The 130,264-nt window shown below is 37.4% G+C and overlaps 3 protein-coding genes across 7 annotated transcripts; 1 reads left to right on the top strand and 2 right to left on the bottom strand.

Annotated features, from left to right (window-relative positions):
• Nucleotides 1-8,991: 8,991 nt before the first annotated feature.
• Nucleotides 8,992-89,962, bottom strand: gdpd2 (glycerophosphodiester phosphodiesterase domain containing 2). Of its 3 annotated transcripts, none has more exons than XM_061900287.1 (16): nucleotides 86,802-89,962; nucleotides 36,671-36,784; nucleotides 31,674-31,777; nucleotides 31,488-31,581; nucleotides 29,098-29,157; nucleotides 27,404-27,502; nucleotides 27,237-27,330; nucleotides 26,159-26,304; nucleotides 23,834-23,916; nucleotides 19,136-19,295; nucleotides 18,870-19,067; nucleotides 18,654-18,802; nucleotides 14,062-14,209; nucleotides 13,914-13,996; nucleotides 13,815-13,840; nucleotides 8,992-10,927 (listed from the first exon to the last, which is right to left on the bottom strand). In XM_061900287.1, the coding sequence occupies exons 1-16, from the start codon at nucleotides 86,877-86,879 to the stop codon at nucleotides 10,857-10,859; spliced, it is 1,707 nt and encodes a 568-aa protein (XP_061756271.1). In that variant the 5' UTR covers nucleotides 86,880-89,962; the 3' UTR covers nucleotides 8,992-10,856. The 3 variants fall into 3 exon arrangements, with proteins under 3 accessions (XP_061756271.1, XP_061756272.1, XP_061756273.1); XM_061900288.1 differs by lacking the exon at nucleotides 86,802-89,962 and adding an exon at nucleotides 49,514-49,612; XM_061900289.1 differs by lacking the exon at nucleotides 86,802-89,962 and adding an exon at nucleotides 36,876-36,926.
• pdzd11 (PDZ domain containing 11) lies at nucleotides 36,531-85,184 on the top strand. Of its 3 annotated transcripts, none has more exons than XM_061900294.1 (6): nucleotides 36,531-36,838; nucleotides 72,985-73,082; nucleotides 78,559-78,699; nucleotides 78,766-78,864; nucleotides 82,313-82,373; nucleotides 84,667-85,184. In XM_061900294.1, the coding sequence occupies exons 2-6, from the start codon at nucleotides 72,990-72,992 to the stop codon at nucleotides 84,699-84,701; spliced, it is 429 nt and encodes a 142-aa protein (XP_061756278.1). In that variant the 5' UTR covers nucleotides 36,531-36,838; nucleotides 72,985-72,989; the 3' UTR covers nucleotides 84,702-85,184. The 3 variants fall into 3 exon arrangements, with proteins under 3 accessions (XP_061756278.1, XP_061756276.1, XP_061756277.1); XM_061900292.1 differs by lacking the exon at nucleotides 36,531-36,838 and adding an exon at nucleotides 66,109-66,207; XM_061900293.1 differs by lacking the exon at nucleotides 36,531-36,838 and adding an exon at nucleotides 66,175-66,311.
• A 103-nt stretch (nucleotides 89,963-90,065) lies between the features above and the next one.
• Nucleotides 90,066-111,389, bottom strand: stard14 (START domain containing 14). The gene is made up of 6 exons (XM_061900291.1): nucleotides 111,050-111,389; nucleotides 101,923-102,070; nucleotides 101,727-101,830; nucleotides 101,541-101,658; nucleotides 101,426-101,478; nucleotides 90,066-90,768 (listed from the first exon to the last, which is right to left on the bottom strand). The coding sequence occupies exons 1-6, from the start codon at nucleotides 111,218-111,220 to the stop codon at nucleotides 90,580-90,582; spliced, it is 783 nt and encodes a 260-aa protein (XP_061756275.1). The 5' UTR covers nucleotides 111,221-111,389; the 3' UTR covers nucleotides 90,066-90,579.
• Between the last annotated feature and the right edge of the window lie 18,875 nt (nucleotides 111,390-130,264).

Raw genomic sequence — 130,264 nt, forward strand, 5'->3', positions numbered from 1 at the left:
TATCCATATCTTTTCTCATGAAGAGAAATTACCTCCTCTCTTGACTTCTTTGACCACTCCCTGGACTTCACCATGTTGCAAATACACCATTGACCATCTACAACAGGGGTGTCAAACTCAAATACAGAGTGGGCCGAAATTTTAAACTGAACAAAACCGCGGGCCAAGGTTGAACGAATTAACCTTTCGGGCTGCTAGACTTTTGACAAGAACAAGAAAGTTTGATCACATTACGCCTGTACTGGCTCACCTGCACTGGCTTCTTGTGCACTTAAGATGTGACTTTAAGGTTTTACTACTTACGTATAAAATACTACACGGTCTAGCTCCAGCCTATCTTGCCGATTGTATTGTACCATATGTCCCGGCAAGAAATCTGCGTTCAAAAGACTCCGGCTTATTAGTGATTCCTAGAGCCCAAAAAAAGTCTGCGGGCTACAGAGCGTTTTCCGTTCGGGCTCCAGTACTCTGGAATGCCCTCCCGGTAACAGTTCGAGATGCTACCTCAGTAGAAGCATTTAAGTCTCACCTTAAAACTCATCTGTATACTCTAGCCTTTAAATAGACCTCCTTTTTAGACCAGTTGATCTGCCGCTTCTTTTCTTTCTCCTATGTCCCCCCCTCCCTTGTGGAGGGGGTCCGGTCCGATGACCATGGATGAAGTACTGGCTGTCCAGAGTCGAGACCCAGGATGGACCGCTCGTCGGGATCCAGGATGGACCGCTCGCCTGTATCGGTTGGGGACATCTCTACGCTGCTGATCCGCCTCCGCTTGAGATGGTCTCTTGTGGACGGGACTCTCGCTGCTGTCTTGGATCCGCTTGAACTGAACTCTCGCGGCTGTGTTGGAGCCACTATGGATTGAACTTTCACAGTATCATGTTAGACCCGCTCGACATCCATTGCTTTCGGTCCCCTAGAGGGGGGGGGGGTTTCCCACATCTGAGGTTCTCTCCAAGGTTTCTCATAGTCAGCATTGTCACTGGCGTCCCACTGGATGTGAATTCTCCCTGCCCACTGGGTGTGAGTTTTCCTTGCCCTTTTGTGGGTTCTTCCGAGGATGTTGTAGTCGTAATGATTTGTGCAGTCCTTTGAGACATTTGTGATTTGGGGCTATATAAATAAACATTGATTGATTGAACCTTTTAATAGGGACCCAAACAAGTTTTGCATTGAATATTGAACAAGCAAGGCTTATATAACTTTATAGTGACATGCAAAATCCAGTTTCAAATAATAATAATAATAATTAAAAAAATATCAAAGGTATATCAAATAAAATTTAAATAAAAATTGAATGACTCTTTTCTATTTGCAGCCTTCTGAGGTAAATATCAAAATAAACTTTTTCCACAGGCTAATAATATATTTGAAAATAAAATAACAATAATGAATGAATCAAACATTCAAGCCTTGAAGTAGCAAGAGAAAGTGCATGCATAAATTGTTAATTATTTCTCAGTTTGCGTCACTGATTTGCTTTACCACTGAATATGGAACAAGCAATAATTATATAACGTAATAGTGCAAAATCAACTTTCAAAAAAACAAACGAAAAACCATCAATGGTAAAATTAATAAAATTTAAATAAATCATTTAATGCCTCTTTTCTATTTGTAGCCTTCTGAGGTAACTATCAACATTACATTTTTCCCCAGGCTAATAAATCTTAAAATAAAATAATGAGATGGGTGGGGTTTGGGGCGGGGGGCGGGGTTAGGTGGTAGCGGGGGGTGCATATTGTAGTGTCCCGGAAGAATTAGTGCTGCAAGGGGTTGTGGGTATTTATTCTGTTGTCTCTATGTTGTGTTACGGTGTGGATGTTCTCCCGAAATGTGTTTTTCATTCTTGTTTGGTGTGGGTTCACAGTGCGACGCATATTTGTAACAGTATTAAAGTTGTTTATACGGCCACCCTCAGTCTGACCTCTATGGCTGTTGAGCAAGTATGCTGGCATTCACTTAAGTGTGTGTATAAGTCACATATATTATGTGACTTGGCCGGCACACAGTTTGTATGGAAGAAAAGCGGACTTGACAACATATTGTAGACAAAGCTAAAGGCAGTGCCTTACAGGCACGCCCCCAATATTGTTGTCCGGATGGAAATCTGTAGAAATTCGGGAGAATGGTTGGAAAATCGGGAGAGTTGGCAAGTATGAGTATTAGCAGCGAAAGCAGTGTGTATAGTACCGGCGGGCCAGCTCTATTGTTAATTTAATATTGCCTCAAGGGCCAAATGAAATTGCACGGCGGGCCAGAGTTTGACACCCATGATCTACAAGAAGCTGAGCGTCACAGTCTTTTTCAATTAGTTTAATTGTTGCTCTTTGTGGTTCTAATCACATCGACAGGTGTTTTCAACACCTGATTGAAAAGACCTTATTCAAATTCTGTTCTTAAGAGTTATGATCTTCAAGGGGTTGAATAATTTTGTCAATGATATATTAAGAGAAATGACACTGTTTCGTATGTTACAAAATATAATGTTGTAATTCAAGTTGCATTTGTGTATTTAATGCATTTTATTTGATATGACTATAAACAAAATACGGAATAAATTTCATACTTGCTAAAACACCAAAATTGTGTGTAATTTTGATCACAACTGTAAGTGAACATTTTCCAAACGCATTTTGTATCAAACGAGTGCAACAATATTAATCAAATGTCCAATTAAAACTCGTTTAATTAAATCCGGTTGTGCCTGTGAGCGCCATCGGCAGATTCCACACTTCGAATACCTGACGTCGTCTCACCGAGCACACCTGAACGCACCATGAACTTGAACGCACCATTCCTCTCGAACACGTTTAGAGTTTTAAGGCGGACAAAAAAAAACGAAAACTTGTTGACGGTAGATTGAGATAAAGTTCACGGCCACTCACCGTATTTATGCACCATGCTGTCTCCAACTTCATGGAAAGTCACGAAAGGGGGTGAATTCAGCCGCCGCGGAGGGGTGGGGGGGAAAAAACAAAAAAAAAGAAAAGTCAGTAACGGTCGCTACTAGCTAACCACAGCGCAGAGCCGTTGTCATGGAAACGTGGCTTACTAGTCCCCAGTCTGACTCCCGCCGAGGTCGAAGTGACGCATTAGTTGAACTTTCTGCAGAAGTTTGGGAAAAGGGGCGGCCAGGCGGCCTCAGAGTTGCCGTGCCGTGTTCCTCCTCCTCCGCCTCCTCCTCCTCCTCATGCCGCGCCTCAGCGGGGAGAAGTCTCCTCTCTCCGCACCTTCGGGCTGCTGCCGCCGCCTCAAGCCCGCCGCCGTCCTCCGGTGCCCACACCGACTCAGTGTGTCGTTGGCGGCCCGGGAAGATGCTCTCTTTTCACGGCATGCTGCTCCGACACACTGACGCTGGGGTTTTTGGTTTTTTTTTTTTGGTCCAATGTTAGCCTTTTTTTTTTTCCTCTACCGCAATCCTGCTCAATGCTGTCATTTGCGAAAGGATTGCCTTTGGTGCCCTCTAGCGGTGGGATGCCTAACATTGCATATCAACCTATACTGTATGGCAGATATATATATATTCGATAACATTATTTTGAAGGCCACATTTGCATAAAGCCAATTACTTTCTTCACTAACATATATATATATATATATATATATATATATATATATATATATATATATATATATATATATATATATATATATAAATATAATTTATTTTTCTGTGTATATATATGTATACATATATACATGTATGTATACTGTATATGTATGTATATATATATATATATATATATATATATATATATGTATATATATATGTATGTATACATATATGTATATTTATATGTATAGAATTATATATATTCCCACTTATTTATACATATACTGTATACATATGTAAATATGTACATAACTACATACATATGTATGTACATATTTATGTATATATATGCACATGCATATATATATGTATATTTATATGTACACATGTATATATATGTATATTTATATGTACACATGTATATATACATATGTACATATATATGTATATATGTATATTTATATGTACACATATATATATACATATGTACATATATGTGTGTATATATTTGTACAGTATATACGGTATGTATACATATATATGTATGTCTACATACGTATATATACATATATATATGTATATAGATAGATATATGTATATAGATATATACATATATCTATATACATGCATATATACAGTATATATATATATATATGTATATATATATCATATAATCTATAATGTCATTTGCTTCCTGCATATATATGTATACATATATGTATGTATATATATATATATACATATATATACATACATATATATATATATATATATATGTATATATACATATATATACACATATATATATACACATACATACATATATATATATATATATATATATATATATATATATATATATATATATATATATATATATATATATATATATATATATATATATACATATATATATATATATATATATATATACACATATATATATATATATATATATATACACATATATATATATATATACACATATATATATATACACATATATATATATATATAAATATATATATATATATATATACAAACACACAAATTTCCGTTACACATGATTTTCAGTTGGTAGAGCGGCTGAGCCAGCAACTTGAGGGTTCCAGGCTCGATCCCCGCTCCTGCCATACTCCTCCCTGCCGGTGTGTCCTTGGGCAAGACACTTGACCCACCGGCTCCCAGTGCCACCCACGCTGGTTTAAACCTTCAAAATGTACATCCTGGCTTCCACTACGTAAAGCACTTTAGGTGTCTAGAGAAAAGCACTATATAGATATAATTCGCTTCACTTCCAAAGAAAGAAAAATCATACAATTTTACGTCTATTTCTTTCACCTTATTTCTACACTGGAATTTATACAACAACACACCAAAGCCCAAAATAAAATGTATTTCTTTATTCGCTCAAATCTCTCAAAGAAGTTCAGACCGAAACAAAAATATCAAACTAGTTTTTTTCTATTTTATTCGAACCTTTTGAAGGCCTTTTGATGAAATTATGTCTCAGTTGTGAATTAGTAAACATTTGCATAACATAAGTTATTGAACTCATTCAAACCTGTGCCAATATCTCATCAATAAACATGACTTGTTTGATCAAATTATTATTGTTTTTTTAAATCACATTGCTCACATTTTGGAATATGGATGAATTATGGTTAATCACAGGTGATTACTCTCTTGCATATTTTAAATTAGCTTAAAAAAAGACCCCAATATTTGTACATCAATGCAATTTTATCAGCAGAAGGTCAAGCAGTAACGTTTTGAAACATTTTACTTGAAGAAATGTCATTTATTTGCACAAACTTAACAGTTGGAACTAAAGTTCTTTCAGTTTTGGCTAGACATTATCTAAGGGGGTACAAGATTATTGCAATAATTGTTTGTGATTAATTGCTTGAGTTAACTCCTTCATTTTGACAGCCATATATTTTTGTTAAGGACTGGAAAAATTAGAGCAAATAAAAAGGTCAAAATAATAAAATTGATGATAGTTAAAATTTAATACAGGGTTAAACAATTCAATGATAAATATTAACATAAACGTAACTGCAGTGGTGTCTCAACTCGTTTTTTGCAGATAATTACTAAAAACATACGGTGTATTAGTGTTAAAATAAAAATGACAATACTGTATTTTAATAGCTTGCAATAGTTTTTCAATTATTATTTTTTGGGAATATTAAAAAAAAATTAATAAAAAAAAAATTAAAAAAATTAAACAGTCCCAACAAAATAACACACAATAATAGAATTATAATACAAAACAAACAAACAGCTGGTTTATCAAATATAATTTTTTTGAAAATATTTTTTTAATATTTTTTTTTTATTAATCAGTCACAACAAAATAATACACAATAATAGAATAATAACACAATGCCAACAAACAAAAAAAAAATGTTTAAATAATTTTGGGGGAATATGATTTTTACTTCTTTTTTTTAATTATTCAGTACCAACAAAATAATACACAATAATAGAATAATAATACAATACAAACAAACACATAGTTTTTCAAAAATAATTTTTGGGGAATATTGTTTTCAGTTATTTGAATTAATCAGTCCCAACAAAATAATACACAATAATATAATAATAATAATACAAAACAAACAAACAAATTGTTTTTCAAATATAATTTTTAGGGAATGTTTATTTAAAATATTGTTTTAATTAATCAGTCCCAACAAAATAATACACAATAATATAATAATGCAATGCAATACAAACAAATCGTTTTTCAAATATAATTTTGGGGGAATACTTAAAATAAATATTTTGATTCATCAGTTCCAAGAAAATAACACACAATAATAGAATTATAATACAATACAAACAAACAAATAGATTTTCAAGTATATAATTGTTGGGAATATTTTTTTTAAATATTTTTTTAATCATTCAGTCCCAAAAAAATAATACACAATAATAGAATAAAACTTCAATACAAACAAACAAATAGTTTTTCAAATATACATTTTTGGGAATATTTTTTAAGATTATATTAATTAATCAGTCGCGACAAAATAATACACAATAATGGAATTATAATACAAAACAAACAAACACATTATTTTTCAAATATAATTTTTGGGGAATGATTATTTAAAATATGTTTTTAAATAATCAGTCCCAACAAAATAATACACAATAATAGAATAATAATGCAATAATAGAATAATAATGCAATACAAACACAAACAAACAGTTTTTGAAATATAATTTTTGTGGAATATTTTTCTAAATAATTTTAATTAATCAGTCCCAACAAAATAATACACAATAATATAATAATAATACAATACAAACAAACACATAGTTTTTCAAATATAATTTTTTGGGGAATATTTTTTAAAGTTATTTTATTAATCAGTCCCAACAAAATAACACACAATAATAGAATGATAATACAATACAAACCAACAAAAGGTTTTTCAAATATATTTTTTGGGGAATATTTTTTTCAAATATCTTTTTTAATTAATCAGCTGCAACAAAATAATACACAATAATAGAATAATAATACAATACAAACAAACAAATAGTTTTTCAAATATAATTTTTGGGGGGATATTTTTAAAAAAAATTATTTTAATTAATCAGTCGCAACAAAATAATACACAATAATATAATAATAATACAATACAAATAAACAAAACGTTTTTCAAATATAATTTTGGGGGAATATTTTTTTCAAATATTTTTTTTAATTAATCAGTCGCAACAAAATAATACACAATAATAGAATAATAATACAATACAAAGAAACACACAGTTTTTCAATAATAATTTTTGGGGAATGTTTATTTAAAATGTTTTTTTAATTAATCAGTCCCAACAAAATAATACACAATAATAGAATAACAATGCAATACAAACCCAGCACAGCAACATCCAGAATAGCAATCAACAGAGCAATTGAATATTCTTGAAAAAAAAATAAAAATAATAACTATGTTATTGAAAAAATACCTAATTTTTTCAAAGTTGTATTAATTTTTTGGGCAGTGAATTAAAAATAATAAATATATTAAATTGATGTTTAAATATATAGGTTTATGTATTAGTGACTAGTATTCATTTATTTTGTAATTTACACAGGAATAAATAATAAATACAGAACATCACATATGAGAGTTTATTTAATCTCGACCCTTTTTTACGTTTAACGCATTTTTTCACTTTCTTCGCTCATTCAGACAACTGAATAAATACATCAAATAATATCAATAAAGTTGACACGGTTGACAATTTGCTGAATATATGATACAAACCCCAAAGCCAGTGAAGTTGTCATCTTGTGTAAATGGTAAATAAAAAGAGAATACAATGATTTGCAAATCCTTTTCAACTTATATTCAATTGAATAGACTGCAAAGACAAGATATTTCATGTTCACACTGAGAAACTTCTTTTGTTTTGCAAATAATCATTAACGTATAATTTAATGGCAGCAACACGTTGCAAAAAAGTTGTCACATGGGCATTTTTACCACTGTGTTACAATGGCCTTTCCTTTTAACAACACTCAGTAAAGGTTTGGGAACTGAGGAGACACATTTTTGAAGTGGAATTCTTTCCCATTCTTGCTTGATGTACAGCTTAAGTTGTTTAACAGTGTAGGGTCTCTGTTGTAGTATTTTAGGCTTCACACATTTTCAATTGGAGACAGGTCTGGACTACAGGCAGGCCAGTATAGTACCCGCACTCTTTTACTATAAAAAGCCACGCTGTTTTAACACAAGGGTTGGCATTGTCTTGCTGAAATAAGCAGGGGCGTGCATGAAAAAGAGGGCGCTTAGATGGCAGCATATGTTGTTCCAAAACCTGTATGGACCTTTCAGCGTTAATGGTGCCTTCACAGATGTGTAAGTCACCCATGCCTTGGGCACCAATACACCCCCATACCATCACACATGCTGGCTTTTGAACAGTCCAGATGGTTCTTTACCTCTTTGGTTGTCCACAGTTTCCAAAAACAATTTGAAATGTGGACTCGCTAGACCACACAACACCTTTCCACTTTGCATCAGTCCATCTTAGATGAGCTCGGCCGGCGTTTCTGGGTGTTGTTGATAAATGACTTGCATAGTAGAGTTTTTAACTTGCACTTACAGATGAAACGACAAACTGTACGTTAAGTATCTTGTCTTCGCAGTCTATTCAATTAAATATACGTTGAAAAGGATTTGCAAATCCTTCTATTTTCTTTTTATTTACCATTTACACAACGTGACAACTTCACTGGTTTTGGGTTTTGAAGATTATGCCGCATTTATCAGGATTCTTCTTCCTTGTACATTATTTGTAATGGGCTTGGAGCCTTCAAATGTATTCTTAGACTTTAAAAAAAAGAAAAGCCGTGGGCCACAATTGGTACTTTTATTCGTAGTGGAAAAACTAAAAAGTAAAGAAAATAAGCAGACATTTGACTCATTTTTAATCACAATGCTTTCTTCCACTATTTGAATGCACGTGTTATTAATATGTAACAGTGTTTTCTTGGCAATTACCCTGGCATCTAATTGCACTTTAAAAACGGGCTTTTGGCATTTGGCTTTTCCCAGCATGCATTGTTGGTCAGGTGATGTTGCAATCAGGATTTTGGAATAAAGTTTGATTGCACTGATTCACATTTCCATAAAAAAAACAAAAAACATCTAAATGATTAAATGGCTGACATTACACAAGAAAAGAGTCAAAAAACTTTTGCCTTTCAGTTGGGTTACACAACTTAAAGTATTTTTCGGACTTAAAATCCTTTCATCTTCTCAAAACTCGACAATACGCCTTATAAGCCGGTGTGCCTAACGTACGACATCATTCTGGTTGTGCTTACCGACCTCGAAGCTGTTTTATTTGGTACATAATGTAATGATAAGTGTGACCAGTAGATGGCAGTCACACACACGAGATGCACTATATTGCCAAAAGTATTTGGCCACCCATCCAAATGATCAGAATGAGGTGTGCTAATGGTGTATCAAATCAAGCACTTAGGCATGGAGACTTAGGATTCGAGGCAGGTTATTCCAGAGCGACACAGAGTCCGGTGTGGATTAACTTGACTGGCCTGCACAAAGTCCTGACCTGAACCCGATAGAACACCTTTGGGGATGATTTAGATCGCGGATTGAGAGCCAAACCTTCTCCACCAACATCACTGTGTGACCTCACCAATGTGCTTTTACAAGAATGCTGGAAAATTCCTATAAAACGCACTCCGCAACCTTGTGGACAGCCTTCCCAGAAGAGCTGTAGTAGCCGCAAAAGGTGGACCCACATCATTTTGAACAATATGGATTAGGAATGGGATGGCACTTCAAATTCATATGTGAGTCAAGGCAGGTGGCCAAATACTTTTGGCAATATACATGTAGACTGCAATATGATGGCAGTAAAAAACACCAAAACTTTTAAATGTTCCATTGAGAATGAAGAACATTGCACACGGCGCTCAAAAATCTGTCAAAATGTTTTAGTAGTTTTAGTACGACTTTACTTGATGGATTTTACGGCTCATTACGACTACTATTTCACGTTGGTATAGTACCGAATATCATTTATTAGTATGGCGGTACTACACTAGTACCGGTATACCGTACAAGTCTACAATATTGCCTTCCTTCATACTTCCTTTAAACGACCTGTTTGTGCCGTCACCCGTTGAGGAAAGTTGCACATACCATCCGATTGTGCCTTACGCTCCTCCGCCATTGTAGTCAAAACGCGGGCAGACTGGCTCGTACATGCACATTTATCGCATAGTTCTAACTTATATCTGTCAGTAGACTCGCTTTGGAAGCGCTTAAAAACAACCTGGACGGGTGAGAAGACGCTGTCGAAGCTGAGCCAGGTAGATAAAACCGACCGCAAAGCGGCGCATAGTAAAAGAGACGGTCAGAAAGCAGCTTGCAAAACATCATCTATGCAACATTTTGAGCAAAGAACCACAAAAGAGTATTTTACTTTTAGAAAAAAATCATAATAATATGACTCCTTTAATGCGCCTTATAATCCAGTGCGCCTTTTTGTATAAAAATAGACCGGAATAGACCCCATGGTCCGAAAAATACGGTAATTCCAGTAATTGTTAACTCTGTATAAAACACAGTGAAAGGATGTACAAAACTTTCATCTCTGCCTCATAAACATTGTGATAGTGCGTGATATACTGCTGCGGTGTAACAAACTACACGTGATATGCTGCTGCGGTGTAACAAACTACACGTGATATGCTGCTGCGGTGTAACAAACTACAGGTGATATGCTGCTGCGGTGTGACAAACTACACGGCCGCTAAGAAGGGAGAAAGTTCTCTCTGGTTCCAGGACAGTTTTGTCCTTTCTTTCTTTGACACTGAAAAATTCAAAAGACAATATCAATACAAAAACCATGATAATAATAATAATATTTGGAGACCTAAAAAGTTTGCATATCATGTGCTTCCAAGTTGTTACACATATATTTTGATTTTAGTATTTGATATGTTATATTTTATAATATTACATGACATTACATTGTATTATATTAATATAATATTATAGTATATAACATGAATATAATGCTATATTATATAATATTAATGTGATATTATAGTATATTATATGAAATGAATATAATATATTATATAATATGAATGTAATATTATGTTTTTAATATAATATAATGTACTATACAATATGAATATAATGTGGTATTCAATATTAATGTATATATTATTTAATATTAATATAGTATATAATATGAATATAATATCATCCATCCATCCCTTTTCTACCGCTTGTCCCTTTCATATCATCTAATATCAATATAGCAAAATATGATATAATATTGATTTGTTATTTAAAATTAATGTATATAGTATTTAATATTAATATAATACATTATATAATATGAATATAATATCATCCATCCATCCATTTTCTACCGCTTGCCCCTTTCATATCATCTAATATCAATATAGCAATATATTATGTAACATTGATTTTGTATTTAATATTAATGTATATATTATTTAATATCAATATAGTATATTATATGATATGAATATAATATCATCCATCCATCCATTTCCTACTGCTTGTCCCTTTCATATCATCTAATATCAATATAGTAAAATATTATATAATATTAATGTATTATTTAATAATAATGTATATATTATTTAATATTAATATATTATATAATATCAATATAATATCATCCATCCATCCATTTCCTACCGCTTGTCCCTTTCATATCATCTCATATCAATATAGCCAAATATTATATAATATTGATTTGTTATTTAATATTAATGTTTATATTATTTAATATTAATATAATATATTATATAATATGAATAAAATATCATCCATCCATCCATTTTCTACTGCTTGTCCCTTTCATATCATCTAATATCAATATAGTAAAATATTATATAATATTAATTTATTATTTAAAAATAATGTATATATTATTTAATATTAATATAATATATTATATAATATGAAGATAATATCATCCATCCATCCATTTTCTACCGCTTGTCCCTTTCATATAATCTAATATCAATATAGTAAAATATTATATATTTAATAATAATGTATGTATTATTTAATATTAATATAATATATTATATAACATGAATATAATATCATCCATCCATCCATTTCCTACTGCTTGTCCCTTTCATATCATCTAATATCAATATAGTAAAATATTATATAATATTAATTTATTATTTAATAATAATGTATATATTATTTAATATTAATATATTATATAATATGAATATAATATCATCCATCCATCCATTTCCTACCGCTTGGCCCTTTCATATCATCTAATATCAATAAAGCCAAATATTATATAATATTGATTTGTTATTTAATATTAATGTATATATTATTTAATATTAATATAATATAATATAAATGATAAATGGGTTGTACTTGTATAGCGCATTTCTACCTTCAAAGTACTCTAAGCGCTTTGACGCTACTTCCACATTTACCCATTCACACACACATTCACACACTGATGGAGGGAGCTGCCATGCAAGTAGCTAATCAGCACCCATGAGGAGCAAGGGTGAAGTGTCTTGCTCAGGACACACGGACGTGACGAGGTTGGTACTAAGTGGGGATTGAACCAGGGACGCCCGGGTTGCGCACGGCCACTCTTCCACTGCGCCACACCATCCCCATATGAATATGAATATAATATCATCCATCCATCCATTTTCTACTGCTTGTCCCTTTCATATCATCTAATATCAATATAGTAAAATATTATATAATATTAATTTATTATTTAAAAATAATGTATATATTATTTAATATTAATATAATATATTATATAATATGAAGATAATATCATCCATCCATCCATTTCCTACCGCTTGTCCCTTTCATATCATCTAATATCAATATAGTAAAATATTATATATTTAATAATAATGTATGTATTATTTAATATTAATATAATATATTATATAACATGAATATAATATCATCCATCCGTCCATTTTCTACCGCTTGTCCTTTTCATATCATCTAATATCAATATAGTAAAATATTATACAATATTGATATAATATAATGTTATATAATCCATCCATCCATTTTCTACCGCTTGTCCCGTTGGGGGTCACGGGGGGTGCTGGAGCTGCTTCTATTAATATAATATTATATTAATATGACATAATATTATATTATTATTATTGTACATCATATTGTATAATATTAGAAAAATAATTGAATAATACATTGTATTGCATTAATAAAACATTATATTGTATAACGGGGTGGCGCAGTGGGAAAGTGGCCGTGCGCAACCCGAGGGTCCCTGGTTCAAATCCCACCTAGAACCAACCTCGTCACGTCCGTTGTGTCCTGAGCAAGACACTTCACCCTTGCTCCTGATGGGTGCTGGTTAACGCCTTGCATGGCAGCTCCCTCCATCAGTGTGTGAATGTGTGTGTGAATGGGTAAATGTGGAAGTAGTGTCAAAGCGCTTTGAGTACCTTGAAGGTAGAAAAGCGCTATACAAGTACAACCCATTTATCATTTATTTATATAATATCATATTTTATTGTATAATATATTAATATAACATTAATATAATATTATATTCATATAAAATTGTGTAATATTTTATTGTATTGTACATTATATTATGTTATATTATATAGTATGGTGTTATATTGTATTGTATTATGGAGGAAATGCAAATATAATAGCAATAAAACAGCACACTATACCGTTTCCGTGGCAGCAGCAAGGTTTCCTGTGAGATTGACAGAATCAGTCCCAAACAAGTTTCTGTGTCCACGTCTTCCACATTCCAAACACCGTCTTACCGCTTGAGGAAGTAGATGACCAGCATCATCACCACAGATAGGAGGTCCACTGACATCCACATGGCGGTGTACGTCCCAGGAGGCTGAAACGCACACGGGTGAGGACGGGAAGAGGCCGACTCGGCGCCGTGGTCACTCAGCCACTCACCAAGACCCAGTCGGGACCCTCCATGTCCCCCAGCAGGTGGCAGGTGTTGGTGGTCACGGAGCTTGCCCCGGCACACCACAGGAGGGAGAAGAGCCAGGAGTGGTTGACCACCCACAGGTTCAGTGAGATGTTCTGTTGGCGGAGATCCCTGTCAGAGGACAACAACACCTCAGTCTGCAGACTGCAGTCTCAATAACCACTGAGGAACTGCAAACAGTGATAGGATTTCTCCTGTTGTCATGCTTCATTGCAGGTTTATGAGCTGGAGTATGTTTACAGAATAAAAGCATGTTTTATTATAAGTTCATGAGCGGGAGTATGTTTACAGAATAAAAACATGTTTTATTATAAGTTCATGAGCGGGAGTATGTTTACAGAATAAAAACATGTTTTATTGTAAGTTCATGAGCGGGAGTATGTTTACAGAATAAAAGCATGTTTGATTGTAAGTTCATGAGATTGAATATGTTTACAAAATAAAAGCATGTTTTATTGTAAGTTGATGAGTGGGAGTATGTTTACAGCATAAAAGCATGTTTGATTTTAAGTTCATGAGATAGAATATGTTTACAAAATAAAAGCATGTTTTATTGTAAGTTTATGAACTGGAGTTTGTTTAAAAAATAAAAGCATGTTTAATTGTAAGTTAATGAGCTGGAGTACGTTTACAAAATAAAAGCATGTTTTATTGTAAGTTAATGAGCTGGAGTACATTCAGAAAATAAAAGCATGTTTTATTGTAAGTTTATGAACTGGAGTATGTTTACAAAATAAAAAAATGTTTTATTGTAAGTTCATGAGCTAGAATATGTTTAAAAAATAAAAGCATGTTTTATTGTAAGTTAATGAACTGGAGTATGTTCAAAAAATAAAAGCATGTTTATTTGTAAGTTAATGAGCTGGAGTACGTTTAGAAAATAAAAGTATGTTGTATTGTAAGTTCATGAGCTGGAGTATGTTTAGAAAATAAAAGCATGTTTTATTGTAGGTTCATGAGCTAGAATGTGTTTATAAAATAAAAAACATGTTTCATTGTAAGTTTATGAGCGGGAGTATGTTTACAAAATAAAAGCATGTTTTATTGTAAGTTTATGAACTGGAGTTTGTTTAAAATATAAAAGCATGTTTAATTGTAAGTTAATGAGCTGGAGTACATTTCGAAGATAAAAGCATGTTTGATTGTAAGTTCATGAGATAGAATATATTTACAAAATAAAAACATGTTTTATTTTAAGTTCAAGAGCTAGAATATGTTTACAAAATAAAAGCATGTTTTATTGTAAGTTTATGAACTGGAGTATGTTTACAACATAAAAGCATGTTTTATTGTAAGTTTATGAGCTGGAATGCATTTAGAAAATAAAAGCATGTTTTATTGTAAGTTTATGAGCTGGAGTATGTTTACAAAATAAAAGCATGTTTGATTGTAAGTTTATGAACTGGAGTATGTTTACAAAATAAAAGTATGTTTTATTGTATGTTTATGAGCTAGAGTATGTTTACAAAATAAAAGCATGTTTTATTGTGAGTTCATGAGCTGGACTATGTTTACAAACTAAAAGCGCGTTTTATTGTAAGTTTATGAACAGGACTATGTTTGTAAAATAAAAGGATGTTTTATTGTAAGTTAATGAGCTGGAGTATGTTTAGAAAATAAAAGCATGTTTTATTGTAAGTTTATGAGCTGGAGTATGTTTACAAAATAAAAGCATGTTTTATTGTAAGCTCATGAGCTGGAGTATTTTTACAAACTAAAAGCGCGTTTTATTGTAAGTTTATGAACAGGACTATGTTTGTAAAATAAAAGGATGTTTTATTGTAAGTTAATGAGCTGGAGTATGTTTAGAAAATAAAAGCATGTTTTAATGTAAGTTTATGAGCTGGAGTATGTTTACAAAATAAAAGCATGTTTTATTGTGAGTTAAGGAGCTGGAGTATGTTTACAAAATAAAAGCATTTTTTCTTGTAAGCTAATGAGCTGGAGTATGTTTAAAAATAAAAGCATGTTTTATTGTAAGTTTATGAACAGGAGTATGTTTACAAAATAAAAGCATGTTTTATTGTGAGTTAATGTTATGTTTACAAGATAAAAATATGTTTTATTGTAAGTTAATGAGCTCAAGTATGTTTACAAAATAAAAATATCTTTTATTGTAAGTTAATGAGCTGGGGTAAGTTTAGAAAATAAAAGCATGATTAATTGTAAGTTTATGAGCTGGAGTATGTTTACAAAATAAAAGCATGTTTGATTGTAAGTTTATGAACTGGAGTATGTTTACAAAATAAAAGCATGTTTTATTGTGAGTTCATGAGCTGGACTATGTTTACAAACTAAAAGCGTGTTTTATTGTAAGTTTATGAACAGGACTATGTTTGTAAAATAAAAGGATGTTTTATTGTAAGTTAATGAGCTGGAGTATGTTTAGAAAATAAAAACATGTTTTATTGTAAGTTTATGAGCTGGAGTATGTTTACAAAATAAAAGCATGTTTTATTGTAAGCTCATGAGCTGGAGTATTTTTACAAACTAAAAGCGCGTTTTATTGTAAGTTTATGAACAGGACTATGTTTGTAAAATAAAAGGATGTTTTATTGTAAGTTAATGAGCTGGAGTATGTTTAGAAAATAAAAGCATGTTTTAATGTAAGTTTATGAGCTGGAGTATGTTTACAAAATAAAAGCATGTTTTATTGTGAGTTAAGGAGCTGGAGTATGTTTACAAAATAAAAGCATTTTTTCTTGTAAGCTAATGAGCTGGAGTATGTTTAGAAATAAAAGCATGTTTTATTGTAAGTTTATGAACTGGAGTATGTTTACAAAATAAAAGCATGTTTATTGTGAGTTAATGTTATATTTACAAAATAAAAATATCCATCCATCCATCCATCATCTTCCGCTTATCCGAGGTCGGGTTGCGGGGGCAGCAGCCTAAGCAGGGAAGCCCAGACTTCCCTATCTCCAGCCACTTCGTCTACCTCTTCCCGGGGGATCCCGAGGCGTTCCCAGGCCAGCCGGGAGACATAGTCTTTCCAACGTGTCCTGGGTCTTCCCCGTGGCCTCCTACCAGCTGGACGTGCCCTAAACACATCCCTAGGGAGGCGTTCGGGTGGCATCCTGACCAGATGCCCGAACCACCTCATCTGGCTCTTCTCGATGTGGAGGAGCAGCGGCTTTACGTTGAGCTCCTCCCGGATGGCAGAGCTTCTCACCCTATCTCTAAGGGAGAGCCCCGCCACCCGGCGGAGGAAACTCATTTCGGCCGCTTGTACCCGTGATCTTATCCTTTCGGTCATGACCCAAAGCTCATGACCATAGGTGAGGATGGGAACGTAGATCGACCGGTAAATTGAGAGCTTTGCCTTCCGGCTCAGCTCCTTCTTCACCACAACGGATCGATACAAGTAAGTCGGACACGTTTCCAGTGAAGGTTGGACTCCGCCAAGGCTGTCCTTTGTCACCGATTCTGTTCATAACTTTTATGGACAGAATTTCTAGGCGCAGTCAAGGCGTTGAGGGGTTCCGGTTGGGTGGCCACGGGATTAGGTCTCTGCTTTTTGCAGATGATGTAGTCCTGATGGCTTCATCTGGCCGGGATCTTCAGCTCTCACTGGATCGGTTCGCAGCCGAGTGTGAAGCGACCGGAATGAGAATCAGCACCTCCAAGTCCGAGTCCATGGTTCTCGCCCGGAAAAGGGTGGAGTGCCATCTCCGGGTTGGGGAGGAGACCCTGCCCCAAGTGGAGGAGTTCAAGTACCTAGGAGTCTTGTTCACGAGTGGGGGAAGAGTGGATCGTGAGATCGACAGGCGGATCGGTGCGGCGTCTTCAGTAATGCGGACGTTGTATCGATCCGTTGTGGAGAAAATAAAAATATGTTTTATTAAATAATGAGCTCAAGTATGTCTACAAAATAAAAATATGTTTTATTGTAAGCTAATGAGCAGGGGTAAGTTTAGAAAATAAAAGCATGATTAATTGTAAGTTTATGAGCTGGAGTATGTTTACAAAATAAAAGCATGTTTTATTGTAAATTTATGAGCTGGAGTATGTTTACAAAATAAAAGCATGTTTCATTGTAAGTTCATGAGCTGGACTATGTTTACAAAATAAAAGCATGTTTATTGTAAGTTTATGAACTGGAGTATGTTTACAAAATAAAAGTATGTTTTATTGTACGTTTATGAACTTGAGTTTGTTTACAAAATAAAAGCGCATTTTATTGTAAGTTCATGAGCTAGAGTACGCTTACAAAATAAAAGCATGTTTTAATTGTAAGTTTGTGAACTGGAGTACGTTTACAAAATAAAAGCATGTTTTTTTGCAAGTTAATGAGCTGGACTATATTTACAACTATATATAAAGTATTATTTTAGTTTATTTTGTCAGAAAAACTAACGTCAAAACGACAGCAGTTGCATGCACTCGGGCAGAGCCGCACACATCCTTGGTAGCAAACATGGCGGCGGTCGTCTAGTCGGCCGTACCCTCTTTACACGCCACTCTCCTCCGCACGCCTCGCTGTTGCCCCTTGAGAGCGGCGGCAGTACTGCACCAATGAACAGTTCTCTCAGAATAGTTTTAAGGTGGACCTTACCCAATCTCTGACATGCTCAGCTTGCCGTAGTGCAGATTGAGGTGGTTTCCCCCGTCGTTGCGCATGTGTTCTTCATCGTCGTAGACCTGGGTGAACCCTGGAGCCCTCGACCTGGCGTCCAGTCTCCCATCGGAAGGAAGCCAGAGGACCTGATGTCCACAGGAAGGTTTTAATATCATACTAAGACATATTGACGGTGAGACATGAGCTCCATACCAGGCTCGGGTCCACCTTGGAGTTCAGGATGGTCTGGACTACATCGGAAACCTGGGCAGAACCGTACAGGTCGAATAAAACAGAGACGTTGTGATGCTCAGCAAGGTGAAGGAGCTGCACTAAAGACGGTATTGTTTGGTTTCTGGCTTCTTCCCTGTCCTCTGCAGACAACTGGGACAGTGAGAAGAAAGGATCCGTCTGGGAAAGGAGCGTTTGATTTAGCAAGACCGCAAACGGGCATGAAGAACCGCGTGAGCGTTCCTCACCTGCAGGAACCATTCCCCTGCATTCAGGCTCTGTAACTGCTCCCAGGTCAGCTGATTGCTATACTCGATGTGTTGGCCCGGAAACTTCTCTTCCACGTCGGTGGTCCGCCTCAAAAAGCCCGGGCCTTTGTCGTGCATCAAGAAAGGAACTCCGTCCTTGCTGGTTGACAAACGCAAAGTAATCACTTTTTGGAGATAACGGCCTCACTCATATTTTTATGCAAGGTCGGCAATTTTACCAGATGTGGACAGGATAATGAAAAATTTAAATATGCCACACATAGTTTCTATTTTATTATATTGATACTTTGTTTCTTGAAGGAGACATGTTTTATCTGACAGGAAGGATATGGTCAATAAGCACCAACAATCTAAGCTGTATTCTTTTTTTTCATAATGTAAATAAAACCTTCCAAGTAGTTTTTTGCTTGATAACAAAGTATTTCATTCGATTTAAAATAAATGAATGCAATTAATATTTTTCATATTTCATATATAAATATACATACATACATCCATATGCAACATATTCATACATAAATATATATATACACACACATATATATATATATATATATATATATATATACATATATACATACATTTATGTAACATGTATGTATATATATATACATACCTATGTGTATATATGTATGTATGACTATATATACGTATACATACACACATACATATATATGTATATATATATATATATGTATATATATATGTATGCACAAACACACATACACACACACACACACACACACACACACACACACACACACACACACATATATATATATATATATATATATATATATATATACATACGTACACACATGCATACATTTATATATATATATACATATATGTTTGTATATATATATGTATGTATATATATATATATATACATACATACACATACTGTATATATATACATGCATTTATATATGAATATACACATATATATATGTATATATACATACATAAATATATATATCCAGAGGTGGGTAGAGTAGCCAGAAATTGTACTCAAGTAAGAGTACTGTTACTTTAAAGATTTATTACTCAAGTAAAAGTAAGGAGTAGTCACCCAAATATTTACTTGAGTAAAAGTAAAAAGTATGTTGTGAAAAAACTACTCAAGTACTGAGTAACTGATGAGTAACCTGATTACGGCAACAAATAATGCACACAAACATAAAAATAGCAATGAGCAAATTCAGAGCCAGGAATATCTCTTAAGCGACTAAAACAATAATATATATTAACGGCGTGGCGCAGTGGGAGAGTGGCCGTGCGCAACCCGAGGGTCCCTGGTTCAAATTCCACCTAGTACCAACTTGGTCACGTCCGTTGTGTCCTGAGCAAGACACTTCACACTTGCTCCTGACGGGTGCTGGTTGGCGCCTTGCATGGCAGCTCCCTCCGTCAGTGTGTGAATGTGTGTGTGAATGGGTAAATGTGGAAGTAGTGTCAAAGCGCTTTGAGTACCTTGAAGGTAGAAAAGCGCTATACAAGTACAACCCATTTATCATTTATTTATTTAAATAATAGTACATTAAAATAAAAAAATGGCACATTGAGCCACAATAACTTAACAGCACCATAGCCTCAGTAGGCATTCATTGATTTGATTGATAGATTGATTGATTAAAACTTGTATTAGTAGATTGCACAGTACAGTACATATTCCCTACAATTGACCACTAAATGGGAACACCCCAATAAGTTTTTCAACGTTTATCAATTACTTAGTAAATGACCAAGTCGAGGTGATCTACCTCATATATACATATAAATACACACACATATCATTTGTACACACACATATCATATATGTGTGTGTGTATATATATATATATATATATATATATATATATATATATATACATACATTTACATATACAGTATATAATTTATATTTATTTATTTTGCCGTTTTTGTTTACATGTTGAAGGTGTTTTAATGAATATACATGCATGTTTAACATATAGATTCCTATCTTTCATGAAGACAAGAATATAAGTTGGTGTATTACCTGATTTTGATGACTTGCATTGATTGGAATCAGACGTCCACGTTTTCAAATGGAGGAGAAAAAAAGTTCCTCTTTTCTGTCTAATACCACATGAAAGTCGTTGGTTTTTGAACTCTTATCTGTCCAGCTTCCATGTTTGTTTTTATACACTTTACAAGAAATACATTGGCGGCAAACGGCGTAGCTTGCGAGCTTGTTTGCGCTGGCTTTCGGAGACTCTTATTTTGTTAGCGCAGGCGCGATGGAGCGGCACTTTTATTGTGAAGACAGGAACTGTGCGATCAGTCTTTAGGCTTTTGACGGGAAGTACGGTTGAAATAAAAAGTGTCTTTTTTCCTTTACACTTTTGATTGATTGATTGAAACTTTTATTAGTAGATTGCACAGTACAGTACATATTCCGTACAATTGACCACTAAATGGTAACACCCCATCACGTTTTTAATCTTGTTTAAGTCGGGTCATATGACCGCCTGGCTCTGTTTGATTGCTCCAACGTCACCAGTGACTGCATGTGATTGGTGAAACGCAGGCATGCGTAGATTCTACTTTGAAGCTCTGTCATTAACCAAAACAAACATTAATAGATCGATTAAAAAATGTAGCGAGTAGCGAGCTGAATGTAGATAAATGGAACGATGTAAAAGTAGCGTTTCTTCTCCATAAATATACTCAAGTAAAAGTAAAAGTATGTTGCATAAAAACTACAATTTATCTCAAAAGTTACTCAAGTAAATGTAACGGAGTAAATGTAGCGCGTTACTACCCACCTCTGTATATATATATATATATATATATATATATACACACATACATATATACATATATAATATATACATATATATGTATATACATACATACATACATACATACATACATACATACATATATATATATGTATATATATATATATGTATATATATATATATATATATATATATATATATATATATATATATATATATATATATATATATATATATATATATATATATATATATATATATATATATATATATATATATATATATATATATATATATATATATATATATATATATAAACCCCGTTTCCATATGAGTTGGGAAATTGTGTTAGATATAAATAGAAATGGAATACAATGATTTGCAAATCCTTTTCAACTGATATTCAATTGAATGCACTACAAAGACAACATATTTGATGTTCAAACTGATAAAAAAAAATTTTTTTTGCAAATAATAATTAACTTTGAATTTAATTTCATGGCTGCAACACAAGCCAAAGTAGATGGGAAAGGGCATGTTCACAACTGTGTTACATCACCTTTTCTTTTAACAACACTCAAACGTTTGGGAACTGAGGACACTAATTGTTGAAGCTTTGAAAGTGGAATTCTTTCCCATTCTTGTTTTATGTAGAGCTTCAGTCGTTCAACAGCCCGGGGTCTCCGCTGTCGTATTTCACGCTTCATAATGCGCCACACATTTTCCATGGGAGACAGGTCTGGACTTCAGGCGGGCCAGGAAAGTACCCGCACTCTTTTTTTACGAAGCCACGCTGTTGTAACACGTGCTGAATGTGGCTTGGCATTGTCTTGCTGAAATAAGCAGGGACATCCATGAAAAAGACGTTGCTTAGATGGCAGCATAAGTTGTTCCAAAACCTGTATGTACCTTTCAGCATTAATGGTGCCTTCACAGATGTGTAAGTTACCCATGCCTTGAGCACTAATGCACCCCCATACCATCACACATGCTGGCTTTTCAACTTTGCGTTGATAACAGTCTGGATGGTTCGCTTCCCCTTTGGTCCGGATGACACGATGTCGAATATTTCCAAAAACAATTTGAAATGTGGACTCGTCAGACCACAGAACACTTTTCCACTTTGTATCAGTCCATCATAGATGATCTCGGGCCCAGAGAAGCCGGCGGCGTTTCTGGATGTTGTTGATAAATGGCTTTCGCTTTGCATTGTAGAGCTTTAACTTGCACTTACAGATGTAGCGACCAACTGTATTTAGTGACAGTGGTTTTCTCAAGTGTTCCTGAGCCCATGTGGTGATATCCTTTAGAGATTGATGTTGTTTTTTGATACAGTGCCATTTGAGGGATCGAAGGTCATTGTCATTCAATGTTGGTTTCCGGCCATGCCGCTTGCGTGGAGTGATTTTTCCTGATTCTCTGAACCTTTTGATGATATTATGGACCGTAGATGTTGAAATCCCAAATTTTTTGGCAATTGTACTTTGAGAAAAGTTGTTCTTAAACTGTTTGACTATTTGCTCACGCAGTTGTGGACAAAGGGGTGTACCTCGCCCCATCCTTTCTTGTGAAAGACCGAGCATTTTTTGGGAAGCTGTTTTTATACCCAATCAGGGCACCCACCTGTTCCCAATTAGCCTGCACACCTGTGGGATGTTCCAAATAAGTGTTTGATGAGCATTCCTTAACTTTATCAGTATTTACTTCCAACTTTCCCAACTACTTTGTCACGTGTTGCTGGCATCAAATTCTAAAGTTAATGGTTATTTGCAAAAAAATAATACACATATATAAACATATTACATATGTATATATATGTATATATGAATATAAAATTTCCTTTGAGTTGCTATTTCATATAAAAAAAGATGTATTTTAATTTGGATGGAGACGTGTGATGCTGCGAGTGTACCTCATCTGCACGTCTGTCTCGAAGGCGGTCACGCCGCATTGGATGCTCCTCTGGAAGGCCATGATGGTGTTCTCAGGGGCCAACTGAAGGCGGTGAGGACAGAAGGTGAGACACAATCATCAAACTTCATCCCAAAAGCTTTGTTTGAGGTTTATTTGTGTCTTTATTACGAAAGCTTCTTTTTTTTTTTTACATTAAATTTATGTAATTGAATTTTTTGCATTTGAATTTTTTAAACTAAATATTTTTACATCATATCATGCGGACATTGGATTGAAAAACTGTTTTTTTAAACTGAAATGTTACATACTTTATTTTTGAACACTGATTTTTTTGTACTTTGAAATTTATATACTGAATTTTTATACACTGATTTTTTTACACATTTTTTTGCGTATAATTTTTTCTACACTGATTTTTTCCATCCATCCATCCATGCATTTTCTACTGTTTGTCCCTTTTGGGGTTTTTGATACTGAATTTTTATACACTGAAAATTGTTTAAACTTTTTTTTTTACACTGAACTTTCATACACTGATTTTTTTATATTATATTTTCACCCTGATTTTTTTACACTAAATTTTTTCCCTACCGAATTTTTATGCACTGATTTTTTTTTACATAAAAAAAATTAACCGCTGATTTTTTTGCACCAAATTTTGAATACACTGAATTTTGTACACTGCAATTTTTATCCAGTTAATTTTTTCAACTAAATTTTTTTACACAGATTTTTTCTACTTTGAATTTTATACACTAAATTTTTATACGCTGATTTTCTACACTGCACTTTTCAACACTGAATTTTTCATTGATTGAATTTTTTATACACTAATTTTTTACACTGATTTTTTTTACATTGATTTTCTATACACAATTTTTTACACTTTTTTGTACACGGATTTTTATACACTGAAAATTGTTTACCCTTTTTTTTTTTTTACACTGCATTTTTACACACTGAATTTTTCATGGACTGAATTTTTCATACACTGATTTTTATACACAATTTTTTTACAAATTTTTTTTCACTGATTTTTATACACTGAAAATGATTTACATTTTTTTTACACTAAACTTTTATACACTGATTTTTTATATTATATTTTTACACTGATTTTTAGATTACATTTTTTCCTCACTGAATTTCTATGCACTGATTTTTTTTCAATAAAATTATTATACGCTGATTTTTTTACACTGAATTTTGTATGCACTGAATTTTGTACACTGCAATTTTTGTACACCGATTTTTTTTTGGACAGATTTTTTATACACAACATTTTTTCAACTGAATTTTTTACACAAATTTTTTTCTACTTTGATTTTTATACACTGATTTTTCACACTGAATTTTTACATGCTGATTTTCTACACAGCATTTTAATAGACTGAATTTTTTATACACTGAGTTTTTTACATAGATTATTTTTACACAGTTTTTTACACATTTTTTTATACTGATTTTTCAATACTAAATTTTTATCCACTGAAAATTGTTTACACTTATTTTTTTTACACCAAACTTTCATACACTGATTTTTTACATGATGTTTTTACGCTGACTTTTACACACTAAATTTTTTCCCCTCTGAATTTTTATGCACTGATTTTTTTTACATAAAATTTTTATACGCTGATTTCTTTACACTGAATTTTTTGTACACACAATTTTGTACACTGCAATTTTTGTACACTGTATTTTTTTAGACAGAAGTTTTTTATACACTGAATTTTTGTACTTTGATTTTTATACACTGATTTTTCACACTGAATTTTTATACGCTGATTTTTTACACTGCATTTTTATACGCTGATTTTTTTATGGACTGAATTGTTTTACACTGATTTTTTTACACTGGATATTTATACACAATTTTTTGCACTCAATTTTTTTGACACAGGATTTTTTGATCGTGAATTTTTATACGCTGAAAATTTTTCACACAGAATTTTTTTCCCCACTCAATTTTATGCACTGATTTTTTTACAATCCATTTTTATTCCCTGATTTTTTTTACACTGAATTTTTTGACAATTTTTTTACACCGATTTTTTACTCCAAATTTTTATACACTTAAATTTTTTCCCACAGAACTTTTATACACTGATTTTTTATACATAATTTTTATGCACTGAATTTTTTATACACCAAATTTTTTCACACTGATTTTTCATTAAATTTTTATACACATTTTTTTAAATAGAGTTTTACACAATGATTTATTTTTATTTTTTTACCTGTAATCATCACCATAAGACCATACTTTATCATACTTTTGGTTATCACCAAAAGGGTCACGTTTCCGCAGCACAATGCTCACCATGGGTGCACCTCTGTGACCTATCAGCTTGGGTTTTGGGGGCAAGTGGGCGTAGTCTATGAGACAAGGTGAGTGGACCAGCAAAGGACACAGGAGGATGGGCACCGACACTGCAGCGAAGGCTGCTGCCATCAGGAACTGAGAGTCTGGTAGAGGGGAAACTAGAATTACCTCTGTTTGCCTTTCCAAATGAATGAGAAAGAAATCAAAAACAAGAAAATCTCTCTTTATATAGTTAGTTTTAAAAAAATTGCACCATGACTAGGGAAGGTTGTTTGGATTCTGTCATATAAGTCAATGCTGTGCTACTGCGTGTTTTAGGGGCATTGATCCTACTTACTCACATTGTCCACTCGGTAACAGAACATCTTTACCATTCAGAGACCGCCTGGCATGAAAGATTGATTTGAAAGCCCTCTGCGGTGGGATGTTTATGAAACTCATGACGTCTCACAGGCCAAATCGTAGACGCTGGTAGAATGCACTTGCAGGCCCGCGGGCTGTAGTTTTGACACCACTGGCTCAGCGTAACATTTTTTTCCTCTCCACAGGCTTTTTACTTGTATGTGTATACCAGATGCAGTTCATATAATACCTTACGTGCAGTGGTCTCTCTAGATTCTCTGAACCTTTTGAGGATATTACGGACCGTAGATGGTTAAATTCCTTGCAGTAGCTGGTTGAGAAATGCTGTTCTTAAACTGTTGCACAATTCGCTCAGGCATTTGTTGACAAAGTGGTGACCCTCGCCATGTCCTTGTTTGTGAATGACTGAGCATTTCACGGAAGCTGCTTTCGTACCCAATCATGGCACCCACCTGTTCCCAATTAGCCCGTTCACCTGTGATATGTTCCAAATAAGCGTTTGATGAGCATTCCTCAACTTTCTCAGTCTTTTTTGCCACGGGTGCCTGCTTTTTTTAAACATGTTGCAGGCATCAAATCCGACATGAGCTAATATTTGCAAAATATTACAAAGTTTCTCAGTCAGAACGTTAAATATCTTGTCCAAGATGTTGATGTTTTGTTCAGATTCATGATTCATTGATGAATTAATGGCATGAGTTAGATAACGTACATTTAGCTTTGGCCATGTGGAATCTCTGGAAGACGAACGGACTCAGCAGAAGCAAACCTCCGACAGCACCAAACTGCAAAAAAGGAGCGGTCGCCTGCCAAAGGAGACCTCAAGGCATGTTAAACACACATCCACCGTGTCAGATCTGCACGTAATTCCTCAGCTACCTGCAGCGAGAGAAGAACGGTCGACCATTCTTGTTTCCACTGAAGACTTATCCCGACGATTCCCAAGGAGATGAAGAGCAAACTCAAGAAAAGGAGAATCTAGATACAAAGCAATTGGTACACGTTAGAAAAATACAATATCATTCTACAAACCCCAAAAGCAGTGAAGTTGTCACGTTGTGTAAATGGTAAATAAAAACAGAATACAATGATTTGCAAATCCTTTCCAACTTATATTCAATTGAATAGACTGCACAGACAATATATTTAATGTTCACACTGGAAAACTTTATTTTTTTTGCAAATATCAGCTCATGGAATTTGATGCCTGCAACATGTTTCAAAAAAGCTGGCACCAGTGGCAAAAAAGACTGAGAAAGTTGAGGAATGCTCATCAAACACTTATTTGGAACATCCCACAGGTGAACAGGCTTATTGGGAACAGGTGGGTGTCATGATTGGGTATAAAAGCAGCTTCCATGAATTGCTCAGTCATTCACAAACAAGGACGGGGCGAGGGTCACCGCTTTGTCAATAAAGCAAATTGTTTAAGAACAACATTTCTCAACCAGCTTTTGCAAGGAATTTAGAGATTTCACCATACACAGTCCGTAATATCATCAAAAGGTTCAGAGAATCTGGAGAAATCACTGCACGAAAGCGATGATATTACGGACCTTGGACACCTCAAGCGGTACTGCATCAAAAAGCGCCATCAGTGTGTAAAGGATATCACCACATGGGCTCAGGAACACTTCAGATAACCATTGTCAGTAACTACTGTTCATCTCTACATCTGTAAGTGCAAGTTAAAACTCTACTCTGGAAATCCCCATTTATCAACAACACCCGGAAACGCCACCGGGTTCGCTGGACCCTAACTCATCTAAGATGGACTGATTCCAAGTGGAAAAGTGTTCTATTGTCTGACGAGTCCAAATTTGAAATTGTTTTTGGAAATTGTGGACATTGTGTCCTCCGGAACAAAGAGGAAAAGAACCATCCGGATTGTTCTAGGCGCAAAGTGTAAAAGCCAGCATCTGTGATGGTATGGGGGTGTATTAGGGCTCAAGGCATGGGTAACTTACACATCTGTGAAGGCACCATTAATGCTTAAAGGTACATACAGGTTTTGGAGCGACATATGTTGCCATCCAAGCAACGTTATCATGGACGCCCCTGCTTATTTCAGCAAGACAATGCCAAGCCACGTGTTACAACAGCGTGGCTTCATAGTAAAAGAGTGTGGGTACTAGACTGGCCTGTAGTCCAGACCTGTCTCCCATTAAATATACGACAACAGAGACCCCGGACTGCTGAACAACTTAAGCTGTACATCAAGCAAGAATGGGAAAGAATTACACTTCAAAAATGTGTCTCCTCAGTTCCTAAATGTTTACTGAGTGTTGTTAAAAGGAAAGGCCATGTAACACAGTGGTAAAAATGCTCCTTTGACAACTTTTTTGCAATGTGTTGCTGTAATTAAATTCAAAGTTAATAATTATTTGCAACAAAAAAAATGAAGTTTCTCAGTGTGAACATTAAGTATCTTGTCTTTGCAGTCTATTCAATTGAATATAAGTTGAAAAGGATTTGCAAATCATTGTATTCTCTTTTTATTTACCATTTACACAACGTGACAACTTCTCTGCTTTTGGGTTTTGTAATATGGGGGTGAAAAAAGGTCAAGTTACCTTGTGAAGCCAATGTAAGTCGAGTGGTTCTTTCAGGGCAACTTGGAACAGGGCAAAAAACTATGAATGAAATCATAGAATTGGATTAAAAAGATACATAAGAGGCTCAAAATGCAAATTTAAAAACTCGCGGAAATTGCTGTAAAATTATTTTCTGGGGTTAAAATGTTGCCGAAGTATTTGGTCTATTTTAAGAACTTCCATTTCATTTTGAAAAATTTTAAAAACCAGATAATCAAATGATTTCATCAACAAGTCTATGGGTCTCCAAGATACTGAACAAAACGGTCGATGTCTGGTATGGAGTACCACAGGGATCAACGCTAGGGCTACTTCCATTCACCATTTGCCTTATTTCTTCTTACTAGAGTTGTCACGATACCAATATTTTGGTACCGGTACCTGTACCAAAATGTGTTTCCATACTTTGATACTTTTCTTAACAAAGGGGACCACAAAAAATTGCATTATTTGCTTTGTTTTAACAAAGGATATATCCAATCCAATCCAATCCACTTTATTTATATAAGCACATTTAAACAGCAAGAACGTTTCCAAAGTGCTGCACAGCCATGTTAAAAACAATATTAAAAACAATATTATGCTCCACCAATGACTGAATAAAAACAAAAAAATAAATATAAAACCAATATAAAAACAATATAAAAATAAATATGATTAAAAACAATTTTAAAGGGTTAAAGCAATTAAAACGGAAAAATAGAAATCAAAAAGTATAAAAAAACACAGAAGACAACAGAGGAAAGAGGACCACAAAACTCACGTAGTGTTAAAAGTCAAATAATAAAAGTGGGTCTCAAGACGAGACTTAAAACACTCCACTATATATGTAAGGTATATTTCTTATTGCAATTTAGTCCTTAAAAAATAGTGAACCTACTAGACAACTTGTCTTTTAGTAGCAAGTAAACAAACAAAGACTCCTAATTAGTCAACTAACGTATGCAGCAACAGGCTCGACTACTGCAACACACTTCTTGTCGGGATCCCCATCAAGAACATCCAGAAGCTGCAATACTTACAGAATAATGCTGCTAGAATCCTGAAGAGAGTGCGGAAATACGACCATATTACACCAATTCTCAAATCCCTTCACTGGCTTCCTGTTGCACTCAGGATTGAATACAAAGTATCTCTACTAATCCACCAGTGCTTCCAAGGAAATGCCACCATCTACCTCAAATCCTCTACACGACACCTCCGCTCCAAACAGGCTAACCTCCTCCAACCTCCAAGGACAAAGCTATGAACTATGGGGGACAGGGCTTCCTGCTCCGCCGCTACCAGTCTGTGGAACGCTCGCCCTGACCACCTGAGGGCACCACAGACTGTGGAAGCTTTTAAAAAAGGCTTAAAAACCCTTCTTTAAAAAAAAAACAAAAAAACCTTTTTATAGATATATGCAAACTAGTTCTAGCTATTAGGCTGTTCTGGTTTTTATTATATTTTTTATTGTTATTATTATTTTTATTTATTTATTTATTTTTTTTAAATACACTGTAGCACTTCGAGGTTGTTTGCTCAATGTAAAGTGCTTTTCACAAATAACATCTGTAATAACAATAATAATAATTATTATTATTAATATATTGTGTCATTTATCATTCTATTATTGTGTCAACATTTTGAGGGACAAAATGTAAAAAAAATATTATTAATCTACTTGTTTATTTACTGTTAATATCTGCTTCCTTTCTGTTTTAACATGTTCTATCTACACTTCTGTTAAAATGTAATAATTACTTATTCTTCTCTTCTTTGATACTTTACATTAGTTTTGGATGACACCACACATTTAGGAATCGATCTGATACCAAGTAGTTACAGGATCATACATTGGTCATATTCAACGTCCTCATGTGTCCAGGAAAATATCTACTGACTTCATAAACGTAACATAAATTTAAAAAAAAAATTTGTGACGATAAAAAATATGGATGTAGTCATAGTAGTATCGACTAGATACACTATTGTAATTGGTATCATTACAGTGGATGTCAGGTGTAGATCCAGCCATAGCGTTTGTTTACATTGTGAGGCCGGTGAGATATTGTATCATCCTACGGTGTGTAGTGAAGCATGTTTAGCTATTTCTCATCCTCCAGTGATAAAGGTACTTGTAAGAAACTCTCTTTATTTGTCGCCATGGAGGCGAAGTTTAGTGATTTGGAAGTAACTAAAACACTACAGACTGCGTATGGATGGTACTTTTCAAACAAAGTATAGTACCGTTTTTGATTCATTAGTACTGCGATACTATACTAGTACCGGTATACCGTACTACTCTACTTTATACCCTCCTTCTCTATGCCTGTTTTATAGTTGCTTCCATTTTCCAACGAACACATTTTCCAGCGCCGTGTCCTCACCAGCAGCAGCACACAGTAACTGGTCAAGACGGCGGACGTGATGGTCAGCACCATGAACCAGTTGACCCACCACTTCAGATGCATGAAGGCCTTCCTGCTCATAGAACAACAAAAAACAATAGCGGCGGTGGAGGGGGGGGGGGGGAGGATTGGTTTAGCGGCTTTTGTGCGAGTGTTTTTGTTTACCAGTTGACATCCTCCTGGTCGTTGTGTGCCACCAGACAAATGTACACCCAGAAGACGGTCAGGAGGGTGATGAAGGTGAGCACAGAGAACCAACAGCAAGCACACTAGTATGGGGGAAGAAGACAAAGTCATTTGATTGACAGCTTGTATTCTTTACTGATATATATATATATATATATATATATATATATATATATATATATATATATATATATATATATATATATATATATATATATGTATATATGTATATATATATATGCTGTACACATACATATACTGTATATGTATGTATAAAGTCTATACATATATAAGTACATATTATTATAATACGGATGAGGTGGTTCAGGCATCTGGTCAGGATGCCACCCGAACGCCTCCATTGGGAGGTGTTTAGGGCACGTCGGTAGGAGGCCACGGGAAAGGCCCAGGACACGTCGGGAAGACTATGTCCCCCGGCTGGCCTGGGAACGCCTCGGGATCCCCCAGGAAGAGGCTGGGGAGATCGAGGGACATCTATGCTTCCCTGCTTAGGCTGCTGCCCCCGCAACCCAACCATTGATATATACTCAATAATTATTATAATTGGTAATCAAAATGGGTGTGTGCTTGTGCTAAAAAGTTTTTATTGTCAATCAGAAATATCAAGCCGCTAAAAACTGCACTGTCAATAAACTCAATATTCTGCCCTCACTACTCGTTTCCAGCGTGTGCAGCCAGACAGATAGTTAACAAAATAAAGAAACATAAGTTTTCGTTCATTAATGTTCCTTCTTTCAAATCATTTCTTTACACCTCTTCCTGTATTGAGGTTTGTCAGACTGAAAATATAAACATTACACAAGTATAACGTCCATTGTGTTTATCACATAACTCATGTCACTTGTATATTTTACATAAATAAAACATAAGGTTTGGTGTTGATACATTCCACATGTAGACATTAAACATGTAGAAAATAAAACATTCACAGCAAAATTGCATGAATGTGACTCAAAGTAATTACACCCAAGGTGTAACTTTGTCGCCCTCAACTGGTCAAGTTTAACACTATATGCGTTTAACCGGTTTTGATCTCCGTAGAAAACGGCCAAAAACAACACGACCAGGAATACAAAAAGACGTCAAAAAGTCAGCAATTTCAACCTTGTTGTCTAATCGCTGTTAAAAGTCACATTTCCGCCATTTATTTACATTTTTTTCCCGGGTCGACAGTGCCATCTTCTTCTACTCCCCCATGCTGTTGCTTCATTGTGACATATATGACTTGCTGTTGCCTCCTGCAGGGTGGTGGGAGTACTGCATGCATGAGTAACGCGAGTTTGAATGATTTCATCAGGCCTTTTTTGATTGATTGATTGATTGAAATTTTTATTAGTAGATTGCACAGTACAGTTGATATTCCGTACAATTGACCACTAAATGCCAACACCGGAATAACTTTTTCAACTTCAGGGTCCACGTTAATCAATTCATAGAGTTGTTCGGCGGTCCAAATAAAAAATTCGGAAAAGGCCTTCTATAAGATATTGCTTCACCATCTGTACACTGACTACTTTAAGTTATATACAGGTTGACATTGTAGCGTTGCCCCTTGCGAATATAGTCGGTTGGTGAACAGGACTCACTTTTGGGAGATGCTGGTAGGGTTGTACGGTATACTAGTATAGTATCGTAGTACTGATGAATCAAAGACAGTACTATACTCTGTTTGAAAAGTACCGTTTTCCAATTTATTTATTTATTTTTAAAGTTAAAGTAGCAATGATTGTGACACACACACACCAGGTGTGGCGAAATTATTCTCTGCATTTGACCCATTCCCTTGATCACCCCCGGGGAGGTGAGGGGAGCAGTGAGCAGCAGCAGTGCCGCGCCCGGGGATCATTTTTTGGTGATTTAACCCCCAATTCCAACCCTTAATGCTGAGTGGCAAGCAGGGAGGTAATGGGTCACATTTTTATAGTCTTTGGTGTGACTCGGCTGGGGTTTGACCTCACAACCTACTGGTCTCAGGGCGGACACTCTAACCACTAGCCCACTGAGTAGGTGCATGACAGGTTCACGAGCAGAGGAGCATGTTCGGCAGTGTAAGCACACTGAGTACATACAAGCAGACACAGTGTGTAAACAAAAAAAGGGAAAATGGACGCATTTTGGTGCAAAAACTGACAACAAAAGTGAAGTTATAACACTGTGATTTAACACATGGATAGCTAGTTACTATCCGGCCACAGTCGGCAGAGATTTAGCTATTTCTAAATCACTAATCCTGGCGTCCATGGCGACAAAGTGAGTTTTTTACATGTATCATTATCACTGGAGGACGAGGAAAAGCTAAACATGCTTCACCACCCACCGTAGGAGGATACAATAGCTCACCGACGTCACAATGTAAACAAACGCCATGAGTGGATCTATACCTGACATCCACTGTGATGATACCAAGTACATCTAGTTGATTTTACTATGATTATATCAATATTTTTTAGCGTCACAAATCTTTTTTACTTGTTTTGTGTATAAACTCGGTAAAAAACGTCTCTGGACACATGAGGACTTTGAATACGACCAATGTATGATCCTGATACCATGGACTGGACTCCCACTATCATGTTTGATCCACTATGGACTGGACTATGACTATTATGCTAGATCCACTATGGACTGGACTCTCACACTGTTATGTTAGATCCACTATGGACTGGACTCCTATTGTTGTTTCATGTACCCTAAGATTTTTTGTCAAAATAAAGCCAATCATGCCATTTTTTTTTTTTTTTTGGTCCCTTTAATTAGAAAAGTATCGAAATACATTTTGGTACCGGAAGCAAAATATTGGTATGGGGACAACCCTGATCCATTATTATTTGTCATTCTTAGTGTACGTCTGCAATGTGGTGGCGACTTGTCCAGGGCGTACCCCGCCTTCCGCCCGAATACAGCTGACATGGGCTCCAGCGCCCCCCGCGGCCCTGAATGGGACAAGTTGTAGAAAATGGATGGATGGATGTCTTTATAGTGTTATTGTTGATTATTATATATATTGTAATATATATACATATAATAGCACCCCCATGGGTCTGTGCCGTCACAACTCCCTCCGACCATAACAGTATCGAATCGATACCTACATTTGTGATATCATCCAAAACTAATGTAAAGTATCAAAGAAGAGAAGAGAAGTGATTATTACATTTTAGCAGAAGTGTAGATAGAACACGTTAAAAGAGAAAATAAGCAGATATTAACAGTAAATGAATAAGTGGATTAATAATCAATCTTTACAGTTTGTACTTTATAATGTAGATGAAATAATAGGTGTATAAATAACAAAATATGTTACTGCATATGTCAGCAGACTAATTAGGAGTCTTTGTTTGTTTACTTACTACTTAAAGACAAGTTGTCTAGTATGTTCACTATTTTATTTAAGGACCAAATTACAATAATAAACATATGTTTCATGTACCCTAAGATTTTCTGTTAAAAGAAAGACAATGATGAATTTTTTTTTTGCGGTCCCTTTTATTTAGAAAAGTATCAAAATACATTTTGGTACCGGTAGCAAAATATTGGTATGGGGACAACCCTGATCCATTATTATTCGTCATTCTTAGTGTACGTCTGCAATGAGATGGCGACTTGTCCAGGGTGTACCCTGCCTTCCGCCCGAATGCAGCTGAGATAGGCTCCAGCGCCCCCGTGTCCCCAAAAGAGACAAGTGGTATAAAATGGATGGATGGATGGCTTTATAGTATTATTGTTGATTATTATATATATTGTGACGATTGCAAGGCATCGTGATGTGGGTTTGTTCTTTCAGGGTGCAGTTGGGCTCGGACACAGCGTGAAGGTAAAAAATACTGATTTAATTAAAATAAAAACAGACTATGAACAGAAAAACTTGCGCCAGGCACAAAAGGCAAAACAAAACTCCTAGCATGGGAGCTAGAGGAGCAAAGGCTTAGCGCAAAAGCTAGCAAGTACTAATCAGGAATCGGAGTCGTCACTGTCGTGAAACACAATTTAGGAAGCAAGGAGGAGTGAACAAAGAAGGCAGGCTTAAATCAAGGCAGTAATTAACAAAAGCAGGTGTGCGTCTGGAAACCGCGGCAGGTGAAAATAATACGCTACTATGGTGACAGAACAAACAAGGAAGTGCAACCAGGAACTAAGGCAAACATTAGCAGAACATAATAAAAAAAAGACTCAAAACCCGAACATGATATGATCCGGGCAGCGGATAATAACATATATTGTATTATATATAATGTAATATATATAATAGCCCCCCCTATGGGTCTGTGCCGTCACAACAAGTATCAAACAAGAGAAGAATAGGGGATTATTACATTTTAACAGAAGTGTAGATAGAACACGTTGAAAGAGAAAATAAGCAGACATTAACAGTAAATGAACAAGTGGATTAATAATAATTTTTTACAGTTTGTCCTTAATAATGTAGACAAAATATTAGGTGTATAAATGACAAAATATGTTACTGTATATGTCAGCAGACTAATTAGGAGTCTTTGTTTGTTTATTTACTACTAAAAGACAAGTTGTCTAGTACGTTCACTATTTTATTTAAGGACTAAATTACAATAATAAACATATTTTTCATGTACCCTAAGATTTTCTGTTTAAATAAACACAATAATGACATTTTTTTTTTCAAATACTTTTTTGGTATGTGGATAATCCAAATGCAAGAAGTCAATATTTTTTTGCAAAATGTCATCAAAAAAAAATGGCTCATACTGTATTAAACCCAGCATGCCGCTACAAGTTTCCAACTTCTTGCATTGACACGTTTACTAAATGTTAGTGGCAACACTCGGCAGGAAATTACCAAAAATGCCAAGAGGTTTTTCCTCAGAAGCACTGTCATTGAATAGTGTTGGAATGTTAATCTGCGATCAAAAGGGATTTGCTGCAGGGGAAGCAGACATTTTCACTACAACTATACTTCAACGATAAAGAGAAAACTTTACTTTACTGTTGCCGCCTTTCCTCGTTTTCTTCCATCGGCAGCTGTAGGCTCCTCTGCAACACGCAGTGAGCCCCGACATCTCCTCGTCTTCCCCAGGGGAGCCCAGGATCGCAGCCTCAGTATGGGGAGGGAAGAGAGCAGACGGTGAGAGTTTGTGGGAGGAATGAAGGTAAGTCTTGCTGAATAGGACCCGGAGCCCGACTCACAATGGGAAGTCCATGGGCGCTGGGCAGTGATGTCACGGCAGCACAAAGACACTGAGCACAGCAGGGGGTCAAGGGGGGGGGTGTCTGGCCAATGATATTTGATGGGGGGGGGGGGGGGGGGGAGGGGGGGAGGGGGTGATAATGTGGGGTCGGTTGGGTGTGTGCTATTTCTGCTCGACTCTGACAATAAACAACATTCTTGTTCACGTCCATTGTGGGACAAGATGAAAGTGTGTTTACCTTCCTAGCTTCAGTTGCTAACTCATGATTGTACCTGTGGATATGGATTTGAATATTGTTGGGTGGGAAAGACCCAAAATGTATCAAACTGCAGTTCATGGGACATAAATACAATTAATATGAGTTTTTGATCAAAGACTCAGGTTGGTCTGATCTAGACTTAGACTTAGATTGGTCAGATCTAGTCTTAGAGTTAGGTTGGTCACATCTATTCTTTTACACAGGTTGGTCGGATCTACTCTTAAAATTAGGCTGGTCAGATGTAGTCTTAGACTTAGGTTGGTCAGATGTAGTCTTAGACTTAGGTTGGTCAGATCTAGTCTTAGACTTTATTTGGTCAGATCTAGTCTTAGACTTAGGTTGTTCAGATGTACTTTCAAACTGGTTGGCAAGATCTAGTCTTAGACTTAGATAGGTAACATCTAGTCTTAGACGGGTCACATCTAATCTTACACCTAGATGGGTCAGATGTAATCTTAGATTTAGGTTTGTCAGATATAGTCTTAGATTTAGGTTTGTCAGATCTAGTCTTAAGACTTACGTTGGTCGGATCTAGTCTTACACTTAGGTTGGTCAGATGTAGTCTTAGACTTACGTTGGTCAGATCTAGTCTTAAATTAGGTTGGTCGGATTTAGTCTTACACCTAGATTGGTCAGATCTAGTCTTAGACTTAGGGTGGTCAGATCTAGTCTTTGATATTTGATGTGGGGGGAGGGGGGGTGACAATGTGGGGTCGGCTGAGTGTGTGCTGTTTCTGTTGGACTCTGACAATGAACAACATTCTTGTTCACGTCCATTGTGGGACAAGATGAAAGTGTGTTTACCTTCCTAGCTTCAGTTGCTAACTCATGATTGTACCTGCAAATGTGGATTTAAATATTGTTGGGTGGGAAAGACCCAAAATGTACCCAAGTGCAGTTCATGGGACATAAATACATTTAATATTAGTTTTTGCTCAAAGACTTAGGTTGGTCTGATCTATTCTTTTACTCACGTTGGTCGGATCCAGTCTTAGAGTTAGGTTGGTCACATCTATTATTTTACTCAGGTTGGTCGGATCTAGGCTTAAAATTAGGCTGGTCAGATGTAGTCTTAGACTTAGGTTGGTCAAATCTAGTCCTAGACTTTATTTGGTCAGATCTAGTCTTAGACTTCGATTGGTCAGATGTAGTCTTAGACTGATTGGCAAGGTCTAGTCTTAGACTTAGATGGGTCACATCTAGTCTTTGACTTAGATGGGTCAGATGTAGTCTTAGATTTAGGTTTGTCAGATCTAGTCTTAGAGTTAGGTTGGTCACATCTATTCTTTTACTCAGGTTGGTCGGATGTAGTCTTAAAATTAGGCTGGTCAGATGTAGACTTAGACTTAGGTTGGTCAGATGTAGTCTTAGACTTAGGTTGGTCAGATCTAGTCTTAAGACTTTATTTGGTCAGATCTGGTCTTAGACTTAGATTGGTCAGATGTAGTCTTAGACTGATTGGCAAGGTCTAGTCTTAGACTTAGATGGGTCACATCTAGTCTTTGACTTAGATGGGTCGGATGTAGTCATAGATTTAGGTTTGTCAGATCTACTCTTAGACTTACATTGGTCAGATCTAGTCTTAAGAGTTAGGTTGGTCACATCTATTCTTTTACACAGGTTGGTCAGATGTACTCTTAAAATTAGGCTGGTCAGATGTAGTCTTAGACTTGGGTTGGTCAGATGTAGTCTTAACTTTATTTGGTCAGATCTAGTCTTAGACTTAGATGGGTCACATCTAGTCTTAGACGGGTCACATCTAATCTTAGACCTAGATGGGTCAGATGTAGTCTTAGATTTAGGTTTGTCAGATCTAGTCTTAGATTTAGGTTTGTCAGATCTTGTCTTAGAATTAGATTGGTCAGATGCAGTCTTAGATTTCGGTTGGTCAGATCTAGTTTTGGACTTACGTTGCTCAGATCTAGTCTTGGACTTACGTTGCTCAGATCTAGTCTTGGACTTAGGTTGGTCAAACCTAGTCTTAAGATTGGTCAGATGTTGTCTTAGACTTAGATTGGTCACATTTACTCTTATACTCGGGTTGGTCAGGTCTAGTTTTAGACTTATGTTGGTCAGATGTAGTCTTAGACTTAGGTTGGTCACATTTATTCTTATACTCAGGTTGGTCAGATTTAGTTTTAGACTTATGTTGGTCAGATTGAGTCCTTGATTTAGGTTGGTCACATATTGTCTTAGACTTAGATTGGTCACATCGAGTCTTACACTTTGGTTGGTCACAGCTAGTCTTAGACTTAGATTGGTCAGATGTAGTCTTAGACTTGGGTTTGTCAGATCTAGTCTTAGTCTTATATTGTTCAGATCTAGTCTTAGACTCACGTTGGTTAGATCTAGTCTTACACTTACGTTGGTCAGATCTAGTCTTAAATTAGGTTGGTCGGATCTAGTCTTACACCTAGATTGGTCAGATCTAGTCTTAGACTTAGGGTGGTCAGATCTAGTCTTCGATATTTGATGGGGGGGTGACAATGTGGGGTCGGCTGGGTGTGTGCTGTTTCTGTTCGACTCTGACAATAAACAACATTCTTGTTCACGACCATTGTGGGACAAGATGAAGTGAAGTGAAGTGAAGTGAATTATATTTATATAGCGCTTTTTCTCCAGTGACTCAAAGCGCTTTACATAGTGAAACCCAATATCTAAGTTACATTCAAACCAATGTGGGTGGCACTGGGAGCAGGTGGGTAAAGTGTCTTGCCCAAGGACACAACGGCAATGACTAGGATGGCGGAAGCGGGAATCGAACCTGCAACCCTCAAGATGCTGGCACGGCCGCTCTACCAACCGAGCTATGCCGCTATGAAAGTGTGTTTACCTTTCTAGCTTCAGTTGCTAACTCATGATTGTACCTGTGGATGTGGATTTGAATATTGTTGGGTAGGAAAGACCCAAAATGTATCCAAGTGCAATTCATGGGACATAATTACAATTAATATGACTTTTTGCTCACAGACTTAGGTTGGTCTGATCTATTCTTTTACTCACGTTGGTCGGATCCAGTCTTAGAGTTCGGTTGGTCACATCTATTCTTTTATTCAGATTGGTCAGATCTAGTCTTGGACCTAGGTTGGTCAGATTTAGTCTTAGACTTTAATTGGTCAGATCTAGTGTTAGACTTAGATTGGTCAGATGTAGTCTTGGAGTGATTGTCAAAATCTAGTCTTAGACTTAGATGGGTCACATCTAGTCTTGGATTTAGATGGGTCGGATGTAGTCTTAGATTTAGGTTTGTCAGATCTAGTCTCAGACTTTATTTGGTCAGATCTAGTCTTAGACTTTATTTGGTCAGATCTAGTCTGAGACTTAGATTGCCTAGATCTAGTCTTAGAATTAGGTTGGTCACATCTATTCTTTTACTCAGGTTGGTCGGATCTAGTCTTAAAATTAGGCTGGTCAGATGTAGTCTTAGACTTAGGTTGGTCAGATCTAGTCTTAGACTTTATTTGGTCAGATCTAGTCTTAGACTTTATTTGGTCAGATCTAGTCTGAGACTTAGATTGGTCAGATGTAGTCGTAGACTGATTGGCAAGGTCTAGTCTTAAACGTAGATGGGTCACATCTAGTCTTTGACTTAGATGGGTCAAATGTAGTCTTAGATTTAGGTTTGTCAGATCTAGTCTTAGACTTAGATTGCCTAGATCTAGTCTTAGAGTTAGGTTGGTCACATTTATTATTTTACTCAGGTTGGTCGGATCTAGTCTTAAAATTAGGCTGGTCAGATGTAGTCTTAGACTTAGGTTGGTCAGATCTAGTCTTAGACTTTATTTGGTCAGATCTAGTCCGAGACTTAGATTGGTCAGATGTAGTCGTAGACTGATTGGCAAGGTCTAGTCTTAGACGTAGATGGGTCACATCTAGTCTTTGACTTAGATGGGTCAGATGTAGTCTTAGATGTAGGTTTGTCAGATCTAGTCTTAGACTTAGATTGCCTAGATCTAGTCTTAGAATTAGGTTGGTCACATCTATTCTTTTACTCAGGTTGGTCGGATCTAGTCTTAAAATTAGGCTGTTCAGATGTAGTCTTAGACTTAGGTTGGTCAGATGTAGTCTTAGACTTACGTTGGTCAGATCTAGTCTTAGACTTTATTTGGTCAGATCTAGTCTTAGACTTCGATTGGTCAGATGTAGTCTTAGACTGATTGGCAAGGTCTAGTCTTGGACTTAGATGGGTCACATCTAGTCTTTGACTTTGATGGGTCAGACGTAGTCTTAGATTTTGGTTTGTCAGATCTAGTCTTAGACTTACGTTGTTCGATCTAGTCTTCGACTTTTACTTTTATTTTTTATTTTTATTTGATTGCGTTTTGGTCCGGGACCCTTTGGGACTGTTTGACAAGGGGTGCCATTTTCGTGACCTCTGCGGTGCTTTTTTGTGGACTTCTGGATCTGCCTCCCGGGAGCCTTTTGGGCATGGAGACCAGCTGCTGGGTCTCTGCCAGTTTGGAGAGACTGGAGGAGATGCGTATGCAGAGACAGGGCTGCAGAGCTGGCACTGAGCGCCGGCACGGACAAACTTCACAGTGTCTTGGCTGAATGAGCAGGTATCGGACACCTCAGTCTTCTTGGACGTATCCTCGCTCATTCATGTGGACTGGACACTGGCCAAGAGTTGGTTGGCGATCAAGAGTGGAGTCTGCTCTCTTGGTTGCTTTGTTGGGTCTGCTCCCGTCTCTGGCCATGCTCTCTCCCCCACAGCAGACGACGGCGTGGAACACCGCAGAGGCCACCACGGTGTATATTTTTATATTACTTTTTATTCATAGCTGTATGTAGACGTGGCTGGTTGTATCTGCTGCTTTAATGTCGTTAATGTCCTATGTGTTCTTTAATGTTTGATGTTTCCCTCTTACACACATGTAAGAGGCATGTGTACTATGTGTACTATGGCTATGAGTTGTTTTTTTTCCCTTGGCCTCAGTCTGGACCCCCTCTCCAGGGGCCCAGGCTTAGACTGCTTTTTTAAATTTCATTTTATTTTAATCTTTTATTTTTTTCTCCCATTCCCCCAAATCGTTTACCTGTATCTCACCTTTTTTGTAAGGGGCGCCGGAAGTTGGCAGACACGTCAGCGATACTGTTCTGTCTCCCTGTAACGTTTGTCTGATCTTGAATGGGATTGTGCTGAAAATTTTAATTTCCCCTCGGGGATTAATAAAGTATGTCTGATTCTGATTCTGACTTAGGTTGGTCAGATCTAGTTTTAAGATTGGTCAGATGTTGTCTTAGACTTAGATTGGTCACATCTATTCTTATACTCAGGTTGGTCGGATCTAGTTTTAGACTTATGTTGGTTAGATGTAGTCTTAAACTTAGGTTGGTCACATTTAGTCTTTGACTTAGGTTGGTCACATCTAGTCTTAGACTTAGATTGGTCACAGCTAGTCCTAAACTTAGATTGGTCAGATCTAGTCTTACACTCAGATTGTTTTGATCTAGTTTTAGACTTAGGTTTGTCAGATTTAGTCTTATGCTGACGTTGGTCAGATCTAGACAACGTGGGGTCAGTTGGGTGTGTGCTGTTTCTGTTGGACTCTGACAACAAACAACATTCTTGTTCACGTCCATTGTGGGACAAAATGAAAGTGTGTTTACCTTCCTAGCTTCAGTTGCTAACTCATGATTGTACCTGCAAATGTGGATTTGACCTAAAATGCATCAAAGTGCAATTCATGGGACAAAAATACAATTAATATGAGTTTGTGCTCACAGACTTAGATTGGTCAGATCTTGTCTTAAACTTAGATTGGTCACATCTAGTCTTAGATTAATCGGATCTAGTCTTAGACTTAGGTTGGTCCGATCTAGTCTTAGACTGATTAGTCAGATCTAGTCTTAGACTTAGGTTGATCGGATCTTCTCTTAGACTTAGATTGGTCACATCTAGTCTTAGATTAGTCGGATCTAGTCTTAGACTTAGGTTGGTCAGATCTAGTCTTAGACTGATTAGTCAGATCTAGTCTCAGACGTAGGTTGGTCAGATCTACTCTTAGACTTAGATTGGTCACATCTAGTCTTAGATTAGTCGGATCTAGTCTTAGACTTAGGTTGGTCACATCTAGTCTTAGACTGATTAGTCAGATCTAGTCTTGGACTTAGGTTGGTCACATCTATTATCATACTCAGTTTGGTCAGAAGTAGTCTTATACTTAGATTGGTCAGATCTAGTTTTAGACTTAGATGGTCAGATGTAGTCTTAGACTTAAATTGGTCAGATGTAGTCTTAGACTTGGGTTGGTCAGATGTAGTCTTATACTTAGGTTGGTCACATCTAGTCTTAGACTTAGGTTGGTCACATCTAGTCTTAGACTTACGTTGGTCACATCTAGTCTTACACTTAGGTTGGTTAGATGTAGTCTTACACTTAGATTGGTCAGATCTAGTCTTAGACTTAGATTGGTCAAATCTAGTCTTTGACTTAGATTGGTCAGATCTAGTCTTAGACTTGCATTGGTCAGATCTAGTCTTAGACTTACGTTGGTCAGATCTAGTCTTAAACCTAGATTGGTCAGATGTAGTCTTAGACTTATGCTAGTCAGATCTAGTCTTACACTTAGATTGGTCGGATGTCATCTTAGACTTAGATTGGTCACATCTAGTCTTAGACTTAGATTGGTCGCATTTAGTTTTAGACTTAGATTAGTCACATCTATTCTTAGACTTAGATGAGTAACATCTAGTCTTAGACTTAGATTGGTCGCATTTAGTTTTAGACTTCGATTAGTCACATCTATTCTTAGACTTAGATGAGTCACATCTAGTCTTAGACTTAAATTGGTCACATCTAGTCTTAGATTGGTCACATCTAGTCTTAGACTTAGATTGGTCACATCTAGTCTTAGATGGGTCACATCTACTCTTAGACTAAATTGGTCACATCTAGTCTTAGGTTGGTCAGATGTAGTCTTAGACTTAGATTGGTCGGATGTAGTCTTAGACTTAGGTTGGACAGAACTTGTCTTAGACTTACGGTGGTCAGATCTAGTCTTAGACTTACGTTGTCAGATCTAGTCTTAGACTTACGTTGGTCAGATCTAGTCTTAGACTTACGTTGGTCAGATCTAGTGTTAGACTTGGATTGGTCAGATATAGTCTTAGACTTGGGTTGGTCAGATCTAGTCTTGGACTTGGGTTGGTCAGATCTAGTCTTGGACTTACGTCGGTCGGATCTGGTCTTTGACTTAGGTTGGTCAGACCTAGTCTTAAATTACGTTGGTCGGATCTAGTCTTAGACTTAAATTGGCCAAATCTCACCTTATTTAGATTTAGTCTTAAACTTAGGTTGGTCACATCTAGTATTAGACTTAGATTGGTCACAGCTATGCTTAAACTTAGATTGGTTAGATGTAGTCCTAGACTTATGCTAGTCAGATCTTGTCTTACACTTAGATTGGTCAGATGTCATCTTAGACTTACATTGGTCACATCTAGTCTTAGACTTAGATTGGTCACATCTAGTCTTACACTTACATTGGTCGAAACTAGTCTTAGACTTAGATGGGTCACATCTAGTCTTAGACTTTGGTTGATCAGATCTAGTCCTAGACTTACGCTGGTCAGATTTAGTCTTAAATCAGGTTGGTCGGATCTAATCTTACTTAGATGGGTCACATCTAGTCTTAGACTTAGGTTGGTCAGATCTAGTCTTTGATATTTTATGTTTGGGGGGGGGGGGGGGGGTGACAACGTGGGGTCGGCTGGGTGTGTGCTGTTTCTGTTGGACTCTGACGATAAACAACATTCTTGTTCACGTCCATTGTGGGACAAGATGAAAGTGTGTTTACCTTCCTAGCTTCAGTTGCTAACTCATGATTGTACCGGTGGATGTGGATTTGAATATTGTTGGGTGGGAAAGACCCAAAATGCATCAAAGTGCAATTCATGGGACAAAAATACAATTAATATGAGTTTGTGCTCACAGACTTAAATTGGTCAGATCTTGTCTTAAACTTAGATTGGTCACATCTAGTCTTAGATTAGTCGGATCTAGTCTTGGACTTAGGTTGGTCAGATTTAGTCTTAGACTGATTAGTCAGATCTAGTCTTGGACTTAGGTTGGTCAGATCTACTCTTAGACTTACATTGGTCACATCTAGTCTTAGACTGATTAGTCAGATCTAGTCTTAGACTTAGGTTGGTCACATCTATTATCATACTCAGGTTGGTCAGAAATAGTCTTAGACTTAGATTGGTCAGATCTAGTTTTAGACTTAGATGGTCAGATGTAGTCTTAGACTTAGATTGGTCAGATGTAGTCTTAGACTTAGATTGGTCAGATGTAGTCTTAGACTTAGATTGGTCAGATGTAGTCTTAGACTTAGATTGGTCAGATGTAGTCTTAGACTTAGATTGGTCACATCTAGTCTTAGACTTAGGTTGGTCACATCTAGTCTTACACTTAGGTTGGTTAGATGTAGTCTTACACTTAGATTGGTCAGATCTAGTCTTAGACTTAGATGGGTCAGATCTAGTCTTAGACTTAGATTGGTCAGATTTAGTCTTAGACTTGCGTTGGTCAGATCTAGTCTTAGACTTATGTTGGTCAGATCTATTCTTAGACTTATATTGGTCAGATCTAGTCTTAGACTTATGTTGGTCAGATCAAGTGTTAGACTTATATTGGTCAGATCTAGTCTTAGACTTACGTTGGTCAGATCTAGTCTTAAACCTAGATTGGTCAGATGTCATCTTAGACTTAGATTGGTCACATCTAGTCTTAGACTTAGATTGGTCGCATTTAGTCTTAGACTTAGATGGGTCACATCTAGTCTTAGACATAAATTGGTCACATCTAGTCTTAGTCTTAGATGGGTCACATCTAGTCTTAGACTAAATTGGTCACATCTAGTGTTAGACTTAGGTTGGTCAGATGTAGTCTTAGACTTAGATTGGTCGGATGTAGTCTTAGACTTAGGTTGGGCAGAACTTGTCTTAGACTTACGATGGTCAGATCTAGTCTTAGACTTACGTTGTGAGATCTAGTCTTAGACTTACTACGTTGGTCAGATATAGTCTTAGACTTGGATTGGTCAGATCTAGTCTTAGACTTACGTTGGTCAGATCTAGTCTTAGACTTGGGTTGGTCAGATGTAGTCTTTGACTTAGGTTGGTCAGATCTAGTCTTGGACTCAGATTGATCAGACAACACATGATGTAAGTGTTATATTAGCTATATTAGCCCACTATCAAAATGACTTTAAAAGTCTTATTTAAGTGTTATAATTGTCAAGTATTGGTGGTGGCGAACCCCAAGACACAGAGGTGGCAGGCTAGGTGTAGGAAAACCTGATTTAATGTCCAAAATTCAGGAAAAACACAAACCAGGAACCAGGAACAGGCAAAGTGGAAACAGGGAACAGGAAGCAGCAAACAGGAAACAAGGAACTAGAAGACAGCAAGCTGCAAACAGCTATCAGCACACAGCTGGCAGGTAGTAGTAATACTCCAGCACTGACTGGAGGGCGAGGCAGGGCGTGGCGCAGTGGGAGAGTGGCCGTGCGCAACCCGAGGGTCACTGGTTCAAATCCCACCTAGTACCAACCTCGTCACGTCCGTTGTGTCCTGAGCAAGACACTTCACCCTTGCTCCTGATGGGTACTGGTTGGCGCCTTGCATGGCAGCTCCCTCCATCAGTGTGTGAATGTGTGTGTGAATGTGTAAATGTGGAAGTAGTGTCAAAGCGCTTTGAGTACCTTGAAGGTAGAAAAGCGCTATACAAGTACAACCCATATATAAATAGTGACCTGATTGGCAATTGCCACCAGGTGTGCCAGACTGCCACTCAGGGACAGGTGAGGCATAACAAGGTTCAGGGAGACGAGCAGGAAACTGAACCAAAATAAGAGCGCTGACAGGAAATTAAACACAAACACAGAGGAAAAACTAAAACATAACCAAACTGTCAGTGACAAGCCTGACAATAATGAAGGCAACACATGATGTAAGTGTCCATATTAGTTATATTAGCCTACTATCAAGATGACTTTAAAAGTATTATATACACTAAGAGTTATAATGAAAGCAACACATGATGTAAGTGTCTATATTAGCCTATCAAAATGACTTTAAAAGTCTTATATAAGTGTTATAATGAAAGCAATACATGATGTAAGTGTCTATATTAGCCTACTATAAAAATGACTTTAAAAGTCTTATATAAGTGTTATAATGAAGGAAACACATGATGCAAGTGTCTATGTTAGCTATATTAGCCTAACATCAAAATGAATTTAAAAGTCTTTTATAAGTGTTGTAAGGAAGACAACACATGATGTAAGTGTCTATATTAGTTATATTAGCCTACTATCAAAATGAGTTTGAAAGCTGTATATAAGTGATACAATGAAGACAACACATGATATAAGTGTCTATATTAGTTATATAAGCCTACTGTAAAAATTACTTTAAAATTCTTATAAAGAGTGTTATAATGAAGACAACACATGATGTAAGTGTCTACATAAGCCTACTATCAAAATGACTTTAAAAGTCTTATATAAGTGTTATAATGAAGGCAACACATGACGCAAGTGTCTATCTTAGCTATATTAGCCTACTATCAAAATGAATTTAAAAGTATTTTATAAGTGTTGTAAGGAAGACAACACATGACGTAAGTGTCTATATTACTTATATTAGCCTACTATCAAAATGAGTTTGAAAGCTGTATATAAGTGATATATTGAAAACAACACATGATATAAGTGTCTATATTAGTTGTATAAGCCTACGATCAATATGGCTTTAAAAGTCTTATATAAGTGTTATAATGAAGACAACACATGATGTAAGTGTCTACATAAGCCTACTATCAAAATGACTTTAAAAGTCTTATATAAGTGATATAATGAAGGCAACACATGACGCAAGTGTCTATGTTAGCTATATTAGCCTACTATCGAAATGAATTTAAAAGTCTTGTATAAGTGTTGTAAGGAAGACAACGCATGATGTGAGTGTCTACATAAGCCTACTATCAAAATGACTTTAAAAGTCTCATAATGAAGGCAACACATGATGTAAGTGTCTACATAAGCCTACTATCAAAATGACTTTAAAAGTCTTATAATGAAGGTAACACATGATGTAAGTGTCAATATTAGCTATATTAGCCTACTATCAATATTACCTTGAAAGTCCTACATAAGTGTTATAAGGAAGTCAACACATGATGTAAGTGTCTATATTTTAGCCTACTATCAAAATGACTGTGTTGCAGGCTGACGCAAATCTGCGTTGACAGAAATGTTGAAATGCAATATTTATTCTACACATTTTTTACAACATTAGACACCATTTTAAATCAGACGCTACTCAGAAGGTAAGATAACTCCTGGAAATGACTGGCTTTTAATGGCCAAAGGTATAAATATGTGGGTCTAATTTAAAGGAAACGGCAGGTTGTCTTCTTTTAATAGATTTATTACAATCTTTGGCAAGCTAGGTAATGTTTGCTGTGGTCTGGAACAACATGGCACAGAAATGCAGCCAATATTACATACAGATTATGTGTCATGAGACATGCAAACATACATTATATAAACAGAGAATAAAAGTAAAGGATATTAAATGAGCTCAAATAGCTACAAACGAGGCATGATGATGCAATGCGTACACACAGCTAGCCTAAATAGCATGTTAGCGTTGATTAGCTTGCACTGACCAAATATGCCTGATTAGCACTCCACACAAGTCCATAACATCAACAAAGCTCAACTTTCTGCATTCACGCACAGCATAAAACGTTTGGTGGACAAAACGAGACAAAGGAGCCGAAGATTTGACATGTAAACAAACTGTCGCGTTACGGTCCACACTACGGTGAGTTTAGGAACCGCTGAAATGAGTCGGACAAAACGATGTTCAGTCATCAGTGAAGCATACACACAAACATGTTAAACAGCGGCAGTTCTAATAGGTTTGTGTCATGTTTGTCCTCAAACAAAAAACATACTAAAACAAAAAATAATAATTTTTCACCCTATTTTTTTTCTTCCATTTTCTAAAAAGCTATGTAGAGAATGCAATAAAAACAAATGTCAAGGCTCAATGTGGAGAGGGAAGACTATACAAATTGTAGCAGTCCAATAAAAAGCATATGATTTGGACGTTTAACACTACTTTAAAAAAAATAAACCCTGTCCAATGGAAGAAAAAAAATCATCCATTCATTTTCTACAGCTTGTCTCCAAATTTGGTAAAACACGCCAAACATATATTTACATAAAATCGTCTGTTTTTACATGAAGAAAAACTTATAAAAAATATGCTGACGCAGACATTTTTGAGCTAAATATGATACACAGTATGCAAATAGTGAGGAGCATTTTCCTAGTTTCTCCTCCAATTGAAGAGGGACTCACCATAAGTGCAGTATGTGACATGAAGATGCAACTTTTTCCCTCTTCTCACTCGCACGGTTTCTCCTTCTGCGTGCACTGACTATAAAGTGTTCCCAGGGATTCGGTGCAGGACAACAAGTTGAGGAGGGGGGGATGTCCCAACCTACAATTGAGTTGGCCCGTGCTACAAAAGGGTGGGAGCTCAACGCCTCGAAGGGTAGAAAAAAAAAAAGTCTAAGCCTGGGTCCTGGAGAGGGGGTCTGGACTGAGGCCAAGGAAGAAAAAAAAAAAACCTCATAGCCATAGCACACATAAGCATGTGTGTAAGAGGGATACATCAAACATCACAGGGAGACAGAACAGGATCAAACATTACAGGGAGACAGGACAGGATCGCTGATGGGTCTGGCAACTTCTGGCGCCCCTTACAAAAAAGGTAAAAAACAGGTAAAAACTGTGGGGGACAGGGGCGGGGTGAGAAAAAAAAAATCAGTCTAAGCATGGGTCCTGGAGAGGGGGTCCAGACTGAGACCGTGGAAGATAAAAAAAACTCATTGCCATAAATGTGTGTAAGAGGGATACATCAAACATCACAAAGGGCATTAAAGCCAAGGAAGAAAAAAAACCCCTCATGACCATAGCACACATAAGCATAGGCAGGAGTGTAAGAGGGATACATCAAACATCACAGGGAGACAGAACAGGATCAAACATTACAGGGAGACAGGAAAGGATCGCTGACGGGTCTGCCAACTTCCGGCGCCCCTTACAAAAAAGGTAAAAAAACAGGTAAAAACTGGGGGTGGCGGGGTGAGAAAAAAAAAAAATCAGTCTAAGCCTGGGTCCTGGAGAGGGGGTCCAGACAGACTGTGGAAGTTAAAAAAAACTCATTGCCATAAATGTGTGTAAGAGGGATACATCAAACATCACAAAGGGCATTAAAGCCAAGGAAGAAAAAAAACCCCTCATGACCATAGCACACATAAGCATAGGCAGGAGTGTAAGAGGGATACATCAAACATCACAGGGAGACAGAACAGGATCAAACATTACAGGGAGACAGGAAAGGATCGCTGACGGGTCTGCCAACTTCCGGCGCCCCTTACAAAAAAGGTAAAAAAACAGGTAAAAACTGGGGGTGGCGGGGTGAGAAAAAAAAAAAATCAGTCTAAGCCTGGGTCCTGGAGAGGGGGTCCAGACAGACTGTGGAAGTTAAAAAAAACTCAATGCCATAAATGTGTGTAAGAGGGATACATCAAACATCACAAAAGGCATTAAAGCCAAGGAAGAAAAAAAATCATAGCCATAGCACACATAAGCACGTGTGTAAGAGGGATACATCAAACATCACAGGGAGACAGAACAGGATCAAACATTACAGGGAGACAGGAAAGGATTGCTGACGGGTCTGCCAACTTCCGGCGCCCCTTACAAAAAAGGTAAAAAAACAGGTAAAAACTGGGGGTGGTGGGGTGAGAAAAAAAAAAAAAATCAGTCTAAGCCTGGGTCCTGGAGAGAGGGTCCAGACTGAGACCGTGGAAGATAAATAAAACGCGTTGCCATAAATGTGTGTAAGAAGGATACATCAAACATCACAAAGGGCATTAAAGCCGATGAAGAAAAAAAACTCATAGCCATAGCACACACAAGCACGTGTGTAAGAGGGATACATCAAACATCACAGGGAGACAGAACAGGATCAAACATTACAGGGAGACAGGAAAGGATCGCTGACGGGTCTGCCAACTTCCGGCGCCCCTTGCAAAAAAGGTAAAAAAACAGGTAAAAACTGGGGGTGGCGGGGTGAGAAAAAAAAAAAAAATCAGTCTAAGCCTGGGTCCTGGAGAGAGGGTCCAGACTGAGACTGTGGAAGTTAAAAAAACCTCATTGCCATAAATGTGTGTAAGAGGGATACATCAAACATCACAAAGGGCATTAAAGCCAATGAAGAAAAAAAACCTCATAGCCATAGCACACATAAGCACGTGTGTAAGAGGGATACATCAAACATCACAGGGAGACAGAACAGGATCAAACATTACAGGGAGACAGGAAAGGATCGCTGACGGGTCTGCCAACTTCTGGCGCCCCTTACAAAAAAGGTAAAAAAACAGGTAAAAACTGGGGGTGGCGGGGTGAGAAAAAAAAAATCAGTCTAAGCCTGGGTCCTGGAGAGAGGGTCCAGACTGAAACCGTGGAAGATAAAAAAAACTCATTGCCATAAATGTGTGTAAGACGGATACATCAAACATCACAAAGGGCATTAAAGCCAATGAAGAAAAAAAACTCATAGCCATAGCACACGTAAGCACGTGTGTAAGAGGGATACATCAAACATCACAGGGAGACAGAACAGGATCAAACATTACAGGGAGACAGGAAAGGATCGCTGACGTATCTGCCAACTTCCGGCGCCCCTTACAAAAAAGGTAAAAAAACAGGTAAAAACTGGGGGTGGCGGGGTGAGAAAAATAAAAAAAATCAGTCTAAGCCTGGGTCCTGGAGAGGGGGTCCAGACTGAGACCGTGGAAGTTAAAAAAAACTCATTGCCATAAATGTGTGTAAGAGGGATACATCAAACATCACAAAGGACATTAAAGCCAAGGAAGAAAAAAAAAACTCATAGCCATAGCATACATAAACATGTGTTTACGAGGGATACATCAAACATCACAAAGGACATTAAATCATTAAAAGAGTAGAGCTGACGCAACCAGCTTTTCTACATACAGCTACAAAAGTAAAACAAAGACAACAACCCAAAAAAACATATACACTGTGGTGGCCTCTGCGGCGTTCCACGCCTGGACTCTAGAAAGAGACCGTGGAGGGGGAGCGTGGCCTGCGGGCCTGCCGCGGAATGGGGTGTGCAAGGACCGAAGGACCGGCCTTGAAACAGCGACAGGTGAGTATATGGCCCAGGTGGGCTTTGTTATCTAATCAACCTGTCGCCCTTTATTAGCAGCAGCCGAGACGAGACACGGGGTTGGAGTTGGAGGTGCTGATGATTCAGTTATAAACATTCATTCACTTTCTTCTTTCCTTCATGGATCTAAAATTTACCGCTGCTGGTAGTTTTTTCTATGTTTTTATTTAATACGTTTTAGGCGTGTGTATTTCAGTATAAAAGTGTAAAAAGTGTTTTGCTTGGGTCATGAAATGATAATGGTGTGCCAGGGCATACATACATTTTATATTAAACGCTTAAATCTCTGGAGTCTACATCAACTTAAGATCTATTCCTCATTTTAAAATATTTTAGTTTTTTTATGTTATTTTTTTGTTTGTTTGTTTTCCGCCCTTTTTCGTCAAACAAAACTGTTTTTTTTAATGGCAAACGCACAAAATATGCAAAATCTTCCACCCAAAATATTTTTCACTGTGGAATATATTTCATAATAACATTGATTTTGATTCAATATTATGTTTTGAGCGATAACAGTTTGAAAGAACTCAACATTGTGGGGTGGGTAGGGTGTAGCAGGGGGTGTATATTGTAGCGTCCCGGAAGTGTTAGTGCTGCAAGGGGTTCTTGGTATTTGTTCTGTTGTGTTTATGTTGTGTTACAGTGTTTTGTCGTTCTTGTTTGGTGTGGGTTCACAGTGTGGCGCATATTTGTAACAGTGTTAAAGTTGTTTATACAACCACCCTCAGTGTGACCTGTATGGCTGTTGACCAAGTATGCCTTGCGTTCGCTTATGAGTGTGTGTAAAAGCTTCATATATTATGCGAGTGGGTCAACGCGCTGTTTGTATGGACGAAAAACCGGACGTGACGGCAGGTTGTAGAGGACGCTAAAGGCAGCGCTTTTAAGACACGCCCCCAATATTGTTGACCGGGTGGAAATCGGGAGAATGGTTGCCCCAGGAGATTTTCGGGAGGGGCACTGCAATTCGGGAGTCTCCCGGGAAAATCGGAGTAGATGGCCCAGGTGGGCCTTGTTATCCAATCACCTGCCGCCCTTATTAGCAGCCGCCGGGACGATACACGGGGGATGGAGTTGGAAGTGCTGATGAGCGGACGCAGGAGGAAAAGACATTTTGCTGCAAAGCAGAAGCCTATCGCTATTTATGCAAATAAAACAGTGTTGTACCCTGAATTCCGGGCTGTCCTGGCAGTGTGTGGTGGTCAGAAGAACCCACTAGAGGGCAACCTCTACAGAGACCCGCCGGGTTCTGAAACAGCTTCTTCCCTCACGCCATAAGACTCTTGAACGCATCATAATAATCCCCACAATTACCCCGAAAAACGGATTAACTGGCTGGAATATAAAGACAATATAACATACATCCATAAACCCGGATGCATATGCAAAAGTGGAATATATTTATCTGTACAGTAATCTATTTATTTATATCTGCACCTTATTGCTTTTTTATTCTGCACTACCATGAGCTTATGCAACAAAATGTTGTTCTTATCTGTACAAAAACCTTTCTAATGGTAAATACGTCAAGTTTATTTAAGAGTTTTGCAAAATTAAGACTTCTCTGCATCCTCCCAATGTTTTTCTCGCTAAATATATCTCTATCGCCTATCTTTTTTCTTTCCTAAATTACTATTTATTTTGCGATTTTTGACATTTTAAAGAAAAAATATGACTTGGCTGTTATATTTCATTTTCGTATGATTAGAACTACTTAGGAAAAAAATGACTCCCCGAAATGGTTTTATTCTTTAAGACTACTATTATTAAAAAATATCACCTTTTTATGCACTCTTTTAAGACTATGATCATTTTAGAAAAATTAAGACATTATGGTAAAAAATTGTTTTTTTTAGAGAAAAAAATGCAATGATATTCTTGTAGGATTATGACTATATCACAAAAATTCTGTTAAAATTAAACTTGTATTTATTTGTTTTACTTTGTGACATTTCTTTAACAGAAATAACTTAATTCCCCGGCAAATTTGACTTTTTCTTGATAAAATACAACTTGATTTTAGTCAAATTCGGGGTTTAAAAAAAAAAAAATTCCAACTCAAATTAAAGTACTTATGACTTGGACTATGGTGTGGATTGTTTTCCCATGGTGCAAAGCGAATGGAACGGACATGGCGTGAAGGTAAGGACATCTTTTAATTAATAATTGTTGCGTTTGGACCAGATGTTCCTCCGAGGGAATTTAAGTTGCTGGTCACTCCCAAGTTCTTTTGATGACACATAAGCTGATTTTAAATGACAACCCAAAACAGAATAGGTATTTTGCAATTTATTCCAAAGCTTTGGAGAGACCAACCTAAAAAAACAACACATTCAATTAACTCTCTCCTTTGAGGCACACATTAAAAGCGTTACTAAAACGGCCTTCTTTCATCTCCGTAATATCGCTAAAATTCGCTCCATTCTGTCCACTAAAGACGCTGAGATCATTATCCATGCGTTTGTTACGTCTCGCCTCGATTACTGTAACGTATTATTTTCGGGTCTCCCCATGTCTAGCATTAAAAGATTACAGTTGGTACAAAATGCGGCTGCTAGACTTTTGACAAGAACAAGAAAGTTTGATCACATTACGCCTGTACTGCCTCACCTGCACTGGCTTCCTGTGCACTTAAGATGTGACTTTAAGGTTTTACTACTTACGTATAAAATACTACACGGTCTAGCTCCATCCTATCTTGCCGATTGTATTGTACCATATGTCCCGGCAAGAAATCTGCGTTCAAAGTACTCCGGCTTATTAGTGATTCCCAAAGCCCAATAAAAGTCTGCGGGCTATAGAGCTTTTTCATTTCGGGCTCCAGTACTCTGGAATGCCCTCCCGATAACAGTTCGAGATGCTACCTCAGTAGAAGCATTTAAGTCTCACCTTAAAACTCATTTGTATACTCTAGCCTTTAAATAGACTCCCTTTTTAGACCAGTTGATCTGCCGTTTCTTTTCTTTTTCTTCTATGTCCCACTCTCCTTTGTGGAGGGGGTCCGGTCCGATCCGGTGGCCATGTACTGCTTGCCTGTGTATCGGCTGGGGACATCTCTGCGCTGCTGATCCGCCTCCGCTTGGGATGGTTTCCTGCCGGCTCCGCTGTGAACGGGACTCTCGCTGCTGTGTTGGATCCGCTTTGGACTGGACTCTCGCGACTGTGTTGGATCCATTATGGATCGAACTTTCACAGTATCATGTTAGACCCGCTCGACATCCATTGCTTTCCTCCTCTCCAAGGTTCTCATAGTCATCATTGTCACCGACGTCCCACTGGGTCATTATTGTCACCGATGTCCCACTGGGTGTGAGTTTTCCTTGCCCTTATGTGGGCCTACCGAGGATGTCGTAGTGGTTTGTGCAGCCCTTTGAGACACTAGTGATTTAGGGCTATATAAGTAAACATTGATTGATTGATTTGCGTCGCCTCGTTGATCTGAAAATCCTAAGGACGCGCTGTCCTCTTCACTATCTCCCCCCTACCACACCTACTTGAACGAATCCACATATCAAGGTTAACACATGCAGTTTACTAGCGGACAACCAAAAAGAGAACAAATGGAAAAACACCAGCTGTTTTCAAATATAACTATGAATATAAAGAAATAACTCTTAAATATGGATATATGTAGATATCTATGTCCGTCATAACTCAAAAAAAGGAAAAAACAAAAGGCGCTCACAGAGGAGGTACAAAAACTTGGCTATGAAACAAAACTTGCACAATGGGAGGACTATGAACATAAAACACAATTTACTAACTGTGGCATGAAAAACTTACTTGGACCGAGAGAGAGCATGGATCATCGGCATGGATAACATGGGTGTGTAGGAGGTGATAGAGGCTGGGGGAGGGTGATTTCGCCAGGGTGACTGCCTGGCAACTACAGGCTTAAATAGGTGCAGTGATGACAGGTGCGTGAGTCCAGTCAAATCAAGTGCATGAGTCGTGAACACATAACAGGTGAAAACTGATGGGTTGGCATGGTGACAAAACAAACAAGACACTTCACCCACCTGCACCCAGTGCCACCCACACTGGTTTAAATGTAACTTATATATTGTGTTTCACTATGTAAAAGCGCTTTGAGTCACTAGAGAAAAGCGCTACATAAATATAATTCACTTCACTTCGGTCACTGTAAGATTCAAATTAGAATGACAACAAAAGAAAGTCTAAGTCTCGGTCTAAGTCGAAGCCATTGACTGCTGGGGTTGGAGTAGCATGGGCAGAGAGAGGAGCAGACCCAACAAAGCAACCAAGAAAGCCGATTCCACCCTCGGGCGCCCACCAACTCTTGGCCAGTGTCCAGTCTGCATCCCCTTATTCAGGCAAAACATTGTGAAGCCTGTCCGTCCCGGCGCCCGGCGCTCGGCACCAGCTCCGCAGCCCTGTCTCTTCATCCGCATCTCCTCCGGTTTCTCCAAACGGACTCTAGTAAGGCAGAGACCCAGCAGCTGGTCTCCACGGCCAAAAGGCTCCCGGTAGGCAGATCCGGAAGTTCACAAAAAAAGCACCGCAGAAGTCACGGAAAGTGCCACCCCTTGTCACACATTCCCAAAGGGTCCGAACCAAAGTCACAACAACAACAAAAAAACCCACTTGAAAAGAAAAGGGAAACACATTAGGAACACAAAATGATGACACAAGAACGCAGCGCTCCTGCCAACAGCGGCGCCAACTTGGAAAAAAGTAAACTGTATACAAAGCCTTACAAGGGAACGGGTGCAGGACTGCAGGGAGCAGCAAGTTGAGAGGTTCCAACGTGGAATTGAGTCGGCCTGTGCTTCAAAGGGCAGGAGCTAAACATCTTGACGGGTAAAACATGTTAAAATGTACAAACCCCGTTTCCATATGAGATGGGAAATTGTGTTAGATGTAAATATAAACGGAATACAATGATTTGCAAATCCTTTTCAACCCATATTCAGTTGAATGCACTACAAAGACAACATATTTAATGATCAAACTCATAAACTTTTTTTTTTTTGTTGCAAATAATTATTTACTTAGAATTTCATGGCTGCAACACGTGCCAAAGTAGTTGGGAAAGGGCATGTTCACCACTGTGTTACATCACCTTTTCTTTTAACAACACACAATAAACGTTTGGGAACTGAGGAAACTAATTGTTGAAGCTTTGAAAGTGGAATTCTTTCCCATTCTTGTTTTAAGTAGAGCTTCAGTCATTCAACATTCCGGGGTCTCCGCTGTCGTATTTTACGCTTTATAATGCACCACACATTTTCCATGGGAGACAGGTCTGGACTGCAGGCGGGCCAGGAAAGTACCCGCACTCTTTTTTTACGAAGCTACGCTGTTGTAACTCGTGCTAAATGTGACTTGGCATTGTCTTGCTGAAATAAGCAGGGGCGTGCATGAAAAAGACGGCGCTTAGATGGCAGCATATGTTGTTCCAAAACCTGTATGTACCTTTCAGCATTAATGGTGCCTTCACAGATGTGTAAGTTACCCATGCCTTGGGCACTAATGCACCCCCATACCATCACAGATGCTGGCTTTTGAACTTTGCGTCGATAACAGTCTGCATGGTACGCTTCCCTTTTGGTCTGGATGACACGATATCGAATATTTCCAAAAACAATTTGAAATGTGGACTCGTCAGACCACAGAACACTTTTCCACTTTGCATCAGTCCATCTTAGATGATCTCGGGCCCAGAGAAGCCGGCGACGTTTCTGGATGTTGATAAATGGCTTTCGCTTTGCATAGTAGAGCTTTAACTTGCACTTACAGATGTAGCGACCAACTGTATTTAGTGATAGTGGTTTTCTCAAGTGTTCCTGAGCCCATGTGGTGATATCCTTTAGAGATTGATGTCGGTTTTTGATACAGTGCCATTTGAGGGATCGAAGGTCATGGTCATTCAATGTTGGTTTCCGGCCATGGCGCTTACGTGGAGTGATTTCTCCAGATTTTCTGAATTTTTTGAATGATATTATGGACCGTAGATGTTGAAATCCCTAAATTTCTTGCAATTGCACTTTGAGAAACTTTCTTAAACTGTTCGACTATTTTCTCATGCAGTTGTGGACAAAGGGGTGTACCTCGCCCCATCTTTTCCTGTGAAAGACTGAGCATTTTTTGGGAAGCTGTTTTTATACCCAATCATTTCACCCACCAGTTCCCAATTAACCTGCACACCAGTGGGATGTTCCAAATAAACGTTTGATGAGCATTCCTCAACTTTATCAGCATTTTTTTCCACATTCCCCAACTTCTTTGTCTTGTGTTGCTGGCATCAAATTTTAAAAGGTAATGATTATTTGCAAAAAAAAACAAAAACATTTATCAGTTTGAACATCAAATATGTTGTCTTTGTAGCATATTCAACTGAATATGGGTTGAAAAGGATTTGCAAATCATTGTATTATGTTTATCTTTACATTCAACACAATTTCCTAACTCATATGGAAACGGGGTTTGTAGAAAAAAGATAAAATAAAATGAATAAAAATCATTAAAAAAAAACATTTTTTTTTTTCTTCTCTGGGATCCTTTTGACCATGGAGACCGGCTCCTGGGTCTCTGCCACACCATAGTCCGTTTGAAGGGACTGAAGGACGGACAAACCTGACGATGTCTTGGCTGAATGAGCATGTATCGGGGCGGAATGGCGTAGTGCAGGTCTGGGCAATTATATTGACTCGAGGGGCCAAATTTAGAGAAAAAATATGTCTGGGGGCCGGTATATCTATTTTTAAGAACACCAATACAAAACCTCACAATAATGTCTGATTGAATGCTAAAGAAGGGTTCTCTTTAAGAAGGGGAACCGGAGGGAGTGTTGCAACTATCGTGGGATCACACTCCTCAGCCTTCCCGGTAAAGTCTATTCAGGTGTACTGGAGAGGAGGCTACGCCGGATAGTCCAACCTCGGATTCAGGAGGAACAGTGTGGTTTCCGTCCTGGTTGTGGAACTGTGGACCAGCTCTATACTCTGGGCAGGGTCCTTGAGGGTGCATGGGAGTTTGCCCAACCAGTCTACATGTGCTTTGTGGACTTGGAGAAGGCATTCGACCGTGTCCCTCGGGAAGTCCTGTGGGGAGTGTTCAGAGAGTATGGGGTATCGGACTGGCTGATTGTGGCGGTTCGCTCCTTGTAGGATCAGTTCCAGAGCTTGGTCCGCATTGCCAGCAGTAAGTTGGACACGTTTCCAGTGAGGGTTGGACTCCGCCAAGGCTGCCCTTTGTCACAGATTCTGTTCATAACTTTTATGGACAGAAATTCTAGGCGCAGTCGGGGCGTTGAGGGATTCCGGTTTGGTGGCCGCAGGATTAGGTCTCTGCTTGTTGCAGATCATGTGGTCCTGATGGCTTCATCTGGCCAGGAACTTCAGCTCTCACTATCGGTTCGCAGCCGAGTGTGAAGCGACCAGGATGAGAATCAGCCAGTCCAAGTCTATGGTTCTCGCCCGGAAAAGGGTGGAGTGCCATCTCCGGGTTGGGAAGGAGACCCTGCCCCAAGTGGAGGAGTTCAAGTACCTCGGAGTCTTGTTCAAGAGTGAGGGAAGAGTGGATGGTGAGATCGACAGGCGGAATGGTGCGGCGTCTTCAGTAATGTGAACGCTGTATCGATCCGTTGTGACCAAAAATTATTCCCGGGCGCGGCACCTCTGCTGCCCACTGCTCCCCTCACCTCCCAGGGGGTGATCAAGAGTGATGGTTCAAATGCAGAGAATAATTTCGCCACACCAAGAGTGTGTGTGACAATCATCGGTACTTTAACATTGTTGATTGTCATGTCATGCACAGATGTACTTTGTGGACATCGTAAGTTTTTGCTGTCGTCCAGCATTCTGTTTACTTTGTAGCCAGTTCAGTTTTACTTTTGTTTTGCATAGCCATTGCCTTTTCCTTTTGTTAATTTTTGGGTTCAAGCAATACATACATTTTTACCTGCACACTGCCTCCCGCTGTGGTCTGCATATTGGGATCACAACAAACTATCTACGTCTTACCATGAATTCATTAACGTGGACCCCGACTTAAATAATTTGAAAAACTTATGCGGGTGTTACAATTTCGTGGTCAATTGTACGAAATATGTACTGTACTGTGCAATCTACTAATAAATGTTTCAAACAATAAATCCAAACCCGACACATTCCGACTTTTGCAAAGCAATTATCTACATGCTGCCACCTGCTGACATGGAGTAGTACGTGGTTACCCTGCTGAGTTTTACACAGCACAGACACTAAGTATCGGCACATTAATTGCAGATTTTAATTATTGATTTGCAAAAAATTTTTTTTCTGAAGTTGCATGATTTCCAGTGGTTGAAAAACACTGCTCCATACAATAAATAAACAGTTCTGATAAATGTCTACATTACTTAAAAGAAAAATGCCTTTGTTTGATACAATTCCACCCACACATTTACAAAAGTGACTGGACAGGACAAATAAAAACTAAAAAAATAAAAAAAAACATTTTTATAATTTTTTTATTTTTTTTTAATAGCTCAAGAATCGTTACACATAAAAATCAATTTCATTTTTTTGACACCTCTATTTTATTTTATCTTCTTTATTCTCTTCTTTCACTGGATAAAACGCAACTTATCAGTGGCGGTGTTCTGGCGCAGTGCTCCCGTCCAAAGGCAAAACCTAGTAACTCACTTCTAGCTGACTTTGAGAAAACAAAGGAAAACCAATCTATCTTGATGCTGTCTTACAAAGATCTACAAAGTCATCAAACGTATATATGTTTTCTTGAGCTTTCATTTTCTTGCCGATCGAGCCACGGATTGAATCTGCTCTCATGAACGTGTGCCCTTTCTCCAGATATTTTATCACAATCTCGGGTGGGCCCCATTCTGCGTTTGCACATTGGGCAAGAGCCGTGTACAGCGTCCAGTTTTTATTTTGACCTCCACAGTTATCTGCCCAAAAGAGTATGCAAGGGGAAGAATCAAGAACAATACATTTAATGAAGGTGCTTGCAACGTCCTGGGCCAATCTTCCAAATATCCCCTCGTGCCATAATATCACATAATCAGGTTGACCGTCGGCCCTCATTCGTGCAAATGTCTCATTAAAGACAATAAGGCGACTGACAAAGAAGCTCCGATTGGTCCATTGAGATACTAGGTTTTTCTGTTGTATCTACGCGGTTACGTGGTAGTTGCTAGGTCATGCCATGCGCGTAACAGCTTACTTACGGAACAAATTACAATATCGCATACACTAATGTAAAGCATATCACCTAGGAACTCCAAAAATTATTATCAGCTCAGTTTTGACCAAAATTAAGTTACTGGGTTTTGCCTTTGGACGGGAGAGTGGTTCTCAAATGCCGAGGGGTACGTGAGATTTTTCAAAAATATTCTAAAAATAGCAACAATTCAAAAATCCTTTATAAATATATTTATTGAATAATACTTCAACAAAATATGAACGTAAGTTCATAAACTGTGAAAGGAAATACAACAATGCAATATTCAGTGTTGACAGCTAGATTTTTTGTAGACAAGTTCCATAAATGTTGATGTTAAAGATTTCTTTTTTTGTGAAGAAATGTTTAGAATTAATGGATCTCTATTACAATCCCCAAAGAGGGCACTTTGAGTTGATGATTACTTCTATGTGTAGAGATCTTTATTTATAATTGAATCACTTGTTTATTTTTCAACAACTTTTTTGTTATTTTTATATCTTTTTTTCCAAATAGTTCAAGAAAGACCACTACAAATGAGCAATATTTTGCACTGTTATACAATTTAATAAATCAGAAACTGATGCCATAATGCTGTATTTTACTTCTTTTTCTCTTTTTTTCGACCAAAAATGCTTTGCTCTGATTAAGGGGTACTTGAATTAAAAAAATGTCCACATGGGGTACATCACTGAAAAAAGGTTGAGAACCAATGTTCTAGCGAGACATGCTCTCCAACAGAGGTGGGTAGTAACGCGCTACATTTACTCCGTTACATTTGCTTGAGTAACTTTCGGGATAAATTGTAGTTTTACGAGTAGTTTTTATGCAACATACTTTTACTTGAGTATATTTATAGAGAAGAAACGCTACTTTTACTCCGTTCCATTTATCTACATTCAGCTTGCTACTTGCTTCTTTTTTTATCGATCAATTAATGTTTGTTTTGGTTAATGACAGCTTCAAAGTAGAATCTACGCATGCCTGCGTTTCGCCAATCACATGCAGTCACTGGTGACGTTGGACCAATCAAACAGAGCCAGGCGGTCACATGACCCGATTTATACAAGTTGAAAAACGTATTGGGGTGTTACCATTTAGTGGTCAATTGTACGGAATATGTACTGTAGTGCGCAATCTAATAATAAAAGTTTCAATCAATCAATAAAAAGTGTAAAGGAAAAAAGGCACTTTTTATTTCAACCGTACTTCCCGTCAAAAGCCTAAAGACTGATCGCACAGTTCCTGTCTTCACAATAAAAGTGCCGCTCCATCGCACCTGCGTTAACAAAATAAGAGTCTCCGAAAGCCAGCGCAAACAAGCTGGCAAACTACGGAGTTTGCTGCCAATGTATTTATTGTAAAGTGTATAAAAACGAATATGGAAGCTGGACAGATAAGAGTCCAAAAACCAACGACTTGCATGTGGTATTAGACAGAAAAGAGGAACTTTTTTCTCCTCCATTTGAAAACGTGGACGTCTGAGTCCAAATAATTGCAAGTCATCAAAATCAGGTAATACACCAACTTATATTCTTGTCTTCATGAAAGATATGAATCTATATGTTAAACATGCATGTATATTCATTAAAACACCTTCAACATGTGAACAAAAACGGCAAAATAAATCAATATAAATTATATACTGTATATATAAATGTATGTATGTGTATATCTATATCTATATATATATATATATATATATATATATATAATTTGTGTGTGTATAAATGATGTGTGTGTATGTATGATATGTGTGTGTATAAATGATATGTGTGTGTATTTATATGTATATATGAGGTAGATCACCTCGACTTGGTAATTTACTAAGTAATTGATAAACGTATTGGGGTGTTACCATTTAGTGATCAATTCTAGGGATTATGTACTGTACTGTGCAATCTACTAATACAAGTTTTAATCAACCAATCAAATCAATGAATGCCTACTGAGGCTATGGTGCTGTTAAGTTATTGTGGCTCAATGTGCCATTTTTTTTATTTTATTTTAATGTACTATTATTTAATATATATTATTGTTTTAGTTGCTTAAGAGATATTCCTGGCTCTGAATTTGCTCATTGCTATTTTTATGTTTTTGTGAATTATTTGTTGCCGTAATCAGGTTACTCATCAGTTACTCAGTACTTAAGTAGTTTTTTCACAACATACTTTTTACTTTTCCTCAAGTAAATATTTGGGTGACCACTCCTTACTTTTACTTGAGTAATAAATCTCGAAAGTAACGGTACTCTTACTTGAGTACAATTTCTGGCTACTCTACCCACCTCTGCGAGTTGTTTACAAAATGCATTCATACCTGAAGTCCTTTTGAAGTTTTTAATCCAAATTCCAAATGGGAATCTTGAAACAGTTATACTGCAGCAGGGGTCACCAACGCGGTGCCCGCGGGCACCAGGTAGCCCGTAAGGACCAGATGAGTCGCTCGCTGGCCTGTTCTAAAGATAGCTCAAATAGCAGCACTTACCAGTGAGCTGCCTCGATTTTTTAAATTGTATTTATTTACTAGCAAGCTGGTCTCGCTTTGCTCGACATTTTTATTTCTAAGAGAGACAAAATTCAAATGGAATTTGAAAATCCAAGAAAATATTTTAAAGACTTGGTCTTCACTTGTTTAAATAAATTCTTTTTTTTTTTTTTACTTTGTTTCTTAGAACTTTCAGAAAGACAATTTTAGAGAAAAAATACAACTTTATAAATAATTTTATGATTTTTAAACACATAAACCGTTTTACCTTTTGAATTCCTTCCTCTTCTTTCCTGACAATTCAAATCAATGTTCAAGTAATTTTTTTTTTTTTTTAATTGTAAATAATAATAAATACATTTCAATTACATTTTTCATTTTAGCTTCTGTTTTTTCGACGAATGTTCAATTCAAAAAAATTATTCTGGCAAATCTAGAAAATCTGTAGAATCAAATTTTAATCTTATTTCAAAGTCTTTTGAATTTCTGTTGAAATGTTTGTTCTGGAACATCTAGAACAGGAGTCACCAACCTTTTTGAAACCAAGAGCTACTTCTTGGGTACTGATTAATGCAAAGGGCTACCAGTTTGATACACACTTAAATAAATTGCCAGAAATAGCCAATTTGCTCAATTTACCTTTGATAAATAAATAAATAAATAAATATATTATATATATATATATATATATATATTTTCGTCATTCCGTCGTACATTTTTTTTCCTTTTACGGAAGGTTTTTTTTTTTTGAGAATAAATTATGAAAAAAACACTCAATTGAACGGTTTAAAAGAGGAGAAAACACGAAAAAAATGAACATTACATTTTGAAACATAGTTTATCTTCAATTTCGACTCTTTAAAATTCAAAATTCAACCAAAAAAAATTAAGAGAAAAACTAGCTAATTTGAATCTTTTTGAAAAAATTAAAAAAATAATTTACGGAACATCATTAGTAATTTTTCCTGATTAAGATTAATTCTAGAATTTTGATGACATGTTTTAAATAGGTTAAAATCCAATCTGCACTTTGTTACAATATATAACAAATTGGACCAAGCTATTTTTCTAACAAAGACAAATCCTTATTTCTTCTAGATTTTCCAGAACAAATTTTTTTAAAGAAATTCAAAAGACTTTGAAATAAAATTTAAAATTTGATTCTACAGATTTTCTAGATTTGCCAGAATAAATGTTTTGAATTTTAATCATAAGTTTGAAGAAATATTTCACAAATATTCTTTGTCGAAAAAACAGCAGCTAAAATGAAGAATAAATTAAAATGTATTTATTCTTCTGTACAATAAAAAAAAAATACTTGAACATTTATTGAAATTTTCAGGAAAGAAGAGGTAAAAAGGTATATGTGTTTAATAATCCTAAAATAATTTTTAAGGTATTTTTTTCTCTAAAATTGTCTTTTTAAAAGTTATAAGAAGCAAAGTAAAAAAATAAATGAATTTATTCAAACAAGTGAAGACCAAGTCTTAAAAATATTTTCTTGGATTTTCAATTCTATTTGAGTTGTGTCTCTCTTAGAATTAAAAATGTCGAGCAAAGCAAGACCAGCTTGCTAGTAAATAAATACAATTTTAAAAATAGATGCAGCTCACTGGTAAGTGCTGCTATTTGAGCTATTTTTAGAACAGGCCAACAGGCTACTCATATGGTCCTTACGGGCTACCTGGTGCCTGCGGGCACCGCGTTGGTGACCCCTGATCTAGAATAAATAACGATTTGTCTTTGTTAGAAATATAGCTTGTTCCAGTTTGTTATATATTCTAACAAAGTGCAGATTGGATTTTAACCTATTTAAAACATGTCATCAAAAATATATTTTTATTGTGACAAATCATTAAGATGATCAGTGTTTCCACAAAGATAAATATCATTAATTATTAATAATAACAGAGTTAAGGGTAAATTAAGCAAATTGGCTATTTCTGGCAATGTATTTAAGTGTGTATCAAACTGGTAGCCCTTCGCATTAATCAGTACCCACTGCAGCTTTCATGCCAAACGCTGCAATACCCTTCCAATCCGGAGGGGGCGCTACTGACCACTGTGGCCACTTGTCACGTGACAAAGTCCTCGCTTGTTGTTCAGCGACTTCCGCACGGTGAGACCGACATTTATTTTTATCGCTCTTATTCACTTCTTCGGATAATAATATACCCTTTCTATTAAATAGCGAGTACCGGAGGAAAGCAATAAGAAATCGTGGTGAGTTTTAAAGTGTTATGAACGCAGTGAGGCAGGTTTGTTGCGTCCCAGCTGCGGTTAGTCTGTGAGCTAACTATAGCACAAGCTAGCTCGCGCCTTGTTTACATATTTACTTTATTATTGTCAGGCTTTTATGTCTAATTTACTCCACAAATTTAATCTGGCCCGCCGGGAATTTCCAAATAATTGTTTTATATCTGTAAGATTGCGGCGATGAAGGCGACTTGTCCAGGGTGTAAACCACCTTCCGCCCGATTGTAGCTGAGATAGGCACCAGCGACCCCCGCGATTCCAAATGGAATAAGCGGTAGAAATGGATGGATGGATCTTTAAGATGGAAAGTGTAGCTGACATTATGATGTTTTATGATGACCGTAAGTCTTGAACTATGGCCTTATATAAATATCGTGATATTTTCAGGCCATATCGCGATACACCATATATATGTTGTCTTAGCCTTGAATGAACATTCGATGCATATAATCACAGCAGTATGATGATTCTATGTGTCTACATTATAACATTCTTTTTTATACTGCATTAATATATGCTACTTTTAAACTTTCATGCAGAGAGAAAAATCACAACTAAAAGTGTATTTATTAAACAGTTATTAAGCAGCGGCACAAACATTCATGTCATTTCCAAAACAGAAAGTGCAAGATTGTCAGACATTTCAAAACAAGCTATGAGTGCACTTTAGTGCATGATGTCACTAAGATGACTTATCAAAACACTAAATCAAAGTGCACTTTTTGTACAGAACGCCACTACAATAGTTTAAAACAAATAAAGTGCACTTTAGTGCATGATGTCACAAGATATTTCAATAATTGTCAAATAAAAATTAGCTGCATAACAGGAAATCAAATAGTGTATGTCCTTTGCTTTGTGGTAGGTTCCTGCAGACGTTATCTCTTTCTTTAGTGGACTATTTTTTTCATAAGGTGTAGATGTGACATGCAAAGTTTCAAACACTCTTCATTCTCTAGCGGGTGACTTTTCAAATGATGCTACAAATTAGCAGTGGTGCTACTTTTTGAAGCAACACTTTTGCCGAATACTTGACATTAGGGCTGGGCGATATGGCCTTTTTTTAAATACCTCGATATTTTTAGGCAATATCGCGATACACCATATATATCTCCATATTTTGCCTTAGCCTTGAATGAACACTTGATGCATATAATCACAGCAGTGTGATGATTCTATGTGTCTACATTCAAACATTCTTCTTTATACTGCATTAATATATGCTACTTTTAAACTTTCATGCAAAGAGGGAAATCACAACCAAAAGTGTATTTATTAAACAGTTGTTAAGCAGTGGTACAAACATTCATATCATTTCCAAAACAGAAAGTGCAAGATTGTCAGAGAAATTTTAAAACAAGCTATGGGTGCACTTTAGTGCATGATGTCACTAAGAAAACTTATCAAAATACTAAATTAAAGTGCACTTTTTGTACAGAACGCCACTACAATAGTTTAAAAACAAATAAAGTGCACTTTTGTGCATGATGTCACAAGATATATCAATAATTGTCTAAAATTAGCTGCATAATAGGAAATCAAATAGTGTATGTTATGTCCTTCGCTTTGTGGTAGGTTCCTGCAGACATTATCTCTTTCTTTAGGGGACTATTTTTTTCATAAGGTGAAGATGTGAAATGCAGCGTTTTAAGCACTCTTCATTCTCTAGCGCAGGGGTCGGGAACCTTTTTGGCTGAGAGAGCCAAAAAGCCAAATATTTTAAAATATATATCCGTAAGAGCCATATAATATTTTTTTTAACACTGAACACAACTAAACACATGCATTTTTAAGTAAGACCAAAATTTCTAGAGTATAATAGGTCTCTTATTCTTTGTAATAAAATTTTTATCCTGAAGCTAAGGGGGCGTGGCCTGCGGGCCTGCAGCGACAGGTGCGTAGATGGCCCACCTGGGCCTTGTTATCTAATCACCTGTCGCTCTGTTATAAGCAGCAGCCAGGAGGAGAGACTGGGTTGGGGCTGGAAATACTATTGCTGGAAAGCAACTGAGAGACTTATTGAAAAATAAAACAATATTGTAACCCTGAAACAGGCTCTCATGTCGGTGCTTGGGGGTCTGAATAACCCCCTGGAGGGCAAGCCCCACACTAACCAATAATAAATAAATAACTTATTTCCATTAACGCAACTTCTTGAACAGGTGCGGTAGAAAACGGATGGATGGATTAAAAATGCATGAGAATGTTTTATATTTTGAACATTATTTTTAACATTGTGATTACAAGTGGAATTATTTATTACTTATCGTGTTTAGCAACGTCAGATCAGATTTATCAGAGAGCCAAATGCAGTTATCAAAAGAGCCACATCTGGCTCTACAGCCATAGGTTCCCTACCCCTGGTGTAGCGGGTGCCTTTTCAAATGATACTACAAATTAGCAGTGGTGCTACTTTTTGGAGCAACACTTTTGCCGAATACTTGACATTAGGGCTGGGCGATATGGCCTTTTTTTAATACCTCGATATTTTTAGGCAATATCGCGATACACGATATATATCTCCATATTTTGCCTTAGCCTTGAATTAACACTTGATACATATAATCACAACAGTATGATGATTCTATGTGTCTACAATAAAACATTTTTGTTTATTCTTCATTAATATATGCTCATTTTAAACGTTCATGCAGAGAGGGAAACCACAACTAAATCAATGTACCAAAACTGTATTTATTAAACAGTTATTAAGCAGTGGCACAAACATTCATGTAATTTCCCAAACAGAAAGTGCAAAGATTGTCAGAGACATTTTAAAACAAGCTATGAGTGCACTTCTGTGCATGATGTCACACAAGATATTTCAATAGCTGTCAAATAAAAATGAGCTGCATAATAGGAAATCGAATAGTGTATGTCCTTAGCTATGTGGTAGGTTCGTGCGGACATTATTTCCTGTTGTTGACTATTTTTTTCATATGGTGTAGATGTGGAAATGGTTGCTTGGGCATCTTTGAACAGAGATGTTGACATGCGGAGTTTCAAGCAATCTTCATTTTTCAGCGGGTGACTTTTCAAATGATGCCACAAATTAGCAGTGGTGCTACGTTTTGTAGCTACGCTTTTGCCGCATACTTGACATATTACGTTTGTCTGTTCAACACATTCCCGCTTGAAGCCAAACCACCGCCAGACGATGGACCCACTGCTTTTTTTCTCGGGAGTTAATTCTTCCTTCATTTGTTTCCAGATTCGCATTATCCCTCTCTTTCGTTTTACTACTCGCACCGCACCGCTTGCACCACAGCTAACGTTACCCACGCCGCTATCTCTCTGCTCTGCTTGGTATATGTCTCTGTGAGAATGACAGACAAGAGTGAGAAAGGCCTGTAGTGTAATGCCCGCAGCTAAAAGCAACTGCGTGAGAACGTATACTCCAATATCACCATATAGTCCTTTTCTATATCGCACAGAGACAAATCCGCGATATATCGAGTATATCAATATATCGCCCAGCCCTACTTAAACTATACAAAGTATTTCAATGGTTGGAATCTGCGCTTTTGCATGATATACAGGTTACTATGGTAATCTAATTGGTTACTATGGTCATGTCAGTCACAGCAGCTCAGACGAGGCACCAAGCAGTGTGGGTGGGGAGCGTTTCCACAGTGTTTCCAGAGCCTAAATTGTGGGTGTCAGGGAGAGACGCGGAAGGAGATTTTTACAACAAAGTTCTAAAGCTTACTGATGTATCAGATACATCAGGTTGTATTATTTATTTTTTTTACCCTTCACGTTTATATTTCGTTGTGTTTGTTGTATTTTAGTTGCGTTTCGCTTGATTTTAAAAGATGTCGATCGAGAGGGGGAGTGACGTTCATTAGTTAATAATCAGTGTTTTATCGTTCATAGTTATTATTCTAAGTCACACATTTAATTGTACATTATGGATGTCTCATTCAGTAAAAAAAAAAAAATTCCAGTGATATAAGTATAATTTTCCTGTGAAAATTCTAAATGACCGTAAGTTTTGAACCATAGAAAGTATATCAATGGTCGAAATCTGCGCTTTTGAGTGTTATAGGAGTTATTACGGTAATTTGTCACAGCAGCTCAGACCAGGAACAAAGCAGAGTGGGCGGGGTTTGTTTTCAGAGCAGCCAGAAACAAATGCAGATTTTTACTTGATAATATATCATATATTACACTTTGCATTCATATTTTGCTGTTTGTTACATTTTTGTTGTGTTTTACTTGATTGTAAAAGATACACAAAATATGTTCTTATGGTGTTAATATTCAGGGTTTCATTGTTCATAGTTAATATTGTAAATCCCACTTTCTTTATTTTCAGTAAAAAACTGTAAAATTCCATTCCGTTTTTTTGAGGTGGTCTGTTTTTAGAATTCTATTGGACATTGTGACTTTTGGTATTAGTGTTCCTGGAAAAAAAGGGACCCAAACACACATACTGTACAGCAGATTTTTACAGCTAAGCGTGTATATATCATTTATACACACATACACATTTTTTTTCTCAATGTGCCCCCCCCCCCCCCCGAGGCAAAATATTTCCCCAGCTCTGTACTATAGTATTTTATGCCTGTGTGGGGGTCCCCTGCGGATCCACATTTAGTTCCTGTTAAAATGTTATTGATTGAAACTTTTATTAGTAGATTGCACAGTACAGTACATATTCCGTACAATTGACCACTAAATGGTAACACCCCAATAAGTTTTTCAACGTTAATCAGCTCATGGTAAAAGAGTCACGTTGCATGAGATGAAGTGTACTTTCCTGTAACATTCTGTCTGAAAAAAATAAATGTTTTTTTTTATTAACAATTCTGTAATCTAGTAACATAATTCCATGAATATTATCAAAAAAATAACATCCTTTATGAATGACAGTAGAATAAGCACCCTTCTGACTGAGGGGCCATAGTGTAACGACCTGGAATTTACACTCTGTGTAGTAGAAATGCGCGGATAGGCAATTATATCATCCGCAACCGCATCACCAAAGTCGTCATCCACCCGCCGTCCACCCGAACCAACATTTTATCAGAACCGCAACCCCCGCTGAAATACATCAGAGGTCGGCCAACTTTTCCACTCACAGAGCTATATAAACCCGTTTCACAGAGTAATGAAGACAATGGGAGCCGCTAACGTTCTCGCCAATATCCAATAGCGTTCATCCTGATGACAAGAATTTGGGCATGCTGTGAAGCCATTGCCTTTGAAATCTTCAACAACATGTACAAACCGATTGTTAGTCCGGCAACATGTGTGCAGCTTCCGCAATCACACGTACAAGATTGAAAGGCATACTGGGTGATACAGAATATACTGATGGTTGTGATATAAACAACTTTAACACTTACTAATATGCGCCACGCTGTGAAGCCACACCAAACAAGATTGACAAACACGTTTCGGGAGAACATCCTCACAGTAACACAACATAAACGCAACACAATAAATACCCAGAATCTTTTGTATCTGTGACACCTCCTGAATATATTTTACACCCCCGCGCCCCCAACCCCGCCCACCTTACCGACGCACAGGGGCTGGGGCGTGGCGGGGTTTTGCTGCTATAGGGGTGTATAAAATAGTCAGGTAGTCTCCTGGATACAATGGATTCTGGGTATTTGTTGTGTTGTGTTTATGTTGTGTTACTGGGAGGATGTTCTCCCGAAATGTGTTTGTCAATTTTGTTTGGTTTGGCTTCACAGCGTGGCGCATATTAGTAAGAGTGTTAAAATTGTTTATATCACAACCATTAATATACTCTGTGTCACACAGTATGCCTTACAGTCGTGTGCGTGTTGCTGCGGAAGCCACACACAACATGATGCTGGACTGGCAAGCAGATCGTACATGCTGTTGAGGGCGACAAAGCCAATGGCTTCATAGCACGCCCTAATACTTATTAGCTGGGTGACTGCCAGCAGTCATTCTAGAGAATATTAGCGTCTCCTATTGTCTTCTTCGCTCCGTGACACGGGTCTTAAATGGCTCTTTGAATGGTAAAGGATACCGATCCCAGAACCTTGTATATCAAATATTTCCGGATGGTTCAACCGCCACCCGCCCGAATCTAATTAAAATCTATTTTTTCGTCATGTCACCCGCCCGACCCGCGGTTTATCCGCGGACTCCGCGGATGAGACCGCAAACCGCGCATCTCTACTGTGTAGTGTTGGAGTCGTCCAACTTTTTATGTGGCCATAAACGCATCAGTGGCTAATTGCTATGAGAGCAGGTGAGAGATGCTGTTGATATAACAGCTGTCAAAGACTTGCTTTCGGCCTGGTTTGTACAGTAGACAATGACCAGTTTTCCTAGATAAAAGTGTTTTACACATTTTTTTGGTGTGGTTGTGGCCGACAAACAATTTTGCGAAATAAAGGGAACGATGCAATTCCTGTCTTGAACAGACGTTACAATAATTTAACAGTGTTGACAAACATTTTTTAATCTATTGTGGCCGCCGTTTGTTACCTGTCAATCACAGTTGCATTGCAAAATCATACAAAACTAATTTTATTTTGTTTAGAGTGTGGATAGCCAGCCAGCGGCAAATACACACGCAGAGTACCTACAACCTGTGAGAAGAAGTGCACTTTTCCGATGAATCTTAATCCATCATTGTGACTATTTTGTGCAGTAACAATGGATCAGAAGATACCGTATGATGACTACCAGCTTCCAGTGGTGTTCCTGCCGTCTTATGAGAACCCACCAGCATGGATCCCCCCTCAAGAGGCAAGACATCATAATCACTTTTTTTCTTCAACATTTTCCAGTTGAAATATACAGAACAGGGCCAAAGGTTTGGACACACCTTCTCATTCAATGCGTTTTCTGTATTTTCATGACTATTTAAACTGAAATCTAAGTAAGAATAAATATCTCAAATAAGGGTGACATATGCTTATTTTCTGTCTGATTAGATAATTCTTCTCACTAAGCAGATTTTATGTTAGTGTTTTACTTGTTTTAAGTGTTTTTGTCCTAAATGATCACAGTAAGATATTACAGCTTGTAGCTGAGATGTGATGACCCATATTGAGTAAAACATGCTTGAAACTAGAATATCAACTGTTGCAAAGCTGTGTCATCAACACCATACTTGCCAACCCTCCTGGATTTTCCAGGAGACTCCCGAAATTCAGCGCCTCTCCCGAAAACCTCCCGGGAAAATATTTTCTCCCGAAAATCTCCCGCAATTCAGGCGGAGCTGGAGGCCACGCCCCCTCCAGCTCCATGCGGACCTGAGTGAGGACAGCCTGTTTTCACGTCCGCTTTCCCACAATATAAACAGCGTGTCTGCCCAATGACGTTATAACTGTAGAATGATTGAGGGGGAGTTATTTTTTTATGTGGGTTTATCGTTAGGCAGTTTCATTAACGTCTTATCAGCGCGGTAACAACACACAACAACAGCAGTCATGTTTTCGTCTACCGTAAAGCAGATCGTCCGCCGTAAACAGCAATGTTGTGACACTCTTAAACAGGACAATACTGCCATCTATTGTACACGCGTTAACATCTACGGCTTTTAGAGAGTGCAGTGCACAACTACGCACACAAGAAGACGAAGCAGAAGAACGAGGAAGATACTGCTGTGGCGACGCAGAAGATGAGTAAGATGAAGAAATACGCTTGTAAGTTCCAAGCCGCAGCTGCGATTGGACCTGGATAGCCTTTGGGAAGAAGTAGTGCTAGTTAGAAAAATAGTGACAGAGAATAGAACAAGGATGGACAATTCAACAATGAGTGTTATGTGTGTGTGTATATGTGTAAATGAACACTGAAAGTCACGTATTTCTTATATATATATAAGAAATACTTGACTTGGTGAATTCTAGCTGTAAATAGACACCTCCCCTCTTAACCACGCCCCGCCCCAACCACGCCCCCCACCCCGACCCCCCACCTCCGGAAATCGGAGGTCTCAAGGTTAGCAAGTATGATCAACACTTACAAGTATAAAACTACTTTTTTAAAGTAAGCATTTCTTGCTTCAAGCATGAAAAAAAAATCATGATGCCGAGCGCATATCATCATGTCAAGATATTGGCCCTAGCATTTACTTAATTTAAGGATATTTTTCAACAAATTGAGCAAAAAGGTCTCTTTTTTTTCTACCAAGAATAGCGCACTTGTTATTAGTGAGAATATACTTATTTTAAAATGTATTTTTTGGTTCATTGAGGTCAGCTAATTTTACATGTTTTGGAAAGTCTTGACAAGCCAAATGTTCTTGTTCTATTGGCAGATCATTTTGCTTTGTTCAAATAAAATACCTCTCATTTTTGTATTTTTTTTTTCTTGTTATTGAACACTTGAGTTGTTGCAGTGTAGATTGTCACATCAAAACTAAGAATGAACACATGTGGAGTTATGCACTTGACAAAAGAAAGTGGAAATAACTGAAAACATGTTTTATATTCTAGTTTCTTCAAAATAGCCACCCTTTGCTTTGATACTTTTTCGCACACTCTTTGCATTCTCTCCATGAGCTTTAACAGGTAGTCACCTGTAATGGTTTTTACTTAGAGGTGTTCCTTATCAGGGCTGATTAGTGGAATTTCTTGCTTTATAAACGGGGTCGGGACCATCAGTTGTGTTGTGAATGAGACTGTGTCCAAACTGTTGTTGCCCCCATACCAATATTTTGGTACCGGTACCAAAATGTATTTTGAAACTTTTCGGTACTTTTTGATACTCGTATAATTAAAGGGGACCACAAAAAGATGCATTATTGGCTTTTTTTTAAACAAAAAATCTTCGGGTACATCAAACATTTGTTTCTTTTTGCAATTTAGTCCTTAAATAAAATAGTGAACATACAAGACAACTTGTGTTTTAGTAGTAAATAAGCAAACAAAGGCTCCTAATTAGTCTGCTAACGTATGCAGTGATATATTGTGTCATTTTCCATTCTATTATTTTATCAATTTTTACAAGTGGTAGAAAATGAATTATTAATCTACTTGTTCATTCATTTTCTACCGCTTATTCCCTTTTGGGGTCGCGGGGGGCGCCTATCTCAGCTACAATCGGACAGAAGGCAGGGTACACCCTGGACAAGTCGCCACCTCATCGCAGGGCCTCTACTTGTTCATTTACTGTTAATATCTGCTTATTTTCTCTTTCAACATGTTCTATCTACACTTGTTAAAATGTAAATAACACTTATTCTTCTTTTCTTTGATACTTTACAGTTTGAGATGATGCCACAAATTTAGGTATCGATCCAACACCAAATCGTTGCAGGAGTTTATAAACATAATATGCACTTTTTTTAAACGAAAGAAGATTTTGTGCGGCTAAAATATTGATGTACTCATACTAGTATCGACTAGATACGCCCTTGTACTTGGTATCATTACAGTGGATGTCAGGTGTAAATCCATCCATGGCATTTGTTTACATTCAAGAACCGTGAGGTATTTTGTCCTCCTACGGTGTGTAGTGAACCATGTTTAGCTATCCCTCGTCCTGCAGTGATAATGTTACTTGTAAGAAACTTACTTTATTTGACGCCATGGAGGCGAGGATTAGTGATTTAGAAGTAGCTACACTGCAGACTGCGGATGGACTTTAGCCACTAGCAAGCTAGCCATGTATTAAAGCACCTCTTCCTGAGGTCATTTCAGTGTTATTTTGCTTTTGAAGCCAAAATGCGTCTGTTCTCCATTTTCTACACCGCTGGTGTCAAACTCGCCCTTATTAAGGGCCACATCGCAGTTATGGTTGCCCCCAGAGGGCCGATTTTGACAGTGAATACAATATGAATATAAATGTGTATATATTTTACATGTCTTTTTTTTTTTTTTTTTTTACATAAGCTGTACAAAACCAACTCTTTAGATCGTACTCTATAATATTGGCAGCTGAGTTGCCACAATTTTTTTTTACTGCATATAAAATAAAAAAATACATGGATTTAAATTAAATAGAATGGGAAAACGATGCCACTGTTTTTTTACGTAAAAATTCATGCCCATTTTTTACACTGTATAATCTACAGTTGTTGTATAGCAGGGGTTACCAACGTGGTGAAGACCAAGTCTTTAAAATATTTTCTTGGATTTTCAAATTCTATTTGAGCTTTATCTCGCTTAGAATTAAAAATGTCGAGCAAAGCGAGACCAGCTTGCTAGTAAATAAATACAATTTAAAAAATAGAGGCAGCTGACTGGTAAGTGCTGCTATTTGAGCTATTTTTAGAACAGGCCAGCGGGCGACTCATTTGGTCCTTACGGGCGACCTGGTGCCCGCGGGCACCGCGTTGGTGACCCCTGTTTTAAATTGTATTTATTTACTGGCAAGCTGGTCTCGCTTTGCTCGACATTTTTAATTCTAAGAGAGACAAAACTCAAATAGAATTTGAAAATCCAAGAAAATATTTTAAAGACTTGGTCTTCACTTGTTTAAATAAATTCATTTATTTTTTTTACTTTGCTTCTTATAATTTTCAGAAAGACAATTTTAGAGAAAAAATACAACTTTAAAAATGATTTTAGGATTTTTAAACACATATACCTTTTTACCTTTTAAATTCCTTCTTCTTCTTTCTTGACAATTTAAATCAATGTTCAAGTACATTTATTTTTTTTTATTGTAAAGAATAATACATTTTAATTTAATTCTTCATTTTAGCTTCTGTTTTTTCAACGAAGAATATTTGTGAAATGTTTCTTCAAACTTATTATGATTAAAATTCAAAAAAAATATTCTGGCAAATCTAGAAAATCTGAAGAATCAAATTTAAATCTTATTTCAAAGTCTTTTTGAATTTCTTTTCAAATTTTTGTTCTTGAAAATTTAAAAGAAATAATGATTTGTCTTTGTTAGAAATATAGCTTGGTCCAATTTGTTATATATTCTAACAAAGTGCAGATTGGATTTTAACCTATTTAAAACATGTCATCAAAATTCTAAAACTAATATTAATCAGGAAAAACTACTAATGATGTTCCATAAATTATTTTTTTTTCCAAAATATTCGAATTAGCTAGTTTTTGTCTTTATTTTTTTCGGTTGAATTTTGAATTTTAAAGAGTCAAAATTGAAGATAAACTATGTTTCAAAATTGTATTTACATTTTTTCTGTTTTTTCTCCTCTTTCAAACCGTTCAATTAAGTGTTTTTTTTCAGAATTTATTCTCTACAAAAAGTAAAAGGAAAAAAAATGTACGACGGAATGATAGACAGAAATACCCATTTTTAAAAATATATTATATATTTATTTATTAAAGGTAAATTGAGCAAATTGGGATTTTCTGGCAATTTATTTAAGTGTGTATCAAACTGGTAGCCCTTCGCATTAATCAGTACCCAAGAAGTATCTCTTGGTTTCAAAAAGGTTGGTGACTCCTGTTGTATAGTGTTTTACTCTATATTGAAAGTGGATTTTACTGTAAACATTTTTACATGAACAGTTTTTTTCGATTACTTTGGAATCATAGGTCAAGCAGATATTTAAGTATTTATTTGAACAATAAAATTGTTTTGAAATGTATGATATATATTTTTTTTTATTAGAGATGATTTAAGTATAAATATATGTAATAGCACATTAAGTTTTGTAATACATTTATCAAGAAAAGATAAGGTACTTTAAAGTTAAAGTAAAAGTACCTATGATTGTCACACACACACTCGGTGTGGCAAAATTATTCTCTGCATTTGACCCATCACCCTTGATCACCCCTTGGTAGGCGAGAAGAGCAGTGAGCAGCAGCGGTGGCCGCGCCCGGGAATAATTTTTGGTGATTTAACCCCCAATTCCAATCCTTGATGCTGAGTGCCAAGCCGGGAGGTAATCGGTCCCATTTTCATAGTCTTTGGTATTCAGATATATGAGTGTGTTGCGGGCCAGATCTGGCCCCACGGGCTTTGAGTTTGACACGTGTGGTCTACACACTGTTTCTGCTTGTAAGTACTCAGTGTGTGCACTGCCGAACATGCTCATCTTCTCATAAACCCAGCAATGTCACGACGGCGGTGGGTGAAGATTGGTACTTTTTAGAGGCGGTATAGTACCGAATATGATTCATTAGCATCGCGGTACTATACTAATACCGGTATATTTTACTTCCCCAAGTCCAAACCTTTGCTCTGTACGGTACTTTAATGGCTACTATAACACTTCTTATGTGGGTTAGGAACTTAGGATCAATCTGGGTATATTTGAATGATTGGAAAATGTTATCTGCATGAATTTTAGCGGATTCACCACCCCGACTACAACAACGAGCTTACCCAGTTCCTGCCCCGCACCGTGGTCTTGAACAAACCTCCAGGAGCGCAGCTTGGCTTCAACATCCGCGGCGGCAAGGCGTCACAGTTGGGAATCTTCATATCCAAGGTCTGCTGCCCAGCGTGGGTTGAACGACGTACACCTTTCTGTTTCCTCACCATTGTTTACCACCAGGTGGTGCCAGACTCCGACGCCCACAGAGCAGGACTCCAGGAGGGAGACCAGGTCCTTTCAGTCAACGACGTGGATTTTCAAGACATTGAACATTCCAGAGTAAGTCCGGGTCCTGTCCTATATCCAATCCCATCTGAACTCCAAACAAAATAAACAGATAATTTGTTCTGTATTATTTTGAAATGCAACTGAGAGTAACAGGTGACGGCAAGAGACCACAACAGAGAAAACAATGTTCGTCAACACTGTTGAATTATTACGTCGCTTTTAAAAAGGGCAGGAATTCCATCCATCACTTTGAGCAAAACTGATTGCTCTAGCTCAGCGGTGAGTTAAGTCCTACAGTGTGCATCCTAGCATGTTAAAGGGGAACATTATCAAAATTTCAGAAGGGTTAAAACCAATAAAAATCAGTTCCCTGTGGCGTGTTTTATTTTTCAAAGTTTTTTTTCAAAATTTTACCCATCACGCAATATCCCGAAAAAACGCTTCAAAGTGCCTGATTTTCACGATCGGTATATCCACCCGTCCATTATCCTGTCACGTCACTGCGTGATGCCAATAGAAAACAAACATGACGGATAGAACAGAAAGATATAGCGACATTAGCTCGGATTTAGACTCGGATTTCAGCAGCTAAAACGATTCAACAGATTACGCATGTATTGAAACTGATGGTTGGAGTGTGGAGGCAGATAGCGAAAAACGAAATTGAAGAAGAAACTGAAGCTATTGAGCCATATGACGACAGACGGTGGCAACGAGGACGAATTTGGCGATCGCCTTCTAATTTAACGATTGCATCTTTTGACAACTGGTGCAACTTGAATCCGTCGATTGGTATGTGTTTGTTTGGCATTAAATGTGGGTGGAGGTAAAGGCTGGGTGCAAATATAGCTACAAGTGAGGCATAATGATGCAATATGTACATACAGCTAGCCTAAATAGCATGTTAGCATCGATTAGCATGCCGTGACCATGAGTTTTCCTTGCCCTTATGTGGGCCTACCGAGGATGTCGTAGTGGTTTGTGCAGCCCTTTGAGACACTAGTGATTTAGGGCTATATAAGTAAACATTGATTGATTGATTGATATGTCTGATTAGCACACTCCACGTAAGTCAACTTGAATCCGTCCCTGATCGTGTTGTTATACCCTCCGACGAGGCATAATGTCTCCAAGGTACGGAAAACAGTCGAAAAAACGGAAAATAACAGAGCTGATTTGACTTGGTGTGTGTAATGTGTTTGAGAAAATGGCGGATTGCTTCCTGTTGTGACGTCACGGGTGAAAGGTCATCGCTCCGACAGCGAACAATTGGAAGGCATTTGAATCGCCAAATTCACCCTTTTAGAGTTCGGAAATCGGTTAAAAAAAACATATGGTCTTTTTTCTGCAACATCAACGTATATATTGACGCTTACATAGGTCTGGTGATAATGTTCTCCTTTAAGCTATTCCTCGTCCTGGAAAGAATGTAGTTTATTTCCTGCCACGGAGGCGAGAATCAGTGATTGAGAAGCTGTTGAGGGACGTTAGCCACGAGCTCACTCGCAGGGATGCTAAATTGCGTCTTGGACGCTGTTGTTCACACATATATTTTCACGGTATAACAATAGTATTAAAAGCTCTGTCATTTTTATTATTTATCTGCTGTACTGTGCAATCCTAGTAAATAATAGTCATAATAATAAAGATGTATTATGTTGTAGCCGTGGGTGGATATGTAGGAACAATAAGTGGGCAGATCGGTTAACAATATACGAAACCAGTGAAGTTGTCACGTTGTATAAATGGTAAATAAAAAGAGAATACAATGATTTGCAAATCCTTTTCAACTTATATTCAATTCAATAGACTGCAAAGACAAGATATTTAATGTTCACACTGAGAAACTTATTTTGTTTTGCAAATAATCATTAACTTAGAATTTAATGACAGTAACACATTGCAAAAAAAGTTGTCACAGGGGCATTTTTACAACTGTGTTACATGGCCTTTCCTTTTAACAACAGTAAGTAAACGTTTGGGAACTGAGGAGACACTTTTTTGAAGTGGAATTATTTCCCATTCTTGCTTGATGCACAGCTTAAGTTGTTTAACAGTCCGGGGTTTTTGTTGGGCTATTTTAGGCTTTATATTGTGCCATATATTTTCAATGGGAGACAGGTCTGGACTACAGGCAGGCCAGTCTAGTACCCGCACTCTTTTACTATGAAGCCACTCTGTTGTAACATGTGGCTTGGCTGGCATTGTCTTAACGTTGCTTGGATGAAAACATATGTTGCTCCAAAACCTGTATGTACCTTTCAGCATTAATGGTGCCTTCACAGATGTGTAAGTTACCCATGCCTTGGCCACTAATACACCCCCATACCATCACAGATGCTGGCTGTTCAACTTTGCACCTGTAACAGTCCTCATGATTCTTTTCCTCTTTGGTCCAGAGGACACGACGTCCACAGTTTCCAAAAACAATTTGACATTTGGACTCGTCAGACCACAGAACACTTTTTCCACTTTGCATCAGTCCGCCTTAGATGGGTTTGCGCCCAGTGAAGTGTTTCTGGGTGTTGTTGATAAATGGCTTTGGCTTTGCATAGTACAGTTTTAACTTGCACTTGTGGGGCGGTATAGCTCGGTTGGTAGAGCGGCCGTGCCAGCAACTTGAGGGTTGCAGGTTCGATCCCCGCTTCCGCCATCCTAGTCACTGCCGTTGTGTCCTTGGGCAAGAAACTTTACCCACCTGCTCCCAGTGTCACCCACATTGGTTTAAATGTAACTTAGATATTGGGTTTCACTACGTAAAGCGCTTTGAGTCACTAGAGAAAAAGCGCCATATAAATATCATTCACTTCACTTCACTTACAGATGTAGCAGCCAACTCTAGTTATTGACAGTGGTTTTCTGAAGTTTTACTGAGCCTGTGTGGTGATATCCTTGACACACCATGCGGTACGGCCTGAGGGATCGGATGTCTGTGATATCATCGCTTACTTGCAGTGATTTCTCCAGATTCTCTGAACATTTTGATGATATTACAGAGCATAGATGGTGAAATCCCTAAATTCCTTGCAATAGCTCGTTGATAAATGTTCTTAAACTGTTCCACAATTTGCTCAGGCATTTGTTGACAAAGTGGTGACCCTCGCCCCATCCTTGAAAGACTGAGCATTTCATGGAAGCTGCTTTTATACCCAATCATGGCACCCACCTGTTCCAAATTAGCCTGTTCACCTGTGGGATGTTCAAATAGGTGTTTGATGAGCATTCCTCAACTTTCTCAGTCTTTTTTGCCACTTGTGCTAGCTTTTTTGAAACATGTTGCAGGCATCTAATTCAAAAGGAGCTAATTTTTATTGAAAATATGTTTCTCAGTTGGAACATTAAATATCTTGTCTTTGCAGTCTATTCAATTGAATATAGGTTGAAAAGGATTTACAAATCATTGTATTCTCTTTTTATTAACCATTTGCACAACGTGACAACTTTACTGGTTTTGGGTTTAATATTTTCATAAACCGTAAATTTTGTGCAATGTTTTCAGGCTGTGGACATTCTGAAGACTGCACGGGAGATCCTGATGAGAGTTCGCTTCTTTCCTTACAGTAAGTTTGCATTCCGAATCCACACAAAGACCACAAGCAACTCGTCTGTTTGGGATTTTTAATCTTACGGTGATCAAAAGCTTTTTCTTGAGGTGAATTCAACTGTTTGGCGTTAATGATTGATTTTTGCATGGTGAATAAAGAAAACTGGTGAAGAAAAGTAAGTGCATACTCACATTTTTATGCATCTGCTCTGAATGGGAAAAAATATTGGACACCTCTATTCTAAAACACTGTCATGCATTATTGTTTATGATGCGAAAAATGAAGATATTGGCACTCATACTAAACAAATAATCAAATTCATCATATTTAGATTTAAATATCATTCCTTAAATATGAAACATGAATATTTAGTATATGAATACAATTAAATAAAAACGTGAGTTTTCAGATGTTATTTTGTCAGTGAAATAATATACTTTTCATCACACGTATGCATGAACATTTTGAAAGAAAAAAAACATTTCATCAAAACCTGTATATATTATTGAAATATGGATTTTAAAAAGTCAATCATGATCAGAATCAGAAGTACTTTTTCAGCAGAATCCTATTCAAGAGCAGACATTATTTATTATTTCAGAATCAGAAATACTTTAATAATCCCTGCAGGGAAATTCAGAGTTTCAATAAGTACAATGGACTTAAACCAAACTGAACCAAATATAATAATTATGCATTTATTTACACGTCATCCTAATTGACGTGCTTAAATGTGATTATTATTATGAAAAGCGCTAAAGAAAATGGATGGGTCTTTTATAAACAATTTTAGGTGCATCTCAGTTTTTGAACATATCTTGGAAAATTTAATTAGTTACAGTTCTGTGTATGTATGTATGTATGTATATATATATATATATATATATGGTATATTTGGCATTTCTAAATGGGCTAAAAGGTTCACAATTGGTTTCTAATTCACAGTACTGCGAGTACTGTAGTTAGATTTAAAAAGAAAAATCGGTTGTCATTATTGTAGTTTACAGCCAATAATACCCGCAATTTCAGAAAAAAATTAACACTATACACTTCCAGAGCTTCTATGTTCCTTTTTGACTGTACTTAAATGTATAATAGACAGTATTTGTTATTCACATGTGAATTACGCTGTATAATAGACTGCATTTTATGTTATTCACTTGTGAAAAATGCTAATACTGTATTTGTTGTTCACATGTGAATAATGCTGTATTATAGACTGTATTTATGTTATTCACATGTGAATAATGCTGTATAATAGACTGTATATTATTCATGTGAATAATGCTGTATAATAGAAGGTATTTATGTTATTCACATGTGAATAATGCTGTATAATCGACTATTTATATTATTCACATGTGTATAATGTGTAATAGACTATTATTCACATGGGATTAATGCTGTGTAATAGACTGTATTTATATTATTCACATGTGAATAATGCTGTATAATAGACTATTTTTAATATTCATATGTGAATAATGCTGTATAATAAACTATATTATTCACATGTGATTGATGCTGTATAATAGACTGTATATTATTCACATGTGAATAATGCTGTATAATAGACTATTTGTAATATTCAGATGTGAATAATGCTGTATAATAAACTATTTGTATTATTCACATGTGAAAAATGCTGTATAATAGACTGTATTTGTATTATTCATATGTGAATAATTCTGTATAATAAACTATATTATTCACATGTGAATAATGCTGTATAATAGACTATTTGTTATTCAAATGTGAATAGTGGTGGCGACTTGTCCAGGGTGTACCCCGCCTTCCGCCCGATTGTAGCTGAGATAGGCACCCGCGACCCCAAAGGGAATAAGCGGCAGAAAATGTATGGATGGATGGACATATGAATAGTGCTGTATAATAGACTGTATTTATGTTATTCACATGTGAATAATGCTATATAATAGACTGTATAATGCTGTATAATAGACTATTTTTTTGTATTCACATGTCAAAAATACCTAAATGTTTGTCTATTGTGAGCAAACTGTGGTGGGGAATTTCCCCCAGGGATCAGTAAAGTACTTTCTATTATTTTCTAAATTTCAACATTAAGTTTGTGAACCCATTTAACTTTGTACATTATTGTACTTAATAAAGTTGCAGGTGGGTACAGAAAGTCATTTCTGTGTGGGAATAAAAGATATTCAAGGCCCACCATTTTTTTTACTCATACTTAAGTTAATACAATATTTAAGATTACTGCAGTATACACCTTTTATGTATGCATTTACGCTGTGCTCAAGTATTCCTGGCTCATTCGCTCTTGCTTTTTCAGACTACCAGAGGCAGAAGGAGAGAACCGTCCACTAGGTGGCGCCAGTGAGCCAGGAGTCAAAGACGCACTGAGTCAGAAGACGTCACAGTACGTCATTACCACCCCTGCTCACTTCCAACAATAGGTGACTGACACTATGTCACACTTGTACACACCGTGCCATCATCACTACGTCCGCCTTCAAAGTAAAGTCTCATGTAATACTGAATATGTACAAAATGTAAATGTTAGACAGCAGCACCAAGTTGTGAAAGCAAATCTACCACATGAAGCACATTGTCGGCTTTTTATACATGCAGTTGTAGCAAACATTTTAGTCGCCATCCTGTGTTTGCAGTAACTTTCTCAACACTTATTTTAATTCCGTGTCACATTTATATTTTAACAAACTTAAAACTTGCACCATTTCTTACATTGTTTTTAATGTACTGAGAAAAAATGTTTTATTTTTAAAATTGCTTCTTTATCATGATATTGTCTTATTTATGTTTTGAAATAAAGACACAAGTATGTATTTATATACGCAAGTACATTATTAAGAAGTATGGATTTATTGGTTCTAGTAGTGTAAGACATCTGTGTTGCTAAATCTTTTGCAATTTGTTCAATTAATAATGGAGACGTCAAAGAAGAAAGATGTAGGTGGGAAGCGGTGTATTGCGGCTGCCTTTAGCAACACAAACACAGCCGGTGTTTCTTTCTTTACATTCCCGAAAGATGACGGTGAAGCGGTTCCTTACCACATGTCAATCGGTAGGTTTCGGTGAGAAAAAGTTGGTTCTTACCGTAGACATGAGCAGAGAGCTTGCGTCATTCCTCCTACAGCTGCGGACTGGACTCTCTTGCCTCCTCCCACCGGCCGCCCCCGACCGTCGGATGCTTACACCGTGGAGGAGGGGGAAAAAAAATAACCTCAGCCCGGCTGCCTTCGCCTCGTCGAGAAACGTGGCTTCCCTCGGAGACACTGGCGGTCACCACACCCCTCCGGCTTTCAGGTACGACCATATAATCTCACTAAAACACTAGTAACACAATAAGCAGATAAGGGATTTTCCAGAATTATCCTAGTAAATGTGTCTAATAACATCTGAATCGCTTCCACTGCTGTCGCCTTTTTTTTTTCTTTTTCTAGTGCTTCACTCATCCACGAATCTTTCATCCTCGCTCAAATTAATGGGGAAATCGTCGCTTTCTCGGTCCGAATCGCTCTCGCTGCTGGTGGCCATGATTGTAAACAATGTTCAGATGTGAGGAGCTCCACAACCTGTGACGTCACGCGCACATCGTCTGCTACTTCCGGTACAGGCAAGGCTTTTTTATTAGCGACCAAAAGTTGCAAACTTTATCGATGTTCTCTACTAAATCATTTCAGAAAAAATATGACAATATCGCAAAATTATCAAGTATGACACATAGAATGGACCTGCTATCCCCGTTTAAATAAGAAAATCTCATTTCAGTAGGCCTTTAATTTTTTAAACAACACTTATTTTAATTTCATGTCACATTTATATTTTAATAGACTTAAAACTTGCACCATTTCTTGTTACATTGTTTTTAAAGTTCTGAGACATGTTTTTACTTGCTTCTTTATCATTTTGTCTTATATATTTATCTTTTGAAATAAAGACAAGTATGTATTTGTATAGGCAAGTACATCATTAAGAAGTATGGATTTATTGGTCCTTATAGTGCAAAACCTGATGAAGAAAATAGATAAATCTCGCCAAATTTTTTGCGTTTGTTTCAACACATTATGACTTATAAATTAACCTTGAAACTATCTTGCAAAATTCTAAGTTTGATGGCATTATTTGCCATGAACGTGGAGTTGTGGCGCTTTTTAAACAACTAATAATCTAAATACAGATGAGAATAATCAATTAAATGTCATGTGCATGTATGACATTATCATCATTTCATGACCTTTTTACACTTTTATAGTGAAACAAATACACCTTCAACTTATTAAATAAAAATATAGCGCTAAAGTTAAGATCCATGAAGGAAAGAAGAAATTGAATGAATGTTTATAACTGAATACATTCTTTTTTTTAACGAACTAAGTAACGTTAATGACAACCTTTTTCTAAAACACAGCATAGAATGTGAGATGTACGTTCATATAAACTAACCTGAAACGTCCATTGTGGAAGTTCTCTTCCAGCGGGTCCTCTTGACCCTCCCAGCATTTCCACACAAGCCCGTTTCATGGTTCAATACAGTTTTATTTTTCACAAAAGTCTACGGGTTGTTTTCCAGCAATTGTCAGCTCCAACTACCTCTCTGTGCCCGGTTTGCTGCTTGTACAGAGTGACGGGTGATTAGATAGCAAGGCCCAGCTGGGCCAACTACGCACCTGTCGCTGACGTCGCTGCCAGTCCTGGCACACCCCGCTTTGCTGTAGGCCCGCAGGCCACGCCCCCCTCCACATCCACATAAAAGGAAATGTCAAAATTTGAGCCATATTTATATAAGAAAATGTAAAAAATATAATAGACATGTCAATATTTGAAACCAATGTCCATATGAAATAAAACATACCTATTTGAGTAAAATGTCTTAATAATTAAAAACAAATGTATGTCTTTAAATATCCATCCATCCATTTTCTACCGCTTATTCCCTTCGGGGTCGCGGGGGGGCGCTGGTGCCTATCTCAGCTACAATCGGGCGGAAGGCGGTGTAAACCCTGGACAGACAACATTCACACTCACATTCACATTCACACACTGGGGCCAATTTAGTGTTGCCAATCAACCTATCCCCCGGTGCATGATATGGATGTATATTTTGCTTTAATTAGATTTGATCAAATTACTTGATGGCGTCACGTTCAACCCCCTCCACCCAATTATAGATGTTTCTATGCACAGAAACCGGACGTAGTGATGAAATATCCACTTCCCCGTACACACACGAACGACGTAACTCGCCCAAAGATGACGTAAAAGTCACATACGAGTCACGTTGTGTTTAGACCAAAGTCCCATTTGAAAAGATCACATATCAATCCTGATGTGGCCCAAATGCAAAAAAAAATCTGATCTCTGTCAGTTGAAGGCAAAACAATCAGATTTGGATTGGCAGACAGGGGTGCTGGTTCCTCTCTCCGCTGCAGGCCCGCAGGCCACACCCCCCTCCACATCCACATAAAAGGAAATGTCAACATTTGAGACACATTTATATAAGAAAATGTTAAAATTTGTGTGAAATGACTATATAATAGACATGTCAATATTTAAAACCAATGTTCATATGAAATAAAACATACCAATTTCAGTAAAATGTCCTAATAATTAAAAACTAATGTTTATTACGCCTTCTAATTAGATTTGATCAAATTACTTGATGGCGTCACGTTCAACCTCCTCCCCCAATACTGTTTTACCTTCCATCCATCCACCCATTTTCTACCGCTTATCCCTTTTGGGGTCGCGGGGGGGTGCTAACAATGTAGAATCCTGATTAATAGTTTTGATTTCAATATTGGGCAGCACGGTGGAAGAGGGGTTAGTGCATCTGCCTCAACAATACGAAGGTCCTGAGTAGTCCTAAATTCAATCCCGGGCTCGGGATCGTTCTGTGTGGAGTTTGCATGTTCCGGGTACTCTGGCTTCTTCCCACCTCCAAAGACATGCACCCGGGGATAGGCTCCTCCCACCTCCAAAGACATGCACCTGGGGATAAGCTCCTCCCATCTCCAAAGACATGCACCAGGGGATATGCTCCTCCCACCTCCAAACACATGCACCTGGGGATAGGTTGATTGGCAACACTAAATTGGCCCTAGTGTGTGAATGTTGTCTATCTGTGTTGGCCCTGTGATGAGGTTGCGACTTGTCCAGGGTGTACCCTACCTTCCGCCCGAATGCAGCTGAGATAAGCTCCACCGACCCCAAAAGGGAAAAGCGGTAGAAAATGGATGGAAGGATGGATTTCAATATTGATAAAACATTTTAAAAAATCATTATTTTGTCCATAATTGTGCAGCCTTACAATATAACAGATAAACGGAAACAATATCCATACATCCATCCATTTTTTCTACCGCTTATTCCCCTTTAGGGTCGCTGGTGCCTATCACAGCTACAATTGGGCGGAAGGCAGTGTACACCCTGGACAAGTCGCTACGTCGTCGAGGACGTAAACAATATATTTGTGCCAAATAAACTTTTTTATAAATGTAGAATGTAAATAAATGTGAGCCATTCATTTCCAGATAAGGAAAAATCTGAGAGAAATGTCAAGAGACAAAATGCTAACTTAATATCCATACTCCTTTTCGCTCCTAATGAACAAGAACATGTTTCAAAGTCCACTTAAAGGCCTACTGAAATGAGATTTTCTTATTTAAACGGGTATAGCAGGTCCATTCTATGTGTCATACTTGATCATTTCGCGATATTGCCATATTTTTGCTGCAAGGATTTAGTAGAGAACATCCACGATAAAGTTCGCAACTTTTGTTCGCTAATAGAAAAGCCCTGCCTTTACCGGAAGTATGTGTGCGTGACGTCACGAGTTGAGGAGCTCCACACATATTCACATTGTTTATAATGGGAGCCACCAGCAGTAAGAGCAATTCGGACCGAGCAAGCGACAAATTCCCCATTAATTTGAGCGAGGATGAAAGATTTGTGAATTAGGATATTGATAGTGAAGGACTAGAGAAAAAAAAAAGTGTGAGCGTTTCAGATGTAATTAAACGCATTTACTAGGATAATTCTGGAAGATCCCTTATCTGCTTATTGTTTTAATAGTGTTTTAGTGAGATTTTAAAGATTGTAAAAACATACCTCGAGGTCGGGTGGCTGCGGTGAACACCCAGTGTCTCAGAGAGAAGCCGAGGAGCCAAGCTCACAGCTGCCTTCTAAACAGCTGCTGCAGGACGATGACTAATCCAATGATGTCTCCGGTAAGACATATATCACAATTTCCCCATCCAAAAACATGCTGGCTTGTGTTAAAGCTTCACAACAAACAAAAAAACACTGGCTGTGTCTCGGTGCTAAAGACAGCTGCAATCCACCGCTTCCCAACTACATCTTTCTTCTTTGATGTCTCCATTATTAAATGAACAAATTGCGAAAAATTCAGCAACACAGATGTCCAAAATATTGTGTGATTATGCCATTAAAGCAGACGACTTTTAGCCGTAAGTGGTGCTGAGCTAATATTTCCTGACAGTCAGTGACATCACGCGTACACATCATCATTCCGCGGCGTTTTCTACAAGAAACTCGCGGGAAATTTAAAATTGCAATTTAGTCAACTAAAAAAGATGTATTGGCATTTGTTGCAATGTTAATATTTCATCATTGATATATAAACTATCAGACTGCATGGTGGGTTTCAGTAGGCCTTTAAAGTCGAGCAAAGTGAGACAATCACGCAAATAAGTGAACCATAGCAGGTTTATTTTAGTTGAAAAAAAAAAGGTGACAGGCGGGCAGGCAGGCAGAGCTTACACATCAGCATCATCATCACAAGAAACATCTGTCTGCCGGCAGGCGTCATGTCAGACTATTTTCTCAACATCCACTTCATCCGAGAGTGAAATAAATTAAACGGCTGTGACGATACAAAACTATTTACATGTCACTATGACAAAGACTTGCACACGACCGCAATAAATAGAATTTACCCTTCCAGTATTGCGTATGAGGATTAAAGTCCAACATCAAGTCCTTCAAGCAGTAGAAAAAAAAAACCACACGGTGTAAACTCTTCTTCATGTTGAAGGAAGAATAAACGTAGCGCTGCAACAATGCTCTCCTTAAACCCCGTAAGTAATAAAACAAGCTAAGACCACTAAAATATGCTCCTTTCTATCCCTTCATTGAGTTGTAAACCTGCAAGAATATTCCTGAGAGTTGGCCCTATATTCTATTTTTTTTTTTTTTTTGGAACCTAGTTTTCCTCCTCCTTGCAACTCTCGTCCACATTCTCCAGCGAGTCGGCTCTCTGGATGGACAGTTCTGCTGGGTCCATCCGGGGCAGGGTGTTCTGGTCCGGGTACAACCAGGGCTTCTGGTCTGGAGAGTTCTGCTGCTTCCACTCGGGGTATTTCTGACCCGCCTTGTGCACGCACTTCAGCACCTAAAACAGGGAGAAGGGGGTTAGTCCGAGGGCTGGGAAGCTTTGGGCACCACACCCTTCCGTTCCATTCTTGGGGGGAGCGATTCTCCATTCAAAACTTTTTTATTAACTTTAAGTTTACTTGGAACATGCATTAATTAGGGGTACACAAAAATTTCGGTTCAGTACGTACCTCGGTTCAGAGGTCACGGTTCGGTTAATTTTCGGTACAATAAGACAAAAAAAAAAAATTTTTTTTGACTATTTATCTAACACATTTGCTAAATCTTCCACCAAAAATATTTTGATGTGAAGTAATCGGAAACTTGGATAGGTCAGTAATTCATAACAACGTTGATTTTGATGCAATATTATGTTTTGAGCTATGACAGTTTGAAAGAAAAAAAAAAGCTTTGTGTAATTACATTTAGCCTTTAAGCTTTTTAATTTCACTTTTGTGTATGTTTTTGTTGATTTTAATTGTATTTTTAGAATGTGCCATGGGCCTTTAAAACATTAGCTGCAGGCCGCAAATGGCACACTTTTGACACCCCTGCTATAGATATTAAAACATGTAATCAGAGCCTGGCGACGCATGCATGTTTACCATAACTCTCTCGGTCTGTCCGTCTCTCTCCCTCCCTCACGAATGCTGCTGTGTGCACAAATTGTCTTGTTTTGAACCCCTTCTTAACCTTGAACGTATATTGAAAATACACGCAACCCTAACTTCAAATGCCGGACATTTGAGGCATTTAAGAAACTCCACCCGGACAGCCCCGCAAAAGAGGAAGTATGGTCAGTCTATCACAGCCCAGCCGTTGCTAGCATGCCGTGTGTTGTTTTTTCTGATTGATTGAAACTTTTATTAGTAGCTTCCACAGTACAGTACGTATTCCGTACAATTGACCACTAAATGGTAACACCCCAATAAGTATTTCAACCTGTTTTAAATCGGGGTCCACGTAAATCAATTCATGGTGCCTCGTAGGGGTGCAACGAATCAAAAAACACTTTTAAATTGTTAAATTAAAATATATAAAATTTAGTTCAAGTGCATAAGGCACAATACCTTCTTTTTAACATAATTAATGAAAAACAATGCCACATAAAAAAGGATTTCTCCTTTCCTCCGCTGCTTGTGTCAGCACCTGCACAAGGTTCTCATCTCCCATACTTGCTGTGATGAAATGAGCGCTATATGGTCACATAGTTCCCCTGGACCTCCACCCTTCTGTCGGGAGCGCAACAGATGACGCTCGGGATAGTTCGTCCACAACTTTTTTCTTCTCTTGCTCATAAAAATCTGGCACAATCTTATCGAAGTTGGTGCGCGACGGGATGTCGTAATGTGGCTGAAGCACTTTCAGCATGTGTTTAAAACCCTCGTTTTGCACAACGGAGTTTGCACCAATACAAACACACCGATTAAATTGCACGGGGCGTTCAAGTTCCTCCGTTACTCCTTTCGCCATTACCACGCTGTGCGAACTTTTTTTTGGTGGGTTTTTTTCATAAATCAGACCGCGGATCACGTGTGTGCCGAACCGAAGATATTGATCCGAACGGATCAATGTTGATCCGTCGCACCACTAGTGCCTCTGTGTGCATTGTTTACACAACGTGCGCTACTTAATATGTCCTTGTCGTTCGGTACGCCTCCGAACCGAACCGAACCGAAACCCCCGTACCGAATCGGTTCAATACAAATACACGTACCGTTACACCCCTGGCATTAATACAACATGCTGCATCTCAATTTCCACTTTCTCTGTTCAACATGTTCGAAAAAGGAATAGGAAGAAGCAGAGCTTATATAATCAGATCCCTTTTCCTAGCAGTTGCAAACACTTTTGTGTAATAACATTAAACACTAAAAAAATGTAATGGGGCTGTTAACTCTGCCTCAGACCGCCGTAGTTATAAGATGGTGTCTGAATCCCTGAGTTTTAGGTGCAGCTGTACAAATGAGACACAGAGGTAGCCACAAACAGTAGCGTGTTTACATAAAAATGCTAACACTTAGCATGTGTGCTAAGTGTTAGCATAATAACAGTCAGCATGTGTCAAACACCAAGTTATACGACTCAAAGATGTATGTAGATATGCATTTACCATGAATTGATTAACGTGAACCCCGACTTAAACAAATTGACAAACTTATTCGGGCGTTAAACCATTTAGTGGTCAATTGTACGGAATATGTACTGTACTGTGCTATCTACTAATAAAAGTCTCAATCAATCAATCAATGACTGCGGAAATAGGAAAAAAAAGTGTAAAAATAGATGAAAAAGTTAGCAAGGCTAAGTTAGCTTGATAGCATGCTATTGTTTGCGTGCTAACAGTTAAGAAGTGTCACATACCAAGTTATATAACGGCAAGCTAAACGGTAGCAAAAAGAATTAGCATGCTAGCAAGCTAACGTGATAATGGATAGCTTGTGTTACATACCAAGTTTGGCTGTGGAAATAGGAAAAAAAAAGTATAAAAATAGATGAAAAAGTTAGCAGGGCTAAGTTAGCTTGTAGCATGCTATCGTTTGCATGCTAACAGTTGTATAGTGTCACGTACCAAGTTATATAACGCTAAGCCAAACGGTAGCAAAAAAAAGTTAGCATGCTAGCAAGCTAATGTGAGCATGATAATGGTTAGCTTGTGTCACATACCAAGCTATACGACTCTTAAGCTGTAAGGCTGCGGAAATAAGAAAAAAAAGTGTAAAAATAGATTAAAAAGTTAGCAAGGCTAAATTAGCTTGCTAGAATATTATTGTTTGCATGCTAACAGTTAAGAAGTGTCACATACCAAATTATATAACGCCAAGCCAAACGGTAAAAAAAGTAGCAAAAAAAGTTAGCAGGCCAGCAAGCTAACGTGAGCATGATAATGGTTAGCTTGTGTCATATATCAAGTTTGGCTGCGGATACCAAGTTATATAACGCCAAGCCAAACGGTAGCAAAAAAAATAATTGCATGCTAGCAAGCTAACGTGAGCATGCTAATGGTTAGCTTGTGTCATCTACCAAGTTATACGACTCTAAGATGTAAGGCTGCGGAAATAGGAAAAAAAGTGTAAAAATATATGGAAATGGTTAGCAAGGCTAAGTTAGCTTGCTAGAATGCTAACGTTTGCATTTCAATAGTTAAGAAGTGTCACATTCCAAGTTATATAACGCTAAGCCAAACGGTAGCAAAAAAAGTTAGCATGCTAGCAAGCTAATGTGAGCATGATGATGGCTAGCTTGTGTCACATACCAACCTATACGACTAAGCTGTAAGGCTGCGGAAATGGGAAAAAAAGTGTAAAAATATATGGAAAAGGGTAGCAAGGCTAAGGTAGCTTGCTAGCATGCTATTGTTTGCGTGCTAACAGTTAAGAAGTGTCACATACCAAGTTATATAACGGCAAGCTAAACGGTAGCAAAAATAATTAGCATACTAGCAAGCTAACGTGATAATGGATAGCTTGTGTTACATACCAAGTTTGGCTGTGGAAATAGGAAAAAAAAAGTATAAAAATAGATGAAAAAATTAGCAGGGCTAAGTTAGCTCGTAGCATGCTATCGTTTGCATGCTAACAGTTATGTAGTGTCACATACCAAGTTATATAACGCCAAGCCAAATGGTAGCAAAAAAAAGTTAGCATGCTAGCAAGCTAACGTGAGCATGATAAAAGTTAGCTTGTGTCACATACCAAGCTATACGACTCTAAGCTGTAAGGCTGCGGAAATAGGAAAAAAAGTGTAAAAATATATGGAAAAGGTTAGCAAGGCTAAGTTAGCTCGCTAGCATGCTATTGTTTGCGTGCTAACAGTTAAGAAGTGTCACATACCAAGTTATATAATGCTAATCCAAACGGTAAAAAAAGTTAGCATGCCAGCAAGCTAACGTGAGCATGATAATGGTTAGCTTGTGTAATATATCAAGTTTGGCTGCGGATACCAAGTTATATAACGCTAAGCCAAACGGTAGCAAAAAAAAAAATTGCATGTTAGCAAGCTAACGTGAGCATGCTAATGGTTAGCTTGTGTCATCTACCAAGGTATACGACTCTAAGGTGTAAGGCTGCGGAAATAGGAAAAAAAGTGTAAAAATATACGGAAAAGGTTGGCATGGCTAAGTTAGCTTGCTAGAATGCTAACGTTTGCATTTCAATAGTTAAGAAGTGTCACATACCAAGTTATATAACGCTAAGCCAAACGGTAGCAAAGAAAAGTTAGCATGCTAGCAAGCTAATGTGAGCATGATGATGGCTAGCTTGTGTCACATACCAAGCTATACGACTCTAAGCTGTAAGGCTGCGGAAATGGGAAAAAAAGTGTAAAAATATATGGAAAAGGGTAGTAAGGCTAAGTTAGCTTGCTAGCATGCTATTGTTTGCGTGCTAACAGTTAAGAAGTGTCACATACCAAGTTATATAACTCCAAGCTAAACGGTAGCAAAAAGAGTTAGCACGCTAGCAAGCTAACGTGATATAAGATAGCTTGTGTTACATACCAAGTTTGGCTGTGGAAATAGGAAAAAAAGTATAAAAATAGATGAAAAAGTTAGCAAGGCTAAGTTAGCTTGCTAGCATGCTATCGTTTGCATGCTAACAGTTATGTAGTGTCACATACCAAGTTATATAATGCTAAGCCAAATGGTAGCAAAAAAAAGTTAACATGCCAGCAAGCTTACGTGAGCATGATAATGGTTAGCTTGTGTCACATACCAAGTTATACTAAGGTATATGGCTGGGGAAATAAGAAAAATAGTGTAAAAATAGATGAAAAAGTTAGCAGGGCTAAGTTAGCTTGCTAGCATGCTATTGTTTGCGTGCTAACAGTTAAGAAGTGTCACATACCAAGTTATATAACGCCAAGCTAAACGGCAGCAAAAAGAGTTAGCATGCTAGCAAGCTAACGTGATAACGTGATAATGGTTAGCTTGTGTTACATACCAAGTTTGGCTGCGGAAATAGGAAAAAAAGTGTAAAAATATATGAAAAAGTTAACAAGGTAAGTTAGCTTGCTAGCATGCTATTTTTTGCATGATAACAGGTAAGAATTGTCAGATACCAAGTTATACAACGCCAAAACAAAAGGTAGCAAAAAAAATTGCATGCTAGCAAGCTAACATAAGCATGCTAATGGTTAGCTTATGTCACATACAAAGTTATAAGACTTTAAGGTGTATGTCTGCGGAAAAAGGAAAAAAAAGTGTACAAATAGATGAAAAGGTTAACAAGGCTAAGTTAGCTTGCTGTCATTTGCATGCTAACAGTTAAAAATTGTCACAAAGTAATATAACTCTGGCTGAGAAATTAGAGCAAAAAGTGTACATTTTTTTAAAAAAAGTTAGCACGTGAATTCTAGCATGCTAACGTTTGCATGCTAACAGTTAAGAAGAGTCACACAGCAGGTTAAGTAACTAGGGTAAACGGTAGCAAAGTTAGCTGAGAAAGCGAGCACTTTTTCTTGACAGCCCGAGTTAACAACGTAGTCCAGTAAAGTACTTTGCTAAAGTAGAGGACTCGGTTTGGCAAGTCAAAAGTGAGACGGATGTCCACAGAAGGGAAAGAATTCTGTTTGGCCACTTCCTGCTTGTTCCTGCTTGGCGGTGCACTGAACACATCAGCTGTAGAAATGTTAACTGCGGTCATTCAGTCTCGTCTTGGAGGAATAAACCATGCACACCTTTTTGTGTGTTAAACTGTACTTAGAGTCGTTTAGAATTGTTTTTGGAAACTGTGGACGTTGTGTCCTCCAGAACGAAGAGGAAAATAATTATTGGCGCAAAGTGGAAAAGCCAGCATCTGTGATGGTATGGGGGTGTGTTAGTGCCCAAGGCATGGGTAACTTACACATCTGTGAAGGCACCATTAATGCTGAAAGGTACATACAGGTTTTGGAACAACATATGTTGCCATCCAAGCAACGTTATCATGGACGCCCCTGCTTATTTCAGCAAGACAATGCCAAGCCACGTGTTACAACAGCGTGGCTTAGTAGTAAAAGAGTGCGGGTACTAGACTGGCCTGCCTGTAGTCCGGACCTGCCTCCCATTGAAAATGTGTGGCGCATTATGAAGCCTAAAATATGAGAAGGGAGACTGTTGAACAACTTAAGCTGTACATCAAACAAGAATGGGAAAGAATTCCACTTCAAAAATGTGTCTCCTCAGTTCCCAAACCATTACTGAGTGTTGTTAAAAGGAAAGGCCATGTAACACAGTGGTAAAATGCCCCTGTGACAACTTTCTTGCAATGTGTTGCTGCCGTTAAATTCTACGTTCATGATTATATGCAAAAAAAAATTAAGGTTCCTTGTTCAGACATGAAGTATCTTTTTCTTTGCAGTCTATTCAATTGAATATAAGTTGAACAGGATTTGCAAATCATTGTATTCTCTTTTTATTTACCATCTACACAACGTGACAACCTCTCTGCTTTTGTGTTTTGTACATTTTTGGGGTTTATTTCATCAGAAGAACTATTGTCAACACAACAGCACTTGCACACCGCCGCACACGTCCTCAGTAGCAAACATGGCGCCTGTTTAGTCGGCCAAACTCTCTTCAAACACCACTCTGCTACTTTGTTTAGAGAAGCAGTGCAGTCAGTGAATTCCTTCACGTTGGGAAGAAACAAGTTGGACAGAACTAAAAGCAGCAGAAGCTTCTCTCTGCCTGCCACACCCTCGCTGCCTGTGTGACATCTATTCTGACTGGACCGCGTGTGGCTTTTGTTTCCGCTTTGGAGTTATCTACAGCGCCCTGAAAAATGTTTGGAACTCAGGCTGGGCGATACATGACATGTACACAATATATAGAATATACTCGATATATAGAATATAGTCGCCATATGGAATATACTCCATATATGGAATATAGTCGATATATGGAATGTACTGGATATATGGAATATACTCAATAAATGAAATGTACTCAATATATAGAATATATGGAATATAGTCGATATATAGAATATATTCCATATATAGAATATAGTCCATATCTGGAATATACTGGATACATGGAATATACTCGATATATGGAATATACTCGATATGTGGAATGTAGTCAATATATGGAATGTAGTCGATAAATGGAATATACTGGATATATGGAATGTACTCGATATATGGAATATACTAGATATGTGGAATATACTGGATGTATGGAATGTAGTCGATATATGGAATGTAGTCTATATATGGAATATACTCGATATAAGGAATATACTCGATATATAGCATATACTCGATATATAGCATATACTCGATATATAGAATATACTCTTTATATAAAATATATTCTATATGGAATATACTCTATATATGGAATATACTCGATAAATGGAATATAGTCGGTATATAGAATATACTCAATATATGGAATTTTGTCGATATATGGAATATAGTCGATATAAGGAATATACTCGATATATGGAATATAGTCGATATATGGAATATAGTCGATGTATGGAATATAGTCGATGTATGGAATATAGTCGATGTATGGAATATAGTCGATGTATGGAATATAGTCGATGTATGGAATATAGTCGATATATGGAATATAGTCGATATATGGAATATAGTCAATATATGGAATATAGTCAATATATGGAATATAGTCAATATATGGAATATAGTCGATATATGGAATATAGTCGATATATAGAATGTACTCTTTATATGGAATAAACTTGATATATGGAATATTCTCGATATATGGAATATAGTCAATATAGGGAATACAGTCGATATATGGAATATAATCGATATGTAGAATATAGTCGATATATGGAATATACTCTATATATAATATACTCAATACTGTATATGGAATATAGTCGATGTATAGAATATAGTCGATGTATGGAATATAGTCAATATATGGAATATACTCGATATAGAATATATCGATATAAAGAATATAGTCGATATATAGAATATACTATATATATGGAATATAGTTGATATATGGAATATAGTCGAAATATAGAATATACGGAATATACTCGATATATAGAATATATCGATATAAAGAATATAGTCGATATATAGAATATACTATATATATGGAATATAGTTGATATATGGAATATAGTCGAAATATAGAATATACTGTATATATCGAATATAGCAGATATATGGAATATAGTCGATATAACGCGGGTTTGTCTCTGTGTGATATAGAAAATGACTATTTGGTGATATTTGAGTATACGTTCTCACGCAGTTGCTTTTAGCTGCTGGCATTACACTACAGGCTCTTCTCACTCTTTCTTGTCTCCTTCTCACAGAGACATAAAACAAGCGCACCTTCTTGCTTACGTCACATACTGTCGCGCGTGCAACGTCATACGCCCTCGCCGAGCAGAGAGCTGGCTGTGGTGCCAGCGGTGCAGTGCGAGTGGTAATACGAGAGAGAAGGTGCGAATCTGGTAACAAACGAAGGAAGAAGAATAAATTCCCAAGAAAAACAGCAGGGGGTCCATCGTCTGGCAGTGGTTTGGCTTCGAGCGGAAAGATGTTAAATAGACAACCAGAATATGTCAAGTATGCGGCAAAAGCGTTGCTACACAAAGTAGTATCATTGCTAATTTGTAGCATCATTTAAAAAGTCACCCGCTACAGAATGAAGAGTGCGTCAAACTCCGCAAGTAAACATCTCCGTTCAAAAATGCCCAAGCAACCATTTCCACATCTACACCGTATAAAATAGTCAACAGAAGGAGATAACGTCCGCAGAAACTTGATTTCCTATCATGCAGCTCATTTTTATTTGACACTTATTAAAATATCTTGCGTGACATCATGCACAAAAGTGCACTTTGTTTTAAACTATTGTAGTGGCGTTCTGTACAGAAAGTGCAATCTAATTTAGTGTTGTTTTGATATGTCATCTTAGTGACATCATGCACAAAAAGTGCACTTATAGCTTGTTTTAAAATGTCTCTGACAATCTTGCACTTTCTGTTTTGGATATTTTTGGTAAATTGACTTACAAACCCCGTTTCCATATGAGTTGGGAAATTGTGTTAGATGTAAATATAAACGGAATACAATGATTTGCAAATTATTTTCAACCCATATTCAGTTGAATGCACTACAAAGACAACATATTTGATGTTCAAACTCATAAACATTTTTATTGCAAATAATCATCAACTTTAGAATTTGATGCCAGCAACGAGTGACAAAGAAGTTGGGAAAGGTGGCAATAAATACTGATCAAGTTGAGGAATGCTCATCAAACACTTATTTGGAACATCCCACAGGTGTGCAGGCTAATTGGAAACGGGTGGGTGCATCTATAAACGCCGCCGGCTTCTCTGGGCCCGAGATCATCTAAGATGGACTGATGATGCAAAGGAGAAAAGTGTTCTGTGGTCTGACAAGTCCACATTTCAAATAGTTTTTGGAAATATTCGACATCGTGTCATCGGACCAAAGGGGAAGCAAACCATCCAGACTGTTATCGACGCAAAGTTCAAAATCCAGCATCTGTGATGGTATGGGGGTGCATTAGTGCCCAAGGCATGGGTAACTTACACATCTGTGAAGGCACCATTAATGCTGAAAGTTACATAAAATTTTGTAACAACATATGCTGCCATCTAAGCGCCGTCTTTTTCATGGACGCCCCTGCTTATTTCAGCAAGACAATGCCAAGCCACATTCAGCACGTGTTACAACAGCGTGGCTTCATAAAAAAAAAGAGTGCGGGTACTTTCCTAGCCCGCCTGCAGTCCAGACCTGTCTCCCATCGAAAATGTCTGGCGCATTATGAAGTAAAATACGACAGCGTAGACCCCGGACTGTTGAACGACTGAAGCGCTACATGAAACAAGAATGGGAAATAATTCCCCTTTCAAAGCTTCAACAATTAATTTCCTCAGTTCCCAAACGTTTATTGAGTGTTGTTAAAAGAAAAGGTGATGTACCACAGTGGTGAACATGCCCTTTCCCAACTACTTTGGCACGTGTTGCAGCCATGAAATTCTAAGTTAATTATTAATTGCAAAAAAAATATAAAGTTTCTGAGTTTGAACATCAAATATCTTGTCTTTGTAGTGCATTCTATTGAATATGGGTTGAAAATTATTTGCAAATCATTGTATTCCGTTTATATTTACATCTAACACAATTTCCCAACTCATATGGAAACGGGGTTTTTATGTGGTGTATCGTGACATGGCCTAAAAATATCGAGATATTAAAAAAAGGCCGTATCGCCCAGCCTTATTTGGAACAGGCTGAAATATTTTTAGGACCCTCGTCAAATGATTGGATTTGAGACTTTACAAGATCTTGTAGTGGACAGTGTTCTGTCCAACAGTTGGACGTTGACTTGACGAAACATAAGGTTATTTCACACGGATGTTGGCAGCTTTAAAGAATCTGACAATTTGGAGTTCTTGTCTTTAGGCGTGCTCAGAACGCGCCCCAGAAAAGACTAAGTAGTCTATTGTCTTGAAGGCGGCTCTTGGTCACGCCGTGGCAAACGTTTTCATGCCGCAGCCAGCGTGGAAACTGGGGGAACGAGTTCTGCCAGCCTTCAACAGCTCCTTTGTCAGCAAACCGTAAATGGGGTTTCTATGGCAACCATTGTCCCGTTTGACAAGCACGAACCCTCCAGCTTCTCGGGCGCAACATAAACAAGCCGGAATCCAGTCACGGCGACTTACCTTTGGTGCCAGAACTTGCGAGGCTTTGTTGACCACCCACTTTGGAAGGGAACCTGAGGAACGAGGTGTCAGGTGAAAATCTTCTGGGTAATAGCACGGCGACGACCTACTTTACCTTTGGGGTCGGCTTGCGAGAGGTAGGTGAAAGTGCAGCCGTTTGGCCCCGTGGACTTTATGTAATAGCCTGTGAGGATGGAAATGCCTCGGACCAGGTGGCTGCGTGGAGGCAACCTCTGGAATGGCATTGTGTCAGAGTTCAAAATGAGACTTCAAAGAAAAGAGAGGGTCTTTGGAGACGTACATGATGTTTGACGGAGAAGTTGATGATGATGTATTCGTCACCGGCCACTCGCCACGAGCGCAGCGTGACCACGTCCCGGTTCTTGATCGGAGGCGGGCAAGACCCTGCGGAGTGTTGGAGGGTTGTTGTCACCACAAACACCGCGGACACTTAATACGGGATGGAGGAGTCCTCCCTTCGCACAAATGTGTCTCACATGAGTAGTAGCCCAAGTCGGCGCAGTCGGACAGGCGGGCCACGTCGTAACTCTCCAACATGTTGGGGTCCCACTGCTTCCGGTACGTGCTGTCGTGCAGGACGTCGTACATGGTGGCGGCCGAGACGTCCTTGATGTTGATTTTACACTAAAGAAATGGGAGGACCTCATCAGCATTGGTTTCTAGACTTTTTGCTGCAGGAAATGATTATTTATTACTACTTATGGGTAATAGATTACTTTCACATGTGTACTCTTACGTTCAAATCTGAACACTGCACACTATATCTGATTATCCCGAGGCGTTCCCAGGCCAGCCGGGAGACATAGTCTTCCCAACGTGTCCTGGGTATTCCCCGTGGCCTCCTGCCGGTCGGACGTGCCCTAAACACCTCCCTAGGGAGGCGTTCGAAAGGCATCCTGAGCAAATACCCGAACCACCTCATCTGGCTCCTCTCCATGTGAAGGAGCAGCGGCTTTACTCTGAGTTCCTCCTGGATGACAGAGTTTCTCACCCTATCTCTAAGGGAGAGCCCCGCCACCCGGCGGAGGAAACTCATTTCGGCCGCTTGTACCCGTGATCTTATCCTTTCGGTCATAACCCAAAGCTCATGACCATAGGTGAGGTTGGGATTGTAGATCAACCGGTAAATTGAGAGCTTTGCCTTCCGTGCTCAGCTCCTTCTTCACCACGACGGATCGATACAGCGTCCGCATTACTGAAGACGCCACACCGGTCCACCTGTCGATCTCACAACCCACTTTTCCCTCACTCATGAACAAAACTCCGAGGGACTTGAACTCCTCCACTTGGGGCAGGGTCTCCTCCCTAACCCGGAGATGGCATTCCACCCTTTCCCGGGTGAGAACCATGGACTCGGACTTGGAGGTGCTGATTCTCATTCCAGTTGCTTCACACTCGGCTGTGAACCGATCCAGTGAGAGCTGAAGATCCTGGCCAGATGAAGCAATCAGGTCACATTATCTGCAAAAAGCAGAGACCTAATCCTGCGGCCACCAAACCGGATCCCCTCAACGCCTTGACTGCGCCTAGAAATTCTGTCCTTAAAAGTTATGAACAGAATCGGTGACAAAGGGCAGTCTTGGCGGAGTCCAACCCTCACTGGAAACGGGTCTGACTTACTGCGGACAATGCATACCAAGCTCTGACACTGATCATACAGGGAGGGGACCGCCACAATCATACTCTCTGAACACTCCCCGCAGGACTTCCCGGGAGACACGGTCGAATGCCTTCTCCAAGTCCACAAAGCACATGTAGACTGGTTGGGCAAACTCCCATGCACCCTCAAGAACCCTGCCGAGAGTATAGAGCTGGTCCACAGTTCCACGACCAGGACAAAAACCACACTGTTCCTCCTAATTTGAGGTTGGACTATCCGGCGTAGCCTCCTCTCCAGTACACCTGAATAGACCTTAGCGAGAAGGCTTAGGAGTTTGATCCCACGATAGTTGGGGGACACCCTCCGGTTCACCCTTCTTAAAGAGAGAAATCACCATACCAGTCTGCCAATCCAAATCTGATCATTTTGCCCTCAATTGACACAGATTGGATTTTTTTTTGCATTTGGGCCACATCAGGATTGAAATCAGATCCTTTCAAATGTGACTTTGGTCTAAAACACAACGTGACTCCTATAAGACTTTTACGTCATCTTCGGGCGAGCTACGTCATTCGTGTGTGAGGGGAAATACGCATCCTGCCAGTGGAAGTGAATATTTCATCACTACGTCCGGTTTGTGAGAGCAAAGTCATTTTTATTGTCTTGTCAGTAGTGTGCAAATAATAAACAATATCTAATTTATGGATATATATTTGGATTCTGAAGAAATAGCGATTGTTGAAGGACCGGAATTGACGCGGTGGTGTATTTGTTTACATGTTCCGTACATTGTGTCAGTTGTTTACGTAAGGGAGTTGAAAAATTAAGCATAGATCCTCAATGGTGTCCGTGTCTCCTCTACTTAACAGGCATAAAAATATTAGAACCATCCAAAAATATTACACACAAACAAAAATTCAATGGTTATATATATATATATATATATATAGGCCCTGCGATGAGGTTGCGACTTGTCCAGGGTGTACTCCGCCTTCCATCCGATTGTAGCTGAGATAGGCAACAGCGCCCCCCGCGACCCCAAAAGGGAATAAGCGGTAGTAAACGGATGGATATAGATATATATATCTCAAAATAATTTGTAAAAGTAGAAATACATTTGTTATATATATACACATATATATATACATACATACATATATTTTTTCCAAAAGGAACTCTCCTGAAGGAATCAATAAATTACTATCTATATATAAAATTATATATATTAATTATATATATCTATATATACATTTGTTTTATGAATAAAACTAACTTATTTCAATGTAAAAAAAAACAAAACACAAATTTTCAAGGTGTGGCGACTCGTTTTATTTTGTAGTAGTAATCGTAGTGACTTCCTTGTTCATTTACGGAATCCTGTCAACTTTCTTTTATTTTCATACATACATATTTACACATACACATACACATACATATATATATATATATATATATATATATATATATATATATATATACATACATATACACATACAGTGGGGCATAAAAGTATTTAGTCAGCCAGCGATTGTGCAAGTTCTCCCACCTAAAATGATGACAGAGGTCCGTAATTTTCATCATAGGTACACTTCAACTGTGAGAGACAGAATGTGAAAAAAATTCCAGGAATTCCACATTGTAGGAATTTTAGAGAATTTTTTTGTAAATTATGGTGGAAAATAAGTATTTGGTCAACCATTCAAAGCTCTCAATGATGGAAGGAGGTTTTGGCTCAAAATCTCACGATACATGGCCCCATTCATTTTTTCCTTAACACGGATCAATCGTCCTGTCCCCTTAGCAGAAAAACAGCCCCAAAGCATGATGTTTCCACCCCCATGCTTCACAGTAGGTATGGTGTTCTTGGGATGCAACTCAGTATTCTTCTTCCTCCAAACACGACAAGTTGAGTTTATACCAAAAAATTCTCTTTTGGTTTCATCTGACCACATGACATTCTCCCAATCCTCTGCTGTATCATCCATGTATCCATTTTGGTATAAACTTAACTCGTGGTGTTTGGAGGAAGAAAAATACTGAGTTGCATCCCAAGAACACCACACCTACTGTGAAGCATGGGGGTGGAAACATCATGCTTTGGGGCTGTTTTTCTGCTAAGGGGACAGGACGATTGATCCGTGTTAAGGAAAGAATGAATGGGGCCATGTATCGTGCGATTTTGAGCCAAAACCTCCTTCCATCAGTGAGAGCTTTGAATGGTTGACCAAATACTTATTTTCCACCATAATTTACAAATAAATTATTTAAAATTCCTACAATGTGAATTCCTGGATTTTTTTTCACATTCTGTCTCTCACAGTTGAAGTGTACCTATGATGAAAATTACAGACCTCTGTCATCATTTTAAGTGGGAGAACTTGCACAATCGCTGGCTGACTACATACTTTTTTGTCCCACTGTATGTATGTATGTATATATATATATATATATATATATATATATATATATATATATATATATATGTATGTTTTATAAATAAGACTAATATATTCCAATGTAAAAAAAATCACAAATTTTTAAGGTTTGGCGACTTATTTTATTTCGTACTAATAATAGTAGAGACTTCCTTGTTCATTCTTGTCAAATTTCTTTTATTTTCACTTCATCGAACTGCTCATGTAAGGAATGTTGGAGCCGGTGTGCGTTTCTATTGCAGTCTGATAAAGATCACATTTTACTTGCAGTGTAAACAGTCAGATGGAAAAACAAAAATCTGATTTGTGCCACTTTGGCCTGCAGTCATGGTTACTTCACTACTTAGTTGGCAAATATACGTGACTTACACTGCAGTTGACTATGTTTAAAAAAAATAAGCTCGGTTTCTTCCCACTCTTTTTTTGTTTGGACGTGAGAAAGTGAAAATATTTTGTATGTTGTGACTGTGTTCATGTTCCAAATATACTAATTACATTAAAGTAAAATAAAAGAAGGCGGCAACATTAGGTATCCACCCCATTTTTTCCCAGGACTATAAATAGTATCAATTGTCTGTAAAATTGTTATACGTACGCCTCTGTATCTTTATTAACATCGAATAAAAACAAAAAAATAAGGATAAATTAACTTGCAACAAAAAATAACCATGTTTATTTTTAGTTTGTAACAGAAAATATTTAAAATGCATCAATTTGCCTGAACAATAAATAAAATAAAATCCTAATTGAACCTTTATAAGCCAAAATAAATGTTAATAAATGTTTTTCAGGGTCTCGGCATCGCATCACTGTCATTATGTATGTCTAGTCTTAAAAATGTATATTTATCATGAAGAATCAATACATACAATGGATAGGAATATTGAACATATCCTATTTCTTTTTCAGAGTTAGAAGCAAAAACCAAATATATCCTGTTATGAAAAATGCTGGCGTGCATGAGGATGTATTCAATATGTTTATTTATATAGTAAATAATGTTCATAATAGATACAGCCTTGTTATGAAAGACACATGTCCACTGTAAAGGATATCAGGTGGTTATAATAAATATATTTATTTATATAGTAAATATTTGTCATTATTTTAAAACAGACCAATTATGAAGGAAACCTGTCTACTGTAAAGGATACTGACTCAGGAGGATATAATAAATATTTTTATTGATAAAATAAATATTTTCCTAAATGGTCCTGTTATGAAATAAACATGTCTACTGTAAAAGATCATGGCTATCAGCAGGATATAATACTTGCTTCTATTTATTCAATAAATATTTTCATAACAAATACAGCTCTGTTAGAAAAGGACATGTCTACTATTTTTTTCTCCATCCATTTATACCATAAGTATTTTCATAATATAGCCATGTTAGGAAAGAAACAGTATACTGGCTATCGGGAGGATATAATAAAAATATGATTTATTTATACAATAAATATTTCCATAATAAATATAGTGATGTTATAAAATACATGTCTACTGTAAAGGACACTGATTATTAGGAGGAGATTATATACATATATATATATATGTATATATACATACATACATACATGTATGTATATAAAATGTTTATTATTTTATTTGTTCATAATAAATACTCTTTCTAAAAATACTGTTACTCAATAATTCTGCCAATTTAACAAAACAGAACCAAAAAATCGAATTTCATCCAAAATGTCTTACCTTCATTCCACGTAAATTTTTCTACACAGGTGCTTTCTTACATTTAAACCCACACTTAACAAATGAGATTGATAAGACTTTTTTTTTAGTTGGTTATGGGTCTCTCAAAGCAGCATTTTTGTATTTAAATCATTAAATTTGTGAAAAATCATAAAAATATGTAATGAAATATAAAATGTCAATACATACATGTTTTTATTTAATACTAACATTTAGGTTGAGTATCATATTAGTTAGGATCAAACTCCAATGCAAAGCAGCATATTTTTGTCAATAAATCATCAAATTTTTCAAATAAAAAAATCATAAAAATATATAATGAAATGTAAAATGTCAATATATCCATGCATATATTTAATAGTAATATTTAGGTTGAGTATCATATTAGTTAGGATCAAACTCCAATGCAAAGCAGCATTTTTGTCAATAAATTATCAAATTTGTTAAATAAAAAAAATAATAAAAATATATAATGAAATGTAAAATCTTAATTTATGCATTTATATATTAAATACTAATATTTAGGTTAAGTATTATATTAGTTAGGATCAAATTCCAATGCAAAGCAGCATTTTTTGTCATTAAATCATCAAATTTTTCAAAATAAAAAATAATAAAAATATATAATGAAATGAAAATTTTCAATATATGCATGTATATATTTAATACTAATATTTATAATAGTTAGGTTAAAACTCCAATGCAAAGCAGCATCTTTTGTCAGTAAATCATCAAATTTGTAAAATAAAAAATTCATAAAAATATATAATTAAATGTAAAATGTCAATATATGCATTTATATATTCAATACTAATATTTAAGTTGAGTATCATATTAGTTAGGATCAAACGCCAATGCAAAGCAGCATTTTTGGGTCATTAAATCATCAAATTTGTAAAAATAAAAAATAATAAAAATATATAATGAAATGAAAAATGTCAATATACGCATTATATATTTAAAAGTACTGCGATGAGGTGGCGACTTGTCCAGGGTGTACACCGCCTTCCGCCCGATTGTAGCTGAGATAGGCACCAGCGACCCCAAAGGGAATAAGCGGTAGAAAATGGATGGATATTTAATAGTAATATTTAGGTTGAGTATCATATTAGTTACGATCAAACTCCAATGTAAAGCAGCAACTTTTGTCAATAAATCATCAAATTTGTCAAATAAAAAATCATAAAAATATATAATGAAATGTAAAATGTCAATATATGCATTTATATAATTAATTATAATATTTACAGTGGGGCAAAAAGTATTTAGTCAGCCAGCGATTGTGCAAGTTCTCCCACTTAAAATGATGACAGAGGTCTGTAATTTTCATCATAGGTACACTTCAACTGTGAGAGACAGAATGTGGAAAAAAATGAATAAATCCAGGAATTCAGATTGTAGGAATTTTAAAGAATTTATTTGTAAACTATGGTGGAAAATAAGTTTTTGGTCAATAAAAAAAAATTCAACTCAGTACTTTGTAATATAACCTTTGTTGGCAATTACAGAGGTTAAACAATTACTGTAGGTCTTTACCAGGTTTGCACACACAGTAGCTGGTATTTTAGCCCATTCTTCCATGCATATCTTCTCGAGAGCATTGATGTTTTGGTTTTGTCGCCGAGCAACACGGACTTTCAACTCCCTCTACAGATTTTCTAAGGGCTTGAGGTCTGGAGACTGGCTAGGCCTCTCCAGGACTTTTAAATGCTTCTTACGGAGCCACTCCTTCGTTGCCAAGGCCGTGTGTTTGGCATCATTGTCATGCTGGAAGACTCAGCCACGTTTCATCTTCAAAGCTCTCACTGATGGAAGGAGGTTTTGGCTCAAAATCTCACGATAAATGGCCCCATTCATTCTTTCCTTAACACGGATCAATCGTCCTGTCCCCTTAGCAGAAAAACAGCCCCAAAGCATGATGTTTCCACCCCCATGCTTCACAGTAGGTGTGGTGTTCTTGGGATGCAACTCCGTATTCTTCTTCCTCCAAACACGACGAGTTGAGTTTATACCAAAATGTTCTATTTTGGTTTCATCTGACCACATGACATTCTCCCAATCCTCTGCTGTATCATCCATGTGCTCTCTGGTAAACTTCAGACGGGCCTGGACATGCACTGGTTTAAGCAGGGGGACACGTCTGGCACTGCAGGATTTGATTCCCTGTCGGCGTAGTGTGTTACTGATGGTAACCTTTGTTACTTTGGTGCCAGCTCTTTGCAGGTCATTCATCAGGTCTCCCCGATTTTTGCTCAACGTTCTCATGATCATTTTGACTCCACGGGATGAGATCTTGCGTGGAGCCCCAGATCGAGGGAGATTATCAGTGGTCTTGTATGTCTTCCATTTTCTGGTAATTGCTCCCACAGTTGATTTTTTCACACCAAGTTGCTGGCCTATTGTAGATTCACTCTTCTCAGTCTGGTGCAGGTCTACAATTCCTTTCCTGGTGTCCTTCAACAGCTCTTTGGTTTTGGCCATAGTGGAGTTTGGAGTCTGACTGTTTGAGGCTGTGGACAGGTGTCTTTTATACAGATAACGAGTTCAAATCGGTTCCATTAATACAGGTAACGAGTGGAGGACAGAAGAGTTTCTTAAAAAAGAAGTTACAGGTCTGTGAGAGCCAGAGATCTTCCTTGTTTGAAGTGACCAAATACTTATTTTCCAGCATAATTTACAAATAAATTCTTCAAAATTCCTACAATGTAAAATCCTGGATTTTTTTTTCACATTCTGTCTCTCACAGTTGAAGTGTACCTATGATGAAAATTACAGACCTCTGTCATCATTTTAAGTGGGAGAACTTGCACAATCGCTGGCTGACTAAATACTTTTTTGCCCCACTGTATGTTGAGTATACTATTAGTTAGGATCAAACTCCAATGCAAAGCAGCATTTTTTGTCAATAAATCATCAAATTTGTCAAATAAAAAGTTCATAAAAATATATAATTGCATAAAAATATATAATTACATAAAATGTCAAAATATGCATGCATATATTTAATACTAATATTTAGGTTGAGTATCATATCAGGTAGGATCGAAGCAATGCAAAGCAGCATTTTTTGTCAATAAATAATCAGATTTGTTAAAATAAAAAATAATAAAAATATATAATGAAATGTAAAATGTCAATTTATACATGTGTATATTGAATAATAATAATATTTATGTTGAGTATCATATTAGTTAGGATCAAACTCCAATCCAAAGCAGCATGTTTTGTCAATAAATCATCAAATTTGTAAAAATAAAAAATATTAAAAATATATAATGAAATGTAAAATGTCAATTTATACATGTATATATTTAATAATAATAATATTTATGTTGAGTATCATATTAGTTAGGATCAAACTCCAATGCAAAGCAGCACTTTTTGTCAATAAATCCTAAAATGTGTCAAATTAAAAAAATCATAAAAATATATAATGAATTGTATAATTTCAATGTATGCATGTATTTATTTAATATTAATATTTTTGTTGAGTATAATACTAGTTAGGATCAAACTCCAATGCAAAGCAACAATTTTTTAAATCAGTAAATCATCAAATTTGTCACAAAAAAAATCATAAAAATATATGACATTTTAAAATGTCAATATATGCATGTATATATTTAATAATATTTATGTTGAATATAATACTAGTTAGGATCAAACTCCAGTGCATTATTTTGTCAATAAATCATCAAATATCATAAAAATATATACTGAAAATGTCAATATATGCATGTACATATTTAATAGAAATATTTAGGTTGAGTATCACATTAGTCGGGATCAAACTCCAATTGAATAGTCCGCACTGAGATTGATGACGTCAGACCCGAGAGTCGCCCAAAGTGGACTTACCTTGAGTTTGTGTACTTTGGCTGCGACCTGGTTCCCCTTGTCCGCGGCCTCGGACCACACTTGGCTGTCGTGGTTGTTGTACCTGAGCTGCCAGGAGTCCTGGGACAGGCACTGCCTCTTGAAGTCCAAGAAGGCGGCCTCGTCAGGTAAGATGCTGCCGGAGGAGGACATGGCGTCAAAAGAACACACACACTCGCTAAAACACGTTTCTTCTTGGCGGGTGCCGCAGGTGTGCTCAGGTGCGGGACCGGGTCGAGACTACAAGCTGCGTGGCGTGGCGGCGCCGGTTTAAGCCGGAGTCAGCGCCAAGGAACAAGTCCGGCAGCATTTTTGCACGATTCCTGCTGCTCACCTGCGTGTGACGTCACGGCACTGCCGGAAATTAGGTGCAGCGACGGGAAAGGGGCGGGGACAAAATACTACTTGGAGTCGCAGTGGTCCCCAACAACCGGGCCGCGGAAGAATTTTTTTATTAATTATTTTTTTTAATTAAAAAAAAAATATATATATGTATATATATATTATTATTATTTATTTTATTAAATCAACATAAAAAAACACAAGATACTCTTACAATTAGTGCACCAACACAAAACCCCTCCATTTTTCATGACAAAGAAAAAAAAAAAAAAAGAATCCCCCCCCCCCGCCGGACAAATTATCATGTTGCGGATTTATAAAAGCCCTTCTTTTTAAAAAACTGTTCAAAAACCCGGCTCGTTATTATAATAAGTATTCATTTTTCTATTAAGGAAACAATCACTAGTATCAGTTATATTAGGGCTTCTAAACATTTTTGACTTCGCTGACGTCACGATGCTGCCGGAAGTTAGGTGCAGCTACGGAAGTACAGTAGGAACAAAATACTACATGTTGTCCAAATTAGGGATTGATAGCTCTTTGAGGAGCCGTTCTTTTAAAATACCTTTTCAAAAACCTGGATCGTTATTATAATTATTATATACATTATTTTTCTTTTTATTAAGGAAACAATCACTAGTATCAGTTATATTACGGCTTCTAAACATTTTTGACTTCGGTGACGTCACGAGACTGTCGGAAGTTTGTTGCAGCTACGGAAATAGATAGAGGACAAAATACAAAATGTTGTCCAAATTACGGATTTATAGCTTTTTGAGGAGCCGTTCTTTTAAAATCACTGTTTAAAAACCCGTATCGTTCTCATAATTGTTATGTTTTTTTTATTAAGGAAACAATCACTAGTATCAGTTATATTAGGGCTTTTAAACATTTTTTACTTCATTGACGTCACGATACTACCGGAAGTTTGTTGCAGCTATGGGATAAGAGAAGGGACAAAATACTACATGTAGTCCAATGAGAGATGGGGGCCCTAGTGTGTGAATGTGAGTGTGAATGTTGTCTGTCTATCTGTGTTGGCCCTGCGATGAGGTGGCGACTTGTCCAGGGTGTACCCTGCCTTCCGCCCGATTGTAGCTGAGATAGGCGCCAGCGCCCCCCGCGACCTGCCTTCCGCCCGATTGTAGCTGAGATAGGCGCCAGCGCCCCCCGCGACCCCGAAAGGGAATAAGCGGTAGAAAATGGATGGATGGATGGATATATATATATATATATATATACATATATATATATAGTTGAGGAGCCCTTCTTTTTAAATAACTGTTCAAAAACCGGGCGCGTTATAATTATAATTAGTAAATAATTTTTTTTAACCAACAAAACAATCCTGGTATCAGTTACACCATAGCTTCCAAACAGGGCTTTTTTTTTTTTCACTTTGGTGACGTCACAATACTTCCAGAAGTTAGGTGCCGCTACGGGAAGTGGGAGGGGTCAAAATACTAAATGCAGTCCAAAGGAGAGATGGGGATTTAAAACTCTTTGAGGAGCCCTTCTTTTTTAAAGAACTGTTCAAAAACCTGGCTCGTTATTATGATTAGTAGATATTTTTTTATTAATGGAAACAACTGCTATTATCAGTTATACAGGGGATTTTTTTTTTGACACGATTACCACTTTTTAAAAAAATTTTTTTTTAAATAAACCTTTATTTAAATTTCAACATTTACAAACAGTTGAAAATAGTAATCAAAGTAAATACTATATATATATATATATATATATATATATATATATATACACACACACAGTGCAAAGCCATAGGCTCACAAAAGTTCAGTAAATAATTTAAATTTGGAATAAAGTGTCATCATTTTTACAGCTTTTTGGTTGTTAAAGTTAGTGTTTTAATGTAGAGTTCTAAATCTATTTTAAAGGCACACAAATTGACTACTAAATGGTGGGGCGGCATAGCTCGGTTGGTAGAGTGGCCGTGCCAGCAACTTGAGGGTTGCAGGTTTGATTCCCGCTTCTGCCATCCTAGTCACTGCTGTTGTGTCCTTGGGCAAGACACTTTACCCACCTGCTCCCAGTGCCACCCACACTGGTTTAAATGTAACTTAGATATTGGGTTTCACTATGTAAAGCGCTTTGAGTCACTAGAGAAAAGCGCTATATAAATATAATTCACTTCACTTGGTAACACCCAAGTTTTTCAACTTGTTTAAGTAAACGGGTATTGAGAAACTTACATTTCTGAATATAAAACTTAGCCAATAGTATAGTTATAACAGGGCATTTTTTTTTTTACTTTTATTTATACATTTCAACATTTACAAACAGATGAGAAACAATAATCAAAATAAGTGCAACAACAGTACAAAACAGTTACTCTGAATTAACTCAAATAGAATACAAAATTATATATATGTATATATATATATAATAAACAAAGTGCAATGCCATAGGCTCACTCCATTTTAGTGAATAACTTACATTTAGAACACAGCAGCCCTGTGATGAGGTGGCGACTTGTCCAGGGTGTACCCCGCCTTCCACCTGATTGTAGCTGAGATAGGCACCAGCGCCCCCCCCCCCCCCCCCCCCAACGACCCCAAAGGTAATAAGCGGTAGTAAATGGATGGATAGAACATAGCATCATGGTTTTCACAGCTTTTTTTTGTTAGAGGTAAAGAGTGTTTTAATGTAGGGTTCTAAGTCTTTTTTTTAAGGTATTAAAAAACTTAAATTTATGAACATAAAATGTAGCTAATAGTATAGTTGTACGAGGGCTTCCTTAACATTTTTGCCTTTGCTGACGTCACGATACTACCAGAAATTAGGTGGGGCTACAGGTTTGGGAAGGGGACAAAATACTAAATATAGTCCCAATTTGGGATTTATAGCTCTTTGCGGAGCCGTTTTTAAAAAATAAAAACCTGGCTCATAATAGACTCAGTATATATTTTATTTTATTTAAGGAAACAATTACTAGTTTCTTGCGCTTTAAAAACATGCTTTTTTCACTTTGTTGGCCCAATTTTTCCACTACAGAGGGGCCCGGAACCCACTCAACTACCAACGCTAAAGTTGGTCTTGATTTTAATCATATTCAGTAATTATATTTAACCTATTTAATGTTTACAAGTTTGTCAAATGATATGAAACCATGTGTTGATCCCAAATAGTGTTCTTTAATTAATAACACATAAACCTCAGGTTTAAGTCAGGCAATTTTTTTTTTTGCAGCCTTCTTCCGCCTTTGTGACCATTGTGGAGCTCCTATAATAAAAGTCTGTTTATTTCAATTGTTAGTTTTTCCTTTTTACCTCTTATGTCATTTATTTCACCCCATATTTGTTCCCACTACCGCACCTGAAGTTGGAGTCTCTAATCTCGTTATATACAAATATAATGACAATAAAGTTCATTCTATTCTATTCTATGCAAGCATCATCCGACGAGGGAGACACGCAGACTCCAACGTCGCTTCTTTGCAGTGGGGAGCTGTTTCCGGGGGCAAGGGAAACCCAGGAGGACCGGCACCTCCTCACAGCTGCCGGAGGCTGCTGGAGCTCCGGTCTGTCGGAGTAGCGCCTATGGTGCGCCTACCAGCGCTTGCTTTTCTCTCAGGGTGTGCTCCCCGAGCCTTTTGTCTTCCCAGACTAACCCACAACACACACAAACAAACAAACATACATACATACATACACATATGTATGTATGTGCCCTATATAAACCATTATATGTGAATGCTTCCATTAAAATCTCCTGATGATTGCGGGAAACCCTCATGAAACAGTTCTGTAGAGATGAAGTAGACTTGTGATTTTTCCCACACATACATACATACATACACATACATACATACATACATACATACATACATACATACATACATATATATATATATATATATATATATATATATATATATATATATATATATATACACATATATATACACATATATATTATATTATATATATATATATATATATATATATATATTATATATATATATATATATATTATATTACACATATTCCAAGATGGCGGCGCCCGGACGGGCTGCGCTCTCGAGGAGCTCCTGCTAAAGATGGAACATTTGGCAGAAATACCGGACAATTCCACAAACTTTATGGCTGGCTCACATCGTGGTCACTCCGTGATCACGTACGACCGCCAGACACTTCTGGATGTGGACACATCGGGCCGTTTTGGACCGATAGACACTTGCGTGCTAGACTTGCTAACTAGCATGGGAATACATCGGCGGCTACATCCAGCGGCCTGTGAAGCAGGGGAGTCTAGTAGCAGCGGGGGCCGTCTACGGAGCAGACGCCAGCGGTGTGATCGGAAACGCGGATGCCGAGCGGGGCTAAAAACAAAGCAGAAGGCTAATCCCCACAGAACACCACTTTCCTCCATCCCGAAGACGGATTTAGATGGAAAATGCGAGACTACTGGTCTGGGTAAGGAATCAGTTAAATTAGAACAAGTTTTTTCTGCTTTGAGTGTTTCAGAGTTGGACATGTGTTTTACTGAGGTGGCTAACTATGATGCGTGCAGTTTATCAAAGCAACAAACAAACAATCGGAAAATCCCCGTTACTGAGGTGGCTAACCATGATGCGTGCAGTTTATCAAAGCAACAATCAAACAATCGGAAAATTCCTGTCGTATCAATTCCTAGATATGGTCGTAACTATACTAAATGCACTGGGCATAATAAACACAACATTATTAATATTGCTACTACGGATAATTTGATCAAAAACTCCCTAAAACAGCCCACTACCTATAATATAGGTTTTTTAAACATAAGATCATTGTCTCCTAAAACGTTGTTAGTTAATGATATTATCAGAGACAACAATCTTAACGTCATCGGTCTCAGCGAAACCTGGCTTAAACCAAACAACTTTTTTGCGCTAAATGAGGCATGTCCTCCTAACTTTACACATGCGCATATTGCCCGTCCGCTCAAAAGGGGTGGGGGGGTTGCACTAATATACAACGAAAACTTTAACCTTAGTCCTAACATAAATAATAAATATAAATCGTTTGAGGTGCTTACTATGAGGTCTGTCACACCGCTGCCTCTACACCTGGCTGTTATCTACCGCCCCCCAGGGCCCTATTCGGACTTTATTAATGAATTCTCAGAGTTCGTTGCTGATCTAGTGACACACGCCGATAATATAATCATAATGGGGGACTTTAATATCCATATGAATACCCCATCGGACCCACCGTGCGTAGCGCTCCAGACTGTAATTGATAGCTGTGGTCTCACACAAATAATAAATGAACCCACGCATCGCAACGGTAATACGATAGACCTAGTGCTTGTCAGGGGCATCACCGTTTCCAAAGTTACGATACTCCCGTATACTAAAGTATTGTCTGATCATTACCTTATAAAATTCGAGGTTCAGACGCATGTTCGTCAAACTAGTAATAATAATAACTGCTATAGCAGCCGCAACATTAATACAGCCACAATGACAACTCTTGCTGACCTACTGCCCTCGGTAATGGCACCATTCCCAAAGTATGTGGGCTCTATTGATAACCTCACTAACAACTTTAACGACGCCCTGCGCGAAACCATTGATAACATAGCACCGCTAAAGTTAAAAAAGGCTCCAAAAAAGCGCACCCCGTGGTTTACAGAAGAAACTAGAGCTCAGAAATTATTATGTAGAAAGCTGGAACGCAAATGGCGCACGACTAAACTTGAGGTGCACCATCAAGCATGGAGTGATGGTTTAATAACTTATAAACGCATGCTTACCTTAGCTAAAGCTAAATATTACTCAAATCTCATCCACCGTAATAAAAACGATCCTAAATTTTTGTTTAGTACGGTAGCATCGCTAACCCAACAAGGGACTCCTTCCAGTAGCTCAACCCACTCAGCTGATGACTTTATGCAATTCTTTAGTAAGAAAATTGAAATCATTAGAAAGGAGATTAAAGACAATGCGTCCCAGCTACAACGGGGTTCTATTAACACTGACACGATTGTATATACGGCGGATACTGCCCTCCAAAATACTTTCTCTCGTTTTGAGGAAATAACATTAGAGGAATTGTTACAACGTGTAAATGGAATAAAACAGACAACATGTTTACTTGACCCTCTTCCTGGGAAACTGATCAAGGAGCTCTTTGTATTATTAGGTCCATCAGTGCTAAATATTATAAACTTATCACTCTCCTCGGGCACTGTTCCCCTAGCATTCAAAAAAGCGGTTATTCATCCTCTTCTTAAAAGACCTAACCTCGATCCTGACCTCATGGTAAATTACCGACCGGTGTCTCACCTTCCCTTTATTTCAAAAATCCTTGAAAAAATTGTTGCGGAGCAGTTAAATGAACACTTAGCGTCTAACAATCTATGTGAAACCTTTCAATCCGGTTTCAGGGCAAATCACTCCACGGAGACAGCCCTCGCAAAAATGACTAATGATCTATTGCTAACGATGGATTCTGATGCGTCATCTATGTTGCTGCTCCTCGATCTTAGCGCTGCTTTCGATACCGTCGATCATAATATTTTATTAGAACGTATCAAAACACGAATTGGTATGTCAGACTTAGCCCTGTCTTGGTTTAACTCTTATCTTACTGATAGGATGCAGTGTGTCTCCCATAACAATGTGACCTCGGACTACGTTAAGGTAACGTGTGGAGTTCCCCAGGGTTCGGTCCTTGGCCCTGCACTCTTCAGCATCTACATGCTGCCGCTAGGTGACATCATACGCAAATACGGTATTAGCTTTCACTGTTATGCTGATGACACCCAACTCTACATGCCCCTAAAGCTGACCAACACGCCGGATTGTAGTCAGCTGGAGGCGTGTCTTAATGAAATTAAACAATGGATGTCCGCTAACTTTTTGCAACTCAACGCCAAAAAAACGGAAATGCTGATTATCGGTCCTGCTAGACACCGAACTCTATTTAATAATACAACTCTAACATTTGACAACCAAACAATTAAACAAGGCGACACGGTAAAGAATCTGGGTGTTATCTTCGACCCAACTCTCTCCTTTGAGGCACACATTAAAAGCGTTACTAAAACGGCCTTCTTTCATCTCCGTAATATCGCTAAAATTCGCTCCATTCTGTCCACTAAAGACGCTGAGATCATTATCCATGCGTTTGTTACGTCTCGCCTCGACTACTGTAACGTATTATTTTCGGGTCTCCCCATGTCTAGCATTTAAAGAGTTGGTACAAAATGCGGCTGCTAGACTTTTGACAAGAACAAGAAAGTTTGATCACATTACGCCTGTACTGGCTCACCTGCACTGGCTTCTTGTGCACTTAAGATGTGACTTTAAGGTTTTACTACTTACGTATAAAATACTACACGGTCTAGCTCCATCTTATCTTGCCGATTGTATTGTACCATATGTCCCGGCAAGAAATCTGCGTTCAAAGGACTCCGGCTTATTAGTGATTCCCAAAGCCCAAAAAAAGTCTGCGGGCTATAGAGCATTTTCCGTTCGGGCTCCAGTACTCTGGAATGCCCTCCCGGTAACAGTTCGCGATGCCACCTCAGTGGAAGCATTTAAGTCTCACCTTAAAACTCATTTGTATACTCTAGCCTTTAAATAGACTCCCTTTTTAGACCAGTTGATCTGCCGTTTCTTTTCTTTTTCTTCCATGTCCCACTCTCCCGTGTGGAGGGGGTCCGGTCCGATCCGGTGGCCATGTACTGCTCGCCTGTGTATCGGCTGGGGACATCTCTGCGCTGCTGGTCCGCCTACGCTTGGGATGGTTTCCTGCTGGCTCCGCTGTGAACGGGACTCTCGCTGCTGTGTCTTGGATCCTCTTTGGACTGGACTCTCGCGACTGTGTTGTATCCATTGTGGATTGAACTTTCACAGTATCATGTTAGATCCGCTCGACATCCATTGCTTTCCTCCTCTCTAAGGTTCTCATAGTCATCATTGTCACCGACGTCCCACTGGGTCATTATTGTCACCAATGTCCCACTGGGTGTGAGTTTTCCTACCGAGGATGTCGTGGTGGTTTGTGCAGCCCTTTGAGACACTAGTGATTTAGGGCTATATAAGTAAACATTGATTGATATATATATACACACATATATATGCACACACACGTATACACAAACATATATATATATATATATGTGTATGTATATATATACATATACACACACACATACATACACACATATATATACATATATACACACGTGTGTATATGTATGTGTATATATATATATTTATAAACACATAAATACATATATTTGTCAAATAAAAAATTATAAAAATATATAATGACATGTAAAATGTCAATTTATGCATGTATATATTAAATACTAATATTTAGGTTAAGTATCATATTAGTTAGGATCAAACGCCAATGCAAAGCAGCATTTTTTGTCATTAAATCATCAAATTTGTAAAAATAAAACATGATAAAAATATATAATGAAATGTAAAATGTCAATATATGCATTATATATTTAATACTAATATTTAGGTTGACTATCATACTAGTTAGGATCAAACGCCAATGCAAAGCAGCATTTTCTGTCAATAAATCATTAAATTCGTAAAATAGAAAATCATAAAAATATATATGGAAAAGAAAAATGTTAATATATGCATGTATAAGCATTTTTTTTTATATATATAAATATGATACTTACACATAAATCAGGTGGAAGAGCGGGCAATTGCCATCGCTAGAATGGCCTGTGCATAAAAAAATAAAAACGGCTCCCAGTTAGGACTTGGTCGTCATCCTTCACATAAAAAAGCAGTTCAAACGACTCGATTGGTTCGCGAACGTCACATCTCTCGTCCACCACAGCATTAATTAATTGATTGAAACTTTTATTAGTAGATTGCACAGTACAGTACATATTCAGTACAGCTGACCACTAAATGGTAACACCCCAATACGTTTTTCAACTTGCTTAAGTCGGGGTCCACGTTCATCCATTCATGGTAGCAGTAAGTTGCAAGTTAAAGAAGAGAAGGTGGAAGTAAATTACCACCGCATTCATGATCTAATGGCGACCATACACACTAATGCAGGGGTCACCAACCTTTTTGAAACCAAGAGTTACTTCTTGGGTACTGATTAATGCGAAGGGCTACCAGTTTGATACACACTTAAATAAATTGCCAGAAATAGCAAATTTGCTCAATTTACCTTTAATAAATATATATATATATATATATATATATATGCATATAATGGGTATTTCTGTCTGTCATTCCATCGTACATTTCTTTTCCTTTTACGGAAGGTTTTTTGTAGAGAATAAATGATGAAAAGAACACTTAATTAAATGGATTAAAAGAGGAGAAAACATGAAAATGAATTTTGAAACATAGTTTATCTTCAATTTCGACTCTTTAAAATTCAAAATTCAACCGAAAATAAGAAGAGAAAAACTAGCTAATTCGAATCTTTTGGAAAATATAAAAACATTTTTTTTTATGAAACATCATTAGTAATTTTTCCTGATTAATATTGATTTTAGAATTTTGATGACGTTTTAAATAGGTTAAAGTCCAATCTGCACTTTGTTAGAATATATAACAAATTGGACCAAGCTATATTTCTAACAAAGACAAATCATTATTTCTTCTAGAATTTCCTGAACAAAATTTTTAAAATAAATTCAAAAGACTTTGAAAAAAGATTTAAATTTGATTCTATAGATTTTCTAGATTTGCCAGAATATTTTTTTTTAATCTTAATCATAATAAGTTTGAAGAAATATTTCACAAATATTCCTTGAAGAAAAAACAGAAGCTAAAATGAAGAATTACATTAAAATTGATTTATTATTCTTTGCAATATAAATAATACATTTTCTTGAACATTGATTTAAATTTTGAGGAAAGAAGAGGAAGGAATTTAAAAGGTGAAAAAGGTATATGTTTAAAAATCCTTAAAATAATTTTTAAGGTTGTATTTTTTCTCTAAAATTGTATTTCTTAAAGTTATAAAAAGCAAAGTAAAAAAAAAATATATATATATTTTATTTAAACAAGTGAAGACCAAGTCTTAAAATATTTTCTTGGATTTTCAAATTCTATTTGAGTTTTGTCTCTCTTAGAATTAAAAATGTCGAGCAAAGCGAGACCAGCTTGCTAGTAAATAAAAAAAAATAATAATAAATAGAGGCAGCTCACTGCAGTGTGCTGCTATTTCAGCTATTTTTAGAACAGGCCAGCGGGCGACTCATCTGGTCCTTACCGTCGTGACCTAATCACTGATTTGATTAGCACTTTCCTGATGAGTTTATACAAAGTAGAGTAGTACTTTCCTGATGTGTTTAAACCAGGGGTGTCCAAACTTTTTCCACTGTGGGCAGCACACTGAAAAATCAGAGCAAGCGGGGGCCATTTTCATAATTTGTTATTTAAAAACCAATACAATATATGTTTAAAAAATATACATTTAGGCCTCCACTCAGTTATGATCACAGGGACCCCACAGGGTTTTGGTAAAAAATAATATAAAATATGTGTAAGGGGCGGCATAGCGCTCGGTTGGTAGAGTGGCCGTGCCAGCAACTTGAGGGTTAGAGGTTCGATTCCCGCTTGTGCCATCCTAGTCACTGCCGTTGTGTCCTTGGGCAAGACACTTGACCCACCTGCTCCCAGTGCCACCCACACTGGTTTAAATGTAACTTAGATATTGGGTTTCATGATGTAAAGCGCTTTGAGTCACTTGAGAAAAGCGCTATATAAATATAATTCACTTCACTTCATTATTCAGTATTATAGTTTTTATTATTATGCAAGTTTTAAATCTCTAGATCATGGGTGTCAAACTCTGGCCCCCGTGTAATTTCATTTGGCCCTTGAGGCAATATCAAATTAACATTAGAGCTGGCCCGCCGGTATTATACAGTGGCGGTGCTGCTGTATCACCGTATTCAACGCTAATTTTCATACTTGCCAACCCTCCATTTCCAGGAGAATCCCGAATTTCAGTGCCCCCCCCCCTGAAAATCTCCCGGGGCAACCATTCTCCCGAATTTCCACCCGGACAACAATATTGGGGGCGTGCCTTAAAGGTACTGCTTTTAGCATCCTCTACAACCTGTCGTCACGTCCGCTTTTCCTCCATACAAACAGCGTGCCGGCCCAGTCACGTAATATATGCGGCTTCTACAGACACACAAGTGAATGCAAGGCATACTTGGTCAACAGCCATACAGGTCACACTGAGGGTGGCCGTATAAACAATTTTAACACTGTTACACCACACTGTGAACCCACACCAAACAAGAATGACAAACACATTTCGGGAAAACATCCGCACCGTAACACAACATAAACACAACAGAACAAATACCCAGCTACCCTTGCAGCACTAACTCTTCCGCGACGCTACAATATACACCCCTGCTACTAAGAAAACTAAATTTTGCATGTCACTATAAAGTTATATAAGCCTTGCTTGTTCAATACTCAATGCAAAACCTGTTTGGGTCCCTAATAAAATGTTAAGTTGTTCAACTTTAGCCCGCGTCTTTGTTCAGTTTAGAATTTTGGCCCACTCTGTATTTGAGTTTGACACCCCTGCTCTAGATCAACATTAGGAAAAAAAAAATGGGAAAAACACAAAATATGCAATATTTTCACCCATAACTTTTGTAGGTGGAATATATGATATTATATAATAATTGGAGCCTTAATTTTGGATTTTTATTCATTATTATTCTTCGAGCAATGACACTTAAAAACAAATCACACTAAAATAATTGGGGTTCCATTAGTGTCCTACTTATTAAAGTGTTTAAAAAAATGTTTTTACCGTTTACTTTTAGCACAATAATCTCAAGATCAAATTCAGATATATCCGTCAATTTTAAGTTTTATCATTGTTTTTGTTTTGTTTATTTGTTTGTTTTAGGCCCTTCTTTAAAAAAAAAAACAGCTCAGTTCTTTTAAGGCAAAACACAAAATATGCAACATTTTCCCCAAAAAATATCTCAAAGTGGATTATTTAACGTGACGTCATCGAAGCCTTGAATAGGTCACTAATTTATAATGACATTGATTTTGATTCATTATTATTTTTTAAAGAAAGAAACAGCCGGCATGGCAGCTTTGTGTTATTAGAGTAAACATTGCAACATTTTCTTGTTACATTTCACCCGTTCGCTCCTCTATATCACTTTTTACGTATTTTTAAAATGTGACGTGGGACCGTTAAAAAATGACCCGCGGGCCGCACTTTGGACACCCCCGGTTTAAACAAAGTAGAGTAGTACTTTCCTGATGTGTTTAAACAAAGTAGAGTAGTACTTTCCTGATGTGTTTAAACAAAGTAGAGTAGTACTTTCCTGATGTGTTTAAACAAAGTAGAGTAGTACTTTCTTAATGTGATTACACAAAGTAGAGTAGTATTTTCCTGATGTGTTTATATAAGTGAGAGCTTTTTAACATTCCGCTTATCGCTGAGTCACGCCGGACCTGACCGCACCTTGACCTCGTCACACATCGCCTGGAGTGCAGTATCGGTCGGCGGTTTGTCACCATGTGACACATTTACTGCCTGTGACGCGTCCTCCATACCTCCAGTCTGTCAAGCGTTGAATGAATGGCAAGAAACTTGTTTTTTAGGATGATATTGCGTACCAGCGGCCCCATTTTGACGTAACTGCTTCTAATTAGTGAGGGCGTACTTACACCTGAGTGTCCGGGCTGTGACGTGCAGCGAGGTTTCTAGCTGACGTAATCAGAATCAGATTTACAAATATACAGAAAATGCTCTGCGCAGATTTTTTGGCCATTTGATTGGCGGCAGTCTACGTGTTATGTTTCACTTCTGCATTCTTTACACATACAAACTGTCGCCCACAAAAATGTGCATTTCATTAAAAATGAAACAAAAACAATGTTATCGCCGTCTTACCTTATAAATAAAGTCCATGCGCCGGTGCTTCTGGATAAAAACAGCCGTCACTTTTCTTCAGTCTTAAAGGCTCACTGAAATGAGATTTGATTGTCCACAAATGCATTTATAATAAAGTGCACTTAAAGCCTACTGAAATGAGATTTTCTTATTCAAACGGGGATAGCAGGTCCATTCTATGTGTCATACTTGATCATTTCGCGATATTGCCATATTTTTCTGAAAGGATTTAGTAGAGAACATCCACGATAAAGTTCGCAACTTTTGGTCCCTATTAAAAAAAGCCTTGCCTGTACCGGAAGTAGCAGACGATGTGCGCCTAACGTCACAAGTTGTAGGGCTCCACACATCTGAACATTGTTTTTAATGGGAGCCACCAGCAGCGAGAGCGATTCGGACCGAGAAAGCGACGATTTCCCCACTAATTTGAGCGAGGATGAAAGATTCATGGATGAGGAAAGTTAGAGTGAATAATAAGGAAAGAAAAAAAAAGACAGGGTAGTGGGAGCGATTCAGATGTTATTAGACACATTTACTAAGATAATTCTGGAAAATCCCTTATAAATAAATAATATATATATATGGGTTGTAATTGTATAACGCTTTTCTACCTTCACGGAACTCAAAGCGCTTTGACACTACTTCCACATTTACCCATTTACACACACATTCACACTGATGGAGGGAGCTGCCATGTAAGGCGCCACCAGCTGCGAGAGCGATTCGGACCGAGAAAGCGACGATTTCCCCATTAATTTGAGCAAAGATGAAATATTCGTGGATGAGGAAAGTTAGACTGAATAATAACGAAGAAGAAAAAGACAGGGCAGTGGGAGCGATTCAGATGTTATTAGACACATTTACTAGGATAATTCTGGAAAATACCTTATAAATATATAAATGGGTTGTACTTGTACCTTCAAGGTGCTCAAAGCGCTTTGACACTACTTCCACATTTTCCCATTTACACACACATTCACACTGATGGAGGGAGCTGCCATGCAAGGCGCTAACCAGCACCCATCAGGAGCAAGGGTGAAGTGTCGTGCTCAGGATACAACGGACGTGACGAGGTTGGTACTAGGTGGAGTTTGAACCAGTGACCCTCGGGTTGCGCACGGCCACTCTTCCACTATGCCACGCCTGTGATGAGGTGGCGACTTGTCCAGGGTGCACACCGCCCTCTGCCCGACCGCAGTTGAGATAGGCACCAGCGCCCCCCGCGACCTCAAAGGGAATAAGCGGTAGAAAATGGATGGATATATATATACAGTATATATTATTTATTTGTTTAGTTATTGTGAAAAATACAGACAATTGCCAAACATATGTGTTCTGTTAACTAATGGTAACATAAGCTAGCCGGTGTGGGTGACGTTATATTTTTTCCCTTTAAAAAAAAGTAACTGTGAGGAATTTGCCAAAGGTACAGTCATAAAACAGATCGGGAAAATCAAAACACAATGTCTTAATAAAAAAATATATAAGGATCAACTCACTTATCTGCTTATTGTGTTACTGGTGTTGTAGTGAGATTATACTGTCGTACCTGAAAGTCGGAGGGATGTGGCCACGGGTGTGGTGACCGCCAGTGTCTCTGAGGAAAGCCACGCAGCTGCCTCTTTGACAGCTGCACGAGGAACGATGCAAGCTCCGCTCATGTCTACGGTGAGAGCAGACTCTTCTTTGGCAAATTCTTTAGGTCACAAAATCCCATTTGAGTCCACACAGTTCCACAGGTTAAAAAAAGAAGGCGAGGAGAGCAGAAAAGGCGGTTTCTTGCAGAACATCCACGTATACTACTCCGTTTGGAAAGAGCGAGTAACTTTCCGTCCTGCTGATTGAAAGAAACCATTCAGTTCCGGCGTTGGTCTTCCTTTAGTAATTATCTCCTGCTTCGTTTGAAAGTCCACTTTAGAAAACTGTTTAAGTGCGGAAATGTAGTCATCCATGTTGACAGTCGGGGTGCAGGAGACAGAAAAAATAAGTCTCTGTGGCACTTCCTTGCTGAGGCCACTGTATGTCTGGGATCATCGTGAGGCACGAGAGCTGTTTGCCTCACCTCAGACTTTTTTCTCTGCCGTTTTGATGGCTCAAGCAACACACAAAACATGTTACTCGCTGCTTCACTTGACTCGCTTACGCTACCGTATGTCTCCGATTCATGAGCAGCCCCTACTGGAGACACGAGAACTGTTTGCCTCACCTCAGACTTTTTTCTCTGCCGTTTTGAACGCTCAGCAACATACCAGACAAGAACGCACTCTGGCCGCACGGCAGACAGAGAAGTTTACGAGGGATTGCGAAAATTCAGCGATTTTCAAAGAAAAAATCATCCAAATTGGCGAAGCTAAATGAAAATTAAAAACTAACAATTACAATTATTTTATCATTACATATTTTTTTTCTTTGCATGATCACAAGTGAAGCACTGCCTCCCCTGACCGCATGTCACAGGTGTGCAGCACCGGGCTCCAAACTTGTTCCACCGAGCGCCACATTACAATTGCAGGCAAAGTATGCCGGGGCCATTTTGATATTACTGTATTTTTCGGACTATAAGTCGCAGTTTTTTTTTAATAGTTTGGCCAGGGGTGCGACTTATACACAGGAGCGACTTATGTGTGAAATTATTAACACATTACCGTAAAATATCCAATATTATTATTTAGCTCATTCACGTAAGAAACTAGATGTATAAGATTTCATGGGATTTATCGATTAGGAGTGACAGATTGTTTAGTAAACGTATAGCAGGTTCTATATGTTATAGTTATTTGAATGACTCTCACCATAATATGTTAAGTTAACATATTATGGTAAGAGTCACCTTCTAAGTTGGTTATTTATAAGTCATATACCGTACACTTATTCAGCCTGTTGTTCACTATTCTTTATTTATTTTAAATTGCCTTTCAAATGTCTATTCTTGGTGTTAGATTCTATCAAATAAATTTCCCCCAAAAATGCGACTTATGCTCCAGTGTGACTTACATATGTTTTTTCCTTCTTTATTATGCATTTTCGGCAGGTGCGACTTATACTCCGAAAAATATGGTATGTTAAAAAAAAATCCTGAAAACAGACATTACATAGGTAACCTATTTTTATGGACTTGCCTCTTTGCGATATGAAGTTCCTGTTATAAGCGGTTACACAGTATATGCCTTCAGCTCTTATTTTGAAGGCGCTAAGAGCGGAAGTGGTGACACGTTGTGGTGGAGCGACGTTTTTGAAAACAAAGGAAATAAAGTTGTGAAAGTATTGATACAGGTGCCCTTCCTCCAACTTTAACACAAGGCTTCATTACTCTTATACCCAAACCAAACAAAGATTTACTAATCTTTGATAATTGCCGTCCAATTAGCCTTCTAAACCAGTGGTTCTCAAATGGGGGTAGGCGTACTTGAAGGTATTTTTAAAAAATATTCTAAAAGTAGCAACAATTCAAATATCCTTTATATATTTATTGAATAATATTTCAACAAAATATGAATGTAAGTTCAAAAACTGTGAAACTAGATTTTTGTGGACATGTTCCATAAATATTGATGTTAAGGATTTATTTTTTTGTGAAGAAATGTTAAGAATTAAGTTCATGGATCTCTGTTACAATCCCCAAAGAGGGCACTTTAAGTTGATGATTACGTCTATGTGTAAAAATCTTTATTTATATTTGAATCACTTGTTTGTTTTTCAACAAGTTTTTAGTTATTTTTATATATTTTTTTCCAAATAGTTCAAGAAAGACCACCACAAATGTGCAATATTTTGCACTTTTATACAATTTAATAAATAAGAAACTGATGACATAGTACTGTATTTTACTTCTTTATCTATTTTTTTCAACCAAAAATGCTTTGCTCTGATTAGGGGGTACTTGAATTACAGAAATGTTCACAGGGGGTACGTCACTGAAAAAGGTTGCAAACCACTGGTTTAGATAGCTGTCATTTAACGTATATTATATCACAACATGACTGCAAACTGGACTGCCACAAGTTGACGAGACCGGGTATGTACACACAAGTCGTTTTATGTATCATTTCAACTTTGTGTTTATGAAAAATATAGACAATTGTCAAACAAATGTGTTATGGTAAACTACAAATGTTAGCATAAGTGGTGTTGTACTTTTATTTTTTGCTTTTGAAAAATGTGACCATGAGGAAGTTGCAAACAACACATTTAGATACCTAAGTGCACGATTACTACTTACGACACGTGTGTCCAAAGTGCAGCCGGGGGGCCACTTGTGGACCGCAGCTCGAGTTTTGTGGGGACAAAACAACAGTACAAATGTTAGAAAACGGTTGTAAAGTAATGACATAAAGCTGAATTTTTGATAGTCATAACCATTATTAATAGAGTTTGTCGCTTATAGGGTTGTACGGTATACCAGTACTAGCATAAAATCGCGGTACTAATGAATCAAAAACAGTACTATACTCTGAAGAGTACCGGTTACCAATTTATTTTTTAAACGAGTGTGTCGTCACGTCATGACGGTTTTACGAGCAGAGGAGCATGTTTGGCAGTGCACACACACTGAGTACTTACAAGTAGACACCGTGTGTAGACAGAAAAGGGAGATTGGACGCATTTTGGCCTAACAACTGACAAAGGTCAAGTTATAACACTGAAATACCCTCGTGAAGAGGTGCTTTAAGCCAGGGCTACTTCTAAATCACTAATCCTCGCCTCCATGGTGACAAATAAAGTAGGTTTCTTACAAGTAACATTATCACTGGAGGACGAGAAATAGCTAAACATGCTTCACTACACATCGTAGGATACAATAGCTCACCGGCTCACAATGTAAACAAATGCCATGGGTGGATCTACACCTGACATCCACTGTAATGATACCAAGTAAAACTAGTCGATACTAGTATGATTACATCGATATTTTTTATCGTCACAAAATCTTTCCTTTTTTTAAAAAAAAATTCACATTATGTTTATAAACTCAGGAAATATGTTCCTGAATACATACTTTGAATATGACCAATGTATGATCCTGTAACTACTTGGTATCGGATCAATACCTAAATGTGTGGTGTCATCCAAAACTAATGTAAAGTATCAACGAAGAGAAGAATAAGTGATTATTACATTTTAACAGTGTAGATAGAACATGTTAAAACGGAAAATAAGCAGATATTAACAGTAAATGAACAAGTAGATTAATCATACATTTTTACAGTTTGTCCCTCATAATGTAGACAAAATAGTAGGTAGATAAATGACAATATGATACTGCATTCGTCAGCAGACTAATTAGGAGTCTATGATTGTGTACTTACTACTAAAAGACACATTGTCTAGTATGTTCATTATTTTATTTAAGGACAAACGTGCAATAATAAACATATGATTAATGTGCCCTAAGATTTTTGGTTTAAAAAAGTCAATAATACCATTGTTGTGATCCTCTATATTTTTTACAAAAATACCAAATGTCATGTCTTGTGATCATGTTTTGTTTAGTTATGTTCTGTTTTGCTTAAGACTCCATTGTTTCCTGTTTTTGCACTTCCTTGTTTGCTTTGTTTCCATGCCAACGCATTACTTTTCACCTGTCTCACGTTTTGCACTCGCACACCTGTCACTAATCATGTCACTATTACTAAAGCTTCCAGTTGTCAGGCTGTCTTTCTGGCGACATCACTCTGCTTCATGTCATGTTTATGGTTTCATGCTTAGTTCACGCTGCTTGTTTCATAGTCCTTGCTGCCCTGTTCACGTCACCGCAAGTAAGTTTTGTTCATTAATGCCACAGTTAGTGTCTTTTGTCCACAGTTCTGCCTTTGTGCTAGTTTTTGTTTTTATAGCCAAGTTTTGTACTTCCGCCCTTGTGCGCGCCTTTTGATTATTCCTTTTATTAGTGTTAAAATAAAGATGTCATTACCTTCACGCTATCTCCGGTTCAAGTTCACTTGCATCTCGGGAAAACAAC

This window comes from Nerophis ophidion, linkage group LG05 (assembly GCF_033978795.1).
Source record: "Nerophis ophidion isolate RoL-2023_Sa linkage group LG05, RoL_Noph_v1.0, whole genome shotgun sequence".
Classification (NCBI taxonomy): domain Eukaryota; kingdom Metazoa; phylum Chordata; class Actinopteri; order Syngnathiformes; family Syngnathidae; genus Nerophis; species Nerophis ophidion.

What these genes read in the sequence shown, in the direction of transcription:
- gdpd2 (XM_061900287.1), bottom strand. Translation starts at nt 86,879, where the DNA reads ATGAAACGGGCTTGTGTGGAAATGCTGGGAGGGTCAAGAGGACCCGCT. An exon ending in CCGTTCTTCTCTCGCTGCAG is followed by an intron (nt 27,331 to 27,403) that starts GTAGCTGAGGAA and finishes CTCCTTTGGCAG; the next exon opens with GCGACCGCTCCTTTTTTGCA. An exon ending in GTCATCTACTTCCTCAAGCG is followed by an intron (nt 13,841 to 13,913) that starts GTAAGACGGTGT and finishes TCAATCTCACAG; the next exon opens with GAAACCTTGCTGCTGCCACG.
- stard14 (XM_061900291.1), bottom strand. Translation starts at nt 111,220, where the DNA reads ATGTCCTCCTCCGGCAGCATCTTACCTGACGAGGCCGCCTTCTTGGAC. An exon ending in CGACTTGGGCTACTACTCAT is followed by an intron (nt 101,831 to 101,922) that starts GTGAGACACATT and finishes AACACTCCGCAG; the next exon opens with GGTCTTGCCCGCCTCCGATC. An exon ending in ACTTCTCCGTCAAACATCAT is followed by an intron (nt 101,659 to 101,726) that starts GTACGTCTCCAA and finishes ATGCCATTCCAG; the next exon opens with AGGTTGCCTCCACGCAGCCA.
- pdzd11 (XM_061900294.1), top strand. Translation starts at nt 72,990, where the DNA reads ATGGATCAGAAGATACCGTATGATGACTACCAGCTTCCAGTGGTGTTC. An exon ending in TGGGAATCTTCATATCCAAG is followed by an intron (nt 78,700 to 78,765) that starts GTCTGCTGCCCA and finishes GTTTACCACCAG; the next exon opens with GTGGTGCCAGACTCCGACGC. An exon ending in AAGACATTGAACATTCCAGA is followed by an intron (nt 78,865 to 82,312) that starts GTAAGTCCGGGT and finishes CAATGTTTTCAG; the next exon opens with GCTGTGGACATTCTGAAGAC.